The sequence below is a fragment of the Ovis canadensis genome, chromosome 18, assembly GCF_042477335.2.
Source record: "Ovis canadensis isolate MfBH-ARS-UI-01 breed Bighorn chromosome 18, ARS-UI_OviCan_v2, whole genome shotgun sequence".
NCBI lineage: Eukaryota > Metazoa > Chordata > Mammalia > Artiodactyla > Bovidae > Ovis > Ovis canadensis.
Genome location: NC_091262.1, coordinates 47,644,365 through 47,786,647, shown reverse-complemented (window position 1 = coordinate 47,786,647; position 142,283 = coordinate 47,644,365). Strand labels below are relative to the sequence as shown.

General features: G+C 50.2%; 2 protein-coding genes, 1 long non-coding RNA gene and 1 pseudogene across 4 annotated transcripts; 1 reads left to right on the top strand and 3 right to left on the bottom strand.

Moving 5' to 3' along the window:
- Nucleotides 1–36,751: 36,751 nt before the first annotated feature.
- Nucleotides 36,752–63,553, bottom strand: SEMA7A (semaphorin 7A (JohnMiltonHagen blood group)). Its single transcript, XM_069559527.1, has 15 exons — nucleotides 63,485–63,553; nucleotides 62,249–62,477; nucleotides 46,959–47,110; nucleotides 46,116–46,157; nucleotides 45,688–45,780; nucleotides 45,387–45,471; nucleotides 45,113–45,223; nucleotides 44,372–44,511; nucleotides 43,573–43,757; nucleotides 42,584–42,692; nucleotides 42,301–42,499; nucleotides 39,366–39,493; nucleotides 39,021–39,175; nucleotides 38,768–38,829; nucleotides 36,752–38,442 (listed from the first exon to the last, which is right to left on the bottom strand). Exons 2-15 carry the CDS (start codon nucleotides 62,418–62,420, stop codon nucleotides 38,081–38,083), a joined length of 1,995 nt encoding a protein of 664 aa, XP_069415628.1. The 5' UTR covers nucleotides 62,421–62,477; nucleotides 63,485–63,553; the 3' UTR covers nucleotides 36,752–38,080.
- A 9,956-nt stretch (nucleotides 63,554–73,509) lies between these two features.
- Nucleotides 73,510–87,782, bottom strand: UBL7 (ubiquitin like 7). Of its 2 annotated transcripts, none has more exons than XM_069559528.1 (11): nucleotides 86,960–87,782; nucleotides 85,409–85,621; nucleotides 83,482–83,601; nucleotides 80,002–80,084; nucleotides 79,155–79,239; nucleotides 78,581–78,638; nucleotides 77,709–77,842; nucleotides 77,403–77,452; nucleotides 76,999–77,166; nucleotides 76,232–76,354; nucleotides 73,510–73,758 (listed from the first exon to the last, which is right to left on the bottom strand). In XM_069559528.1, exons 1-11 carry the CDS (start codon nucleotides 86,997–86,999, stop codon nucleotides 73,621–73,623), a joined length of 1,212 nt encoding a protein of 403 aa, XP_069415629.1. In that variant the 5' UTR covers nucleotides 87,000–87,782; the 3' UTR covers nucleotides 73,510–73,620. The 2 variants fall into 2 exon arrangements, with proteins under 2 accessions (XP_069415629.1, XP_069415630.1); XM_069559529.1 differs by having other exon boundaries at nucleotides 86,910–87,031.
- Nucleotides 87,783–104,030: 16,248 nt separating this feature from the next.
- LOC138423393 (protein SET-like) lies at nucleotides 104,031–118,936 on the top strand (annotated as a pseudogene).
- Nucleotides 118,937–136,377: 17,441 nt separating this feature from the next.
- LOC138423605 (uncharacterized) lies at nucleotides 136,378–137,753 on the bottom strand. Its single transcript, XR_011250327.1, has 2 exons — nucleotides 137,657–137,753; nucleotides 136,378–136,508 (listed from the first exon to the last, which is right to left on the bottom strand). It is a non-coding gene; the product is annotated as an uncharacterized lncRNA (long non-coding RNA).
- Nucleotides 137,754–142,283: the final 4,530 nt, after the last annotated feature.

Below are 142,283 nucleotides of genomic sequence, written 5' to 3'. Positions count from 1 at the left end.
ATCCAATCAGTCAATACTAAAGGAAATCAACCCTGAGTATTCATTGAAAGGGCTGATGCTGAAGCTGAAGCTCCAATACTTTGGCCACCTGATGCAAAGATCTGACTCACTGGAAAAGACCCTGATGCTGGGAAAGACTAACGTCAGAAGGGAAAGAGGATAGCAGAGGATGAGATGATTGGATGGCATCACCGACTCAACGGACATGAGTTTGAGCAAAGTCTGGGAGATGGTGAAGGATAGTGAAGCCTGGTGTGCTGCAGTCCATGGGGTCACAAAGAGTCAGACATGACTGAGCGCTGAATAATGACATTTTCATTTCTGTGGTAGACAATGTGTGGTAATTCCCTGTCTGATGAGAACCACTTCTTCTCTGGGAAAGACCCCAAAAACACACAGATGGGTAACCCTCCCTTCTGGCCACAGAGGACAGTTCTACTTGAGTATCGACTCACCTAGACTGAGCCATTCATGGTCCCTTCCAGAACTTTCTGAAGCCCATGTGAGGAAAGAGCAACAGTCCTTCCCTGGTGGCCAACCAGTGAGGAGTCAGGGAGGGAGAGAAGTCAGTGAAAAGAATGAAAGCGTCAGAGAAACTCAGAGAAGAACTCTGAACACACAGGTCATGGCCAAGACCTTGTCTCTGTTCCCAGAGCCCCGGAGGCCCAGATACACCTCTTTTCTTCAGGCGAACCCCTGTCTGTGCCACCCAACTCAGGCTGGGTTTCTGTCACTTGCCATCAATAACTCTAACTGCCTTTCCCTTTCTAGCAGGGAACAGCTTCTGAGTTTATAACACATTTAATTATAGAATGGTATTTGTTAGAATTCTTTCAGTAACAAGTGGCAGAAATCTAGCTCAAATTGGCTAAAACAAAAATAAACCCATAATAAATAAAAATTCACGGACATAAATTTGAAAAGTCAGGACAGAACCTGCTGATCCGATGGCATTTCAGGGCTCACTCTCTCTCTGCAGCTCTTTCCCTGACTCTTGGTTCTCCTTTCTTCCATGTTGCCTGTGCCCGCCTGTGGCTGCCATCATAGGGCAAGAAGAAGCCAAGGCGACTCCAGACTCCATGATCCTCAGAGCTCACCTGCCTACAGGTAGAGGGACGCCCCCGCCCCCTTCAACAACCACACTTCTTACAGTAGAGGTCTGATTGGCCAACCAGGGTCACATGTCCATCTGTTGGTCAAACATAGTGGACAGGGCCACTATACCCAGCCTGACAGGCAGGCATGCATCACCACCCAGCTCTGCAGCCAGGGGCCAGCAGCCTCTGTGGTTGATGGGGCCTCAGGATGGGGATCAGACAGTCTCCAATGCAAGGAGGCACTGGGCAGGCACAGTGATACTATTTCGCACTGTGGAACAAGCAAAATTTTGGAGCCAAATGGACATGGGTTTAAATCCTAGGTTAACCACTGAGTGAACATGTGGCCTTGGACAAGCTACTTCAGCCTTAATGTTTTCATCTTTAAAATGGGGATAATCAGGAGTTGCCAGGTGGTCCAGTGGTTGGGACTCAGCACTTTCACTGCCATGGCCCAGGTTTAATCGCTGGTCAGGGATCTAAGATCCCACAAGTCATACAGTGTGGCCAAAAAATAATAAATAAAAACTTTAAATTTCTTTTTAAAAAAATGGGGATAATCATTTCTGCTCCTCAGTGTTGTTGCAAGAATTAAGTAAGATAATAAAGCACTTCAAATATCATGGCTTCTCAAAGTAGCCCACCTAACTTCTTTGCATTTGATAGCACTCTACTACCTGCTGTGACCTAGCTTCGGGTGCGGATGTCATTCATGAGGATGATGCGTTTCTTTCACATGCACAGATTCAGGCTGTGTCAAATTGTCACTAAGTCAAACCATACCCCACTGCTGCCTCATTCCCTCCTGAGAGTGATCTTCTATGTTCTAACCCCACCCTGACTCTAATAGTTTAAACAGTCTGGATTAGAGGGTGGGAAGGACCTAGAGATATTTGGAGAGAAGTCAGCCATGGAGACAAGTCTCAAGGTTACCACCTTTCTAATCTTGAGGAACGGAAAATGACTCGAACATTTTTTTATTATTATTACTAAACTAGCATTAAATTCCTTTCACTCTTCCTTCCTCCCCCGCTTCTTTCCTGCCTTTTTTTCACCTTAGGAGGGGTCATATGGTCTTTTGAAGGTCAGGAGACCTTCCCAGGAAGGATGACATCTGTCCTCCCCACCCAGGCTGGCCATGAAGGTTGACAAAGACTGAATTTTCATGCCCTGGAGGAAAGGGACCCCACTTGGAAAACTGTTTCTATTCATGGATCCTGGGCTATTCTTTTTGACTGGAGAGAGTGAAATGAAGGAAAATATGGGACAGAGTTGATGGAAGTTTGGGCGTAAGAGTAAATTAGGGTGGAGGAGGAAAGATGAGACCTGGAAGCCAGGGGCCCAGAGCCCTCAACAGAGGAAGGTTTCCAGTTTGGAGATCCCTGCAAAGTGCGTCTCTGAGGACTGATTCTCCCCAGTGCCAACCATCACAGCCCTCTATGAGAACATACTCCCCAAGGGCTGAGAGCCCACAGGGACTTCCCATGCAGTGAGTGCAAGCTTGAGCCCTACTCTTCCCTCATCTACCCTGTGGGCCCCTTCTGGCACCCCTAAGACTCCTGTAAATAGAGGAGCCCTGTACCCCAACTCCAGAGGTGAATAAGCAGCCCAGGGTACTTCCTGCCAGGTTCCCCATCACCATCACTGTCCGCCCCCCACCTCTCCACCCCTCCCCCGCCCCCCATCCCCCCACTCCACCCCCTGGGTCCCCAGGCCTTCCTGTGCCCCACCCCCACCCCAGCAGCCTCACTGCCTCCTGCAAGACAAAGAGCAGTTTTTGGACCTTTATAAGACCAGACATTTTTTATTTTTGATGGCTTCACCCCACATCAGTGCAAACATATTAAAATATTAAAAATCCTCTGTAAAATTATTGAAAGGATATTTATAATTTTGCTCTTGAAACCATTTGGCTAGGAGTAACTGATTTAAATTACAATTGGGGAATTCTTGTAAAATGAGAAAAACCCAACCCACACATTCCTTCAAATGTAATGAAAGTTTCATGAATACTAAATTTAACAATTAATGAGGTTGATATAATGTTACAGTTGGACATTTGATTAAGGATTTATTGATTTCAATTTTGCAGTGTTCTTATTTTAGAGCAGGTAATTTTTTTCCAGCTGTCAAATATTCAAATGATGGCCCTGTGGAGGCTCTTGTGGGCAATATATGAGCAACCTGGGCCAATACATTTTGCCTATCCTCCACCTGAAGCATACATCCCTGTATACACACACACACACACACACACACGACAAACATGACTTTGGTTAGACTGTGAAGTCAGAGTCTAGCTCCCAGTGAAGAAGACAACGGGCCACTTAAGAGCAGAGATGGAAGCAGGGGCACATCACGTCACGTCATACATCATAAAAGAAAGAACTTCGTTACTACAACCAGTGGCTGGACCTGCTAAGGGCACAGAGGTTGAGACAAGCCAGCCTTGGAAGCTGGCACAGGTGCCTCCTCCCTCCCAAGGAGGGTGAGTAGAGGGGGCAGAAGGAAAGGAACCACTTGCCCTGGTTTTCACAGCCAGTCACAGATCAGCTGCCTGAACGTATCTGAGGACTACAGCCTCCGAGTTCCAGAAAGGTGACATCAGGACTAGTGGGCTGTGAGGTTTCTCCCTGACACAAAGGCAGTGCCCTACAGGGAGGATGTGGAAAGGCTGACAGACAGAGGGCTGTTGAGGTAGATGCAGAGAGGAGAGGAGGGAGAGGCTGGGGAGAGAAAACCATTGAGAAGGAGCTGGAATGAGGGCAGGAGGAAAGGTGGGAAGAGAGCTGGACTGTGTGCCAGTACTCAGGGGAAGGGAAGGAGGATCTCCCAGGACTGGGGTGGCCCTGGGACAGCAGCAGCAGCTAGGTGTCACCCAGGGATGAAGGCAGGGGTGGCAGTGATGTAGCCAGGAAAGGCAGGGGCACTAGTTCTCGGAACACCCACGTGGTATTACCCAAGCCTTCTCCACACAGAGGCAGAGGGGTCTGCAGGGGCATCTGGGGTTGGTAAGAACCTCTCCCAGTACCCCAGCCTCCCCTCGGAACAGGAGGGAGGGCCTGGGCTGAGGCAGCCCTCAGCCAGGTCTGCAGCAAGGGCCGAGGCAGAGAAACGTCATTCTGTCCTCCCCCCATCTCTTTAAGGTACCCAGGGTACCAGCCGCCTCCCTCGCCCCAGAGCGTCAGCACCTCTGAAGTTAAACACTGCGCCACTAGGTGGAGCCAAAGCCCACGGCAACAGCATGGGATTGGGACTTTTCAGTGGCCAGGGTTTGAGGACGGTGGGCTCAGGAGGCAGAGGACAGAAGAGAGGCTGAGTCTACGCAGAGCCAGGGAGGGCACAGGACAGCCGGTCCCAGCCTATTTGGTTTATGAAGTCTGCTCTAGCAGTAATGCCTATATGGTCCCAGAGCGGATCCCGGCAGCCGAAAAACCCCATTTGTCAGACGAGCCTGAGGCCTGTCAAAGGGATCCAGGAGTCGGCTGAAGCTACAGACCGCGCGCCACAGCTCCTTCCCCTGCCCTGCTCCTGAAATCTGTGTCCTGCCGGTGGAGAGGGTGCCGCCTCCAGAAAGAGCAATCCCGGGCAGCTCCCGCTGGGCCCCGGGGTCTACGACTGGCACAGGCACAAGGATGCTGGGCCCTCCGCCACCCTAGGGTGGGACGAGGTGGCGCAAGCGAAGGCCCGAGCTTCTGCGAAAGACCGCGGCTGACCCAGAATCAGAACAATCCACACGCCTCGGCGGCAGGTGGAGGCGGTGGGGCGGGGCTTCGGTCGATAAGCTCCGCATTGGGCGTGGGGGGTTGCTGGGGTTCTCGCATTGGCTGGGGGTGAGGGGGTGGGATCAAGGGCGTGGCTGAGAGATGTGAAACCCAAAGAAAAACGCTTCGGGACAATGCACGGACCTCAGGTGTTGCTCTGAGGCCAGAGATACAGGAGTTGATCCGCACCTGGGGTGAGCATCGGCCACGTTGTCCCCAAGCACAGGTGTGCTGCGGAAGACCAAGCTCCAGACTCCCTCTGGCAGCCTTGTCACTTCCAGAACTAGGGGGCTCCCCCGGGTCTCTTGCCTGCCCTTCTCCTTGATCTCACTGACCTACCACCAGCCGAACCAGATAGGTGTCCAGACCTTCTCCAACCTGCCCTCCACCTCTCACAGCAGCCATGCCCTCCCTTTACCTTCATCATTCCCTTTTAAAAGAATCTTTCCCCAGGGTTCACGGATAGATCGCACTTGGCTTTGCACAGCCAGCGCCCAGCACAGAACCCCCACCTTCAGTGGTGTCCTTTCGCTTTTCACAGTGTCTGTAGAGGGGGAGGATGGAGAGGGGGACAACACGGCCACCTGGTTACTATGAGTGCACTACTCGCTCCACACACATGTACTGAGCACCGACTATGTGCTACAGCCTGTGGTGGGCGGACACCGGAGATAGAGCTTTGAGCAAAACAGACACTCTGTCTACTATTTTACACATCAAGCTGTAGGACGGGGAGAGAAAGAGAGAATTTAAGGATACTGACAGGTAAGCCCCACCACTGGGGGTGTGGGTGGGCAATGTTAGCCTTAGCCGGTGGATAAGGACGTTTGCAGAAATGGGTTGGGGTCAAAGCTTATCACACCTGTAAAAGCAGAAAATGATCAATTATCTTAACTATCAAGAAGATATACAGTGCCCTCTTGTAGCAGGGTCCTGCTTCAAGCAAACTAATTCGCAAATGCCAATCCACAGATGAGTTACTCATCTGTGGGAGGAAGGGGAAGAAATTAGTTGTTTGACTCTATCCAAGAATCAATCATTAATCAATCAAAAGCGGATTTCCTTTGAAATCCAAAGGAAGACATTGTCTTTGTGGACACAGCAAATTGACCGCCTTGCCTTCCTTCAGAACAGTGCAGTTAGTAACCACTAGAGGGCAGCAGAGAGATGGAGATGCCAGAGGGAAGAGCCATTGGTTAGTTTCCACCTGCACCTGTAATGAAAACAATATAGCAATAGTTCACATTCATTGAGTGCTTACTCTAGGCCAAGCATCCTTCTAAGTGCTTTGTAAAAAACTACCTCATTCGATCCTCCCACCATCCCTGTGAGACAGATTGTTGTTTAGTCACTAAGTCGTGTCCGACTCTGCAACACCGTGGACTGTTGCCTGCCAGGCTCCTCTGTCCACGGGATTTCCCAGGTGAGAGTACTGGAATGGGCTGCCACTTCCTTCTCCAATGAGACAGATACAGTTGTGTTAACCCCATTCTACAGGTGAGGAAACAGGTTGAGTAACTTGCCTGAGGTCACACAGCCAGTAGAGAGTAAATCCCAGATATAATCCCTGGAGTAGAGCTATGGAGCCTGCATGCCTCACACTGTGCAGTTCTTTCTGTGACGAGGATGGAGAATGGAGGGGGCAGCTGAGGTCCTTACACATATAACCCCAGTGTGTTTTCCAAGGCCCATTCCAGATGCAGGCATCAGACAAGGCTTCTAGCTAATTAAGGACCTTGGGGCACCTGTCGGGTAAAGTCAGAAATTCTGAGCTTCCTTCTACAGGGCCGTGGGGAGGCAACACCAGTTCTCATCATCACCTGCAACAAGGCCCAGCCCTCCTTTACCCCTGGGTGCCCACCTCCATGGTTTACCCCTATACCAAGTGGCCTCTTTGGTTCAACTGTGTGACGCTGGCTTCGACCCACCCTTCTGCTCATCCTCAGACAGCCCTACCTGCCCCACCATCAGCCTGGCTCAGTCCTCCTCACCGCAGTCAAGAAGGGGCTGGTCAAGAGTGGTGATGGCTGCTCAGAAGTTGGGGTCCAATGAGAATCAAGAGCACGTTGCTGGGGGTCCTGTCCAGGACCACCTAGAGAGGAGTTTCAGGCCAGAGTCCAATCCTTTCTTTGCTTTCTTCCTGATTTAACAACCATTCATTGAGCTGCTGCTGTGTGCTGTTTCTATGCTGACTGCATGGGTCATAAGGAGAACTTGCTGGGTGACCTTGAACAAGCTGTTTACCTGAAGAGGCCTCTGACATTATGCCTATGTGTGCCCAGGTACATTTTTCCAGGTCAGGGTTCCTCAGCCTCGGCATGATTGGCATTTTGGTCTGGATCATTCTTTCCTGTGAGGACATTTCCTGTGCACTGTGGGATATTTAACAACATCCACGGCCTTCACCCAATAGATGCCAGCAACACCAAATTCCCAGTTGTGACAATAAAAAAATGTTTCCAGATATTGCCAAATGTGCCCTGGGGGTGGAAGGTGGGGCAAGGTTGCCCCTGGTTGAGAATCACTATATTGCAGAACTACAGGAAATCCTGGAATTTGCTGAACAGCAAATTCATCAGTACCACCCTCTGTAGACTGTGGGTAGAGCAGGGTTGCTGCGTGTGAGGCAATGGGTAGGCAGTGCTCAGCTTCCTCGCTTTCCTCATCCCTGACCTGGGAGTCTCAAGGGTCTGCTCCTCAAAGAGAGGAGTACCTCTTTTTAAAAATATTTATTTATTTCATCTTTGGCTGCACTGGGGTCTTCGTTGCTTTTGCGTGGGCTTTCTCTAGTTGTGGCTAGCAGGGGTTTCTCTTGGTGTGGAGCACAGGCTTCAGTAGTTGAGACCCTTGGGCTCAGTAGTTGAAACTCACATTCTCTAGAGCGCAAAATCAGTGGTTGTGGTGCAGGGGCTTAGTTGCTCCGCAGCACGTGGGATCTTTCTGGACCAGGGATCGAACCAGTGTCCTCTGCACTGGCAGATGGACTGTTATCCGCTGCCCCACCAAGGAAGTCCAGGAGTGCCACTTTAAAGAAAGAACCTGAAAGGACCAACTCTTACCCAAAGTGCGGCTGGAAATGGGACTTCAGACATCCTCTCTGAAGCCAGCTCCTGCTCAGGCTGGAAGGCATGCAGGAAGGTGGCACATTGCCATGACCGTTTGGGAGAGGAAATAGCAGGATCTCCTCTGGGCCCAGTTCTCCAGGAGCCCTGCCAAGGCCGCCCACACCTGCCGACTCTCTGGGGCCCCTCAGCCCTGTCTTGGGCAATATGGTACCTCTCTGCCCCAGTGCCCAAAGATGCAGGCCCCCACCCTAGGTCTTGCCTGTGCCTTCCTCCCTGAGAGCCCTGAGGGGAAAACGGGGCAGCGGCCAGAGTCTACAACGGTGGCAGGTGTTGGAAGCAGATAATTCTTTCTCCCCTCTTGTTGGGGAGCCCTCCACTGACCCCTGCTGTGTGCCAAGGCAGGTGGTCACAGATGAATTGAATGGGAAGCTGGAAAATGTTAAACAACCAGTTCTCTGAGATGTGTGGAATTTACCCATTTCTGTGGTGTCAAAATTCCTACCATGGCCGGGGTCCAGTCACCAATGTGATGTTGCTGAAGGCTGGGTTGGTTCACTCCATAGTAGAGGGTGTCCCCACCGCCCTATTACCTTATGAGCATAGGCGACAGTAAAATAATTAGAAAGTGATGAGGTTTTATGTGTATGTCCCCTTCTAATGAAATCAATTGTAGGTTTATATAATTAAATCACTAACAATGGCTACATTTCACATCCAGTTCACAAAATTCCTGAACACTTAACCACCAGTTTTCAGAAGCCAGTCCAAGCCATCTCCGTTTCCTTGCTGGGAATTGAATGGGATCCATGACCTCAAGACCATCATTTCTAAGGAAGACAGGTCCACAGGGTAGGACTGTCACTGGAGGACAGAGAGAAGCACTGGGGCCGTGGAGACCTGAGGAGGCTCTGACCCTGCCCAGAAGTTCAGGGAAGGCTTCCTAGAGGAGGTGCCATCACGCAGCGACCTGATATAGCCCAGAGAGAAGGGAGGGCAGTGTGTGAGGCTGAAGCAGGTAGAGGGGAAACACCAGGAGAGGAGAAAGCGCTTGGCATGGACCAAAACCCCCAATGAGAGGCTCAGTCTGCAGGAGGGAAGGCTAGGATCCAGTGCAGGTTCTTCGGGTGATGCCGCTCTCATTTTGGGCAAGTCTCCTCCTCTGTAGCTCAATCGGTAAAGAATCTGCCTGTAATGCAGGAGTCCTCCAGCAACGCAGGAGACCCGGGTTCGATTCCTGGGTTGGGAAGATCCTCTGGAAAAGGAAATGGCAACCCACTCCAGCATTTGTGCCTGGAGAATCCCATGGACAGAGGAGCCTGGCGATGACAGTCCATAGGGTCACAAGAGTTGGACACGACTCAGCAACTAAACCAAACCATCACCTTCTTCTCCAGACTTCTCCCTTCTGTCTAACTGGGGCCTTGAACTACATGGTCTCCAGGCCAGTCAGTTACCTAGAGCCCCTAGGGGTCTCTGGAAGGGACCTTGTGAGTATAGTCAACTGGAGGTGAGGGCCTGGCCCATGGCAGACCCTCCTCAACCAAGTCTTCACCTCTCCTGCCCTCCCCCTCTCGCCTGGTTCCCCCAGGTGATCCCCGAAACTCCTGGTTTGGCTGCAGAAAGTAACTATAATTACAGTCATTTATAGAGCAGTGTGCCACATCTCCTAATTACCAAGCAGTGCAATTTCAATTATACATCTAAGGAAACATCTCGGGAGCCCCCTCCCCAGGGCCAGCCTGTCAACTGCAGCCCTCAGGCCAATGGTGGGGGCAGGGGGGGCGGCGAGGAATGGGATGAGGGGCTGGCTGCGGCTGCTGCTGTATCTCCGAGGTAATTCTCTTCATGTGATGACAGGCAGGAAACCTTGCCTCAGAGGCATGCCCTGCAGCGGGCATGGGGTGAAAGGAGGCAGGGGAAGCGCCCCAAGAAGTGGGCTTGAGACCTGCAGAGGGGCAGGGGCCCATCACACACAAGTCCGAGCTTGCAGCCAAGGAAGGGGTCCGTTCAATGCAGAGGAAGCAATGCCCCCTGACCAGATGCAGACTCTGGCCTCACCTCGCTCACCACCCGCAGCAAAAATCCCCGCAGAAACAGTTCCCCTCTACAGAGGGGCCATCGGGCCTGCCTCACACGCCTCCTGTGACAGGGAGCTCAGGGCCCAAAGAAGAAGCCTGTGTTATCTTCAGGGGCTCCATTGATGAGAAAATTCTTCCTCAAATCAAGAGAACCCACCCTCTGGGCAATTTCTGCCCACAAGTCCCATCTCACACCCTCCCTACTGGGGCTGCTCTCCCCTCTGTCCTGGGGGCGCTAACCGGCCCTGCTGCCCACTTGTTCTCTCCTAGACAGGCGGCTGGCCCCCGGGCCTTGTCTGGTTTCGCACTGCACCACGCCCCCCCAACCAGCTTCTGGGAGGACCCTGATTAGCGGCTCCCAGGGCTTCTCCCCGTACATGCTCCTAGGTGCCCGCATCCAGTCTCACAGCTCTGGACCGATAATTCTCAGGTGGCTCTGCTCCCGAACCCCAGACCTGTGCCCCTCCCCCAACCTGTACCCACAGTGCACCTAACCTGGCCGCCGCCGGCTCTCCTGGCCCGGTCTCCACTTTGCCAGGCTTCAGAGTCTCGAATCCCAGCACTTCCTTCTCTTTCTCCCAAGTATGCCCAAATCTCTCTCTCTCTTCCAAAACCTCCGGCCCTGCCCCACTCAGCCCTCCATCCTGTCACCCGGAACACTGCCAAGCCCCCTCACTGGTTCCTCCCCTGAGGCTCCGGGGCAGCAGAACGTGGAGATCAGGCACGTGGCTCCAGGTGGATTCCACTCCCAGTTCCTCCACTGCTAGCTGGGCTCACAGGCTTTGAGCAAGCCACCTGACGTCTCTGTTGTTGAATTGCTAAGTCATGTCTGACTCTTTGCCAGTGGTCTGTAGCCCGCCTGGCTCCTCTATCCGTGGGATTTTTCAGGCAAAAATACTGGAGTGGGTAGCCATCTCCTGCTCCAGGGCAGCTTCCTGACCCAGAGATTGAACCCATGGCTCCTGCACCGGCAGCCAGATTCTTTACCCATGAGCCACCAGGGCAGCCCGGCATCTCTGCATCCCTTACCTAATATTAGTACCCTTCCCTAGGATCACCTGTGAACAGCGTGGTTCCCAAGGAATTCAGAGTGCCCAGAGCTGGTAGGAGGAAGAGAGATGAGATAAGGCAGAAAGGGCACAGAGGCCTGGTCCCTGACACCTTCTGTGTTCCACTGAAGACTGTGGGCTTGTTCCTGAGATGAGTGGGGAAGCTTCAGGATAAAGTCTTTGATCTATTTGCTATCTTAGATGTTGCCAGGTGATGCCTGGCACCTTCTCTCCTGAAGAACTGGAACCTCCCCTGCCCAGGGGTACCGGGAGTGTCTGGCTCCAGCCCCCACCAACCCCCTGGACCACTTTAGTATGTGTAAGTAGTTGAGTTCTGCCTGGCTGAGTCCTTCTCTCTCACCTTGAGAGAGAGGACAGGGCAACTCTGCAGAGGTCTGACCTGAATTCCAGCCCTCAGAGGGTGGGCTTGTAGCCAGCGAATGCCACCAGCGCAGGCACGGCCCTGCAGGCAGGGGGTGAGGAAGCTGGCCTCTCACAAAGGCGCACCACCTACAAAGCTATTTCGCAAACGTCATTAGCTTGTTTAATCCTCATAACACCTCTGGGAGTTGCGTGTTATTATTCCATTTTACTGGGGGCAAACAAAATAATGTTATGGTCCCATTACATACCCATCAGGAACTCGCTCAGAACACATAGCATCAGGGTGAGAAGGAGGAAGTGTTTAAGTCAACCTCGACAACCAGGCCCAAGGCAGAGGAAGGGTCAAGCATGGAGTGGGGAGAGGGGCCACAGAGAGTGGAGGGGAGGTACGGGTGGGTGTTGCCCCCAGGGAGGGCTCCCAGAGCTGGAGCCTGCCAGGCAGCAAGGAAAGAGGTGGGCAAGACCCAGGAGAACAGGAATGGGGGTGAGAGTGAGGCTGGGAGAGGGCCCTAAAGCTGCGGTCTGTGGGAAACCTCCTGGAGTCACCCTACTCCTTGTACAGATGGGGGAATTGAGGCCCAGGTAAGAACAGAAACTTACTTCAGGCTACAGAGCCTGCCAGATGCCCAGCTGGGACCTGCCTCCTAGGCTGGGGCTCGAACTCCACTCTCAGTGTCCTGAGCTGCCCTGGATCTCTCGGAGGGCACGCAGCCGGGCCTTGGGGAAAAACAAGAATCAGAGCCTCTGGGGTCCCAGCAGCTCCCTGGGCTTACCAGAGGGGACTGGGTGAAACTTCCAGCCCCTGGAGCCTCTCTGGGCTGTCCCAGGAGTGAAAACTTCTAGGCTTCCAGCCCCCTTCCCAGGGGTCCTTCCCAAGGTCCAAGGGTAGGTGAGCAGAGGGGCAGAACAGGGTTTCAGGGTAGGAAGAGCACCCAGGGCTGAGCATGAAGACTCGTGGGCCCTGTCCTCATGTCCTCTCTTCCTTCAGAGTCCAGTTTCTCCACCGGAGCACTGGAGAAAAGAAGTCCTTTCCCTCCTACATGCCCACCCACTGAGAGAACATTCTAGAGATACAGGACTCCTTCTACCCTCTGCTCTCTAGAGGAGAGAAAGCTTCCTAGACTGCACCCCTGCACAGAGGGAGGCCTCACACCAAGGCTACACATAAGAAGGAACTGGCCAAGGTCTCCACCCTGAGTACCCCTGATGGATCCCAGGACTCGTCCTTGGAGCAAAATCCTCCTTTGGGGGCAAGGAGGATGACAGGACTGTGAGTCGAGAGGGACTGGATGTCTACCGCCCTCTCAGGCCTGCCATAGGAGAAGGGAGGGGTTTTTCCCAGGAAGCCGAAGGAGGGGAGTCAGGGGCATGATCCCTCCAAGCCCCTAGCAGAGACCTCAGTATAGGGCAATGGCCTCCCTGGGGAAGGGGGCTCCATGTCACCCCGCAGCAGCCCAAAGACCCTTCTAACTGGAGAGGTTTCCTATAACCAGTCTCCTGGAGTCCAGTGCCAGTTGAAACCCCTGCTCTGATGTAAAGCTCACTGCCCATCAAGACAGTGAAAGTGTTAGTCGCTCAGTCCTGTCCGACTCTGCAACCCCATGGACTGTAACTCACCAGGCTCCTCTGTCCATAGGATTCTCCAGGCAAGAATACTGGAGTAGCCATTCCCTTCTCCAGGGGATCTTCCTGGCCCAGGGATCAAACCCAGGTCTCCTGCATTGCAGGAAGATTCTTTCCATCTGAACCACCAGGGAAGTCCATCAAGGCCTCCCTTCAAAGTCTCAGAGGTCCACCTTCTAAGGGCAAGAGTCCCAGGGCAGGAGGCAAAGCAGGACCCAGGACAATGAAGGGGGCTTGAAAGACCCCACAACCCTGCCTCTCCCAAGATTTAAAATGCCCAGGAAGCTGGAGGGTCCCATCCAGGTGTCTGTACTTTGCTGGGGTGAGTCATACCCTCCCCAACCCTTAGCACCCAGCCTGGCTGTGCCACATAGAGGGTGGTCTCCCAGGGGCTCTTTCAGCATCACCCTTCTCGAGAGCCCATCAGTGTCCCCATCCACTCAAGTCTGGGCATTGTCTATGGGAAAGCCTCCTGTAAGGGCCCATTGTTCTAGTCACAAGCTGACTGGCTCCCCTGCCCAGAGAGAGCTGACAGGTGGGGCAGGGGACCAGGGAGCCACAGCGGGCACCCCAGAGGGGCAAGGAAAATCAGAGTGGGGACACAAGGGGGCAGAGTCCTGGCAGGTCCCAGGCTTGCACTCCCTGGAGGGACCAGTGACTCACAGCGCTGGACAGGGGGCATTTCCTCCCGGAGACGAAACCAGACAAGGAAGCAGGGAAGGAGAAACATCCGGGAGGCAGGCTTTATTCTGAAGGTGTATCTCCAGGCCTGCATTGTGAGTCACTCAGACCCTCCTGCTGCCTCATAATGACGCTGATGTCTGAGTCTGGGCCATTACAAATAGGGTGCCCCGCCCACCCCCACCCCCATCACCATCACTGTGGTTCAACTGCCATCACCTTTGGCAAGGACCAAATAAAAGCTTCAAATCAAAAGTCTCCTCCCTCTTCCAGGGGCTTTCATCCCATTGACACTGTCAGTAAAGGTAGGCCTCCTGGGGGCCCCCTCTCTGCTCTAGCCACCCCAGCTCTTCCTCAGCCTCTTCTCTTCTCACTCATCTTGGTTCCTCTATTCCCTCTGCCTGAAATTCCCCTGCCACCCCCTGCTTTGCCCAGTTATTACTGATTGTTAATAATAACTGCTTTGTCCTCTTATTACCATCTTCAAGTTTCAACCATGTCACTTTCTCCAGGAAGCCTTCCCTGGCCTCCCAAAGCAAGTCAAATTCTCCATGACCTGTGCGCTGGCGCCACGCATCCCTCTCTCCAGCCCTTGTCAGAGCTGTATGTATTCTGTGAGGGTCAGTTGTGTGGTAAGTGGCAAGTGCCTGCTTCCCCTGCTAGATCGGAAGTGGGTCTACGTCGGCCTCCATCACCTCCACAGCCTGGGGCACAGCGCTAGGCACACAGTAGACACTGAATAAACAAGACTGAGTGAATGGATCCCCAGCCATTGGGATGTCCCACGGTGTGTCTGCAGCCCCTCCCCTCCCACCTACACCCAACTCCACCCCACAAGGACCCAGGTCCTCTCTCTCTGACCCTTCTCATCTGCAGTCCCAGAAACTTCCTTTTTCTTTTTCTCTTTTTGAATGATTTTATCTATTTATTTTTGGCTGTGCCGGGTCTTTGTTCCTCTGCAGGCTTTCTCTAGTTGTGAACAGGGTCTACTTTCCAGCTGTGGGGCGCGGGCTTCTCATCGTGGTGGCTTCTCCTGTTGCGGAGCACAGCTCTCAAGTTCACGGCTTCAGTAGCTGCAGCTCCAGGGTCTAGAGGGGCCTTTGGCAACTGCCTCAACTTTCCTGGGACCATTTCCTCTCCTCAGTCCTGTCCAACTCTTTGCGACCCCATAGACTGTAGCCCTCCAGGCTCCTCTGTCCATGGGATTTCCCAGGCAAGAATACTGGAGCGGGCTGCCATTTCCTTCTCCCAGAGCCTTCTAATGGTTGGGCTTTGTGGTGGGAACTGGGCAGGCAACCTGCCCCCAGGCTCCTAGATCAAGGCCAAACTCAAGACCCCTGTAAATTCCCCAACAGGCACCAGGGACAGCCTCAGTGACATCAATTAACCTGATCCAGCCCCTCAGAGGAGCCCTCCTCCCTGAGTTTGCATCTGACAGCTGGTTCACACTCAGAGCCTATGGCCCTCAGAGACTGTCTAGCCTCCATCTAGAACCAGATACCCAGAGAGGGTCAGGGCCCAGCCCAAGGTCACACAGCAAGGCTGCCGCAGAATCCAGGGCGCCAGCTCCAGCTCAGGGTTCTCCCATGCTATAATAAACGTGGCTATTTTTAGGAAGCTAATTAGCAAGTCAAATATGACTCCTACTAATAATAATACCACCTTTATGCTTTTCAGTCTCTGCCTCACCTCATTTGCTCCTGCGACGCCAGGTGGGCAGTAAAGCAGGGGATGATCTCATTAAAAAGTCACAATCCAGAAAGAGGAAATGACTGGTCCGCCAGCCCATCCTGCAAGCCCAGCTCAATAATGCTCCCAGAAGGACAGAGTGTCCCAACATCTCCCGTCCCCTGCTCCTAGCAGCCTCTGCTCTGTGTCAGCTCGCTTCTCTCAGCCCCCAGGTGGGCTCCAAGCCTGGTATCCACTGGTGTTCTGTCCCCTGCAAATCTCTAACGTGTGTCAGGGATAGTTCATGGGCAGCCTCACTGTGCAGCCTGGGCTAGCCCTCAACTCGGAACCCCAGAAAGAGAGAAGGACAGCTTTGCCCCCCAAAGGGGCTAGGGATGGGTTCAGTAGCCCACTGGGTTCTCCTGCCCACTGCCTCCTCTCCTGCAGAAGTTCCCGCAACATCTAGTGGCTTGAGACAGGCCCGGATAGATGCAAACATGAGGTCAGATCCTTGATTTCTTCCTGAGCCCTTCCCAGAGAAGGGAGGTGCTTCCCACCAGGATGCAGCTGGGTCATGCTGTCTGGGATATGGAGTGAAGGACAGGGTGTGCCTGTCTCTCAGATGAGCGACTAAGCCATAGGTGAGTCCTGACAGCGTCATGAGCCCGTCACTTCTTGTAAGACCCCACGGGTTGGGCACGCGTGGAGAAGGGTGGCAGGATAAGACCAAGGAAGTACGCAGGCCAGTTCCCAGGAATCGGTGTGGGTCCTCCACCCAGACTGGCTGGGGGAGCTCTGCAGTCAGGAATGCTTCGCAGAAAGGGGGCACTGTTGAGTTCAAGGGCCACAAGGAGGGGATGGCACTGAGCGGGGCACGGCAGAAGAAAGGTGTGAAAAGAGGACAGGCTCAGTGATTCTCCTCTCAGACTAATGCCGCCAACCTGCATCCCACCTGACCCAGGGAGGCTGCCTGCAGAGGAGAATGTGGGTTCCCCACACGTGGTGACTATCCCAAGCACTGCCCCCCATCATGGAGTCCCTTCACTGACCGACAGATCAGGCGACTGGTCCCCCTTGTTGAGCCAGCCAGGAGGGATGGCTCACCAGGAAGGGGACAGGGGCCATCTAGGTGAGGAGGGAGGAGGGGCCTCCAGGGTGGCCCACAGCCCAGGGGTGACGGGTGTGTTTCCTTCTCTCCTCCGTTACCTGGCGGGATGAGGTGGGCACCCCACAGCCGGTGCCAGACCCTATCCCCACCGTCCCCACCCCCAGGGAGCTATGTCAGCTGAGGGCAGGGGTGATGTTATCACAGCAAGAGCAAGGCCACCAGTGAACAAAGGTAGGGGTGAGGGTTTCGTGTGCAGGACTCGTCCCTAAGGTGGCAGATGGTACCACGGGCCACGTGGCTGAAGGAGGAGGCTCGAGTTCAGCTCCCCCTGAATGTCCAGTCCAGAGTGTTCCTGGTCACATACTTGGGAATAGGATCGGCACAGGCCCCTCCTGGCCACAGCTCAGGGTGTGCATCAGCCTTCCCACAAAATCCCAGGGCCCAGGGCTGGCTTCTCCCCATGGACAAGATCTCTGAGTTGCCTCTCAATCCCGATGGCAGGGTTTGTCCACCTCACCCCATCTAAGGCAGAAGGGGGAACTACAGTAATGGGTCCTGCCCAGGCCAAAGGCAGGTGGCACTGATGGGGGAGGGTGGCAGCCTTGTGGCAGATGCCATGCCCCTGTGAGGGAGGCACCCAGGAGCAGGATGGGCGCCAGGACAGGTGCAGGATCCCTGAGGTCGGACCTGTCACATGGCATCAGGGAAGGAGCTGCCAGGCCCGATGAAGGTTAGGAGCCTCGGGGAAGCAGTGGCTTTTCAGCTGAGTGAGCAAGAAACATTGGCTAAAGTAGTCAGTGTCCCACTTTCCCGGCACAAGCTAGGGAGGGCTGCCCACTGCCTGCAGGGCTTAGCACCAGGAGTGCAGAGAACCAGAGTAGGCAGGGGAAGGTCAGGGTCCTGGAGAGGTGGAGGCAGACAGTGGCAGACCCTCTTCCCCGCCTCCCTGCTGTATTTTCCCCACCACTGCAAGAGGAAATTGGGGTGCGCAGGGCAGGAAGGGAGGGGTTGGTGCTGGACAGGAGCCCTGGTGTCTGGGGCACAGGGAGGGCCAGCTCCCCGCATCTCCTCACCCCACTAGGGCTCTGTGTGTGTGTTAGTCACTCAGTCGTGTCCGACTCTTCGCAACTCCATGGACTGTAGTCCGCCAGGCTCCTCTGTCCATGGGATTCTCCAGGCAAGAATACTGGAGTGGGTTGCCATTCCCTTCTCCAAGGGATCTTTCTGACCCAGGGATTGAACCTGGGTCTCCTGCATTGCAGGTAGATTCTTTAACAACTGAGCCACTGAGGCTATGGGATGCTTCACGTCCTGGGATGTAAGCAGGATGGAGACATTCTTTCCTGAGCCAGGTCCTGGGAGCACCCCAGGGGCAGCATTAAACTTAGGCCTAGGCAAGAAGGGCCCCTGCCTTGGAGCCTGCACTCCAGAAGAATACACTCTGGCCCTCCTCTAGCCTCCCTCCCCAAGAGAAGTGGAGAAAGTCCGTGAGCCAAGGGGACTCAACTCTGATGGCAGGGTCTTGCTCCTTCTCCCAGTGCAGGACCCCGAGTTCCCTGCCCCACAGTCTTCATGGGCATTTCCTCAAGGACAGCTGCTGCCAGGTGTGTGGATGGACCGTGGACCAGCAGCCTGGGGACGTGACCTGTGAGGCCCAGGTAGGGGCCAGGGGTGGGGCTGGGGTTGGCTTTCCCACTGCCGCCACATTCCAGCCCTGGACTCTTCAAGTCTAAGAATTCTGAATGCATGTCAGTGTAGGAGGCTGGAGGATATTCTGTTTAGCACTGGGTCTACTTGATTGTGGCTTCTCTGCAGGCTCACTGGTAAAGAATCTGCCTGCAATGCAGGAGATGCGTGTTCGATCCCTGGGTTGAGAAGATTCCCTGGAGGAGGTCATGGCAGCCCACTTCAGTACTCTTGCCTGGAAAATTCCACACACAGAGAAGCCTGGCGGCCTACATCCATGGGGTCACAGAGCATCAGACCTGACTTAGCAACTCAACAATGAACAACAAAGCTTGATTATAACTTAAATATCTAGACATCTGTTCTCTAGACCTCCATCTGTACTTCTGCCCTGAGCTTCACATATGTCAGGAGTGAGCCTGTCAGGGGCGCTTCAGGCAACACTTCCTCATTCTCACTCTGAAGCTTGTGGCCTCCTTCCTAAGGGAGGCCCCAAAAGGGACATGAACTCTAAAACCCAGGTGAACCCTCAGCTCCCACAAGCAGGGCCAAGTCCTAAAGCTCCACTCCCCATTTCCTGGCACCTAGCAGCCAACAGTCGGGGGGTGGTCCCAGGAAATTGGGGCCCTGGGGGAAAGGAAGCAGGGTTTTCTGAGCACCTCCTGTGAGGCAGGCTCTGGAACTATCTCCCCGAGTCCTCACCAACCCTTTGGGGACAGTGTCGTTATGAGCACCCCTCTATAGCTGATGAGGAAACAAAGGTCCAGAGTAGTCACAGTTCTGGCCCAGGGTCACATGGGTGGCCTCAAAACTTCATCCCTGAGCCCAGAGCCTGCGCTCTCTACTCAAGGAGGCAGAAAGAAGTGGGGAGCATTTCTGACTGGGGCATTTGTGGGGCGCTAGGGCTAAGCCGTCTATGGGGTCGCACAGAGTCGGACATGACTGAAGCGACTTAGCAGCAGCAGCAGCAGGGCTAAGCAGAGAGCAGATTGCTGGGAGTCACAGCTGGGAGTCTGGTCCAGCCTCCACGTGTGGACCCCAAGCTCTGGCCATCAGGAGTCAATTCTGAGTCCCCAGTGGGGTGCCTTGGGAACTGAAGAGTGTCCACGAAGCTGGTCATGCGCCGAGTACCCCCTCGGAGCCTTTCTCAGGCCCTGAGCACCTTTCACCAGGGTAGGAGGAACTTTCTCATGTCTGTGAGAGCCACAGGAACCCAAGGCATCCGGGAAAGCAGCATCCTAGATAGGAGGGGGAGATTAAGAACGTCCGCTGTCACAAGAGAGCGTGTGGCCAGCCATATGCAGATAACTCAGGACAGATAACCCCCTGGCCAGGCCTCTCCACGTCACATCAGTGACCTCACCTCTCCCTAAGATGCCGGCTAAGCTTAGTCACTGTGTCTCCCCCTCAGCCTCCCCACCTGTTGAGTGGGGAGGACAGCGTCCCCTCTGTGGGGTCTTCATGGATCATCTCCGAGTCTGGCACCTATTCACACAAGGGTGAGAAGCATGTATGTGTGTGTGTATGGGGCGCCCCGGGTAGGGACTCATTTAAAGGTGGATTAATACCAACAGGGTTAGTTAGTACCAACAGGGTTAGTTTCTGTTCCCTGAAGTTAAAAGTAGTTTCAATTTTCAGAAAAGAAGCAGGTGGTTTCTTAAGAAACCTTGGGCCAGAGGGGGAATACCCACCCCTGAGCCAATGGGTAGCTCTGAAGATTAAGTGGGTGAGGTCCAGGTGTGCCCAGAAAGAGAAGAGATGACAAAGCAGCTCTTCCCCTCCCCTCAACCCCCGCCACACCCCCAGACAGCCATGGCCTCCCTGCACTTTTGGCCTGGGCCCTGGAGAGGGCCCCAGTGGCTCAGTTGGTAAAGAATCCGCCTGCAATACAGGAGACCTGAGTTCAATCCCTGGGTCAGGAAGATCTGCTGGAGAAGGAAATGGCAACCCATTCCAGGCAGTATTCTTGCCTGGAAAATTCCATGGACAGAGGAGCCTGGTATGGACAGAAGAGCCTGGCAGGCTATACTCCATGGGGTGGCAAGGGTCAGACATGACTGACTGACTAAACCACCACTGGAAAGGGCAGTGAGCCCCTGGAGGCTCCACCAGGCCGGGGGCACCAGGTAGACCCAGGGCCGGTGGGCATTTCTGGTTGGGTCACACTCAGCAGAGACTCCTGGGCACCGCAGGGTCTTGACGCTCTCTCCTGGTCGGCTGGTCTCTGCGGTCAGGCCTCGGCCTCTCTCCCCAGCACTGCCTCTGGCCCTGCTTTCCAGATGTCACAGGCTCCCCTGCCTCCAGCTCTTGGTTAAGGCTGCCCTCCCACCCCATCCACCCCGCTTCCATCACTGGGTCTGTAGGCTTGCTCCCACTGGAAGCCCTTCTGTTGGGGGAGCCCTCCGAGGTTCACCAGCTTTAGGCGTGAGGTCAGGACAGGCTGGGAGCAGGGCTTGAACCTGCATGTTCAGGAAGTCTTTTCAAAAGGCACCCCCACGCCTGCTTTCACGAGGTTTCCTTTACGTTCTTACCACGGTGGAAACAGCCATCACGTTTTCTGTAAAGGATGTCAGCACTTCCCTCTGCTCCTGCCTTTTTCCCCGCTAGGCTCAGTCCACGTTCCCCTCCCATAACCCCCGCAGGCCACTTTCCTCTCCTCCCTCCTCGGGATGGGAACCAGAAGGGAGCAGGAGTGCAGCACCTCAGACCTGCCCCAGAGAGGCTCCGGGAACTTGTCGGCCTCCACCTTGTCTTGCCTGCATCCCCCACCTCCTGCTGCTGCCTCTTGGCATCAAACCCACTGTCTTTCCCATCCTACCGGAACCCTCTCTCAATAGCTCCCTCACCCCAACCTCCAGCCTCTGCCTGGCAGCTCTTGAAAGCAAACCACCATCGCCAACCACCTCCCACCTCTGAACCTGAGACCTGACTCCCACTCAACACTCCACCAAGGTCACTGGCAACGTCCCGATTGTTATTTTGTGCCCCATCTCTGCCCACATCTCTCTGTGCTCCTCAGCATTGTTCCATACTTCTGATCACGCCTCTCTCTCTTGAAACATGGGCCGTCTTGACTCCTGAGACACACCCCAGACCTCCTCCTGCCTCTCTGGTCGCTGCCCCTACCGGCCCCTTCTTGGTGCTCCCCCCGCTCCTCCCAACGCCACCTTTGAATAAGTCCCCACCCAGGGCTCCGTCCTGGGCCTTTTCTTCTCTCTGCCCCTCACGCCCACCCGGAGGAGACAGGCCGCTTTCACCCTCAGCTTTTCCTGCTGCATCCTTAACACACTGCCCCTCCAGCCTCTCTCAGGAGCTCCAGACCAGATAATGTGAATGCTGGTGGGACCCTGCCTCCCAGGTTCCCCTCAGGCACTCACAGCTGGTCTTCTTCCCCAGACTTTCCCTTTCCTCTTTCACCATCGTGCTTGGCCCAGATGCTGAAACCAACAACCACCTTTCACTTTCTCCCTCCTGATCTCCTCCTGTCTCAAGACATCAAATGCCGGGTACGCTGTTGACATCCAGACACCCAGACGCGCATCCCACCATCCCCCGTCCAGATCTCTGCCCGGTTGCCCGCTGGAGTCTAACAAACGTTCCAGGTGTTCCCACTCCTGCTCTTCTGCCAGAATGCCCCTCCCCCACGTCTCTGCAAGGCTCACTCCCTCACCCTCTTTCTGTCTTCATTCAAATGTCACCTCCCTGATAAGGCTCACCCTGACCACCCCATTTAAACCTTCAGAAGTCTTCTTGACCAGGACTGCCAGTCTCTCTTAGCATTATTTAATTTTTTCCACAGTTCTACCAGACTCTATAATTAACATAGCTATTATGTGTATTTATTGTCTGTTTCCACCTAAAGCTAAAAAGAAAGCACTTTAAGAGATTTTTTTCTGTGTTGGTGGCCGAGGCAAGCCCAGTTCCTGGAACAGTGCTTGGCACCCACAGGGCACTTGATCTTGCTAAGGTGAGTGAATGAATGAATGGATCTTGGACTCCTCCCCCTCCACAGTAGCCACACCTCACTCCTTACCAGATCTTGTTTCCACCCCCTTGAAAGCTTTCAAATCTACACCTGAGTCCCCATCCTCAAAGCTACTACTTTCCCCCCAGGCCCTCTCTGCCTCTTGTCTGGGTTGTTATAACAGCCTCCTGCCTCTTCAGGATACCCTGCTCCAGGCCCCCATTCTGAGAGCCAGGATAGCAGAGCAATTCAGGTGTGGGCTCAGGAACCAGACTGCCTGGGTTATTTCTCTGGCTCTGCTGTGTGAGTTTGGGCTAGTCCTCTAAACTCTATGAGTTCCATGCCGTCATTTGTAAAATAAGGATGATGACTACACTTCCTTCATGGGGCTTGGAGTTGTTGAGAGGTTTAAAGGAGACAATGTGTATAAAGCCCATTATCAGTGGGAGTTACTGCTTTATAGTTGCCAGGTCTTATTACCAGAAAAAGTCGATCAGCACCTTTTGAAAACTGTCCCTTGGCTCCTGGTGGTTTTCTGTTTCTTCTCTGATCCTAGGGGCCCTCCCACACTGGTCTCCATCTCACTCGCCAGAAACTGCCCCTTCATTCCAGGCACACTGAACTCTCTTCATGAGCATGAACACATCATACTGCTTTTGTCCCCTTGGCCTGGACATGATCTCTTTTCTCTGCACTTAGCTGACTTGTAATTTGCTTTCTGACTTGACAAAAATCCCAGAGCTTTTTGCACATTCATACATAGAAAGCATCCACATTCTGCGGACATACCCTCGTCTGAGCAAGTCTCACGTTGATGGGTAGAGAGGGTGTTTCCAATCTTTAGCTCTCACAACCGTTGTGAATGATCTTGTGCATACGCTGTAGGTCTACAGGTGTCTCTGTGGGACAAAGTCCCAGAGGTGGGATGGTGGGGTCAAAGGTCACTAGCCAGGTTACCTTTGTGTCTCTGCTGCTTTCTCACTATCTCACCACCTGGTGTTCACAGTCTGGATATGGACCCAGGACTGGGTGATTCCAAATTCATGCCCTCCCCTCTGTTACAACCTGCCTGCCCTCAGAAGTAGAACCTGAGCTCATGAAGGGATCGGAAGAGCCAGCCCAGAGGAGCCAGCCTTGGACCACTCCGCAGCTCAGGTGGCTCAGGTGGGCAGGCAGCCTCCCACGGGCCCTCAGAGAGGCAGAGCTGAGTCGGCTGCCATCTGCCACGCCAGCTTTGTGCAGGGCCCTCCCTGCACAGCTGTGCAAGGAGTCCAGGAGGGTCCCAGCTCTTCCCCAACACTGCTGGCTTCAGGGAAGTTTCCAGGTCCTTGCCTGAGCCCTTGGAGTCCTTTCTGAGCTGTTCTGCTCACCCTCTGCCCTTCAGAATCCACACACCCGCTCCACTCCCGACAGTCATATGGAAAGGCTCGTGGTTCCCCCAACAGGTCATTCTGCCCGCTGCCTCTGCACCTTTGACCACGCAGTTTCCCTGTGCTCCTTTTTTCAGCTGACTCCACTTGTCCACAAAGGCAGAATTAAGAACCACTTTGACCAACCTAAGGCAATACCTCATTAGTTTCCATTCTTTTTTATCAATTTTTATTGGAGTACAGCTGCCTTATGATGTTGCTTTAGTTCCTACCGCACAGAAAATAAATCAGCTCTACACCTCATTGGTTTTAAATGCCCCCCACCTGGGTTCACTGCTATCAGGGCTCTGGCCCCCACTGGAGGGCTCACCCCCAAGGCACGATGCCATCCTGATCTCTGTCCTCACAGGGCCACAGGCCTGGCTGCGGCAGCCCCAAGGGCTAATGCTTGGGCAGCTAAGCTGGCCCGGGGGACGTTTCAGCCATGCTGAGTCCCTGGCGACGTTAAAATCCCCATCCCACATTGCCACAGCAGCAGGGCAGTCCCGAGGAAAAGACAGTCCCTAGAGGCCCTTTGCTCAAGAGCTGAAAATCGTCCCCAAAGCCCCACAGAAGATCCATAATAAGGAAGTGAGGCCTCTGGCAGGCAGGGCGGCAGGAGGCACTTTGGGGACGGTATCTTCTGAACTTCCCCCCACCACTCACATTTCTTCACAGCAGCCACTGGGACAGGCCTGGGGGCTGCCAGGGGACAAGGTGAAGAGATAGCTTGAGCCTGCGTGAGCTGAGCCCCCAAGAGGAGAAACGAAGTGTGGGGGCGGGGAATGAGAGGGCAGGGGTGGGGCTTAAGAGACACGTGATCCCTCCCATCCCTCAGAGCCGGCAGGTCGAGGAGCATGAGGGACAGTCAAGGCAGGTCTGAGGTCCCTCTGCCAGTGCCCAGAGCCCCTGAAGGATGTACCCCAGCCCCGGAGAGACCCCAGAGAACCAAAGACATGGAATCAGATACCTCTCCCACAGAGCCACAAAGTTCCCTGACCAAGCCAAGGCCCCAGATGGGGACTATCTTTAATAAATCTGGGGCGTGAATTTCCCTCATGCTCCTCGGCCTGCTGGCTCTGAAGGATGGGAGACACCCCCTGGAGTTGGGGGTGCATTGGGGGTGTCTCTCAAGCCCCACCTGCCCTCTCGTTCCCCTGCCCCCACTCTGAGCTCAGGTCACCACGCGTGCTGTGCTTAGCTGCTCAGTCATGTCCGACTCTTTGCCACCCCATGGACTGCAGCCCACCAGGCTCCTCTGTCTGTGAGGATGCTCCAGGCAAGAGTACCAGAGTGGGTTGCCATGCCCTCCTCCAGGTCAGGTCACCATGGGGAGATGCAAAATGTTCCAGGCTCAGGCAGGGCCTGGGACTGCCAGTCCACCCCCCTGGGCACCCCAGTCAGGCTGGTCCCAGCTGTCTGCTCCCCATCAGCACCACCGCCACTGGCCTTCCAGTGCCCTGAGCGTGCTGGTGGGGGAACCAGGGCCTCTCCTGCTGTCTGGGAGGACAGGGACTGCATCCCACCCTATCCCCACTCGGTATGGCCACACCTGGTATGGCCAGGGACTTACCGTGGGGACCGGTGAGTCACTGAGTTTGGAGTAAGAGAGTGAACGTATTTTGACTTAATCCTATAAAGTATGAATTCATTGAGTAAACATCCCCCCAGCCTTGCTCTGGGGACAGTCACTAGTTCCTGGAGGCTCCAAATGTGAAAGCGGGAGAGGCCGTCAACATCATCACATTGTCGGTCAGCCAGGCCCCCCCAGCTCACCCCCACTCACTGGGGTTGGGCCCAGCCAGGCCTCCAGTCTCCTCCCTCAGACTGTGGGATCTGGTGGGGACAGGAACGCAGGCTGACGGAGGTGGCCCATAGATGGTTTTGGACCCGTCCCCTACCCCCACCCCCAGGAAGAAGATGGGCTTGACTAAGTCACCCCAACATCATCCAACGCACCCCCAACCCCAGGGTCTCAGGGGGCAAGTGAAACAACTGAAACTGGGGGGAGGAGAAACTGGTCAGAGCAGGCCCGGGGACCCCTCCTCTTCACCCCTCACTCGCACAAAGCTGATCAGCGTCTCCGCCCCCTGGCCTGGGAAAAACCTTTGAAGCTTGGCTTCCTGCTCTCCGGGCTCCCCTTTCAGGCTTCTGCCAACTCCTCTTCCCTGCCCCCAGCCTCATGCTACCCCAAGCCTCATCCCAGAAGAGCTACGAGCATGTCATACTGGGGGTTTGGCAATCTGGGCTCTGGTCTTCCCTCTGCCGCTGTCTTCTAGGCAAATCATTTCCCCTCCTCAGGCCTCAGTTTCCTCCTCTGGCTCAGGCGGCTGACATGGGGCCGCTAAAGATGAGGGCTCAACACAAAGGGACAGGCTCCACTGGGTGAAGCTCAGGCAAGGAGGGTAATTTTCAGATCAGCAGCACCAAGGCATTTGGCATCTGACCATCACACCTCCCAGGGGCAGGAAGGCTGGGAAGGGGGCCAGGGCAGGGACTGGGGGCCACAGCATAAATGTCACATCTGAAGCCTGCCCTGCTTGTCCCTCGCAGGTCAGGCCCCCGGTTACTCCTTCACTCACCACCAGCTGCCACTGTTTTATGTCTGTGTCCCCTTGGCTCTGCCAGAACAGTCAGAGGCCCAGTACCCCTGCATTCCTTAGCCCAAGCACAGGTCTCACACCAGCTAGGTGCTCAACAATATATGTGCTGAAAGAATAAAGGCAAAGAATATAACAAGTGTTGGTGAGGAGGTGGAGAAATTGGAACCACACATAGCTGGTGGGAATGTAAAATGGTATAACTTCTGTGGAAAACAGTTTGGGCAGCTTCTCAGAAGTTAAATACAGAATCACCATATGACTCCACAGTTCCACTCCCAGGTAGGTAAATCCCCAAAAGAATCAAAAACGTATGTTCATACAAAAACTTGCACACCAATGTTCATACAACACTATCCATAACAGCCAAAAAGTGGAGACAACCCAGGCGTCCATGCGCTAATGAATGGATAAATAAAAGATGGCACATCCACACCATGGACTCGTATTCGACAATAAAGAAAGGCGAAGAGCTGATACATACTACAACATGGATTAGTCCTGAAAACATCCTGCTAAGTGAGAGAACACCAGCCACACAGCCCACACGTATGGTTCCATTTGTGTGAAATGATCAGAATGGGTAAATCCATGAAGACAGAGAGGCAATTAGTGGGGGCAGGAGGAAGAGGAAGTGACTGGTCATAGATATGGAATTTCTTTTGGGGTGACATCATGCTCACCGTAATTAGATAATGATGGTGGTCACAGTGTTGTAAATATAGTGGTAAAGAATCTGCCTACCAATGCAGAAGACTCTGGTTTCATCCCTGGGTCTGGAAGATTCCCTGGAGAAGGATTTGGCAACACACTCCAGTATTCCTGCCTGGAGGATCCCATGGACAGAGGAAGCTGGCGGGTTACAGTACATGGGGTCACAAAGAGTTGGACACAAATGAAGCGACTTAGCACACACTAGATTGTGTACTTCAAAAGGGTTATTTTATCTCAATAAATAAATAAAGGCAAACAACCTCCCTAGGGACAAGTTGAAAGGCCAAACCCGTCTGGCTAGCTTGTTTGCTCATCTATTTGTGTCTCTCTGAAAACACCATCCCCAGGAGCCATTCTTTGTCCCAGGGAAGACCACACCCTCACACCCCAGCCCTGCCCCCAGACTCAGCCTGCAAGGAGTAGTCAGGAGGAGAAGAGACCCAGAGCGCCTTGTCAGAGGATGAAGCCCTCTCCTTGCGTCCCAGCTTCAGGGCAGGTACCCTCATGACAAAGGGGCTAGGGAACTGGCTACAGTCTGGGCTCTGACACAGGTCCCGTCTCCTCCTTCAGTTTCCCCATGAGGAGTCTGCCTCCCAGGGTAGGATGAGGTGCGACAGATCCTGAGGCTGGGGCACCATCCGGAAGTCCTCTCCCCTGGCTTGCACTCCAACATTGTATGGACCAGCAGTTGGGAGGCTCTTCCTTCGGTCTGACTGCAGTATCCGGCTTGGAGACATTAGTGGGCAGAGGTTTCCACTGAGTCAGCCTGATTCAACCTTACTCAGCTTTGGGCCCCCATGGAGGTCCTTGCGCTCAAATGCTCTCGGTATGGTGATGAAGCAGGATATGGGCTCCCGGTAGCCCCCAAAGCAGCTGTTCCCTGAAATGGTCCTGGTGGGAAACAGCAAAAGGAGAAGGCCAATCCCCTCCCCACCTTCCTGTGACAGCCTTCCAGCCAGAGCAGGGAGGCTGGGCCCCACACAGCCTGTCTCTGTCCCTCAGAGGATCCACTGGCAGGTGGCCCTCCCCACACTGAGCCTTTTAGAATGAGTGGCCACATCCTCTGATGTCCAAGCATCGGGTCTGAGCAGATGGCACGTGCAGAGCCCTGGTCCCCGGGGACTGACCCAGGCCTGACCTCTTTCATTTCGCCAGAGTGATCCCCCCACCTACCTGTATGCTTGCCTCTGCTATATATATCCTATGTCAACCACAGGCGTAGCAGAGGAGCTTAATACATCACTACACAATGAGTGAATGAGATCAGATAAAACAGCCTGAAACTCCGGTTATTGTAGGGACAGGATTAATTGCTTTTTTTTTTTTTTTTTGCTTTGAAGTTTTGGCAAACCGCTTACCTGTGCTTCAGTTCCTTTAACTAATAAAATGGATAGTATCAACTTCATAGAGCTGGTTAGGAGACTAACTAAAATGATTCATGTAAAACGTCTAGAACAGCCCCAAGCAAATGGTGTACATTTGCTATTATCCAGTCTGTACTATTGTCCTCGGAATCTTGCCCTTTGAAGACCAGCCAGGTGGTTGGCTGACCAATGCCTTTTGCTGACAAAGAGTGGAGACACCTTTCAGGAGATCTCTGGGCCCCTGCTGGGTCAGCCCCCTGGAGGACCATTAGCTCCTGCCCCAGTGGTGACGGGTACCCCCTCCCAGGTGTCCAGCCCTGGCTCCTCCTGCCCTTCACAAGTCTACTGCATGAAGAGCCTGGACTTAGGTGCTCAGTAAGTGGGCAGCTCTGAACACACAGCCAGTCATGTGCTGAGGTGGGGTAGGCAAAAACAGCTCTGGGGACCACCCTGATCTCGCACGCAAGGGCAGAGCAGGCCTTCAGTGTGTCCCGGGGCTTCCTGCCTACACAATCCCCTCTTTTCCCATGTCATTGCTTCAACCCCGGGAGACCAGGAAGTCTGGGTATTTCAGGAAAGCCCTGGCCCGCCCAGGAAACCAAAGTACCTGGCCTTATCTGGCCCATTGTCCTGAAAGCATGGGAACAGAGGCCCTCTGCACCCATGACCTCCCCATGTACTTGCCAGGGACATCCAGCCCCAGCTCTCCATGGGTGGGGTACACGTTCAGTTAGCCTTCCTGCCTGCAGCCACCTCACCCTGGGCCTCCTGTGGTCCAGTTCTCCTCTGTTCCCAGTTCCCAGACGGGTCATAGATCATCTCAGCAGGCCCACAGGGAAGGAGCACCAAGAGGGGAGGGTCAGAACTCTGGGCCAAGCATCAGCTCCACGTGGCACCTTCCTGTTCCATCTCCTCTGCTCACCTCTTTCTCTTTCTCTCTCTATAGGTCTTGCTGGCCCAGTGATCCCCACTAAATTCCCCAAATATCAATGAGGGAGTTCCCAGCCTAGGTCTTCAAGCTCCCAGTTGCCAGAGCCAGAGAGGCAGGAACAGCTGAGAAATTAGATGTGGGTCTACCCTGAGGCTGTAGCGACACAAAAAGAGCCTCACGACCGCCCTCCCTTATCTGACTATGTGGACAGGACCCCAAGGGGGAGGGCTCTAGGAATGGGTGTGCACGTGCACAGATGTGCACGTCTGCATGTGTACGCGTGAGCAGGTAGTGCGTGTGGCCCCATGTGCTTGCTATGTGTATACACAAGAGATAGAGAAGCCCGCAGTTCCACCTTGCCCTGGTTGCCAGGGCACCTGGCTCTTCTCTCATTACACAGACACTCTGCCTGTGTTTCTACCCACGACCTGGGGTAGGAGTGACGGTGTCTCAGGGGAGGTGAGTAAGCAGCAAGTGGGGTTCAGGAAAAGATGCATCAGGGCTAAGATGTCAGCAATCCCACACCTTCTCACTCACAGAGCCAGTCTGGGTCTTCACCCAGGTCTGTGGTTTCTTCACATCGGAAATAGGTCTAAGGTCCCCAGGATGCTATCCCCTGGGGCACAGGAGAGCTGCAGCTCTGGATTCCTCAGGTGGCTGGGGGAGGAGAGCACCTCTGACAAGCCCCAGAACCAGGAGCAAAAGTCCTAAAACTGTCTCGACCCTTTTTGGTGGTCTCTGTGAACACTGAGCGGGGTTCCCACCTGCTGGGAAATCAGGGGAGCTGTAGGGGGTGAGAAACCTCAAACATCTTCAGCATCTCTTTCAACGTCGCCTTGGCCAAGAGCAGCGTCTAGATCAAACCCACCTCTGCTTCCTTGGGGGAGGGTGCTTGCGAGAGGTACGAGGGGCTGGGGGGAAAGCAAGAATCCTGGGTTCTAGGCCAGGTTCTGATGGGCCAGGTAGCTCTGGCTCCCTTCCTCTGGCCTCATCAGTTCATCTCACTGCTGGGGGAAGCTTATGCCCACGCTGGTTGTCTGCCTCTGAGGACTAATGGAAGATGTCAGGCAAGAAAATTCTTCAGAAATAAGACTCTGGGCACCTCATGGAAAGAACGGCTCCATGACCTGAGAATTTCCCCTAAAATCACTCCCCAGAAACAGAAAGTGGCTGTGACATCCGCTGCCCCCACTTCCTGCACCTGGGACCCCGCTTAGCTCGAGTGGGGAACCGTCATGGACTAGCAGCATCAGCTGCATTCTCACTCTTGCCGCCGGAAAGGCCCTCCCCTTTGTGGGGGCCCACAAACAACATCGTTTACACTCTGACCAGGATGTGCCCCCAGCCTCAGAGTGAGGGCTAGGTCCCAGCTGGGCATCAGGATTCAGAGGTTCCGGTCCCAGCTCTGCCAAGTGCTCCAGATTGCCCTGAGTCCCTCCTTCCTCTGGGCCTCAGTGGGGAGACCCACCTGCCTACTTGCAGCCCTGAGGAGCAGGCAGGGACCCCAGAAGCTCAGATCTGGGAGGCACCAGAGCTTCCCATAGACCATCGGTATAGAAGGCCCATAGAGGGGAGCAGGTGCCTGGCACTGAACACTCCTCCTGGCAGGGACAGAAGGGCAACAGCCCATACAAATGGGCTGCCACATCAAAAACGTGCAGCTCCATCCCCGTGGGGCAGGACAGAGATACCCGAAGTACCCATGCCTGAGAGGGAGGTAGCTGCCAGAACTGCCCTACCGCCTTCCAGCCCCATCTCGCTCAACCAGCCCTTCCAAATGGCTCACCTCTCCCCAAGTGCCATGGTCTCTCATACCATTGGGTTTTACAGGTGCTGGTTGCATTGCCTGGAAGACCCTCCCCTCCTCTGTGTCTGGCCAACATCCCCTCAAGAACAGGAGAGTGAACAGAGCACAGAGTTGGGAGGTCCAAGGGTCCAGGGGTCCAGGGTCCCATCTGCTTAGGAGGGCAGAGCAGTAGGCAGACCCTCATCAGGCCTGACAGTGGGCACGCTGAGCTTAGGGTCCCCAGGGGCCAGCATAGACCTCGGCCAGGAAGACGGGGGCTGGTGGCTAGGGCAGACCTTGCAGACAGTCTGGGTTGTGGAGGAGCTGGCGGGCACAGGGCCCAGCCTCACTCGATTGGCTGTGGAGGAGGCTGGAACTGCAGACTATTTTTAGGCTCCTGATGGATTGGAGAGCCGAGGATGCTACAGCCCTTGCTCGCTGGGAAAAGACTAAAGCGGCCCCGGCTCAACCTGGGGCTCAAGCTTTCTCTTTTGTCCCTAGGGACCAGAAGCTGGGGCCGGGAAGTGGGCCGGAAGTATGCCCAGTACCCCCAGACATGCAAACACCCAGGAAGGATTTCCATATCATTTGCACACTGCTCTGCTTCCTCATCAGAAGGAACAAGAAGTTCCCTTTCAGAGGACCCTTGGTGGAGCAGGATATTCACCTGAGTTCACCTCCAGCTGCCCCTCCTAGGTATCAAGAAAGGCTGGAAAGGGTGATGAAGCTCCAAAATCGGAAAACACAGACAGGAGATTCTAGCAGCTTAGCAAATACATTCCATCTGATCACTCAGTTGTAGCTCCCTGAAGAGCAATGTTGACAAGGCTTCATTCATTCAATCCACAGATAACCATTTGAATGTCTATTATGTGCCAGACACTATTCCAGGTGATGGAGGGTTCAGTTCAGTTCAGTTCAGTCGCTCAGTCGTGTCCGACTCTTTGTGATCCCATGAATCGCAGCACGCCAGGACTTCATGTCCATCACCAACTCCCGGAGTTCACCCAGACTCACGTCCATCGAGTCCGTGATGCCATCCAGCCATCTCATCCTCTGTCGTCCCCTTCTCCCCCTGCCCCTAATCCCTCCCAGCATAAGAATCTTTTCCAATGAGTCAACTCTTCGCATGAGGTGGCTAAAGTACTGGAGTTTCAGCTTCAGCATCATTCCCACCAAAGAAATCCCAGGGCTGATCTCCTTCAGAATGGACCGTTTGGATCTCCTTGCAGTCCAAGGGACTCTCAAGAGTCCTAACACCACAGTTCAAAAGCATCAATTCTTCAGCGCTCACCTTTCTTCACAATCCAACTCTCACATCCATACATGACCACTGGAAAAACCATAGCCTTGACTAGATGGACCTTTGTTGGCAAAGTAATGTCTCTGCTTTTGAATATGCTATCTAGGTTGGTCATAACTTTTCTTCCAAGGTTAGCTGTGAGCAAAAATGACAAAATGCCCTCACAAAGCAGGTATGCTACTGCAGTGTGGCCCACTAGAAATGTATTTGAGCCACACAGATAATTTCAAATATTCTAGCCACCTCATGAGAAAAGTTGACTCATTGGAAAAGACTCTGATGCTGGGAGGGATTGAGGGCAGGAGGAGAAGGGGATGACAGAGGATGAGATGGCTGGATGGAATCACTGACTCGATGGACGAGTTTGAATGAACTCCAGGAGTTGGTGATGGACAGGGAGGCCTGGCGTGCTGCAGTTCATGGGGTTACAGAGTCGGACACAACTGAGCAACTGAACTGAACTGAACTGAATAGCCAAATTAAATAGGAGTTAGAAGGAACACGGAAGAAGGACTTTTATAATATATTTTATATAACCCAATATATCCAAAACATTTTCACTGCCACATATAACCAACATAATAATTTATTAATAAGATAAATTATTTTTTTCATATTACATCTTCATTCATATTATATTACCCCAGTTTGTCTTTTTATCCTTCCAGTGCATTTCAGTTCAGTCGAGTTACATTTCAAGGGCTTGTTCTAAAGAAAATTGCTCATCTGAGCTCAGGAGAAAGGAAAGCCATTACTGATTACGTGTCTGCTATGGACCTGGGCAGGACCTCTGAGCTGGATAAAGTTGCAGGCCATGTGTTTGCCTTTGTGTTATCAACCCAACCCCAAGCACGTATGTGTTCATCTTCTGAACCCATTCATCTTGCCCAACCTGAGAAAACTGCTAGCCTGACTTTTGGGATTTTAATCAGGTGTGGGTCCAGCAATTCTGGCATGGGCACCATCCTACAGAAAGATATCAGTACATCAACAAGGATCTCCTGGAAGTGAGCCTGTGCTTTTTCCTCTTGTGTGGGCTGGCTCATGGCCACTGGTGACCCTGAGAATGTGGGTTTTGCTTTTGTTTTATTCCTCAAGGCCTCTTCCTCCCAGAGTTCAATAATATCAACAGAAGAGTGTTTCCTGAGCCTGAATTAGCCATTTCAGGTGCATTCCACCAGCTCACACCCACAGACCTCCTGGCCAGACCCTAGCTGGGAAAACCCATCCCAGACTCTCCACTTGGTTTTCCAGATAGTGAGAAGCTAAAATTGGGCTTTGGAGGCAGCTGGAAATGCCTGAGGATTGGGTGTGTGTTGGGAGCTGGGGGGAGGGGGTGGTCGGGGTGTGTGCGTCGGGCAGTGGTGAGCTTGGAGTGAAGAAGGCAGGGATACAGTGTGTGAAAAACTGGGTCTCAAATCCCCATCATCCTTATCATCATTATCGTCATCACCCACCCACCCCTGCTCAAAACCCTTCGGAGACTCCCTAGAACCTACTGGATAAAGATCTAGGGCCTTGGCCCCAGGAACTGATGGAATAATTTAATCTCACTTCCAGAAGCTCGCCCCTCTTCCATCTTATTCATTCATCTAACAAGAATGTATCATAGGAACTCTTCTAGGTGCTAGAGATGCAGCTGTGACCACAACTGACAACGTTCCTCTGTCTTCCTGGAGCTCACATTACTGCAACGGAGCCTATAACACCCAAGTTCTTGCACACCCCCAGGTCTTTGCAGATGCTCCTCCCTCTTGCATTTATCAGTGACCTCTCCACCATCTACTCACCCTTGAAGGTGCTCTCCACACTTTCCCCGACATTGCCCCCAAAATGGGTTGGTTCTCCTCCCACCTTGGACCCTCTCAAGTATAGTCACCACCCAGCTCCGTATCTGCCTCCCCTACCAGGCTGCAAGGGCTTAAGGGCAGGGCCTGTGCCTCCCCTCACCAGGACCCCGGGGCCTGATTCCAGGTGCCCTCCCCCTAAAGCTCCTTCTTCCCCCCAGCTCAGGACTGAGCAGTAGAGACATGGAGGCCAAGTGGGGTCTAGGACTCCCGTGAGGTCATTCTGCAACCTCTGCCTAGGCCCATCCTTCTCCTGGCATTCTAGGGGAGGCACTGAGAGAAGAAAAGGTGCAGACTGTCTCCAGCAGAGGAAGGTGGAGGATCAAGGGGAGACGGGGCTGGAGAAGATCAGGTTGCTTGGGGCTATGAATGCTGAGAATTGTTAAAGTGTTTCAAGCAGCAGAGAGATGAGAAGGCAGTAGCCTTGGCCCATGAGATGGCAGGACACTGATCACACAGGGAAAACCTTAGTGGCCCTTAGAATTATGAAGCAGAGGGAGGCATAAAGGAGTTCCCCATCCCCTGCTGACTTCTCCAGGAAAGCTGAGCTTTGGTTTTCAGTCTTGCTCTCTCTTTTGTGCCCCTGGGGCAGGATGCACAAGACAGAAAGCAGGACAGGCCTGGCTCCTGTCCCTGACCTGGCCCTCAAGAGGCTGGTGTTGCTGCCGTGATACTGTATGGATCTCCATGCTCCCAGGGCCCAACCCTATAGTCCTCCCACCCACCACCCCCAAGGCCCGCTGTGTGGCTGGCCAGTCAGGGGAAAACAGGGCAGCAGCCCAGGGATCAGCCAGCCCCTCCCCACAGGCTCATTTACATGGGATTTACATGGGCTCATTTCATGCCTTGATGCACAGGCTTCTTGCCCGCCTGGCCTCTCCTGGGGTGCCTCCATAGAGACAAAGGAGTATGTCCTGTCCCTCAGGTCCCCTGATGTCGGGCCCACAAGGGAGCCAAGAGACTCACCACAGGAAAGAGGGCACTTACTGGGGTCCAGAGAGAGGGCAGGGACCTCCTAGATGTTGCCTGTCAATCAGGGCTTGAGACCCACTTTCCCCACTAGCCACTCCCAGAACCTACTCCTTCTGCTCTCTCCACCATCCAGGGATTGAGGAAGGGTCAGTCTATCCTGCTGCTGCTGCTGAGGCCCAGCTATGACCTGGAAGAAATGACTGACCCAGTCATTGACCCTGAGCTCCTTCCAAAGGCCAAATTAGTCTTAGATCCCCTTACAGTGTGCAAGAAGGGGCCTCTCAGAGGCACTGTCCAGCCCCGTCCTCTTCCACAGGAAGAGAATGAGGCTCGGGAAAGGCCAGGTCTGCCCAGGATCACCAAGGGTGATAGAGATCCCAGGTCTCTGCCCCCAGCCCAGAGCTCACTGGGGTCGCCCAAACTCACAGCCTCAGCACCTGCTGCCACCTTGCTCACCCTGGGAAGGCACGTATGGGAGAGGGAAGAACCATGCAGAACCTGGAGCATGGGGCTGGCCCAGGAGAGTGCAGGGCAGACAGAAGGGGAGCGGGCAGTTCCAGCCCTGCGGGGGTCTGTGAAGCAGCCAGAAACTGGGCTCAGATTCAGAGAGGGGAACTGTCCCTAGTCTGCCACAGTCCCCTCTCCAGGAGTAACTGCTCAGGAAAATCTCCCAGCAAATCCCAAAAGGCCTGGATCAGACCTCCCTGGCAGTCTAGCGGTTAAGACTCCGTGCTCCCAATGCAGGGAACATGGGTTCTATCCCTGGTGGGGGAAGATTCCACATGCTGCATGGCACAGCCGAAAAGAAATCTCCAAAAGCCTGCATGAGGGGCAGGAGGGAGGGAAACAAAGGAGAGGGGAGGGAAGAATGCCTGGGTCCCTCTCTGCATGCCTCCCCAGGCCCCCACCCTCCATCTCTGGCCCTGCCATAGTTCTGTCCACCATTCCCGTGAACAGCCCCTAGCTCCCCTCCCCATCTCCCACCCCTGGCTCGGGGGACCCCTTTTCACACATCCTTCGGGGTTTTAAAACCTATGGGCTTTATCTTGAAGGGAGTTCAAGAGTTTCTAAGGCACAAATCCCACTCCAGCACTGTCGCTGCCCTGGGGGTTGAAAAGCCAAGCTCGCTTAGCACACAAAGCCTGCCCACCAGCATCTCCTTGCTGGAGCCACCCCCTCTGCACACACACACTGACCCCTGGCCTGCCTGCTGGCCCTCTCCTGCCCTCTCTCCTCTGGCCCAGATACTTCCCTCACCACAGGTTTCTCCCACAGGGTCTTATTTGATCAGCTTTATCTCCCAGAATGGGCCCCTTGAAGGCAGGGAGGCCAGAGGCTGTTTCTAGCATGGAGAGGCCTGCCCAGGGAAGTGGTCAGGGGGTGGAGGCTGGGAAGGGGAAAAGGCCCGCTCTTGAGGTGAGGAAAGGTGGGATGCAGGAGTGTCTGGGCTCCAGGTCCTTGCCTGACAGGCAGAGCAGTGCTCGAAAGCTGTGGGTTTAGAGCTCACTCCTGCCTCACGCTAACCAGGAGCCCTTCAGCTCCAAGGATCTCGGGAGAGGGGGTGAGGCTCACAGGGGCAGGAGGTACTGAGTCATGAACAGGAACCCCCATCCTTACCCCCTGACCAAATGGTGTGGAAGGCAAGGAGCAGGCACAGGTAAATAAATAGCTTGTTTATTAGTAATATGTTACATTATTAAAGTGCATTGCGAAGAGATGCAGGGGCCGAAGCTGGAAGGCCACCAGCCCCAGGCCCTGCCCCAGGCTGGCCAGACACAGCCAGAGAAGGGCCCAGCTCTCTGCTGAAATCCATGGACAGGGCTGGGGGCAGAGCCGCCCACCTGGAGAGCCTGGCCCAGGCCGTCCCTACAGGAATTCACAGTTTAGCCTAAGTTATAACAAGTCCTGAGCTGAAGGTGGGAGGCTAGGAGCATGGAAGCACAGCCCTTGGGGAAGGGGGCTGAGGGGAGGGGAGGGGACCCCCTCCCCGCCCCCCAACCCCCAATGCCAAGGGCAGAGTCCTAGAAACCTCCCCCTGAGGACCTGGCTCCTCCTTTGAAATGAACACGGTGAACCTAGGGCTCAGTTTTCTCCTTCATTCTCCCCTGTCTCCCTCATCCCACCCCCTCCCTCAACCACCCCGACCAGGGGCATGGACGAACGTCCCCTTCAGACTGGGCTCCCAGGGCAGAGCCAGCTCATGCTTTTCTCTTCAAACCCATGCCCATCCCTGGACTCTCATCCCATTCCCAGGAGCCGTAGACCGAGGCCCTCCCTGCCCCCATGACCCATCCCTCCCCCAACCCCTCCCTCCCCACCCTTCCCCGCATGTAGTTTTGGTATTTCATACAGATGCAGTCAGAAGTAGCTACACATGAAAGAAGCCTAACATGAAAATAGAGCTTTTTCCGTCCTTCCGTCCGGAAAGCAAACATCCTTCAATAAACATGCAAGGCAGCTGCCTAGAGGGACCCAGGGCTGATGAGGAGGTCACAGAGGGCAGCCCTGGGCCTGCAGGAATACTAGCCTCCCCAAGTCCTGGCAGGAGGGAGAATGAGGGGGTGATCTGGGTCTAGCGAGTCCAGAAGGACTCGGGCCTCAGCCCTAAGGTCCAGAGATGGGGTCCCTCATTCCTCTTTTTAAACCCCACTCTCTGGCCCACAGGCTCTTAGGCCAAGAGCATCACTGCATTTCATCCGTTTGAGGAGTTTTTGAAAAATAATCTCCAAAAGATAGTCTTGCATCAAGGCCCCAGCTTCAAAGTCAGAGCCTGCGTTGTGTGGCCTGCAACACCCTCGCCCCACGGGGGCCCAACAGCCGCCTGCGGCTGGCCATCTGCAGGCCCGGTGTCCCCCGTCAGGTTTACGCAGTCCCCCTGGGAAGAAGTGGTGGACGAGGAGCTCCTGGGCCCAGCCGGTTCTGGGTGTGAGACTTTTCTAGTGCCTCGGGGCTGCAGAAGCCTGCAGCACACCCGGCCCCGTGAGGCTCTAATGGACCAGCAGGCCAAGGATGAGCGTGGGCAGGACACCCAGCCAGAGGCTGGTGGCCACAGTGCAGGCGTGGCCCAGCAGTTGTGAGGTCATGGCGCTGTCCTCACGCAGCAGCTCCCAGTGCTGAGCTTCGCGGAGGTAGGAGTCCTCCTGGGCCTCGCAGTAGTAGTGGCCGTAATGGAGGTCCGTGAGGTTCTCGATGAACAGGATGCAGCTGGGGCTCTGGTGGCTGGGCTCACAGCTCTGCTCCACACTGTTCTCGTGGCGCCAGGAGTAGGTGGCATGGCGGGACTCCATGGGGCAGCTCAGGTAGTAGCGGGAGTTCTGGGCCAGGGAGACCTTCTGCAGCGGGGCCTGCTCTGGGGAGCGAGAGGGAGGGAGCCATGAGGAGCGGTGAGGGCTCCCAGGGCAGGCTGTGTCCTCCCACACTGATAGGGCTACAAGGCCAAGGCTTCTAAATGAACGCGGGGACACCAGCCCCCCTTCTCCTCCTTACTCTCCCCTGCCTCCCTCACCCGACTCCTTGTAGAACCCCTATACCAAGGGGGCTCCTTCCACAGGACTGTCCTGCCCCATCTGTCTGGAGCCCCCAGGACCAGATTTGGCCTCCCTTGGACAGGGCAATGGGGCACGAATATACCACCCCCATTGGACTGCAGCTTCTGAGCTGGGCCAGATAGGTACCTGGCTTCGGGTTGGGGCACCCCTTGTGTGGCTCGACTGGACTGATGGACTGCAGCACTGGCCTAGAGTTGGAAGGAAGAGAGAGGCTAAGAAAACAGGAGGCCACAGGCCCGGCCCCTTCCCTGGTCTCACCCCCGAGCAGTAGCAGCAGCGGTGCCCACTCGGAGGAGGGTCTGGCCAGAAGGGACGCCGCCCACCAAGCACTACTGCTGTGTCCACTTTCTCCTAGGAGCAGGGGGCCCGGCCAACATACTCTTGGGAGCTGTAGATGGAGACACAGCGGTCCTGGTACCAGCCGCAGTAGGGGTCGCGGGCCATGAGGCAGCCGTGACAGCCCCCGGTGTAGACTTCACACAGGTCCAGGGGTACCTGGCTCACCTCCCACTGGGAGTTCACATACAGTTTCCGCTGGAAGGAAAAAAGTGACCAGTCAGGTCAGGGACCCCAACTGAGTTCTAAGCCCCCAGGCTAAGGTCCAGCTGCCTGGCAGGCCCAGGGGCCCAGAGACCCTGAAAAGGACATGCGAGTCACACACAGACGGGCTCTGCCCTCAGGTCACGTTGGCCCCACAGGGCGGGTTGAGGGTGGGGAGGCTCACCCGGTCAGCATCCAGTGATATGGCCTGGATAGCGGCCGCATGGCGGAAGGGCTGGATCTCCAAGATGTTGAAGACAAGGCTGTGCTCCCGCTCCCCCGGCTCCACCACCTTGTGGATGGTGCCCTTGTCTGTGGGTGAAGAGCAGAGGGTCAGCAGGCGGGAGCCCCACCACAGAGCCAGGCAGCCTCCCCCTGGGCTGACCAGGAAAGACACAGGTGGGCAGGGCTATTTAAGTCAAGGCTCAGGCGAGGGTCAGAGGACTGGGGTGGGGTGGGGAAAGGACAGCATGACTGGGGAGGGTCTTAAGGGCCCAAAGATATCACAGGAAGTTTCCAAGACTGGGCCAGGGAGGCCATCCCAGGAGGCTCTGGGCTCCCCAAGGCCACAAGGGGAAGCCAGAGCACAGAGAAGAGAACCAGCAGTCCCACGTGCCCAAGCACTGCCAAGCCTCCAGCTACACGCATTGGTTACAGTACTTCATTTAACCCCCCACTCCCCTGGGAGGAGGGTATCAACATCCCCACTTCAAAGGAAAGGAAATGAGGCTCACAAAGACCAAGCAACTTGCTCAAGGTCACGTAACTGGTGACTGGAACTCAGAGCAGGCAGAACTAGATAGACCCTTCCAACCTCTTCTGTTTCCTGGACTCTTTTGGATGTGCTTTCTTTGAAATAAGAAACTTTTTATTTTGGAATAATTTCAGATGTACTGAAAAGTCACAAAGACAGTCCAGAGTTCCCATATAACCCTTCGTCCAGTCTCCCCGAAGGTCAGCATCTTGTGTGACTGTGAGGTTTGTCACAGCCGAGCAGTTGACACTGGTTTGTTATGATTAAGTCGACTACAGACTTTATTGGGATTTCACGGGTTTTTCCGCTAATGTCCTTTGTCTGTTCCAGGATCCAATCCAGGATTCCATACTGCATATGCAGTCTTAGGGGATTTTTTTATTTTTCTAAAGTCTTAGACCTGAAAAGAACCTTAGGTTCCACATAGGGGATCCCAAGGTCATATACTAAGCTGCCTGCCTCAGAGCCCGGAGCTCTCTCCATTCACTCCTGTCGGGGACTAATGGGCATCCTGACCCCTGAGTCTTCCCAATCCTACCTCCCCGGCTGTCCCAGTTTCTAGAATAGCCTACCTCACTTTCCCTCCCTCCCAATTTCCCAGGGCATCACTTGCCCCAAAAAAGCAGTCAGATGATCAGATGACTGCCTGCCGGGGACATTACCTCTAAGTGTCCACGATCCCCCCTCTGCGGGTTCTGGGATGTGGTCCCTGGCTCCCTTGGCCTGACAGGCTTCCAGCCCACGCACTACCTTCACACCCACACTGCCCTTCACCTCCTCCACACAGCCCGGTGACAACCTCTCATAGCTTCTTCCAGCTGTAAGAGCCTCCCATTCTCTGCAGAAGGCTCAGAAAGTCCTGTCTCCCATCCAGCCCCAATCCTTCATGCTGCAAACTCCAAAACAGTATCTCTCTGACGGCCCTCAGGGAGAACCGAGACAAATGCCCTCATCACTCAAGTGCATCGGCTTCCAGGTCTGCAGAAAGGGAGCCTACAGCTCCCTCAGCCCAGGACCAGCCTGCCTTGTCCTGGCTCCTGCTCCCAGTCCTACATCGTCACCCCCCTACACCCCAGTGCTCTATCCTGCTGGCTGGTCACAATAGCCGGGCCATCCGCTGCTGGAGCAGAGCAAGGACAGGGGTCAGTGGGTGGAGCCAGGGAGCAGAGCAAGGACAGGGGTCAGTGTGTGGAGCCAGGGAGCAGAGCAAGGACAGGGATCAGTGGGTGGAGCCAGGGAGCAGAGCAAGGACAGGGGTCAGTGAGTGGAGCCAGGGAGCAGAGCAAGGACAGGGGTCAGTGGGTGGAGCCAGGGAGCAGAGCAAGGACAGGGGTCAGTGGGTAGAGCCAGGATGAACGGAGGAGTCAAGGGGTGGTGGATCTCACAACTCGGAAGCCAAGCCTGTGAACGGGAAATTACTCTCCCCAAGACTCCTAAGCGCCAAAACACCAATGAGGCCACTGTGACCCTGAGAAAACCCCAAGGTGAAGCAACAGCAGGAAGTCACATAGGCGGTATGTGCAGTTGAGGGGGCTGCCTGAGGCCTAGACTATAGGACCCCAGAGGTGTTCGGCACTGGGGGAGACACTGCTTTTCTGATGGCACCAGCACCCAGTCCTAAGGAAGGCCTATAGCACCCTCCCCTCAATACTGATCTCCATGCCTGCTCCCAGAGCATCTTCGCCCACAGTCTGGGACCAGGAAGTTGCTCTAAAGCCACCGCAGGGCTGTTTTCTTCATGGCCAATGACCTTTTGGGATGCAGGCTCATCTTTAAGAATGTTCTATTCTGCTTCTGGGGCCAGCCAGACCCCACTCCCAGAGGGAGCCCGTCTAGGGAAGAGGAGGTGGCCCCGCAGTCCTCCGCAAGACCCTGCAAAGGCGCTGCCATCTGGAGGCCCTTCCTCATATCTCATGAAACTCTTTGCATCCCACAGCAGATGTTTCCTCATACCTGCATAATCTCAAAGACAGCGAGAGGGGCCAGTTTCCTCACTCTGCCTGGCAGAGGCCCATAGGACACCTGGGACCAGGCCCTTCCACCTGACTTTCCACATCTCTTCCTACCATCCTCAGGAGTCAGAGTGCTGGACCAAGCTACACCCAGCTTTGCTCACACTCACTACATTTCTGCCTCTGAATCCGGGTACCTTCCAGCCTTCGATGCCCTCCTCCCTCTGCCCCATCTCCTCCAGGAAGCCCTCACTGATTGACTCTTTCACAGCTACACATATTAATTCCTGACAGCTCTTAGCCACTCAGTTCTCCCTTCCAGGTATAACTATCCAACCAGATGTTAACGACATTACTCTTTATACTCATTTTTCCCAAGCAGACTGGAGAGGGGGTCCAGGGTAGCCCCTCACCTGTGGTTAGGTAAAGCACGTGGAAGGTCTCCCCATTGCTGGCATGCATGCGGTGGACAACCACCTTCTGGTAGTGGTACTTAGAGTGGAACAGTGGTGTCTTCAGAGGTCCCATGGGCTCCACCCTCTGCACCACCTCAGGGTGACTGTCGGCCACCTGGAAGGTCTCTGTGGGTATCGGCTGCCGGTCTGGGAGGCACTGGGCGAGGAGAACAGGTCCAGATCAGTGGGGTGGCTGGGAGATGGGGTCACAGCCTGGGCCATGGCGGGTGTCACTGCTCACCTTGCCAGGCCGTGGGTTGGGGAGGCTCGAGTGGTAGCCCTTGAGTGAGGAAGTGCAGAAGACCTTGTCAATGTCACCGAGGGAGTACACGCAGACAGCCGAGTAGTTCCTGGGGGGACATAGAGACCACCTCAGTGGGAGGCCCAGGACCGCCCATCTCCACTCACTCAGGCCAGCCCTGCACCAGATGGAGTGTAACTACAGCCTAGCGACCAAGCCTCCTGGCCTTCGAGCTCCATGACAGCAGGGACTCTCCTGGAGGCCAAGGCCAGTGCCTGAGTGTTAGCAAATACCACTGAAAGAAGGAGAGAGGCAGGACAGAAAGGGAGGGACGGAAGTTCAGCCTAATTTCTCTCTTCTGCAATATAAAACCACAACCTGTATTCTGTCACGGAATCACTGAGTTCAGAGGTCAACCCCAGGGCAGAAGGAATCCCAACACATTCATCCTTGGGATGCTAATGGCCACAGAGGCCAGAACCCCGTCCTCCTCCCAGCCCGCTGGGTCCATGCACACAGGAGCCCCAGAGCAGGGTCTTGGTTTCCCCACCCTGCCCCCACCCTCCCCACACACACCCTCACTTAGGCCTGCCTTGTTTTCAATCAATGAGAGTGATTAAGAGGTGTGATTATCAGGCACAGGCAATGCCTGAGCAGGTGTGATAGCACCCAACACCCTGAGAGGCCTCTGCAGCCTTTTCCCAGGGCCCAGCAGCTGCTCTGCGCACACAGCTAGCGGACACACAGGCCCAGTAGCCGTGAGCATGCATATGGCACATGTGCACACAGCCGTCTATACAGACTCACAAACGCACCAGCATGCACATCCTCCTGAGCACTGTGTCCGCCCAACCCAGGCCCAGCAACAGCCTTGTCCCTTGAGCCTGGAATCCCTGTGCTTGCCGTATCAGCCATCCCCTTGACAAGGCATAAGTGCTCTGATCCCCACTGGACACTCACCAGCCTAGCCCCAGGACAAGACCACTCACCAGGGGTTGGAGAAGACACCGTAGACCCTAGTGTCCTTCCACTGGCCGTTAGGGTCGGGGAGCAGGAAGACGTCCTGGAGCCGGTTGAAGTTCCTATTGGTGGCAGCATCACTGCACACCAGCATGGCTTTCAGGAAGGTGTTCCACTTGGACACCGACAGTGAACTCTCACCACCCTGGTCCCCCTGGAAGGGAGGAGAGGAGGGGGAGGTCCCTCAGCACCTGCCTGGGCTGCCCCACATACTCGGGGCACCTGATGCCGGGAAGGCCAGCATCCAGGCTTCTGAGGAGGAAAAGAGGCCCTGCAAAGGGCCAGGACCTGCCAAGGGGCGAAGCTGGACTGCCCCACGACTCCAGGCCAGGCCAGGCTCCAGGTGGCAGGCCTGGCTGACCCAGGGCACAGGGCCCACAGTGGGGACCTGCAGGGTGCAGGGGTCAGGTCCCCATCGAGCACACTGGCTCAGATACACGTCTGCCCACTCTTACACATTCACACTCACATACATGACACAGACCTACACAACCCAGCATCTTCACGCAGGTGAAACACAAAACGTCAACACACGCTTGTTCCCATGCATATGCTCGCACACACTCTCCACGAACACACACCTGTGCACACCCTCACACATGCACGTGACCCCAACCATCACTACCCATTCACAGATGCACCGACCCTCCTGTGCACACCCTCTTCCTCCCACAGTCCCACAGACTCCCTCGCACACTTGCACTCACACACTCACTCACTCCTGTTCAGGCACAGACACACTCGCTCGCCCACCCTGCTCTGGCTCACCCTGCACAGCTGGGCCACTCGGGACACATTGAGCGGGGCCTCGGGATTCTTGTCAGGGTTGTCCTCTCGGAAGAAGTAGTAGATCTTGTCATCATAGGCCTGGTCTTGGTGCACGATGGTGGCCTTGATGAACTGTGGGTCTGCCGGGGACAGATATGAACGGGTGTGAGGCCGGGAGCCTCTCAGAGGACCCAGCCCCCGAGTCTGCACAAACAAACCCACGTCCAGTCACACCAGGAATAAACTTCAGAACGCCAGGTCCAACACCCCAAGGGGGCCGAGACTCTGCACCCCCACCCCTCACCTGTTTTGCCCTCTCCTACAAAGATGTCATTGGCCCAGGAGCAATGACTTCATGCCGAGGGACCCAGAGGAGTCCCTGGGGGCCTCTATGTCACCTCTGCCTAATTGGTAGAAGAGGGAGTGGGTGTGGCCCCAAATGAGCTCAGCAGAGGGACACGCCGTGGCTCCCGAGGACCCCACACGGGTCTGGGGCTTCCTCTGATGTGTCTCCAGAGGGTGTCAGGCCCATTCTGCCCCCACATCTTCACCTCTGCTATCCCCCGCTCCTGGCCAGGACCACCTCCTTGGCTCTCTTATCTCAGGACTGCACCCAGCTCCCACTTTACTGATGGCCTGTGGCCCCAGCAGCCCTCAGGGAGACTCCCCAGAAACATGAGGACCCCTGAGCATTCACACACCCTCAATGGCCCAGCCCAGCCCAGTGGGAGTCTGACTCACTCTGCATGACGGTGTCACTGGTGTACAGCTCTATCTCACCCTTGATGCGGCGGAACCTAGGGATCTTCCCGTTATATTCCTGCTTCCGGATGGTGGAGTACACCTCGTCCCCTGGGCACAGTGGGAGGGCCACGGATAAGGGCACGCAGCTCTTGGAAGCCCCTCCATGGGGCCTGGACCAGGCACAGAGCTGACCGCCCTCCCCCAGCCCAGCACAGCTGCCCTCAGGGCACCCGCCTGCTCCAGCCACAGCCCTACCGTCAAATGGCCCTACCGTCAAACAGAACCAGGGAGTTCTCATCAGGGCTGAAGGGCGCATAACCTTTCCTCTCCCCAAGAAACTCCACAGAGTTGTTCACCTGGGGGAGACCAAGGGGGTCAGAATGCCACATGGTCCCATGGTCATTGCCTCCCATGGGTGCCAGCGGCTCAGCCAGGGTCCCCATCCTCCCAGGAACTCTGTACAAGATGAGACCAGCCACAGAGCGCCGCCCCCACCTCTTCCCACCTTGGGGGGCAGAAGCCCATCCAGACAAGGGTGAGCTGACCAGGCACACAGGGAGGGCCCTCCTCACCAGGATCCAGCAGCTGGGGCGCCGAGCATTGGTGCCACAGGCCAGCAGCCCTTCGTTCTGCTTCTCCAGGAGTGTGATGTAGTTCCCACAGTCCTGCCAGGAAAGGCAGAAGGCAAGAAGTTGGTTGGAGGCCCTGGCAGGCCTAGCACTAGGACCCTCAGTCTTGGGAAAGAAGGTTTTAAAAATCTAAGCCCAGGAGGTATCTCTAAGGAGAGCCCGAGTGGGTGCAGCTGACTCCCACCCCCCTAAAAACAGAGGAATGGTTTAGGGAAGGAGTGTCTCCTGCTCAGGCCAGGAACCCTAGGAAGGGCTGCCTCTCTCCTCCCAGACTGCGGCTCCCAGGACAGGGCCAGGCCTCCTTCCTCAGGCTCTTAGGGACTCTTCCAAGGGGCCCAGCCTCCTCTCTGCACTCCCTTTTCCCCACTCACCTGCTTGTCCCGGCAGGACCCCTTGGTGGAGCCAATGTTCACCTGGGGGAACAGGGAGGGGGATGTGAGTCCACCTGCCAGGGGCAAGATGCCCCCAACTTCTTTCCATGCATCCTCAGGATGGGCTCGTTCGACAGATGAGCAATTAAGGCTTCAAAAAGGGGAGTGATTTACCCAAGATCACACAGGCTACTCAGCCTGAGACCCAGAGCCAAAGCCCAGAGCTCACGGGCCAGTCCAGAAATCTCACAAGACAGGGTCACGGGGTTTGGGAGGCCAGCTTCCTGCTAGGCCTCCCTAGTCAGCGCTCCCTACCCGGCCAGGCCTATTAGCTTCATGCCTGTCTCCACATCACCCCAGCACCCAGGCCAGTCAGGACCACTTTCAGGGAGCCTTTCCCCAGACACCACTTATGGGGTATAACAGGGGGCTGACCAGTTCTGGAAGACATGCCAGCTCCTCCAGATTCCCTGAAGCCTCTCACCAAGGCCAGAGAGGAGATAAGATGGGGAAAGGGACTCCCCCAATGGTCCAGTGGTTAAGAATTCACAGGCTGATACAGGGGACACAGGTTCAATCTCTGGTCTGGGAAGACCCCACATGCCACAGAGCAACTAATTTTGTGTGCCCGTGAGTCACAACTACTGAGCCCGTGCCCTAGAGCCCGTGCTCCAAAACAAGGGAAGCCACTGCAAGGAGAAGCCCGCGCACCGGGCTCAACGAGAGAAACCCCGCACGCAGCAAGCAAAGCCCAGCTCAGCCAAAACAATCAATCAATCAATCAATCAAAAGAAGATGGGGAAGGAAGAAGAGAGAAGGGGGCAGGAGAGGGTCCAGGCTCACCGTGCGCACGGAGGTGTTCCTGCCCTTGGAGAAGTCAAAGACATAGACTCTGTTGCGTCCGCCCACCCACACGGAGGAGCTGCCTGGCTCATGGAAAAGCACCGTGTGTGGCTCAGTTGAGCCAAAGTCCACGTGGTCCTGCCCTGCATGGCCTAAGGAAAAGACAACAGGCAGAAAATGTTGAGGCTGGAAGATCCCAGCCTGCCCTCCACGCACACTGCATCCACTGAGCTATGAGGGCTTGGAGCTGGCTATGGAGACATTGGACTCAGAGCTGTGAGCAGGAAATGAGAGGAGCCCTCTGGTAGGGGCTGGCAACCAGCTGTCCTCACTCCAAAGCCAACGGCCCTACCCTACAATATGTATGACTTCAGAGTCAGGACAGAATTTAAGGACCCCCACCCCTACCCCACTCCCCCCGCACACACACTCTGCTGTTCCCAAGAGGGCTGGGCTTGGAAAGGAGGTCCCTCAACTCTGCTCTAAGGCTCTCTACTGCCTAGGACAGAGCAAGCAGTCACCTCCACCTCCCGCAGGTAGCAAGGCCTCTAAGAACCCCATGGACAGTTCAGGCTCCCAGGAATCACTTTGCTCGGAACCCTCTCCCCTCCTTCAGGAGGCCCTCTCTGACCCTTCCCAGCCTACCCCACCCCCTGAGTGAGCAGGTCAGTAAGGATCAAAGCCAGAAAGGAATCTTAATGTCCAGTTCCTCCCATTTTAGAGATGGAAAAACAAAGGTCCAGAGAGGGGCAGCCCAAACTCACACGGGCAGTAGTAGCAGGCCAGGGACCAGAGCTTCTGCCCTCAAGCTGGACTCTGCCCTGGACTGCCCTGGCCTGGTTTCACAAGGATGCCAGCTCACTCCCGGGGGGATGACCAGCCCCCACTTCCCCGCAACTCTGGGATGGGGGCCCTTCGCGGAGCATAGCCTGGGCCTTTAAGTAGAAGGGCTGATTGGGACAGTTTTGCCCAAAAAAGAAACCTGCAGCCACTGCCTCTGGGGAGAAGATGTCTCATCTCCGGTGACATCGCTGAGGTCGTCCTGGTTGCAGGGCTAAATTACAGGAATGGGACAGCCTGTGGCAGCGCCCTCAGCAATCAGCCATAACTAGCATCATCCCACCTCCGACCAGCCCGTGCCCTCAGCCTGATCACTGTTTATTCAGCTGCAGCAAACTCAAGGGCAGCAAGCAGTGACACCCAAGCAGGACACCCTCAGCCCAGACAGAAAAGAACCGCCCTGTCCTTGACTTTGCCCCCAGGCCCCCTCAGTGCCATTTGAGCCATTCCTCCTGATTCTGCACTCAGCAGGGACAGAGCACCCTCTCCACCCTGCAACCTCCACCCTCTCCACTTTCACCCCCTTTCCTTAAGACACATTCTTGCATGGCCAGGTCACACGAGCAAGCGGGCTATTCTCAGACACCACCTCAGCTGTGGCCCAGCTCACTGTATAGAGTCCAGAACCAAGGGCCTTCAGGAACACTCTAGCTCAAGGTCGCACTGGAGGCAGGAGATTCTGGCTCATCCAGACTGAGTGTTGGTAGACAGGAATGCTCATGAAGATGCCAGCACTGCAGGCCACAGAGAAGCGCTGAGCTCACGGCCCTTGGGTTCACCTGGTGAGGGCTCAGCCAGGGCTGGCAGGCTCCCCTTCCCCAGCAGCTGGGATAAAATTAGAGTGTTAGAGTGCTGGGGAGAGACACAAGGTTTTCCTGACTCAGCGCCCTGGCTCCGGCTCCCCTTTCACCCGCAGCCTGAGCAGCCACCACCAGCCCCGCAGCCTAACCCAGATTCGAGACAGTCTGTGGCCCCAGCTCCCCACCTATTCCCCGAGACGCCCAGGCGGCCAGAAAAAGCTACATGTCTGGGCCCAAAGACGTGGGGCTGGAACCTGAGATCTGAGGCCCTCCAGAGGCCAAAGGGGAGGAGACTCAAGCTCAGGTCACACTGGCCACCTCCAAACAGTCGCCTCAGCTCACAGCCTCAGAGGAGGGGTCTGCACAGCCAATGCTTGGCCCTAGTCGTGGAGGAAGGGGCACAGGAGGGGCCCTGAGGGAGCCTGTGTCTGGGGTCACAGGGCCATCCAAGTGAGGAGGATATGCAGCCTGTTCTGGGCAGTCTAGTCTGATGGGACAGCTGTGGCCTGGCCCTGGAGAGCAAGCTCTGCAGGGAGGCCTGTCCCTACCCTGGAACCCAGTTGGAGGGGTGAAACAGCCACACCAAAGCAAGTCTCCATGGAGCTCAAGCAAAACTGGTACAGACCCTGGGATGCTCACAAAGTATCGCTGAGAACACACAGGGAGGGTGAAGGCTGCACGGAAGTTGGGGGGCTGCTGGGTGCATATGGGGGTGCTGCTGGGTATAGCATGACAGGACAGCCCTGCACAGATCTGCAAGCGTGAGCTCTGCTGTGCTCAAATCCTGGCTGTGGCTGTCAGGGTCAGGAGTGGGAGGGAGGCAGGAACTGCTCACCTCATCTTAACGGGAGAAACAGGAGCCCAGGAGCATTGCCTCCCTTGACCCCGAGGCGCCCGCCCCTCCCGGCTCTGAGCCTGGTGATGTGTATGGGGGAGATGGCACCAGCTCAGCCCCAGGACGAGGCCTTGGCTTGTTCCCTAACCCAGCCCCAGCCCGGCTCCCGCACTGCCCGAGGCCCTCAAAGGGCCTGATTGTGCAGGGGAAGTGTCTGAGCGGCAGCAGCTCGATGAATACATGAAAGGAAGCTTTGTTCAGGTCACAGGAGCGGGGGCTGGGGGGCTCAGGGGCAGGAGGGCTGCCTGGAAGTGAAGGCAGCACCAAGTCTTGGAGGCCAGGATCTGTGGCCCCTTGGCACCAAGAGGGGAGGGGGTGGCATTCAAGGCTCCACTCCAGCAGGGGTTGAGCAAGGCAAGGGGCCTGCTCCTAAAGAGATTCAGTTTTGTATCCCTAAATATGTCTTCTTGCTTCCTTAGGAATTCAAAAGGATGGAGAAGGCAGAAAGACCTATGCTAGATGGGTAAGAAACAGGCAGGAAGAGACTTCTAGGCAGTGGAAACAGCCTGAGCAAAGGTGGGGAAGCTGACAGTGTGGTGGGTGAAGAGACCTAAAGAGAGGAGACTGGGGAAGGTGGGCTGAAGCCCCCAGTGTGGTGATGGGGGAAGGGCAAGGCAGGGGACCAAGGCTACACCAACCCATGCCCTTCAGTCTCCAGACCTGCCTTCTCTTTCCAATGAGCAGGGCCAGGATCCACAGAGCCTCCGCTCCTCCAGCACCCCTGCACCCCAGGTCGCCCTGTCTGACCAGCACCGCCGCCTCCCCCCCCACTTCCTATCCTGGAAGTCTAAAAGGAGCACCGTCTGGCACCGTGTCTCCCCCCTCACTCCCCGGCCTGACGCATTAGTGGCTGACTAAGTGGTAGCTAAAAGCTCCCAGAATAACCAGGGGTTCAGGCAGGGGAGAGGGCTAGGGACACACGGGATAGACATGGCTCCAGAGGCGAGCCAGGCACAAGCCCCCTACCCCCATGTGATTCTTTGCCAATCCTGGCTTCTTCTCGACCAAGAAAGGACACACTCAGGCTGCCCTGTACCCAGCTAGACTCCGTGACCACCTGACCCCCCACAGCCCCAGACAGAAATGAGGGTCAAGAAGATGGCCAGGTATCAGGGGGGCAGCCCTCCCCCATCAGGCCCTCAGCCAGGCCATCCCTGGGGCTCAGATCCTGTGGGAACCAATCAGACCTGATCCCTCTGGTGGCCCCCACCCTCCCAGCACAATACCAGCAACAGACTGTCTGGGACAAGTGTGACCTTCTGTGGAGGGGGTTTTCCTAAAGCGGGGCTGCCTGCTGGAGCATCATTCTTCCTCATCAGCGCTGGGTGCTGTCATGCATGTCCTCACCATCCCTGCATCCTCACTGCCCGTGAAAGAGGGCTGCTCAGGGGAGGGGGGAGTGGTCACTAGAATGGGGAGCAGTGGCATTATCTGTGAAGGGAGCAACAAGGGATGGGCCCACAGTCCGGTCTGTACAAGGACAGCCTTCCAAGCTGACCCACTGACCTGACAGGCCTTGAATGCTAACCTCAAGGAGCCCTTTGAGAGCAAGCATGGGGCAAGCTCAGAGAATGGCAGGAATGCGGTATCCAGCAGGGAGTGCCTGCAGCAGGCAGCCAGGGAGGCCCAGGCGCGGGGCAAGAGCCAGGCCACCCTCCGACTGGAGGCCCAACCACAGCTGTCAGGAGCCTCCTCCCATAGTCGGACCCCACCCTGGATCACCAGACCCACCTCACACCCTCGCCAGAGGAAGAAGAGGGAAGGCCCACGCAGGGCCCAGGAATTAGCCCTCAGGCTCGCCATCCTGTGGAAGCCCACAGGTCAAGGAGAAGGGAAGGGAACAGTGGCTGAGCTGAGGGGCCCGGAGGCCAGAGAGATGGTGCCACTGGCCCAGGACACAGAACTAGGGAGACAGAGCAGGGCCAGGCAGCAGCTCAGGTTTCTGGAGCTCATCGCTCTGCTCCAGCCCAGGACCACAGCCTGGACTTCCGTGAGAGCGTCCTGATCTTCCAAAGCTGGCCATCCCCTTCTCTCGGCCGCCCTGGGTCATCTCCTGCTCTCTACCCTACATTCCCTTGCTGGCCAAGGGAAAAGTCACTGGCCTGGTAACTAGAGAGATCACCCATCCACCATCCTTCCAGGTAGGACTCTGAATGACAGAAACCTTTCTACTGGAAGAGGTGAGGGGCAAAGGAACAAATGTTTCATCGTTGCCTCCCGAAGAATGGCAGGGAGGAGGGCCCGGGGAAGCCGCTCCTTGTATCCAGAAGCCCAGCTTATGTGATGGCATGGGCCTGTGCTAAGTAAGGGCTGTGCTTGCTGTTGGGGTGCTGGCGACACTCGGCCAGGCAGAGCTCCAGACAGCTGCCAGAGAGTTGGTGTGCTGGGGCAGGTGGCACCCCTGAGGCGGTACTCAGGGTCGTGGGAGGGGTGCCTCTCTTTTTTTTTTTTTTTCTTTTAGGCAGCAATGTATTTATTGGAAATGAACTAGACATTACATTAACTAAATGAAGATGTAACAATGCATGAAGCATAATTGGTGCAACATTTAAAAGATCACAAAATAAAAAGAAAATTCATTTTCAAAAGAAATATTGCATCCAAGGCAAGCCCTGAACACCATAATACAACTGATAACATTGACTGTGAAGATCCAGAATAAAATTTAAACCAAACAACTGAAAGAAAAAGTTTCTTTTCCCAACTTGAAGGTTCCCTGGTTACCACCTGTGTATCATACACACCAGGTAATTTTCATCACCAGACAGTAACCAATGATATTTATCATATTCCTCATAAGAAAATACCTCTCCTACAAATAGAGAAATCTGAGGGAAATCCAAGCAACAAAACAGTTGGTGGCCCCAACTGATTAGGTCAGCGTTTTCTAGAATCTAGAAATTACATTAACTTTACTAGTAAGACTTCATTTTCTTCTGAGAAACTGCCTGGATGAGAGGGCGTGCTGATTGTAACATTACATTTACTACACTACACTGAGTCACTACATTCCACTGAGTAGCTGGTCGGTCCTGGGAGTGAGAGGGGATGTTCAGATCCTTATCCATTCATCAAATGTTTCTGAAACTTTTAGAGCTTTACTTTTCTACTCTGTAATACATTGTAGCTTGTGTATAACAAACTCCCTTTGAAGAAAATTATCCCAGATAATCCATCTCTAATAATACAAGTACTGCAAAAAGCAGTGATGAAAAATATTGTTTGGAAAGGCAATATTGCTGCATCCACTTTCTGAGGCACTGTCATAGAATCATCTCTGAAATGGAGAAATTCCATGTGTAAGTTAAAAATTCCTTTCCTTCCATTCACCCAGCATGCATGAATGTCTTCTTATAATCTCTCTGTAGACTGAGAAAGTCAGGAGTCCAAATGCAGAACTGTAGGTTTTAGAAAGGCTTTCTCCTTCCCTTCCCATGGATTTCAAGTTTGTTTTAAACACTCCACAGTTCTCATAAACACTCATGTGGAAGGGGAGGATGATTACAACCTTATCAGACCTGTCAATTGACAAAAAAAAAGTATCTCAACACAGTATCTCATCTTTAGAAAACCAATCATAATTGCATTTCCTTACCCTCCATTTAAGGTAGAGAGAACTAAGACAAGAGTTCCCACATTTTAGTGGGAAACGGCAAATCCTTGTCACTAACTATGGCACCAAGTAGTTCATTCAGGACAAATTTCAATAAAAAGGTAGAAAGTTAATCTTGACAATTTACGTATGCTCAGTCGCTCAGCCATGTCCGACTCTTTGTGACCCCATGGACTGTAGTCGGCCAGGCTCCTCAGGCCATGAGATTTTCCAGGCAAGAATACTGGAGTGGGTTGCCATTTCCTACTCCAGGGGTGCCTCTCTTTATCAACCGTGGGAACAGTGAGCTGTGTGCTGAGCCACGGGGGAGGGTCTTCCCACCCATCAAGGTCAGCCGTGGGCGGCAGGGAAGCATACCTCATGTACGGACTCAGCCCGGGTTCTCTCTGCGCTTCCTGTGGCAGCCAGGCGGCTGGGTGACCGTGACTTGACCAGGGACTGGGCCTTCCTGAGTGTGGCTCCCTCCTCAGTGGATTGGAGGGCCTGGTGCTTGCTAAGGTCTAGGTTTTATGACCCACCGTGACTTAGCATCAGCAGCAGCAGTGACTCAGAACCAAACACTCGGGGTTAAGCTTGGGGGCATTTGGGGGAAAGCATGGGGTTGTGAGTACTGGATAAGTCAGAGACGGCTTTCTGAAGGTCCAGGCAACAGTGAAACCACATCCTCATCTGCCTCCACCAACTAGCTCACCAAATCCCCCCAACCACCCTGCAAAGAAGGCAGGACAGCACCTGCATGCCCATTTTACAGACAGAAAAACTAAGGGCCTTCCATGCCACCGAGGGCTGTGTGCTCTCTGCACTGTACCACTGTTCTCAAAGGAACAGAAGGCTTGGCTTGCTGGAGAGACGAGCTGGGGCAAAGGCTTGAGGGTAAGGAGCAGTGTGGAGAATATTCTGAGTGTGTGCTGGAGGCGGCGCTGAACAAAGACAGATTTGGGGGCTCAGGGAAGGCTAGCACAGAGGCCCAGCCAGACAGGGGAGGAGGCGCCAAGCCCAGGGAAGGCAGGAAGCCACGTCCTGTCCGGATTCTGCCCAGATTCCACTGGTTCTTCAGCTCAACAGTTTCTAAAAGCCCCAGAGTGAAGCTGAAGTCAGGTGGTAGCTCTTTCAAAGGAGAGGATAGGCAGAGACACTAGGCCTGCCCTTGGGCCCAGGGCCAGAGTAGGAATCAGGGAGAGGGCAAAGGATGGCTAAACCACCCCAAATGGAAGGAGGCAGGCAGGACAGGGGGCTTGAGAAACAGAAGGTTCCTTAGCTCAGCCTTAGCCTGGGCCAGAGGGGAAAGAGGGAGGGGTCAGAGAGCAAGGGCAGCCAGCCAGCATGGGCAGTTAGGGAGAGCTGGCAGGGGCCAGGCTGCCAGGGCTGCATTTCATCAGCAATCAGAAATGCCAAAGGGGGAGATGACACAGGCAACGATGATACCCCCACCTAACTGTTTCACAGCATTTACTAAGTGCTGGGCAGTACTCGAGGGTCAGATGTAGTAACTCATACAATCATCACTGACCTCTTGAAGGCAGCTTCTTTTATTATGCCCTGTACGTTCTACAGATGAGGGCAGCCAGACACAGAGAAGTTGTGTAACTTGCCCAAGATCACCCAGCTCACTGGTGGTGTGGAGGCTGACGCTCAGGCAGACTGAATCTGAAACCTGTGTTTATAACACTGGGCTCCAAAGGTGAGCCCTTGGAAGCTTCTAGGCCAGCCTCTCTCATACAAATGAGGAGACTGAGAACCAGAGAGGGTGGAACCTGGTCAGAGGCTACTTGCCTGACCTCTATCCACGATGCCCTAAAGAGAGTGTGTGTGTAAGGAAGCGTGGGTGTGCAGGCCTGAGGGAGGCAGGGACTAGGGACCTGGGGGTGTGTGCCGCACTGCGTGCTGACCAGTACACAAGCATCCCATGATCTCTGCCCAGAATAGAAGCACAGTGCAGTGTGGGCAGGCTGTAGCGAAGGGAGGGTGTGCTCAGAGACCCTTCTTAACCATCCAACCAGCCAGGCTCCCGCCCAACCTGCACTGGTTAAAAAAACAAAACAAAACACTGCTTCTACCTCCCAACTCAAGAACCCACCGCGGGTCCCAACTGCATGTCGCAGCAGGGCCCACCTCCTCCGCTGGGCAGTCGAGGCCCGCCGTCTCTGCTCCTCTCTGCCATGGCTGCATCCCGCTTCTACCCCTTCGCTTGCGCTCTCCCTTCCTGACCGCCTTTCCCCTTCTCTCTGTGCACACGGTCTTACCTGGGCTTGAAGATCTAGCCTCAACCCCCCTCTCCCCCCGCCGGCTTCAGGAAGTGTCCCAGACTGCTCCAGGCCTCACGGTTCCGTCCTCCCTCTGACCTTGTTCTATACACCATCTGGCACACACCATCTTCTCTCAGATCACATTGTTTGGTGGAATTTCACCTGGACTGTGGGGTCCTGAGGGTGAAGCCCAGTCCCCAGGGCCAATGCAAGGTCAGGACAGGCAAGTGCGGGCAGCTGAGGACGTTAAAAAGAAGCAGGACTAGGGTAGGCCAAAGCCCAAGGTCAGACTCGGAGACACCTTATGACAGGCTCCTGGGCCACCAACAGGGTACCTTCCTCCCTCACTAGGCTGGCAAAGAGCCCTGGGCCCAGAAGACAAGGATACAAGCAGCAATCTATGCCACATTCTGCCCCACTTCATGTCCCTGCTCTTGTCTAGCCTGGCTCTTCCTCCTCCACCAGGCAGTTGACCGAGGTTGCACCACCCCACACTGACCCTTCCTGCTCTCACTTCCTGTCCCAGTCCTTGGCTGCACCAGGCTCCTGACCTCCCCAGGTGCCCTCCCTAGTCACAGGCTGCAGGACCACCTCTCCAGATACCAGCAGGCCCTCCAAGGGCAAACCCAGAACCTCTCCTCTGCCCTCACCGGAAAAGCAACTGAACACAGACCTAGACACAGAGCGGGGACTAGCTGCCCTCCTTCGTGAGGGCTGCCCCCAGGGGTGCTGGGTTAGAGCCTCACCCCTGACTGGCAGAAGGGGTGTGGAGATGCAGCAGCCTCAGCCTAATCCCTGGCTGCCGTGACGGTTAAACCCCGATTAGCCCATGCAGTGACACAGATCAACCTGCTCCCAGGACCTGAGGCCCAGCTGCCCCGAGGAAAAGAGCAGAAGAATGCATGGAGCTGGCGCAAATCCAAAGTCCTGAAGGGAGGAGGTCAAGCTGCTGAGGCTCCCAGGAGCAGACAGCGCTGGGGCAGGGAGAGTCTGGGTCCAGCTGAACTGGAAATGGGTTTGGGGAGCCACAGCAGGAAGACCAGAGAAAGCAATGGCCCCCCACTCCAGTACTCTTGCCTGGAAAATCCCATGGATGGAGGAGCCTGGTAGGCTGCAGTCCATGGGGTCGCTAAGAGTCGGACACGACTGAGCGACTTCACTTTCACTTTTCACTTTCATGCATTGGAGAAGGAAATGGCAACCCACGCCAGTGTTCTTGCCTGGAGAATGCCTGGGACGGGGGAGCCTGGTGGGCTGCTGTCTCTGGGGTCGCACAGAGTCGGACACGACAAAGCGACTTTGCAGCAGCAGCAGCAGCAGCAGCATGAAGACAGACAGACAAGTGGAGGGAGGCCAAGAGCTGAGGCCAAGGACAGTCCTGGGAGGAAGACACTGCCCTGGTCCCGGCTCCGCCCATCTCACTGGGTGATGCTGGGCCAGTCCCTGGCTTCTCTGGCCTCAGTTTCCCCATCTGTGGAATGAGTGGTTAGCCCAGGTGAACTCTGACGTTTGTTTTCTGACATCAGGCTGTGTGAGTTAAGAGTCATCCGAGAAGGCTCCTTGGAGGAAGTGAGATTGAACCAACAGAAAGAAGGAAGCGGGGCAAGTTGGGTGTTTGGAGGAATGACCAGCAGGGCAACAAGCAGCAGGGCAATGGCCTTGAGGCAGGAAAGCATGGGGAGTGGGGAATGCTGAGGGAAGACCTACGGCCAAGGTGGGGTGGGGGTGCAGTAACGGGCTTGGAGGCAGACTGGCCATCGGGAACAAGAAAGGGATGGATGAAATGGTCCCTCAAGCCTGGGCTGGCTAGGAAAGGGAGAAGCCCAAGTCCTCTGACATTTGGGGGCCACAGTCCCTGCTCTAGGAGGACCCCCTTCCTCCCCCACCCTTAAAGAGAGGTGGCTTCCGGGGCAGCCAGGACTGACCAAACAAGGAAACCAAGAAAGGAGGAACCAGAGCTGTCAACTAGAGCAGAGGAAGTGCTGTCAGCCCCTTGTGACACAGCTAGACTGCCCGGCAGTGGCACTGGGGGTGGAGGGCAGGACGTCAGCTGGGGCCTGAGCTATCAACTCGGGGGCCACCCACTCCTACCACTGCCCCTTGCAGGCCACTGGGTCCCACCCCGTAGACTGAGCCTCGGCTTCCCACCTGCACATTAGGGGTCCTGGCTCAGCCTTCCTCAAAGAAGGGTGTCCTGCTCTCCCTGCTTCTCCCAAGTGCCCAGCCTGGGTAGTGATCCACCCTGGGTAAGGAGATGAAGGTTCCTGGAAGCGGAAGCTGGGCAGAGGAAGGCCATCTGCACCTCCCACACCAGCAGGGCCTGGCTGATGCTGGGCGAGCTCCTCAGCCAGTGAAGCATCTCTACTGAGGACTGGGCCTCCTCACCCGGGGAACACCTGTGGTCAGGAGCCAGCAGGAAAGCTCTGGGGTCCCTGGACCTGCCCCAGCTTCCCATCAGGGAGCTGTGACACAGGGAGGTCTTCCCTGCCCACCATGGTCCTTCCTTCCTGCTGCTGGGCTGGCTGTGGAAGGCCAGGTGGCCTAGCTCAGACATCCCCCTCCTACAAGAAACCCTCCTGGAGCCCCTAGGCCAGGCTGACTCGATGTTCCTCCACACAGCTCCTTGCCTCTCCTTCGTCCTAGTTGCAAGTTCTGGGGTCTGAAATCCTGTCATACCAGGGTACTTCCTCCTGTCCCTCCCCTCTCAAGCTGGCTCCTATTCCACGTACCATCCTGAGTGATCACCTCTTCCAGGAAGCCTTCTCTGATTGTGCAGACTGGATTAGGTACCTCCTTGACCCCCACAGCTGCCCTCTGTGACAGGCCCTGACATGTTGCATTGTAACTGCAGGTTGACTTGCCTATTTGTCTCATCTACACAGAGAAGCCTATGCACTCATCTAGTTTCTCATTCCTGGTTCCCTAGGCCCAGGACCAGCACAAGGTTAGCCCCAGCAAATGATAAATGCCAAAAATACTGAATTACTATGCCCACCCCTGGAGTTACAGACCAAATGAGCCATTTCCTCCAGCTGATCAGCCATCAACTTATGAGGGAAAATGATAGGAAAGAACAGAAAACTAAAGGAGTTCCCCTGATTTCCCAGGTTTTGGTTTCTCCTCACTGCTTGGGTTTGAAGAGACCACTACAGCCTCCACCTGCCCCAGAAAGGCAAAGGATTAGTGTTCTGATAAGGATGTGCTCAGTCGCTTCAGTCACATCCAACTGTTTGCAACCCTACGGACTGCAGCCCGCCAGGCTCTCTGCCATGGGATTTTCCAGCCAAGAATACTGGGTGGGTTGCCATGCCCTCCCCCAGGGGGTCTCCCATGACCCAGGGACTGGACCTTCATCTCCTGCATTGCAGGTGGATTCTGTTATCACTGAGCCACCAGCTCCTTCCTACAGGGAAGCTTTGGGCTTCCCTGATGGCTCAGCGGTAAAGAATCCACCTGCAATGCAGGAGATGCACGTCCCGTCCCTGAGTCATGGAAGATCCCCTGGGGGAGGGCACAGCAACCCACTCCAGTATTCTCGCTTGGGAAATCCCATGGTCAGAGCAGCCTGGCAGGTTACAGCCCACAGCGTCACAAAAGAGTCAGACACGATTTAGCGACTAAACAACACCTGCTTTGGAAATCTGAGGAAACTGAGGCTCAGAAAAAGTCAAGCACTTGCCCAGAGATACACAGAAAATCATCAGAGCTGGGTCCAGAACCAGGCTTCCAACTTCCCATCTCTTTCTCCCTCATCATGGTCGTCTTGGGCCAGTGCCGGACATCTTACATCCCGGCCTGCTCTTAGAATCTTCATTATTCAGGAAAGGGGGCCCACAGAGCCAGCAGGAAACTCCCGGTGACATCACCAAGCATCTCTCCCAGCTTAGAAACTCCCCTTCCTCCTGGGACTTGTCCCCCCCTACCCCCACCCCCCACCCCCGCCCCGTTCTGCAAGGGGAGTTCACCTTGAAGGTGATGAATACATCTGAGTCCCCAAGGGGGCAAGGATTTCCACTGGAAATGGTGATGCTTGGGGAGCCCCAGCTGTGACCTCATCCCCTAAAGGAGGTGACAACAACCCCCTACCCTGGGGAGTGGCCCCATGATGGCTCCCCCAGCAGCTGCCGAGTCAACAATAACATCCTGTGTTTTAACTGGACAAGGGAGATGGCAGAACCAGCTGGATAAGAGGACACTGCGCTCTGCTTCTTGCTGTGGACAAGCTGGCTCACCTCTGACCTTGGAGATCAGGGTCTTCTGGGTCTTCTCCGTTTCCTTCAACCAGGGATGGAATGGGAGAGGGGTACACAAGCATGCCCACCTCCTGCCTTCACCTGCAAACCACTCCCCTCCAGCTCCTGCTGCAGGGAAGTCAGGTCCACAAAGTCACACCCTTGACTGGCCCCTGTCTCAGTGACAGCTCTAGGGGGAAAAACTCCAGAGCCCTGACAAGCTCTGAGGGTCAGAGACAAGTACAGAGCTCAAGGGCAACTGGCAGTTCTGGGCCACCCTTTATCAGGCTGGAGAGGCATCAACCCCCCTGACAAGAACAGGCCAGGACCTTCCCAGAACTCCCTTATCTAATCATCCCCTAGGACTTGGGGGTTCAAGAGGCAGAAAATAAATGACAGAGAAAGATCCTTCTATATCCATTCCAGTCCTCACACTTGTCCTGGCTTATAATTAAAACCCCAGTTTAGGCCTCACGGAAAAGCAGCTCCAGAACCACCATTATCCTTGGTCTGGTCATTCCTGGAGGCCGCCACCCCCATCCCTTCACCCCACTGGTATACAGGGACCTAGGCCTCCAGCAAGGCTGGGAAGGTCCTCCTCTCACCCTACTCCCGGGCTCGCCCTGCCCAAGCCCATTCCTGTCCGATTGCCATGTGTCACTCCATGGGAAATAGGAGGCAGCTGTCAGCTAGGCATACCATTACCAGCTGGTGGTCCTGGGGGACAGGTGGATGGCAGGGTTTGTCTGGCCTGTGGGGTGCCTGGCACCAGTGAAGAAGACCACAGATTGCTCTTGGCCAAGAAAGGTGAGGGGCTGGCAGACCCAAGCGGAGGTCAATAGTGCGTTACCCAACAGAGGGCACGGCCAGTGCGGCTACAATAGTGAACTGCGTGCAGTGGAGAGAGCACTTTGGGAAGCGGGTAAGAGGACAGAAATCAGTTTTAAATAGCCTCAGGGTGGGAACTAAGTGCCCGCCGAGATGGGAAGGCAGCATTAAGTGCTAAAAGGTGGGTGTGCATTAAATATGTGTGTGAAAGGGTATCTTGGGAAGACTCGGGGATGGGGAAAAGCAGAGCCAAAGGCAAGGGGTTTGGCACAAGGGGAGATTTCAGAACACTCAGGCAGGGGGAGATTTTAGAACACTCAGATGTGGCCATCATCCCCTTCAAAGTGCACAAACGCCGTGCTGTCCAAGACAGCTAAGCAGACTGAGGAAAGACAAGGATGCTAAGAAGGAAGAGAGAGCCCAGGGTGGAGCTGGTATGACTGAGGGGCGTGTTGGTGTCCACCTTAAGTGGACAGTCAGGGCTCAGATGCCCCGCTCCACTTGCACCAGGAATATCTTTGTCTGGGTAGCAGAGCTGGCCAAGAAACGGCCTAAATCTTTCTCCACTTCCTAACTCAGAATAAGCTCTGGTCCCTGCCAGATCAGAGCCCCCTCTCTGCAATGTGAGCTCACACAATGCACAGTGACCTTGGGCGAGTCACATTCCATTCACTGCAGCACCAGCTCAGGCCACTTGCTTTTGGAGTGGGTTTTTCTTTTTTTTCTCTCTCTCCGCTAAGAATACCTGCCCCAGATAATGCTCAGGCTCTGGCAATCCCTGCAAACCGCCTCAGGCATCAAAGAGCTCCCGGAGGGGCCAAATCTACCAGCCCCCCAACCCCCACTGCCGGTCCACCACCACCGCAGGGGGGCCGCGCCGACGCCGAACATGGGGACAGAGCCCAGTGGCAGGGGGGTGGGGAAGCATTTTTGTGCATTGCAGAGGAGGGGAGCTCAGTCCCTCGAGGCATGAAACCCCTCAAACCATCCAGCTGGTTTTCCGACCCACGTACAGTGGTCTAAACTGAGACGCCCCTGGGGGAGACTCCGGTCCCCCAAGTTCACATAACCATGAGGGCCTAAAAGCTGCACTCCTTCCCCAGGTCCTCTGCCTGGGGGTCCGAATGGCCGCGCCCCACCCATCGGGTACTGCCCCCACGCTGGCGCCGAGCCCTGTGACAACTGCCACGTGCGGACAAGGGGGGAGCGGCTGGTCCCAGCACTGCAGAGGCAGCGCCCGGGTGCCCGAAGCCTCTGCACCGCACCTTGTCCAGGGTCTCCACAGGGTGCCCACCCCTTTACCCGGCCCGCGCTTGGGGCCGGGGCGGGGGGCGGGGGCAGGCAGCGGGGTCTTTGTTCCCGCAGCCCGAGCGCAGCGGCGGCAGCAAAGGGTCCGCGCCCCCTTGCCGGCCCCACTGGCTCCCCCGCACGCAGCTAGAGCCCACAGCTCTGGAAGATAGAGCCGGGTGGGGGTCCCGGCGGGAGAAAGGATCCCCCGCACAGAGGCCCGGGCGCTGGAGGACGATGAGTGCCTAGGGCCGAGAAGAGGGCCCTCTCCGTCCCCCTGAGCCCGGCCGCTGCGGCTCCCGGCTGCGGGAGGACTTGGAGCGACTTAGCTGGGCTCCGGCCCCCGCCGCTTGCTCGCCGCAGCGTTACAGCCTGCTCCGGTGTGGCCGCGCGCACATTCACACACTCACCCGGACCCACACGCTACCGGCGGGGACAGCCCGGGACCCACAGAGCCGCGCGCACGCACTCCCTCCGGTGCCGCACACTCCGCACCCGCCCCGCGCGGCACTGGATCCCGCGCCCCACAGCTCGAGCGGCGCCACCTACCTTTCCAGACAGCGGAGATGCGGGGTCCGCTCTTCGGGTGGCCTTGGGAGGCGGCGGCCGTCCAGACCAGCTGCAGCAGCAGCCACAGCAGGAACCTGGACCGAGCCAGAGGGCTGGAAACGCGGGCTCGCGGGGCGCCGAGGGCGGTGCATCTGGACGGAGGCGGTGTCATCCCCGGAGCGGAGCGACGGCGGAGAGCAGCCAGACTGAGCCAGCGCCCGAGCGAGAGCTGAAGCCAGTGCGAGGAGGCGGAGTCAAACGCCTGACCCCACCCCGCCCCTCCCCCGCCCCTCTTCTCTAGGCTAGCCAAGGGGAGATGTAAGTGCCCCCCCCTCCCCCCCACGCCCCAGGGAAACCTACACCACCTCTTTCTGGGCAACTCCACCGGCAGGCAGAACCCGGGTGGGCAGCGAGCAAGACAGACTTATGGTCTTCCGTGATGAGCTCCAGGTTCTGTCCCCTCTCTGGGCCTTAGAGTCGCTCCCCCAACACCATAAAGGGATTAGCCTAGCCTAAAAGTCAGGCAGGACCTCTCCTGAGACAACCTCGCTAATGGTCAGCTAAGTGTTTGGACCCTGAAAGCTGCGGTTCTCAGAGGACAGGCTGGCCAGAGTGGACACAGCTCCTCTGAGCCTATAAGCAGAAGCAAGAAGCTTTTCCTTAAGCAAGGGGGGCGGGTTTTGTGCAGAGGGTCAATAATCTGTGGGGAGCACTCAGAGCCCCATCCTTGCTCTGCTGTGAGAACACGGAATTTTCATCTTGGCCTGGCTCCCTCCCCTCCCCTCTCCTCCCTTCCCCAGCCAGCAGCCTTCTGGGCTGCCTCCCCCCCAGCCAGCTGGTGTATGCTCAGAAAATCCAAACTCATTTCCATGTGAGTGGAGGGGGATATAATTAAGAAGGCCCCTTCCCCAAGTAGAAAGAGAGGGAAGCATCTTGCATGCCCAGGACTCACTGCTGGGGAAACAAAGTCAGGCCAGCTTTAAGGGCTCTCTGCCCACAGGATGCACAGGGCTCAGCTGAGCAGGCAATCTGATGACCCAGTGGTGACCCCCTGCAGGTCTGACCACATCCCTCTGCAGTCATCTGAACTGCCCAGGCAACTCTGCCATCAGCTCATCTTTTCCGAGCCGCACGTCTGCCCTTTGTAAAGGAGTCTCCTCTCTCTCAAGCCAGTCAGGACCCAGACCCTCCACCTGTGCTTCAGCCCAACCTAAGCGTGGTGGGAAATCCACTTACCCAGTGCTGGTGCTGTGCCCTGCTGTGCTATGTCTCTTCAGTCGTGTCCGACTCTTTGCGACCCCGTGGACGGTAGCCCACCAGGCTCCTCTGTCCATGGAGATTCTCCAGGCCAGAATACTGGAGTGGGTTGCCATGCCGTCCTCCAGGGGATCTTCCTGACTTAAGGATCAAACCTGAGTCTCTTATGTCTCCAGCATTGGCAGGTGGGTTCTTCAACACCTGCGCCACCTGGGAAGCCCCACCTACTGCTTACTGACCGTCTGTCCTCAGGTGGACTGCCCGTAGAGAAGCCAGGTTGAGGAGGAAGTAGCAGAAGTGCACTGGGGCCCCCAAGACCCACACACCTAGCTGGACTTGATTCACACACTGCAGGCACCACCAAAGACAGGGAGCAGGCTGCCCTGGCCCCAGCCCCAGCGCCAACCCTCTGCCCAGCCTGCAGCCCCAGGAAAAGGCTATCACCAGGAAGTTCGGCCTTACCATTTCATACTTTGTTTCCAGTTATCCTCGCCTTCTTCCCCGAGTGCCCCTAAGACACCCCAACAGGCCAAAAGATGAAATTAAGATGCCTCCAGGGATAGTGCAGAACTAGGTTCCTGGCCCACTGGGAAGGGCCAACAGATTCCTGATGCCCAGAGGTACAAGCCCCAAAGAGAGGGAGGCCATGGCAGCTGAACAGCCCAGCCGCCCCAGTCCTACACTCAAGCCTGTGGCCCTGAAGCCAGCAGCATGTCCTGGCCCAGGCTGACCTCAACACTGACACTCTGTTTCCAGCCCAGGGCCCCATCAGCTGAGCTGCATGGCCCCAGTGTCTGCCCTCTCTGCAAAGATAAGCAAATTAAGAAATTGCCCACCCTGCCTTTAAGAACTGAGAATTCAGAATTGATGACAACACTGCCCACACGCACAGCGACTCACAACACAACCCACTTCCACCTACATTCTCCCAGCCAGTCCTACATTCTCTGCTCTCTCCCTTAGTGAGAGAGAGAATATAACCCTGTATTAGAGAAGGAAACTGAGGCACAGGGAGGGAGAGGGATCTGCCCAAACTCAGCTGATGGAAAGAAGCTAGGGACTCCAATAGCAATAGCTCATGCTGAGGCTACTATGTGCCGTGCGTGTTTCAGAGCCTCATTTGAATTCATTTCATCTTCATAGTCTTAAGAGGTAGTTATTATTATTGGGCTCCTTTTGCAAACATGGAAAGAGGAAGAGGTGTGCCCCAGGTCACACAGCTCATTAGAGGAGGGCTGGGATGGCAGCCCAGTCAGTCTCTCTGGGACCCACACCCCTACCTTCTCTATCATAACGCTCTCAGTGCAGTCCACCCTTCTGTGGCTGCCTTCGGTGTGGGGCTGGACCTAAACAGTCCTCAGAAGCACCCGGACAGGGCCCAGGTTACCAGGTGTTCAAGAGGAGGGCAGGTCAGGGGCTGGGCTCAGCATCCCAAGCAGTAGGACAGCAGATGGAAACTGGGGCAGGTGCCAGGGAATTTTTTTCCAGGCTGGGGTGGGGGTGATGGGGTAGTGCTGAAGACTGTCCCACCTCCTGTCAAAGGGGGAGCCCTCTGGCTAGGCTCCTCCATGTTCATCTCAGCACCTGCTTCACCACCAGTGGACACCCCGGGCCAACCAACCTAGGGGCAAAGGGCCAGCGCCAGATGGCAGCCCACAACTGGTTGGCTACAGGCAGCCAGGGGAGGTGAGAACTGAGCCCATAAAAGTGATTTGGGGCAGTAATTCTAGTGGGAGAGTGCAGCTAGACTCTGGGCATGAAGGGGAAGAGGTACCCAGGGTGGGGAAAGCAGAGCGCCAGGGTCTGGCATGGTAATGAAGGGAAGTCAAATCAGAATGGTCCAGGTACAGGAGCCTGCCTTCCTCACTGGGGCCCAAGGCTGGCTTTGGGGCCTGGACCAAGGATGGCCACAGCCAGTGATGGGAAATGGACCAGCAGAGGAAGCAACAGATGTGGATGCTGACATGTCTGAGGCAGAGGCACACTCCTCCTGCCTTCCGCCTCCCTGCAGCTCCTCCTGGGGGGAGTCAGGGGAGGAGGCTGGGAGAAAGAAATGAGGCAAGGGCTTCTGTCTAGGAGAAAACTACCTTGAACCAGTTCTCCCTGTGGAGGCAGTGCCAAATCCAAGAAGACCCCTTGCAGAATCAGAGAAATGAACACACACAGACGTGAGGTTCAGAGCTCCAAAGCCGCAAGAGGCCCTGGAAGCCTTCCGAGCAAGACCTTTCAGGGCCTTACTCAGAGCATTCCTCACACTCCAAGCTTCCTCTGACCCCTCCCCAACCCTGAGTCCATGACTACACCTGGTCTTCAAAGAAATGACCCACCCCTAACAAGAGGTCGGTGGGAGGTATGAGGATGGCAGGATAAAGAGCCCAAGCCCACAACAGCCCCTTCAAGAGGCTCAGAGCTTGGTGCCCAGCCAGGACCTACAGCTTCTAGTAACAGCAACTCTTCCTGTCCCCCAATCACCACCAGCACCCACTGCAGGGGCTGAGAGACCAGGGTGATCTGTCTACAGGGCAGCTGCTACTCAGCTTGAGCCCTGAGGCCACAGGAAAGTACACTCAGTGAAACGGGCAGCTAGTGTTCAACAGAAGCTAAAAATGAGTTTTTGTTGAAACTCCCGGTTTTAAAATAATTCACAAGTCAGATATTTATAGTCATGTAAGCCACGGCTGGGAATTCCAACTTACTGTGTGCTCATGATGTATAGGCCCATGACTGTATCACAACTATAGGCATGGCCACAACAGCCTCAGCCATCGCTGGACTTGGCCCAGCTCTTGGTAGCCCACGTCAGGGCTCAGGGCTGAAAAGGCAAGGCAGAAGAAGCCCTCCTCGGTTCATGCAGACTCTGATACCACACCTCATGCTTCCCTCAGTGGTCTGCCCACCCCTACCCCTCTGATTGGATGTTCCCCTCAAATGTCTAGCTCTCTCCTCCTACCCAGGGCTACCTCTTCCTTCTAGGCCAGCTCAGAATCACCCTAAATGGAGAAGTTCTCAGAACTTCCACCACCTTTCTTAGTCCTGAGCGTCAACCCTTCCCAGCAGCATGTCATTCTTGCATCTCTGTTCCCTGTCCTAGTCATTCTTGACACAGTTTTATATGATTGGTCCTACCTTAAACTGCTCAAATCAGAGTCTGGCCAGCCAAGTTGAGAGACAAAAATTAAAAATCCACAGGGGGGACATTCAGCGATAAACAAGAGAGTGGCAGAGAAGACAGACAACTTTTCTCCTTATGTCATGGCACTTGGGCTAAGTCATGTCCGACTCTTTGTAACTCTATGGACTGTAGCCTGCTAGGCTCCTCTGTCCATGGGATTTCCCAGGCAAGAACACTAGAGTGGCTTGACATTTCCTTCTCCAGGGGATCTTCCCAACCCAGGGATCAAACCCACGTCTCCTGCATTGCAGGAAGGTTCTTTACCGCTGAGCCACCAGGGAAGCCCCGTCAGGGCACTCAGGTCACCTCAAAACATGATAGATGCCCCCCATGGCTTCCAGGGGCAGCCCAGCATTCCTAGCCCCCAAACTCTGCCCATATGGCATTGGGCTTGTGGTGAGAGTGCCACCTGGTGGCCATTTCAGAACAGAGCAGACTGTTAGCAGAGACTAAATGTTGACCCTTGAACAACATGGGTTGGAACTGCATGGAACTGCATGGTTGGAAATGCATGGGATTTAACCAATCCCCAGTTGGTTAAATCCTCACATGCAGAAGAGCAGAGTCAGAGGCTGGACCTTAAGTCATACATGGATTTTCAACTGCACAGTGGGTCAACACCACTAACCCTGCTTGTTTAAGAGGCAACTCTACATGCTCCCAAGACTTCCTGGAGTCAAACTCCTCCCTCTGCTCCACCCTACTTTTCCCCTCCCCTCCCCTCAGATCCATCTCTGAGGCTTCATTCTCAGCGCCCGAGGCCTGAGGCAAAGCAGGATCTTGTGGGAGTCACGCGGAATCCATCAAGACTAACACAGTCTCCTGACCAGATATGGCTGGGAGGCCAGGGATCAAGTCCCAGCTTGGCCACTGACTCACATTAAGCAAGACCCTATCCCAGGCCAGGCCTCTATTTCTTTGTTTACAAAATGAGAAAGAGAGGCTAAACCAGCAGCTCTCTGGTCTATCTAATCTAGACCAGAGTAGACAAAGCTTCCTCATTCTATCTTCTGCATTTGCTTCTTGTTTGTAGGCTGAAATAAACATGTTTTTAAATCTCTGGAGGATAGGAGGCGTCCCAGGACCCTTCCGGTTCTGATGTGATCCTTACGCCTGCTAGGGCCACCTGAATGAGGAAAAGAAATGCATGCAAACACGTGATTTCCCACACTCACTTTCTTTCCTGGACACCCCAATTCTTGGGGTCAGAAGTAACCCTCAGAGGCCGTTCAGTCCAACCTGGGAGCCCCTACAACAGCCCTTTTGGATGTCATGTAGCATCCGCTTACATCCAGTGAGGATGCGCTTACCCCCAAGGCAGCCTTGCCCATCTCCTTAGCTCTGACAAACAAAGGCTTCTTCCCCAGTGGGAGACTCCTACCCAGTGGTCCCAAATCTGTCCTCTAAGGCCTCTGTCCTCACAGACCACATCTAATCACTCTTCTTGCAATAGAGCCCTTCAGAGAGAGATTTCAACACAGAGGTCATGTCCCCTGAAATCTTTTTTTTTTCAGGGTAAATAACTCCATTTCCAACTTGGTCCCACATGGGGCTTTACTTGGTCTCTCTAATCCTGGTTGGTCCCTAGGACATCATCAACTAGTCATTTAACAAACACCTACTGAGACCGCCCTAGGCAGTCTGGTTTGTGACCATCTCCTTCTGAGACTGGGGTGTAGATCAGATACAGCACCTAGAAGAGAGAGGAGTCAACGACGGGAAAGACTTCTCCGCTCCTATTACAGCCCCTCCAGAGGCACTGCCTTGTTGGGCTGAGATACTGGGTTGCTAAATCTTGTTGATCTTAGCTTAGGGTGGTCCTTGAACCAATTTCCATCCATCAGCAGTGGCTTTCTGAGAGACTGGTTAAGAAAGATTGAGTCTGGATCTGGGCCCAAGAGGGGAAGAAAGGAGACCCCATCATGCAGAAGAGCAAGTGGTGTTCTGGTTTCCTCCCACAGGACCTCAGAGTGTCCCTGTTTCTGTCCCTCCTGTCAGGGGTGCCTCATCATCAGGATCTTGACTCCATCGGTCATCTGGAACATTCACCAGCCCAGCTCTGAGTGCCTTGAAATTTCTGGTATACATGTTGTCAACGTCCACTTACAAATGTTGAGGGAAAATATCAAACAGGACACAACTGAGGCTCCAAGAGGTTAGGTTCTCCATGGAAAAGAGACCTACACTTCAGTCAGTCTGACTTAGAAGCCTGATTTCCCTCCAGGACTCAGGCTTCCACTTCCAGGAAGGATAAGTAGTGAGCAGACCCTTCAGGCCCTTTGAGTGGCTTCCGGCCTGCCAAGCAGGCATGAGGCCCCAGGTGCATGCATTGATGGAATCGCACGGACTCAATCCTGCCCAAGTTCTAGCATGGCCCGTTTCCTGGCACAGTCATGTCCGGTTAACGGGAAGCACTCGTCTGTAAATGGGGATAATAAGGTCTACTTTTCAGGGTTGTTGTGAGGATCAACTGAGATGGCATATGCGAGTGCCTAGCTGTGACTGGCACAGAGAGGGTGCTTGATAAATGAATACTGTTGCCCTGCATTGCTGTGAGCTGCTTTTGCCAAGGTGGAGTAGGGCAGTGCCTGGGCCTCCGCAAAAGGCATTTCAGGCATACAGGAGGCAGAATTCTGTTACCAGCAACTGCAGAGTCTATAGGAGCCAAAATGTGGCCGGCCCCAGGGGAGCCAGGGGCACAGCCAAGCTGATCCAACCCCAACCCAGGGCCCGAGCGGGTTTGGAGAGGCTGGGTAAGCAGATAGAGGGAGGCCTAAATACCACTCCCCCACCCCCCATCCTCAACACACATTCACTGCCAAAGGCTGTGGCAGAGGCTATGAGAGGCCACCTCAGGGTAGGACTCAGAGCTTGGTCGGGGGCCCAGGCCATATGGGGCTGAGGCAAGGAGCAGAACCGGGGCCCATGTGCCCAGCAAGCTGTGCCAGCCCAGCCCATGCCAGCCCAGCCAAATTTGAGTTATATCAGGAGAAGGGATCTGTTCAGAAAACTCATCCATCTTTGCATATTTGCATATTCTATTTTGGGGTCGCTTCCTTTTTTTCCCCTTCGCTTCCTAGAAAAGTTCTTGTGATCAATTCCAACTTCACCTCTGCTGAACTGCAAACGCTCACTCTCCATCCTATCTTCCCTCCAACCACCCTCTCCCTGGTCAGGTACTCCAGGGTTCTCTGTCCTGCCTCCACTGCCCCCACCTACTCAGGCCTCAACCCCTGCAACTGGGCTCTGTGCCAAGGTCACCATGGCTCAAGCAGTCAAGTCCAAGGTCAGCCCCTGGGTCACCAAACTTCTTAGTGGTACTTCATACCACCTGACCATGCCCCTTTTGTCCAGTGCTTTCCAGCTTCTTTCTGTCCAGCTCTGATGACTCCTGCTCTAGCCTTCCCAGAAGCAGCCCATCATCTCCTTCCGGGTCCCACGTTGAACAGTCACTATTTGCTATAAAGTCTAACTCCTTAGTGGGTGTCCCTTTTCCTGCCTTTCCTTGAAAAGCTGAATGCCCTTCTCTCTTGACACAGGCCCATTCAATTTAAGACTTCCTGATCATTATCTCCAGCCTAGAAACCTCCAGCTGTCTCCCAGACACCCCCACCTGGTGTCTCATGGCCCCTCCAGCTCAGTATATCCCAACTGGTCTTGTACGCCGAATCCCAAGCCCAGTGCCTCACTCCTGCCGCACCACCCTCTACCCACTCACATCCTGCCTGGCCCCCAGATCTGGTCTTTCACATCTCACATCCCTCTCCTCCTCCCAGCCCCCTGCTGCAACTCTAGTCAAGGCCCCCACCGTGTCCCATCTGCAGGCAGCGAGCATCCTAGCTGGCCTCCCACTCCCAGTCTCACTTCCCACAAATCCAGCCTCCACGCAGCTGTCAGATTCTCTCACACGAGTCTGGTCCTCCACTGCCCTGCCTAGAGTCATCCACAGGCTGCTCTCTGCCTTCAGGATGAAGCCTTAGCTCCTCAGCCTGATGAGACCACCCCCTCACCCCACCTCCCACTTCACTCTCAGAAGCCATGGGCAGCAGTGGGAAGGTTGCCAGCTTCGGAGTTAAGTGGACCTGAGCATCCAAGGCTGATCTGCCCACTGTACCACCATGACACTGGGGACAGGTAACCTCAACCTTGGTGCCCCCATCTAATAAGTGGAGCTAATCATAATATATTCACCTTTGCCAAGATGTCAATGCTGACTCAAGTCCCTCCCGCCCTACCCACGCTTCTTCGCATCTGCCATACTGCCCATCACACTGTCAGTTCTAAGTGGATCACAGCTTCCTCACTGGTCTCCCCTGCCCAAGCTCGCCCCACTCCCCATCTCTTCAAACACAGCAACCAGCGGCCTTTCTAAAATGTAAACCCAGCTCTCCCCCCAATGCAGATTCTCCTGTGACTTCCCACTGCCCCTAGGATAAGTCCTAACTCCTTACCAGGCTGAGAGCGCTCCAGCCTCTGCCTGTCTTGAAGTCCACCCTCACACCTGGGGCTCCAGGAGCCGCGTCCTCCCCGCTCCCGGCCCACTCTGAATGTACACCTTCTGGCCCAATTCCTCTTCACCTGCGGCAGGCCTCACATCAGATGCCACCTTCTCCAGGCAGCTGTCCCTCACACACACATACCCCACCCTAACCCAACCGAGCTCCATTTCCTGTGAGTACAAGCCCACAGGACCAGCCTGGCCTATTCTCATCAGGCTTAGTGTAAACACGTTTGTCTGTCTTACCAATGGCATGGCTCTGAGAGTGCAAGGCCCTCGTCATGTTTAACTGGCACAGAGTAGAGACTGAATGAATGTTTGTTGAAAGGATAAAGGGGACAATAGCAAGGAAGGAGTCCTTGGCCCTTGGAAAGCCCCAGGCTCAGTGGGGGCACTTATCAGACCCAAAATATATTATTTAAAACACGGCTACAGGAAGCAAAGCCAACATACCCAGACCGTGAAGGAAAGAGCTGACAAAGAAGGGAAAGGGAAACTGTGGGGACAGTTCAATTCTGGGAAGCAGTATAACTGGTATTTGGGAGTCAGTTCCAGGGACAGGGCAAGGCAACCCAAGTGTTCCACAGCATAATGGCCGGGGGGTATCAAGGGGACCTAGCACAGTCCCTGGGGGCCGGGGGCAAGTTGCCACAGCACGGAAACCAGCTCAAGGCGGGCAGTGTCATGGGGACAGGAAGGGCTGTGTCAGCCCCATTTGACCAGACAAGCCTGTGAGGATGGAACTGGCCTTTGTTTCCATCACAAACAAGCCAGACACATCAGGTTCGGAGACAGAGCTTCCTGGTCTTTGCTCCCGACCACAAAGAGGCAGTTGGGTTCCAGGCAGACCAGTGAGGCATGAAGAGGCCTGGCACCAAGAAGCCTCGAGAGCTCTGAGTCCTTTCAGCCAATGCAAACACCTCTCAACATTAGCTCTCAGGAAATGTGGAGACTTCCCATTTTCTGGAAGGAAAAAACAATGTTCAGACCACATGTGGAACAGTGGAGCCTCCCAAGGACTTCTCTGTAAAGTGTCACCGAGACTGGAGACCATCTGGAAAGAGGAACAGGACTTGCGAGGGGCCAAATCCAGGAGGACATGTCCAAGGGCAAGTGAATTCCTTGTGTGTGCTCATTCTCTAATTGTGTCCAACTCTTTGTGACCCCATGAACTGTAGGCTACCAGGTTCCTCTCTGCTCATGAAATTCTCCAGGCAAGAATACTGGAATGGGTTGCCATTTCCTACTCCAGGGGATCTTCCCAACCCAGGGATCAAATCCGCGTCTCCTGCATTGACAGGTGGATTCTTTACCACTGCACCACCTGGGAAGCCCAACTCTCCTGAACTGAAGCCCAGCTCACAGAGCAGAGGGAGCAGGCTTGCTCTGCGTGGTCCCTTAAGACAGAAAGGGAGCTAAGAGGTAAATGTTCTGAAGAAGCAAGGACAGAGTAGGCAGTCCCCATCAGGGGTAAATCTTCTGTCCCAGGAGGTGACAAGCAGAAGATGAATGGCATGAGCATGGAGGCTGCGGATGAAATCTCTGCCAAAGGCACATGGCAGGAGCAGCCCTCTGAGCAACTTCCCACCGAAACACCAGCTGAAGGGAAGGGTTTTTTCCTGACAGAGTATTCAAACCACATGAAACCCACCCGCTCAACTTGGACATGTCTGCGACGCACCAGGGAATGCTGTGCCAAGGGGAACGAGAGCTCAGGCAGATGGAGCAGCAGCTTGGGAGTTGGTGCCCTCTCTGCAACATGAAAGCTGGGCCCTGTTGGTGTTGGTGTTGTTGTTTAGTATTGTTATTTAACTGCTCTTGTATTTATGCCTTCAGGACAGAGAAGTGGGCCCTGCCTCCTGGCACGGCTCTGAGGCCTGGATCCTGGCATCATTACAAAGCGGGCATCAGAGTGCATGGTGAGACTAGGCCAGGGGAGGGACAAGGAATCTTCCACAAGCCTTTGGGAGAGGGAGCAATGGCAGGGGATTGGCGGGTGGGCTTTCACCCGGCCACTCCTCAGACTGGTCATCCCAGGAGCACAAGGCTCTCCTGGCCACAGCCGTACACAGCAGCCACCCTGGAGACTGGGCAAATCGGAGGAGGCCACACCCAGAGCACCAAAGGGCCTGGAGGCTATCACTGGAAACTTCTGCCAAAACACCAGTGTGGGCATCAGGTGGCATCTCAGGACACGGATCTCAGCTTTTCCACCTGGGGCCCAGAAGCAGGGGCCAGCTGATGCCGTGGCACCAGAACCCACACACCACGCTAGCCCCCCCACCACCTCTACCCACTCAGATCAGCCAGAAAGGCCACACACTGGACAAAGCAGAAGGTCGACCATCAGGTGTATTAGGGCGAGTGAGATGGGGCACCTTCAAGAGTGCTTCCCATGGGCAGCCGCCTTAGCAGTTTGCTGGGGGTTCAGGAGGAGCAGGGAGTTCACGGGGCTCCTCCGGCAAAGATGAGCTCCAGGGCCGCCTGGATGTCCCCCCCGGTGGCCTGCAGGGCCCGCAGGCTCAGCTCATCGTCCTGGATGCCCATGTCCCTCAGCTGCTGCAGCTGGGGCTGCCACTGGCTCTGTAGAAAGACAGGACAGGCAGGAGCAGTCAGTAAGGATCCGACAGAGACCTGTTCACCTCTAGCAGAAGGAGGTGCGTTCCTCCAAGAAAGCTGCTGACATGAGGTTCCATACAACACAGCACATCAGGGAGGTCTGCGGACTGTCGAAGAGGCCTATGGAGAGGCCGGAGGGTTTAGGGAACAAATTAGAAGTTTTTCCAATTAAAGAAGGGGAAAATGTATCATAAAGATCAAAAAGAAAAAGCATAAACTATACAATATCTAAACTTCAAAAGATTACTTTCTTTCTCTGCTGTATCTATAGACACACACACACTTTTAAATTAACTCTGTTGTTTTAGTATGATACACAGTGCCTGGCGGCTCAGTTGGTAAAGAGTCCACCTGCACTACAGGAGGCTGCCTGCAATGCAGGAGACCCGGGTTCGATTCCTGGGTCAGGAAGATTCCCCCGGAAAAGGAAATGGCAACTCACTCCAGTATTCTTGCCTGGGATATCCCATGGACAGAGGAGCCTGGTGGGCTACACCCCGTAGGGTTGCAAGAGTCGGACACAACAGAGCGACTAAACCATCAACACCACGCTGTGAAAAGTCTCACTCATCTACTCGTTTCCCCGATTCCTGATAACCTACTTTATTTTCTCTGAGGAAATATAATAAATATACATTCCTATACTTACCCTTTTCTTATATCTCTCCTTTTTTTCTAACATATTAAGGTATCATAGAAAACGCTTGTGGATGTCCTGAAATGTACAACAGGGCAGCTTCCAATCTTTGCTGTTATAGAAACGCTGCGGTGACTGGTTCTGTACAAATGTCACTCTCTGCATGCACATACATCTCCGGGATAAATTCCGAGCAATGGGACTGCAAGGAATTACAGGCCATCTGTACTTCCTTTTTGGTGAACAGTCTGTTACTATCCTTCACCTGCTTTTCTACGAAGCTGTTGGTCTTACATCACTAGAACTTCAATTCAGGGAGGTTTTGCCCTTTGTCTGATCTGTGTTACAGATTTCTTTCCAGTTTGTGATCAGCTTTCAGACTTTGCTTGTTCTTTTTGTATGTTGATTTGGTTTTCTTTGCTTTGCAGAAATTTTCACATTTATGAACTCAAAATATATGTTACTTTTTATATAATGGTTCCTTGATTTTTTTACTTTCAGCTATGAAAGGCCTTCTCTATGGATTTAAACAAATTTAGTATTTTTAATATCTCTGTCTCACGAAAGAGGAAGTGCACACCTTAGGGGAAAGGATGTGTTCACACTGTGGGAAGGAGAAGGCAGTGGGGATGAAATGCAAATACAAAGAAGCAGGCAAGCAAGCGTGAGGATGTGGAGGATTTTTAGAAAACCACAGAAACTGACTCAAGTTCCATTTACAGGCCAGGTGGAGACATACAGGTTTCTGAGCTGAAGAGCAGAGCGAACAAGGATCAGGCTGCAGATGATGAAGGAACCAAAAAGGCCAACTGTCCTCGGGTCCTGCTCCTGCTCCCCTCACTGTCCACCGAGACACGTGGGGCAGTGAGAACCACACGGGCCGGACCCTGTCCCTGTCATTTAATGGCTTCATGACCGTGGACCAGTTCCAGAAATGACGTTCATGCCCCAGGCTTAGGAACAAAGAAAAGAGTAAAGCAAACAGCTTGTGCATAGAGGCGTGCAATATAATGTGAACCCCTTGGGTCATGCACTTAGCTGCTAGCTAAGCTTCCATGTTCATGAGGCAGGGGAGTTGGTGTCGCTCCCTGGTGACCTCCACACAAGCCTCATCTCCTTGCACAGGCACTCAAGGCCCTCACACTCAGGCATCTGCTCTCCCTTACTCTGGCTCCATCTCAGGACCCTTCATCTTGGATATTGCCTTCTGCTCTTGCCGATTTGCCATGTGTACCTCCACATTCCCTCAAACAGGTAGCTGCCTCTGCCAGGACACCACATCCCCTCAACCAAACATCCCCTTCTCTGCCTGGCTAACCTCTAATTAATTCTTTGACAGTAGGTACAACACCACTTTCTCAGAAAAGTTTTACCTGACCTCAAGCCTGGGCCAGCTTCTCACCCTGTTGTTCTCTTAGTTCAGTGACTATCTGGCGCCCCTCCATGGAGGGAATGAGGACTGGCTCATCACTATCCCAGGAGCTGGACCAAGCCTGGACCAGACATGCTCAAGGCTCAGTCGATGCTCACAGGATGGATGAGTGACTCCTCCACTGAAACAGCCACTGAAATACCCAAGCCAGGCGGTCAGTGGAGCCAGGCCATGGGCACTGGGTGAAGGAGTGGAAGCTGCAGGGACAGCCGCCCTTGCTGGGAGCACCCTCTCCTGTCATGCTGCCATGCCCCAGCTGTTCCTGCACCAAAGCAGGCCAAGTGGGAAGGGCCTCCAGAGGGTAGAGAAAAGCTCAGCGTCCAAAATACCAAAGAAGCCGTGTGAACATCAGAAGGGGGAAGACTGACCTGAAGGCTGGGCTGCCCCGAGGCCTGCAGGGCATGCTGCAGGGCTTGGCTGAAGAGATCGTTGGTGATGGGCGTCCCTGACTGGACGCTGGAGGACATTGGGGAGGTCCCTGAGGAGTGGCCCTAGAGACAGACCAAGGTCAGCGCCACCCTCAAAGCCAGCCCAGTCTCCCAGCACACACCCACCGCTGTCCCATCACCCTGCCTCACCACCGCCTCCCAGCAGGGGCCAGCATGAGACAGCCACACAGAGCTGCCTGAAAGCCCTCTATGTGTGCAGGAAGGGTTCTGTACTCTTTTGCTCCAGGGAGATGGAATGGGAGCCCTGACTGAGCCTAGGACCCACACTGGGACAGGAGAAATGCCCTTGCCGGCTGGAGTGACTATCAGTAGGAATGCTTAAGCCTGTGATGTACGCCTGGCCACTTTCAGGAGTAAGTAAGGGACCATTATGCAACATGAGGTTCTTCCAACTGCTGAGAAGAGTCAGTCAGGCCTGGGATGAGCCTAAAGGCAGGTGAGGGGAGGTCGCCTGAGCTGCAGTGGGAAATCCACTGGGGCTCCAGGTAGAGCTCAGATCAAAGCAGATGGAGCACAAGGGTCAGCAAAGGTAAACCCACTCTACCACTGGGCCCTTCTCCCTGGGGGCCCGGCCTGTACCTTCCCACCCTCTCTCTCCATACCTGGGGGCTCAGTCTGGACCTTCCCACCCTCTCTCTCCATACCTGGGGGCTCGGCCTGGACCTTCCCACCCCCTCTCTCCATACCTGAGTACCAGGAGTTGGCGTGTGAGAGCTGCTCTCCGGAGTGCTGGCCAGGGCCAGGGCAGTGGCCAGCTCGCTCTGGGTGATGGGCCGGGGCCCGGCAGCTCCACTGTACCCCAGGGAAGCTGGGCGGGAGCTGGGGGTGCTGCTTGAGGGCGTGGGCCTGGCACTCTGGACAAGGGAGGTGCCCAGATCAGGGCGGCAGCCCTGAGTGGCTCTCAGAAGAGCCCCCCCCGCTCCGGGAACAGTTCTTGGGGAGACTCCGCAGGCTGCCAGGCCACAGCGATGGTGCGGCACACCTGGGCCCCCACAGGGCCTCTGGCCACCCCCGCTGGGCGTGCCAGGTCCCGGGGAGGGCGCCTCCCCAGCACCATCTCCCCCAAATGGCAGGCAGCCCGGTCACTTACCGGGTGAAAGTCGTCCTCATCATCAGAGAGCCCTTCAAACAGGAAGCCGCCTGGAGGAGGGAGGACAGATTTCAGGAGGAGGAACAGGAAGGCACAGGTGCTGCTCCAGCGTCTCAGCACTACTTACTCCAAATTCATGTTCTCATCTCTCCCCTGGAAAATTACAGGACAGATGCTCTCCCTGACTCAAACCCAGAGTTCCCAAGGAACACCCTCTGCCAGCACTATACATAGCTGCGAGTAGAGCAAAGCCCTGGGCCACTGCCCGTTCCCCAGGGGCCCGCGTCCCGCAGGCCAGGGGCTCACCTGGCATGTCCCGGTAGGCGCTGGAGGGCATGCCCCGGGAAGAGGAGTCGGCCCCTGGCAGTGGGGTGCTGCCTGCCACCGAGTGCAGGACCAGGACAATGGCATTGACCAGGGCAGGGTGAGCAGGCACCAACCTGAGACGGAGCAGGAAGAAACTCAAGGGTGACTCGGAAGGAGAGAGCATCCTTGGGTTTGACAGGAATTCTGGGCACCCCTCGTAACAGTCAAGTCAGCCCTGCTTGTCCTTAATTTTCCCAGTCTTCAGCACCTCCCTCCAGACAGCTTGTCTTCCTGCTGCTCTGCCTCCAGCATCATCAGGCCTTCACCCTGGGGCCCCCACAATGCTTCACTCTCCTCTCTGGCAATGCATGATGGGACACGCACAGCCCAGAGGCTCAGGGGTAGTCTCCTGTCTTGACTCCAATACCACTTCATCGGGCAGTCTTTGACTGGTCCCTTCTCTCCCGAGGGTTTGGCTGTTTTCTTCACTTGAAGATAAAGGGACATAACCTCTACTTTCCCTTCCAACTTTAAAATTTGGGGGCGTATGCACCTATTTCTTTCCCAGCTTAAAATCCTTCACAGGCTCCCTAATATCTACTGAATGAGATCTAAACTGAGCCCGGCCTGCAAAGCCACCTCCCTCAGGACGCTGCTTCACCCCCACCTCTGCCTGCCCCTGCCCTTGGGCTTTGTCCTCACCTCCCCCCAGCCCACCCCCTCCTCCAGCCCTGGCTCCTCGCCACCTCCTGGCACATTCAGAAGACAGATTTGGGGGATGGGCTCCAAGAGCAGAATCCAGGGCAACCATTAGGCTTCTGGCCCGACCATGAGGAGAGAAAAAGCGCCCTTAGTAAGATAGGTATACTTACGTATCAAGCATGTTGGGGTCAGCAAAGACAGAGAAGAGGTCCTTGTCCTGGAGAACCCCTGAAGGAGAACAGGGCTCACCTCAGAGACAGGAAATCTAGCCAGATCCAGTGGGGAGGCCTTGGAGCAACCAGCCTAACAGGGATACGCATGGAAAGTGGGTGCAGCAACGTGCCAGCAGCACAGCCCACATGCTCTCCACGTCGCTCCCTATGCCCTGCATGGAGGCTACACACTGCACAGCGCCCCAGCCTCTTTCCCTGTATCTCTAGGCTCTTCCCTCGCCCATCAAGGTGCGCAGGAAGTCTTCCCTGACTGCCGTGGTTTGGGCTAACTGCTGCCCTCAAGTGTCTGCCTCACAGTCTCACTTCTGGTGTTAGCTAGGCCACGATTTCTCTGTGGGGCTGCAGCTCTTGGAGGGTTGGGTATATGGAACACATCTGGGTTACTCCCCCTCCTGCCACAAGACCAGTGAATCTTCACATGATGTGTCAAAGCTTCTTTAAGGTAATTGCCTCCTCCTGGCTTCTTCTTCTTCAACAGTTCCTATTTCCTTCAGTTCAGCCTTGCACTTACCAAGAGCAATGGGGTCACTGCTGAGCCCTGGGGTGGCCACAATGATCTGATCCAGAGATTCCTTATTGCTGAGCATCTTAAAGACCTGCAGGAGAAATGGGGAGGGCTGAGCACTCCCACTAGCTCGGTGCACTCAGAAATACCCACACACAGCTGAAGGACTTCCTTCCTCTAAATGCTTGTACACACACCACCACAATGGAATAGCCCCAGGAAAGAGATGAACCTCTTTTTTTCTCTGAGATCATGGCTTACTGGAGGGGAAACAACATAAAAGCAAGATCACAATAAGCCTTCAATCTATGGTCCTTTCCCCCATTTCTAGTTCTAATGCTTTCACAATAAAAGCTTTTATTATAAGCCCAATAACAAAGGTTTCTCTAGATTCTAAAAGTCCTTTTCAATCTCCAAACAACTATCATTTTGCATTTATATATATTGGGAAGTTTGCAGCTGTCTTCATCTTGCTTATCAACTCTCTTATGGAAAGTCATCAGTGCATTTTCCCAGTGAGGGGATCCTGGGAAGGAGTGTTGGGTAAGCAGTTCAGTCCAAGTCAAAGAATGAGGCCCAGCAGAAACAGCATACGGATCCTTTGACTGTAACTATATTCAATTCCATGAGGCCAATCAGGAGAGGCTGTATCATTATCATTAGAGGGAATCAACAATGCCTAGCTGAGAGCCTCTTTGGGGGAAGACAGGGTTCTGCTGGGAACCACAGACGTGGCGAAACCTCCCCAAGGAACTCTGGGGAGCCATGGCAACCAGCTTCCGGCTCCCTCTCTGCATCACCCCTCTCCAGCAGGCCTGCCAAGAGTCTCACAGGGGGTTCAGCACACACTCACCGCCTCCCTGTAGGAGGAGCTGCTGTGCAGGGCAGTATGCAGTACTCGGAACTCCCTCAGGGCAGCCACTTTGTCCACAGGTTCTGGGGATGAGACACTCAGTTACCCTATGACCAGGGCCTCACCCCTGCCACAGACGCAGAGCATCACTTCAGCCAGAGTCCAGGCGTGGGTTCTCTTCCCTCCTCACCCTACTAAGAATGGGCACCCAATCAAAAAAAGCTACACCACAGACATGAAAACTGCACTCTCTTTTTAAGCCTCTTCAGTAGATAAACAAATTCAAGTTCTAGCAGAGGAGATTCTTACCTTAGGAAAGAGACTGTTCTGATCAATGTCCCACTGCAGGAATTCTAGACTTTTCACACTTGGAAAGGAGGAGGGTATAATGAACTCAGTAGACTTTTGTGCAGTGATTTAAAATAAGTGCTGCAAGCCATCTGAACAATATGGAGCCATGTTGACACAATATGTTAAGAGAAAGAAATAGAACATAAAGTTGTACGGGTGTTCTCTAGTAAAACTTTATGAGATGTCAGTGTGCGTGTGGGCCAAGGCTGTATGGGAACAAGCCAAGGTGGCAGGATCGGGGGGATAACTGTTTTCTCCTGGGTATTTTCTTTCAGGCCTCTGATTAAAAACAAACAAACAAACAAATACAAGAAGGACCAAGACAACATTGTACCTCTAGGCTTCTGAACAAACTTTCATCACATGTCCAAAAACAAGCCTGTCACTAGGACTCAAAGTTGCTTTTTGGTCTTTGGACGTTATGACTCATTCATATGGGAAAGTCTGGCAGTTGTCTTAGTTTTACTTGGTCACTTTACTATTTAGGACATCTGCCCACTTCACAGATAATTTAGGACATCAGCCATTTCATAGGAATTTCGGCAAAAGAAGGGGGAGTCCATCCTGGATCACACTTTAAAAAGTGTGGTGGCCCTCACCCAGGAAGGCTACTTGTGACTATATGGCCTTGCACTGCTCCACTCCAAAGGCACGATTCCCAAAGCAAGGAGAATGGCACCCCTGGAGTTCTGTGTGGCAACCACACCCTCACCTATTGTTCTGATCATGAGGGTTGTCTCTTTCGAAAAATATTCACCTGAAGTAAGTTACCTGGCTTATTCGTTAAACAAATTTGTGCTAAGCATTTACTCCACGCTTTTGGAGTGAATCTTGTTTTGTGCAAGGCACAGGAATGTGAAAGGTAAGAGTCCCTGCCATCAAGGAACTCTTAAGACAGTAGGAGAAATGAGACAGAATCAAACACACATACACAATTACCAAATACCACACTGAGGGCTTCCACAACAGAGACATGGACCACAGTGCGGGCATTAGGTACATGGAGGCAGACAGCACCACTGACAGGGAGGACCACACCCCCCAGGAGAGAACGTTTGAGAGGAGTATTGAAGGTAGAACAGACAGTGACTGGGGGAAAAGGTATTGTAGGCCTAGATGAGAACAAGTGCAAAGGCTTGGGAGAAGATAAGCATGAGGTGCTTTGAAGGAACACTAAGCTGTTTCTGTGCTGGAGCCCAGGGTACACACCCCTGCTCAAACAGCAGGCCTACGTGAGATCCTAAAGGGATGTGCAACCTTCTGCAGAGAACCACCAAAGGGATCCAGGTGGGAAGGAAGCAACTGACACTTTCTCCTCCTACAGGATCTAATCTGGTGGAAAATAAAGAAATGTGCTTCCTTTTGAAAGAACACTCAAGGATAAAATATCTAAAATGCCATCACAAAAGTTTCTTTTCAAATCCAAAAGTTTATTTTCCCCTCTGAATAAAAAGTCCGTTTGTTTCAAAAATAAATTTCCAGGGGATAAAAAGGACTTAAGCCCATAATCAGCTAAGAGTTACAGGTTGTCTCTTTAATGTTTCTGAGCTAATCTCATCCTTTAGAAGTGGGAGGCAGCCAGCCCAGTGGAAAGAATACTCTTGAGCCAGGAAAATCTGGATTCACATCCCAGCTTTTGCATTCATTTTTCTAAGCAGATGACCTTGAATGAAAACCTTTCTAACTCTCTTTTTCTTCATGTATAAAATGCTAATACTGTTACCTGACCTGCTGAGCCACTTGATTAAATGAGATATCAAACAGCAACAATCTGGCTGGAAGAAGCAACAAATGCTCCTTTCCGTCTGTCAATCCCCTCCAGCCAAAGACCAGAGGGGCACACCTGCAGCTGTGCAAGGTGTGTTTACTGCTCTTACAGAGGGGACGCGCACCACCAGAACCATGGGGCATCTCAACAAGAACATGCTAGAAGGGACTCAGAGGATTTGGGCTTTAGTTAGGGGACTCGGTGGGGGAAGCTTAAGGAAGCAGGGTTTTGTTGTGGATTGGAGGGTGTCAGGAAGTGGGGGTGATTTTATGATTAGGTATCTTAATAATTCTTATCTAGAAGGAAGGAAAACTAGAGCAAGATGAAAGCTGAAATTAATGAAGAAACAGCAGTCACTCCTAATAGGCAGGATAGAGGGTAATTTGGTCATTTCTGTGGTTGGTCAATGTGCAGGCTTATGGCTCTGTTCAGAAACGAGAAGAAATTTTGTTTTTATCTGGATATGTTACTGCCCCAGAGTGAGTGGCCTTGTAGATGCTGGTAACCTGTGAAATTGTTCATGATTCAAGGCCTAGCTAAAGGCCAGGCCAGCCCCTGGATACCAGAGACTGCCTTTCTCTTTCTCACCTCCCATCAGGGTACAAAAGAAGATCTTTTTGTCCTTTATGTTTAGAATTGAAAAGAGGGAGAATTTCAAGCTGATAACCAGTCACAACAATTGTGAACATTATTAAAATATGCCAAACTGCCCGTTTTTAACAAAGCTAATCTCCTACACAGCTTAGCTTTATCCTCAGGGAGGCTTTTAAAACACAGATGCGAAATTTAAATTATGAATTCCAAGCAGCACCTTTTATCAATAAGTCAGAAAGGCAAGAGAGGCTTTGTATGTTTCCTCCAAGAGCTACTTTCATACCATTTGAATATTCTCAAACTCCAGGAAAATAAATTAGCAGGAGTGAGGTGACTGAACAAATCACCCGCCTGAGGCAGTTTGTGGGAAGATTTGCGAACATGAGAACACACCATAACATTTAGAGGAAGGCAAGGAGTTTTCAGCTTCTTTCTAATGAGAACAAAAATAACCAAAAAATATAAGGTTCGCTGAGAAACAAACTGTTGCCCTAAAGGAATTTAAATAGATACATCCTCTCCATCCCACTAAAACAACGGGTAATGAACTTAAAAAGTGCCTTCTGTTACTGGCCGCTGGCAGCAAGAAAATCAAAATTACACTGTTCATCAATGTGTCTAATCCAATAAATGATAAAGATGCCCTTTATTATCATCTCAGTAAATCTCCCCTATGTTCCACCCAGGCCCTTGCCTCAAGGACACACAGATCCTCCTTCCCTTGCAGACATTTCAGAAGCACTGCCTGTCTAAGAGCCAACACTCACCAGGTTTCTGGTCGGGCTCAGGCCAGGACTTGCGCAGAACATGGACTGTGGATCCAGGTTGAATGCCATAAAAGTCAAGGGTCTGATCATCTTTTAGCTTCCGGCCACAGTATATCAGATCTGGGGGGAGGGGGAGGTAAAAAAAAAAGAACCATTCATTTATATTTTATTCTTCATAACAATTTAAATGACTTTTATCCCCTAAGAACCTTATCTTGACTGGACAGATAGCTAGAGAATGGTATATGCTTTAACTAGTACTCTTACTTAATAAATACATTTTGCCAGCCTGGATGGGAGTGGGGCCTGGGGAAAATGGATACATGTATGTGCGTGTGTGTGTGTGTGTGTATATATATATATGGCTGACTCCCTTCACTGTTCACCTGAAACTACCACAACAATGTTAATGGACTATACCCCAATGCAAAATAAATTAAATTTGAAAATAAATAAACAAATACATTTTAATAACAATTGTTACAAGCACAAATTGATAAAATACAGAATCTATGCACAGGAAAACTCTAGAGCTTAACATCATGGAGACTGCACCATTTAACTGAATGGGAAAATGTAACAATAAAAAAGAATGAACCCCCTGTTTTTATGGCTAAAAGCACTTTTTTTGCCAGCTTATACCATTTGCCTGTTTATATGCCATTGTATTAATAATATATGGCTTCCCAGGTAGCACTAGTGGTAAAGAACCCAACTGCCAGTGCAGAAGACTTAAGAGACATGAGTTTGATCCCTGGATTAAGAAGAGCCTCTGGAGGAAGACATAGAAACCCACTCCAGCTGGGCTGGAGAATCCCATGGACAGAGGAGCCTGGTGAGCTACAGTCCATGGGGTTGCAAAGAGTTGGACACAACTGAAGAGACTTCGCATGCATGACTGAAAATATACTTTTTGCCAGTTTATACCACTTTTCTAGTTTATATGCCATTGCATTAATAATACAATTTAATTATATTCTCTGTCTGAAAGTGATGCTGGAGTCCAGGGTTTGATCCCTGGTCAGGCAACAAAGATTCTGCACACCACACAGCATAGTCAAAAATAAAAAGAGAAAGAAATAAATTATATTTAAATTCCTTCTTCCTCCACCTAGAATGCCCTTGCCATCTCTCCTTTTTGGTGGGTCAGACGGTAAACTGTCTTGCTTACAATGCGGGAGACCTGGGTTCGATCCTTGCGTTGGGAAGATCCTCTGAAGAAGGAAATGGCAACCCACTCCAATACTCTTGCCTGGAAAATCCCATGGACAGAGGAGCATGGTGGCCTACAGTCCACGGGGTTGCAAAGAGTCAGACACCACTGAGCGACTTCACTTTCACTTTCCCTCTAACCAACCAACCAACCAACCAACAATCCTTCTAACCATCCCTTAAGACTTACCTCAAATGCCATATACTAAGGGCCTTTCCCTAGCCAGCACCTCCTTCCAACCCAAGTTCTTGCTCTTTCAAAGAATGTCATAGTTAAGGAATGTCGTGATGAAGTATTTCAGTATATTGTACAGCTAAAATGGCAACCAACAGTTTTATTATATGATTTGTTTCTATTCACCTAACAACAATCACTTCCCAGCTTAACATTTGTTTTCGTTTACTCTCTAAGTCAGACTCTTTCGCGACCCCATGGATTGTAGCCCATCAGGCTCCTCCTCCCATGGCATCTCCCAGGCAAGGATACTGGATTGGGTTGCCATTTCGTTCTTCAGGGGATCTTTGCCACCCAGGGACTGAACCCACATCTCCTGGATAGGTAGGCAGATTCTTTACCACTGATCCACCAGGGCAGCCCAGTGTTTACATTATGAGACAACAAATCCCAAACTCTTAATTTACACTTGTGATTCCAGAATGATTCTCCCCCAAAAGAATCAGAGCAGAAGCCCATCCCCAGTACACAGAGACTCACCAATCAGCTCAGGGTCTGGGACAGACTCCTGGAGTTTGCCAGCAATAAGCTGCTTCAGAAATGAAATACTATATCCCCCCAGGGAGTATTCTCCGAGCTCTGTCTCTGGCAACCGAAGAATAGATTTGGGGGCAAGTGGCTGGTCAGCCAGCTTCACCGCCAGGTGCCAATCTGAGAGAGACATCCTCTCTCTTTCGCGCTCTCTCTTTCTCCCTGTAAAGGAACAAAGCCTTAGTGGTTAGACAGACCTACACCACCCCCACCCCACCAAGGGGTTGAATGAGAATTCTCTGTGACTCTGTTGGAAAAGCTCAGGCTGCAGCATCAGGAGGCCTGAACTAGAATCTGAGGTCCTCTTTTCACTCATTCTATGGCAGCAGGAAACTTCAGCTCTCTAAGCCTCTTTGGCTTTACAGTGGACATAAAAATGCCATCCCACCTAACAGGAGCGTTGTGAGGTTCAAATGAGATCATCCAACCCTCTCCCTTACATTACACACACTCCATGTTTCTTCATCAACTTTTGCTTTAACCACAACAGCTTTACCAGAAGCTCCCTGCCTCCTGCTTCTCCCTGTTAAATATCCATGCTGCCACTCATCATTTTAAAATGCAGATCTGATCAATATACTCCTCTGTTTAGAATTCAAATCACTTCTATGAATAAGTCTAAACACCACAGCCTGGCTTTCAAAAACATTCACATCTGTTCTCTCTACCAGCCTTCCCCTCTCAAGAGCTCTGGACTGCCCCACCCTTCCCAACACTTAAGTCCACCCCCACCAAGCATGAATTCAAAACAAAGCTCTCCCCCACTCCGCTCATCTAACTCTGCATATAACTCCTCTTCCCTCTTCCCTCTCTAATCAAACTCCGATCAAGAGCAACTCAAACACAACCTCCTCTATTCTCTCTCTTTCCCCCCTCTGTTGTTGTCACATTCCCTCATGACAAAGGGTTACAAATACCTATACTATTTACTTCTCAGTCGTCTCTGCATCTCATTCTTAGAGGCTCTTGAAAGCAAAGACTAGAATTTTGTCTTTATTGACTCAATGCCCGGTATTTATGGGTATCCAGAAAATGAATCAGAAACCCGGCGGTTGGGAGAAATAAGACAAGACAAGCCCTTGTTAGAATTATTATTGCTTCCAAAGTGGCTTCTTTGGAAGAGGAAAGAAAAGGTTTCGAGGCTGTGCAGCAGATCCTAAGGCACCCTCAAACTTCCATCTCCAGGTTGATGGCGGGGAAGAAAATGGATCTTTTAATATACTATGTATCATTTAATCCTCACAACTGTTCTGAGACAGGCATTTTCATCTACATATTACAGCCGAAGGAACCGAGATCTAGAAAAGTGAAGTCTGCGGCCCAAGGTCACTGATAGTTAATATTGCGACAGGGACACTATCTCTTTGGTGACGACCCCTCCACTCCCACAGAACCAGCTATCTAGTCACCACAGGTCGATCCCGCGCGGCCCGGGACCCAGCGCCCTCACCCGTCCCGCGGAAGGAACCCGGCCGCAGGGCCGCCGGTGTAAACACTCACTCAGGTCCTCTCGCCGGAAACCGGAAGCTCCGCGCTGCATTCTGGGAGTTGCAGTTCCTGAGGCGGCGCCCCACCACCCCGCCCCACCCCCGCCCCTTTATAAACAGCCGGCCGGCAAGGGGGAGCTAGTTGTAAAGCTTCCGGTTTCCGGGGGTGTGGCTCCTCTGCAGTTTGAAAGTCCGGGCGCGAGGGTGTCTTCGAGCTTGCGCGTGAGGGTCTTAGGTATCAGTCAGTCTTCCAAGACACAGGTTACGGGAACGAGGTCTGGCGTGAGGTTTGCATGCGCGCGTGCTAAGTCGCTTCTGTCCTGTCCGACTCTTTGCGACCCCACGCACTGCAGCCCGCCAGACCCCTCTGTCCGTGAAATTCTCCAGGCAAGAATACTGGAGTGGGTTGCCACGCCCTCCTCTAGGGGATCTTCCTGACGTGGGATCGAACCGGCGTGTCTTTTGTCTCCTGCATTGACAGGTGGGTTCCAGGTGTGATGTTTACAGCCCCGCGATTCCTTCAATGTCCTGGTTCGCATGCAGAGTCCGCAGGTTATGCCAGGTCCGTCCAGCGCTGCAGATGGGAACGCCGGTTTCCGGACTCTCGGCCCTGGGTCTCCTGCTTCGACCCGTCGTCGCTCGGCAAGGACCCTTTCCGGAGCGGCCTCTTCAGACTCCCTGTTGAATATCCTTGTTCAGACTCGCCCCAGCCTTGTCATCTTCACCAGTAAACGGCCTGTCTTTGAGTGAAGTCAGCTTCCTTTGTGCTCCTCGCTTCTGGCTTTTCGTGGCGAACATGCCTGTGAAGGCATACTAGGAACCCAACGATGAGTTCCTCTAAAAGTTGGTACCTTGAGAGAAGTTACCAAGGGTTCCTGGTACACCCCAACGTGCAGTAGTGGGGTTTATATCAGTCATTCATAGAATTAGTTCGGGAAGGGGAATTTCACTGAACTCTCAGAGAAACTGCATGCCGTCGTCCATGGTATCCGCAGGAGATTGCTTTCAGGAGCCCCTCGTGGATACCAAAATACGCGAATACTTAAATCCCGTGCGTAAAACTGGTATTGTACAGTCGAGTGCATTTTAGATGCATAGTTATAGATTTTTTTGCCCAGAGATTAGAATTAGATAAACTATTCTGTTCGAACTCTCCTGGAGGAACTCATTCAAAGACTAAAGAAAGCCAAAAAAAAAAAAAAACAGGTAAATATATAAGAAAATAATGAGGTGATCCTCGCAACTAAAGACTGATTGGGTGTGCACAAACGTAAAAGCAGGACTGCAACATTCCAGTGTATGGACTGAAACTAAAGCAACAACTGAGCAGGATAGCTTGACTATGGAGAGCAGATAAACTGCAGGTTCTGGGAGGGCCTAGCACTGGAGCTAATTACTACTCTATTCTTCAGTAAACTGAAAAATTAAAGCAATGGGAATATCAGACCACCTTACCTGCCTCCTGAAAAATCTGTATGCAGGTCAAGAAGAAACAGTTAGAACTGGACATGGAAAAACGGACTGGTTCCAAATTAGGAAAAGAGTAAGTCAAGGCTGTATGTTGACACCCTGCTTATTTAATGTATATGCAGAGTACATTATGTGAAATGCCGGGCTGGATGAAGCACAAGCTGGAATCAAGATTGCTGGGAGAAATATCAATAACCTCAGATATGCAGATGACACCACCCTTATGGCAGAAAGTGAAGAGGAACTAAAGAGCCTCTTGATGAAAGTGAAAGAGAAGAGTGAGAAAACTGGCTTAAAACTCAGCACACAAAATTCTTAAAGTGATGGGAATACCAAACCTCCTTCTTCAAAAAACTAAGATCATGGCATCTGGTACTATTACTTCGTGGCAAATACATGGGGAAATAATAGAAACAGTGGCAGACTTTATTCTCTTAGGCTTCAGAATCACTGCAGATGGTGACTGCAGCCATGAAATTAAAAGATGCTTGCTTCTTGGAAGAAAAGCTATGACAAACTTAAATATCATGTTAAAAAGCAGAGACAAAGGTCCATCTAGTCAAAGCTATTTTTTTTTTCAGTAGTCATGTATGGATGTGAGAGTTGGACCATAAAGAAAGCTGAGCACTGATGAAGTGATGCTTTTGAACTGTGATGTTGGAGAAGACTCTTGAGAGTCCCTTGGACTGCACAGAGATCAAACCAGTTAATCCTAAAGGAAATCAGTCCTGAATATTCATTGGAAGGACTGATACTGAAGCTGAAGCTCCAATACTCTGGCCACCTGATGCGAAGAACTGACTCATTTGAAAAGACCCTGATGCTAGGAAGGATTGAGGGCAGGAGGAGAAGGGGACAACAGAGGATGAGGTGGTTGGATGACATCACCGACTCGATGGACTTGAGTTTGAGCAAGCTCTGGAAGTTGGTGATGAACAGGGTAGCTTGGCGTGCTGCAGTCCATGGGGTCACAAAGAGTTGGACACAACTGAACGACTGAACTGAACTCTTTTAATATAGGAGATTTTCACAAATATCAGCCCATTTTCCTAAAGCCTGGGTTCCTCATTGTTGCTGTTGTTCAGTTGCTAAGTTGTATCTGTCTCTTTACCACCCCATGGACTGCAGCACATCAGGCTCCTCTGTCCTCCCCTATCTCTCAGAGTTTGCTCAAATTCATGTCCATTGAGTCAGTGATGCTATCTAACCATCTCATCCTCTGCCACCCCCTACTTTGGCCTTCAGTCTTTTTCAGCATCAGGGCCTTTTCCAGTGAGTCAGCTCTTTCATCAGGTGGCCAAAGTATTGGAGCTTCAGCATGAGTCCTTCCCATGAATATTCAGGGTTGATTTCCTTTAGGATTGACTGGTTTGATCTTGCTGTCCAGGGGACGCTCAAGAGTCATCTCCAACACCACAATTTGAAAACGTCAATTCTTTAGTATTCAGCCTTCTTTATGGTCCAGTGTTCACATCTGTATGTGACTACTGGGAAAACCATAGTTTTGACTATATGGACTTTTGTCAGCAAAGTGATATCTCTGCTTTTTAATATACTGTCTAGGTTTGTCATAGCTTTCCTTCCAAGAAGCAAGCCTCTTTTAATTTCATGGTTGCAGTCATGTGCAGTAATTTTGGAGCCCAAGAAAATGAAATCTGTTGCTGCTTCCACTTTTTTCCCCTTCTATTTGCCATGAAATGATAGGATCAGGGAAGCCTGGGGTCACAAAGAGTTGGACATGACTGAGTGAACTGAACTGATGGGATCAGATGCCATGATCTTAGTTTTTTGAATGTTTTGTTTCAAGCCAGCTTTTTCACTGTCCTCTTTCGTCCTCATCAAGAGGCTCCTTAGTTCCTCTTCACTTTCTGCCGTTATAGTGGTATCATCTGCATATCTGAGATTATTGATATTTCTCTTGGCAATCTTGATTCCAGCTTGTGATTCATCCAGTCCAGCATTTCACACGATGTACTCTGCATATTAGTTAAATAAGCAGGGTGACAATATACAACCACGTACATACTCCTTTCCCAATTTTGAACCAGTCAGGAGACAGGTAAGATGGTCTGGTATTCCTATCTCTTGAAGAATTTTCCAGTTTGTTGTGATCCACACAATAAAAGGCTTCAGTGGACCCAATGAAGCAGAAGTAGGTGTTTTTCTGGAACTCCATTGCTTTCTCCGTGATCCAACAAATGTTGGCAATTTGATCTCTGGTTCCTCTGCCAGCTTTATATCTGGAAGTTCTCGGTTCACGTTATTGAATCCCAGCTTGAAGGATTTGGAGCATAACCTTGCTAGCATGTGAAATGAAGACCCTGTCATCATCTTGTTTTCCTCACAGTGGATCTAAATATACTAGGTGCTCATGAGATTTTTGTTTTGATGATTTCATTATCCGCTCCATAAGAGAATGAGCAATGACTATCTTACCCTCTACTTTATCTTCAGCAGTTGACCAGGACCTAGCACTTAGTAGAGAAGCAATAAACAGGTATTGAGTAAATAAGTCATCTACCAAATGTGGTTGTCTTGCTATGGCTTGTTGCTCCCAGGAAAGGAGGTAAGCCTCTCTGAGTTTTGTAATGATAGATTATTAAATCAGTAAATGAATGAAGACATAACCCAGGACCAAGCAGGTTCTTTGGGAACCAGTTTACCAAGTAGGTGCTGTGGTCAGAAGCAGGGTCAGATTCCAGATAGAATTAGAGGTCTGGACAGAAGACAAAGAAGGATGACCATACTTGGTAAAAAAGAAAGTGTCCAGGCCCAGTCCTTCAGTCAGTCTGTCCATATTTGGAGACAATACCCTCATTAGCTTTCCCTGAGAAAGTAGTGAAAAGTTTTTCATTAATCCTTCAAGAGACTATTTGCCCAATCATTAGCTATTGGAAAGCAAATTATAAGAGTGTACATTTTAAAAATAACTTTATAAAATTAATATGGCAGTTTCTAGGTCTGGCAAGATAGCAAATGAAAATCATCTGCAAGTACTCCTGCTACAAACAAAAACATATAAAATAATAAATTTATTAAAAATCACACACAGGGAGCCTAGCACTCTGTGATGCCTAGAGGGATGGGATTGGGGGTGGGGGTGGGAGGGAGGTTCAAAAGGGAGGGAACATATATATACTTATGGCTGATTCCCATCGTTAGATGGCAGAAACCAGCACAACATTGTAAAGCAATTATCCTCCAATAAAAAAAAAAAACCCACATAGTTGTGGGGAATCTTCTGATACCAGAAATGAAGGGGTAACTGGAAAAAGGCAGTGAGCTTTGGAAGCTGATGATCACCTTTACAGAGAGGTAAGTGGTCCTGGAAGCCTTGCTTGGAGATTTTTGTTTTAACAACAAAACACTGAACTGGGCATCTGAGCAATTAAAACTGATACCACATACCACTACATAAAGTTGAAAATGTTAAAAGGGCTGCATCCTAAGTAAAAGGGCAGAATACAAAAAAAACAAAAAACAAAAAACTCAAAACCAGGCATCAGCACTAAGAAGACAAGGAAAGTTCTCTGGCTTGGAAGGCAGGGCAGTGAAAGGGGAGTTGATGTGTGAAGGAATAGTCTTCCCTGAGAATTTGAAACCCTAGCACTGTACTTTGTGTAACTTCGTGGCCAAACTTTCCCAGAAATGTCCAAAAGATTGGTCCTGAGATCTGCATTTTAACATAGAGTTAAACTGGGGCATTCTATTAAGAAACTAAAGATTCAGTGGCAGGAGGAAGTGTGTAGTCAGTGACTTTTGTGTGAGTGAAGTTGACTAGCTGAAGTCTGCTTTTTTAATAAGGGGGAAAAGCAGACAACATGTCACTTGAGGTCTACAGTTTTAAATTTTTAATCAAATTCATTCTTTTACAGAAAGCAACAGAAACCAGATCTGTATGAATAAAAAATATAAAAGCTAAGATCATGGCATCTGGTCCCATCACTTCATGGCAAATAGGTGGGGAAACAATGGAAACAGGGACTGACTTTATTTTGGGAGGCTCCAAAATCACTGCAGATGGTGATTGCAGCAATGAATTTAAAAGATGCTTGCTCCTTGGAAGAAAAGTTATGACCAACCTAAACAGCATATTAAAAACCAGAGACATTACTTTGTCAACAAAGGTCCGTATAGTCAAAGCTATGTTTTTTCCAGTAGTCATGTATAGATGTGAGAGTTGGACTATAAAGAAAGCTGAGCACTGAAGAATTGATGCTTTTGAACTGTGATGTTGGAGAAGACTCTTGAGAGTCCCTTGGACTGCAAGGAGATCCAACCAGTCCATCCTAAAGGAGATCAGTCCTGAATATTCATTGGAAGGACTGATGCTGAAGCTGAAATTCCAATACTTTGGCTACCTGATGCGAAGAACTGACTCACTGGGAAAAAACCCTGATGCTGGGAAAGATTGAAGGCGGGAGGAAAAGGGGACAACAGAATTAGATGGCATCACCAACTCAATGAGCATGAGTTTTGAGTAAACTCCAGGAGTTGGTGATGGACAAGGAGGCCTGGAGCGCTGCTGTCCATGGGGTCACAAAGGGTCGGACACGACTGAGCAACTGAACTGAAGCAACTGAACAACGACAGTTATTATGTTCTAATACCAATACTTCAAATTCCAACTCACACTACATATTCTTTCCTAGTTTTCCCCTCTATAATTTTACCTCCTCCAAAATGGCTCCCATTTTCTACAATATATTTACCTGCATTTGCTCATATTGAAATCTGTTGTACTGAGGTAGGAAGTAGATGGACCACCCACCTCTCCCTGTGGGCCAGGGTAAAGCTACTGGAGATTTATTCCCTTTGGACTGAAACTCCAAGATAAGCATCAGTTCAGTTCAGTCACTCTCTGCAACCCCATGGACTGCAGCATGCCAGGCCTCCCTTTCCATCACTAACTCCCAAAAACTCACTCATGTCCATTGAGTCGGTGATACCATCCAACCATTTCATCCTGTCATCCCCTTCTCCCACCTTCAATCTTTCCCAGTATCAGGGTCTTTTCAAATGAGCATAGCAAGACCGTTAAGGGAGGAGGCTGGGCCCTGCCCAGGTCACATATTTCTCATTCTCAAAGTCAGAAGACTTCCATGACCACACATGCACAGAAAGGCTCCTTGGAGGTCAAAGGGGAGTGATGTCAAGAGATGCTGTATCCACAGGCCTTTGCAGTAGACTCCATCTTGGAGAGATGCGTGCGTACACATGGGAGGAAGCAATGCCTCATAAAAGTAATTCAAACTGCCACACTGACACAAATCAGCCTCCCTCCCTCCCTCTCTCTCTCTCTCTCTTTCTCTCTCTCTGAGTCTGCCTGTGTGTCTATCTACATGTACTGTACTCTTTTTTTCCTCCTAATAAATACTTGTTTCACTACTTTGTGTTTTTGTGGCAGTTCTTTTCTGCAAAGCTGAAAGGCCAAGGCCCTTGTCACTGACCACTGGTCTAGTGATTAGGACTTGGTGCTCTGACTGCTGCAACCTGTCCTCAGTCTCCAACTGGGGACCCAAACTCTGCTTCAAGCAGTTGCAGGCCAAGGCCACCCAAGATGAGTATCATCATCACAGTGGAGTCTCTTCAGCTTATGCCTGAGTCATCTTAACGTTTAACCTAAAAGGTTCTGATCATTGCCTTACCATCTGGCATGGCAAGAGTTTACATTTGCCTCATCTTTACATTTCCTGCACCAAACAACAATGAGGCATTTCTTCAGAAAGTGCAGATTGTGTTTAGTGGTAAATTGAATTTCAAGACCACAGCCTGGCGCTAGGGATACTCATTTCTACTGGATTGGTCATTATTTCTAAGCTGCTTTAGTGGAGAGAGCTAGATCTATTTCTATATCTCTATATCTAGAGCTATACTTAAAAGATAGAAATAGAGATAATTTATACTGCTACTTCACATTCAAGACTACAAGGGTTTATGTAACCTTTTTATATTACATGTTTCTTTTCTTTTCCACACTGAGAATCCTAGTTCTCAAGAACATAAGGCGTATTCCATAATTACTCACTCTATCCCACATTGCATACACAACAGTCTCCAGCATAAGAATATGAATACTACAATCACTGGTACAATTACTGAGAAAAGTTTACATTTATATTTGCATATGCCCTTTCATGCTATACCTGCTACTTCCCTCCGCACGTGAGGTACGCTCCCCTCCCACCCACAGCTGACCTTGGTGGGCTGAAGGACCCTCCCCAGTGGCCCAGCACACAGCTCACTGTTCCCATGGCTGATAAAGAGAGGCACACCTCCAAGGCCACCGAGGGCTGAGTACCCCCTCAGGGTACTCAGGTACCAGAGTACTGGTACCTTCCCCAGCTTACCAGCTCTCCCCCATAAGGCAGCTGTCGGGAGCCCTGCCTGTCCTGCTGAGTGTTGCCAGCACCCCAACAGCAATCACAACCCTTAGCACGGGCCCATGGAGAAGGCAATGGCAGCCCACTCCAGGACTCTTGCCTGGAAAATCCCATGGGCAGAGGAGCCTGGTAGGCTGCAGTCCTTGGGGTCGCTAAGAGTTGGACACGACTGAAGCGACTTAGCAGCAGCAGCAGCAGCAGCACGGGCCCATGCCACCTCAAAAACTGGGCTTCTGGATACAAGGAGTGGCTTCCCAGGCCCTCCTCCCTGCCATTCTGTGAGAGGCAATGATGAAACATTTGTTCCTTTGCCCCTCACCTCTTCCACTGAAAAGGTTTCCTTCCGCTGATCTGACACGCAAAGTCCCACAGTCATTCCTTCGAGTTTAAGGCTTGATTGCTAAAAGCCCCTGGAGGTCAGAGTCCTACCTGGAAGGATGGTGGATGGGTGATCTCTCTAGTTACCAGGCCAGTGACTTTTCCCTTGGCCAGCAAGGGAATGTAGGGTAGAGAGCAGGAGATGACCCAGGGTGGCCGAGAGAAGGGGATGGCCAGCTTTGGAAGATCAGGACGCTCTCACGGAAGTCCAGGCTGTGGTCCTGGGCTGGAGCAGAGCGATGAGCTCCAGAAACCTGAGCCGCTGCCTGGCCCTGCTCTGTCTCCCTAGTTCTGTGTCCTGGGCCAGTGGCACCATCTCTCTGGCCTCCGGGCCCCTCAGCTCAGCCACTGTTCCCTTCCCTTCTCCTTGACCTGTGGGCTTCCACAGGATGGCGAGCCTGAGGGCTAATTCCTGGGCCCTGCGTGGGCCTTCCCTCTTCTTCCTCTGGCGAGGGTGTGAGGTGGGTCTGGTGATCCAGGGTGGGGCCCGACTATGGGAGGAGGCTCCTGACAGCTGTGGTTGGGCCTCCAGTCGGACGGACGGTGGCCTTGCTCCTGCCCCGTGCCTGGGCCTCCCTGGCTGCCTGCTGCAGGCACTCCCTGCTGGATACCGCATTCCAGCCATTCTCGGAGCCTGCCCCATGCTTGCTCTCAAAGGGCTCCTTGAGGTTAGCATTCAAGGCCTGTCAGGTCAGTGGGTCAGCTTGGAAGGCTGTCCTTGTCCAGACCGGACTGTGGGCCCATCCCTTGTTGCTCCCTTCACAGATAATGCCACTGCTCCCCATTCTAGTGACCACTCCCCCCTCCCCTGAGCAGCCCTCTTTCACGGGCAGTGAGGATGCAGGGACGGTGAGGACATGCATGACAGCACCCAGCGCTGATGAGGAAGAATGATGCTCCAGCAGGCAGCCCCACTTTAGGAAAACCTCCACCACAGAAGGTCACACTTGTCCCAGACAGTCTGTTGCTGGTATTGTGCTGGGAGGGTGGGGGCCACCAGAGGGGTCAGGTCTGATTGGTTCCCACAGGATCTGAGCCCCAGGGATGGCCTGGCTGGGGGCCTGTGATGCAGGAGGACTGCTTATACCCAGCCATCTTTTTTTTTTTTTTTTTGCCTAGTTACCTATTTTTTTCTCTCTTTTTTAACCAGTAAATTTACCAGACTACATCTTGGTGTTGCTTGTTTTAAGGACAATAGTCTCAAACATGTGGTATTCTCCTTTTTCTTTAATTAATCAATTTATTTACTTTTGGCTGCACTGAGTCTTCATTGCTGCACAGAGGCTTTCTCTAGTTGCATCAAGTGGGGGCTACTCTTTAGCTGTGTTATGCGGGCTTCTTATTGTGTTTCTCTTGTTGCAGAGCACAGGTTGCAGGGTATGCAGGCTTCAGTAGTTGTGGCACATGGGCTTAGTTGCTCCACAGCAAGTGGAATATTCCTGGACCAGGGATCGAACCTGTGTCTCCTGCACTGGCAGGTGATTCTTAACCACTGAACCACCAGGGAAGTACATGTGTTATGCTCTTTTAATTTGTAGTTTCAAATATATCAGATCAGTTCAGTTCAGTTCAATTCAGTCTCTCAGTCATGTCCGACTCTTTGCAACCCCATGAACTGTAGCACACCAGGCCTCCCTGTCCATCACCAACTCCCAGAGACCACCCAAACCCATGTCCATCGAGTCGGTGATGCCATCCAACCACCTCATCCTCTATCGTCCCCTTCTCCTCCTGCCCTCAGTCTTTCCCAGCATCAGGGTCTTTTCCAATGAGTCAGCTCTTCACATGAGGTGGCCAAAGTATTGGAGTTTCAGCTTCAACATCAGTCCTTCCAATGAACACCCAGGACTGATCTCCCTTAGGATGGACTGGTTGGATCTCCTTGCAGTCCAAGGGACTCTCAAGAGTCTCCAACACCACAGTTCAAAAGCATCAATTCTTCAGCGCTCAGCTTTCTTTATAGTCCAACTCTCACATCTATACATGACCACTGGAAAAACCATAGCCTTGACTAGACAGACCTTTGTTGGTAAAGTAATATCTCTGCTTTTTAATATGCTGTCTACGTTGGTCATAACTTTCCTTCCAAGGAGCAAGTGTCTTTTCATTTCATTGCTACAATCACCATCTGCAGTGATTTTGGAGCCTACAAAAATAAAGTCAGTCACTGTTTTCGCTGTTTCTCCATCTATTTGCCATGAAGTGATGGGACCAGATGCCATGATCTTCGTTTTCTGAATGTTGAGTTTTAAGTCAACTTTTTCACTCTCCTCTTTCACTTTCATCAAGAGGCTCTTTAGTTCTTTTTCACTTTCTGCCATAAGGGTGGTGTCATCTGCATATCTGAGGTTATTGTTATTTCTCCCAGCTATCTTGATTCCAGCTTGTGCTTCATCCAGCCCAGCGTTTCACATGATGTACTCTGCATAGAAGTTAAATAAGCAGGGTGACAATATACAGCCTTGACGTACTCCTTTTCCTATTTGGAACCAGTCTCTTGTTCCATGTCCAGTTCTAACTGTTGCTTCCTGACCTGTATACAGGTCTCTCAAGAGGCAGGTCAGGTGGTCTGGTATGCTCATCTGTTTCAGAATTTTCCACACTTTATTGTGATCCACACAGTCAAAGGCTTTGGCATAGTCAATAAAGCAGAAATAGTTGTTATATATATATATATATATATATACATATATACATATGAAACAACCAGACAGAAGATAAGTAAGGAAATAGAGAATTTAAACAACACAATAAACCAGTTATATCTAACAGACACACAGAACACTCCACCCAATAACAGCAAATACATTTTTCTCAAGTGCACATAGAACATTTTCTGTTCCATTTTCTATATCAGTTCAGTTCAGCCGCTCAGTCATGTCCGACTCTTTGCAACCCCATGGACTGCAGCATGCCAAGCTTCCCTGTCCATCACCAACTCCCAGAGCTTACTCAAACTCATGTCCATTGAGTTGATAATGCCATCCAACCATCTCATCCTCTGTCATCCCCTTCTCCTCCTGCCTTCAATCTTTCCCAGCATCAGGGTCTTTCAAATGAGTCAGTTATTTGCATTAGGTGGCCAAAGTATTGGAGTTTCAGCTTCAGCATCAGTCCTTCCAATGAATATTCAAGACTGATTTCCTTTAGGATGGACTGGTTGGATCTCCTTGCAGTCCAAGGGACTCTCAAGAGTCTTCTCCAACACCACAGTCGAAAAGCACCAATTCTTTGTCACTCAGCTTTCTTTATGGTCCAACTCTCACATCCATACATGACTACTGGAAAAACCATAGTTTGACTATACGGACCTTTGTCGGCAAAGTCACATCTCTGCTTTTTAATATGCTGTCTAGATTGGCCATAACTTTTCTTCCAAGAAGCAGGTGTCTTTTAATTTCATGGCTGCAGTCACCATCTGCAGTGACTTTGGAGCCCAAAATCTGTATTAGGCCACAAGTTAAGTCTCAAAAGATTTTGAGACACATCATACAAAGCATCTTCTCTCGCCACAAGATAAAATCAGAAATCACTAACATAAAGAAAACTGGAAAGTATACAAAACTGTGTATACTAAACAACACACTTTTAAATAACCAATGGATCAAAGAAGAAGTCAGAGAGGAAATTAGAAAATATTTAGAAATGGTTGAAAATGAAAGCAACACACCAAAACTTCTGGGACACAGTGAAAGTGGTGCCGATGGGAATTTATAACTATAAATACTCACGTTAAAAAGCAAGAACATACAGAAGGCCAACAGGCAACGAGAGATGCTCAACATCACTAATCAGGGCAATGTAAGTCAAAACTACAATGAGCTATTTCCTTCTGCCTGTCAGAATGGCTATTAGTATCCAAAATGACAACAATTGTCAATGAGGATGGAGAGAAAAGGGAATCTTGCACACTGTTGGGAATGTCAATTGGTGCAGCCACTATGGAAAACAGTATGGAGATTCCTCAAAAAAGATGAAAAATAGAACTACCAAATGATCCAGCAATTCTATTCCTGTGTATTTATCTGAAGAAAACAAAACTCTAGTTAGAATAGATATATACACCTGTAAGTTCATTGCAGCATTACTTACAATGGCCAAGATATGGATACCAGATAAATTCCCATCAATAGATGAATGGATAAAGAAGATGTGTACAACCACACACACACACACACACACACACACAGAATGAAATATTGTTCAGCCACTCGTGACAACATGACTGGACCTAGAGGGTATTATGCTAAGCACAATAAGTCAGAGAAAGATAATATGGTATGATTTCTCGTGTATGTAGAGCCTAAACAACAAAACAAATGCGATACAGATAGAACAAAACAAAACAGATACAGAGATTAAACAGGTGGTTCCCACAGGGCAGAGAAGTAGGAGGAGAAAAGAAATAGATGAAGGAGATTAAGAGGTACAAACTTCCAGTTCCAAAATAAATAAGTCTTGAACATGAAATGTGCAGTGTGGGGAATACAATCAGTAATTATACAATATCTTTGTATAGTGACCTATTGTAACTAGACTTACTGTGATGAACATTTTGAGATGTATAGAAATATCAAATCACTATGTTGTGTAACAGGAACTAACATAGTGTTGTAGGTTGTTTATACTTCAAAAACAACAAGTTCATGGAAAAAGAGATCATATTTATGATTACCAGAAGCAGGGGGAAGTGAGAGGGAGAATTAGATACAGGGAGTCAGAAGGTACAAATTTCCAGTTATAAGATAAATAAATATTAGGGATGTGATGTACAGCATGATAAATACAGTCAACATTGCTGTATGTGATATATGAAAGTTGTTAAGACAGTAAATCTGCTGTGCTCTATGTCAATTACACCTCAATAGAACTGAAGAAAAGAAAACAAAAAAAGATCTCAAATCAACAACCTACTTTACAACTTAAGGAACTTAAGCTAAAAGAAAAAACTAAACCCAAAGCTAGTAGGAGGAAGGAAATGGTAAACATTAGAGCAGAGATAAGTGAAATCGAGAAGAGAAAAACAATAGAAAAAAATCAATGAAACCAAAAGTTGGTTCTTTGAAAAGATCGACAAAATTGACAGACCTTTAACTAGACTAAGAAGAAAAGAGGGAAGATTCAAATTACTAAAATCAGAAATGAAAATGGAAACAGTACCCGATTCTATGGAAATAAAAAGGACTATAGGAGAGTGCTATGACAGTTCTATGCTAACAAATTGGATCAGCTAAATAAAATGCACAAACTGCTAAAAACACAAAACCTAGGAAGATTAAACCATGAATAGAGTATCTGAATAGATCTATAACTAGTAAGGAGATTGAATCAGTAATCAAAACTTTATTAACCACATGGTGCTGAGAAGCTTTTGAAAAAAAAAAGACAATAAAAACAAAAAACTGCCAACAAAGAAAAGTCCTGGACTCGATGACTTCACTGGTAAACTCTACTGAACATTTAAATAAATAAGGCTAATTCTTCTCAAACTTTTCCAAAAGCCTAAAGAAGACGGAGCACTTTCCAACTCATTTTACAAGGACATTACCCTGACATCAAAGCCAGACAAAAACACTACAAGAAACCCACAGTCTGATAAAGGTCCATTTGTCAAGGCTATGGTTTTTCCAGTGGTCATGTAGGGATGTGAGAGTTGGACTATAAAGAAAGCTGAGCGCCAAAGAATTGATGCTTTTGAACTGTGGTGTTGGAGAAGACTCTTGAGAGTCCCTTGGACTGCAAGGAGATCCAACCAGTCCGTCCCAAGGGAGTTCAGTCCTAGGTGTTCATTGGAAGGACTGATGTTGAAGCTGAAACCCCAATATTTTGACCACCTGATGCATAGGGCTGACTTATTTGAAAAGACCCTGATGCTGGGAAAGATTGAGGGCAGGAGGAGAAGGGGACGACAGAGGATGAGATGGCTGGATGGCATCACCAACTCAGTGGACATGAGTTTGGGTAAACTCTGGGAGTTGGTGATGGACAGGGAGGCCTGGCATGCTGAGGTTCACTGGGTCGCAAAGAGTCAGACATGACTGAGTGACCGAAATGAACTGAACTGAACTGAACTGAATATCCCTTATAAACCTTGATGCAAAAATCACAAAATACTAACAGAATTCAGTAGCATATCAAAAAGATGTACCATGACACACCGTGACCAAGTGAGATTTATTCCTGGATTGCAAAGATGGTTCAACACACAAAAAGTGATCAATGTAATATACCACATCAACAAAATGAAGGGGAAAAAACCACATGCACATCTCAATGTAGAAAAAACATTGACAAAATTCGACACCCTTTCAAGATAAAAACGTTCAGCAAAAAGCAATAAAAGGAAACTACCTCAACATGATAATAAAAAGAGTCTTCTTAATTATATCCCCTCCCATTCACATAGAAATGAGTTTAAATTCTCTGCGCATAGACCATATGGGGAGGAGGGTGTTTGTGTGCGGCAGGGCAGCCCAGAAGACTGCTGCCTCGGGATGGGAGGAAAAATGAAAAAGGGGGAGAAATAGCCCAAGTTGAAGATTCCTAGTGTTCTCAAAGCAAAGCAATGGTGGGGCTTTGAGTGCTTCCCACAGATCATCCACCCTCTACCTACCTTCACCCTCCCCACCACTCCTCTCTGAGGGGAGATCGCCTTGCTGCTACGTATAGGCTCACAGGGAACCATGCCCACTCAGGCCAGCCCATCCTCTGAGAAACACAGCCCTCAGGTCCAAATACTTAGCTGGCCATTAGCGAGCTAGGCTGCTGTTAGACTTGTCTGTGTCCTTCCAGAGATCCTCACTGACTTCTATCTACATTGATCACTTCATGGATTGGGGGGACCGGACCCGAGGCCTAGAGAAGTGAAGGGACCTGAGGCCACTAGCAGAAGAGCATCGTTTGTCTTGTCCCTGCCCACCGGCATTTTCCAGCTAGCAAGTGGCAAGTCCCCCGTGACTCCTGGCACTGCTTACTCCTGTAGGCTGGAGGCCAGCCAGAAGGCTGTGAGGGGCCGGGTGGGGTCAGGCATTTGATTCTGCCTCCTCGTGCTGGGATCTGCCTGTCCTACTCAGTCTGTCTGCATGCCAACGTCCCGCCCTGGCAGTGGGTAGCATGACCTCCACTCTGATGCCCATCACTCGAAGCCTTGCTCCCCTCCATCCTGGCATGCTGCTCTGGACGGCCAGCACCTCCAAAGGCCTCCCAAGGAGCAGACTTCACAGCTCTACTGTCTGAAACCGTAGGGAGCCGGCACAGGAAGTGGGGAGCAGGATAAGATGCTGCCTGGATGCCTGAGGAGTGTGGCACCGCGGGAAGTGCATGTACATGGCTCTGTGGGTCCACGGCTGTCCCTACAGGGAGTGTGTGGGTTGGGTGAGTGAGTGTGCACGCTGCCATGCCAGAAAGATCTGTAAGGCTCCAAGACTGCCAGCAGCCCTAGTCAGAGTGTGGCGGGGGAGGGGGGTGGGGACTGCAATTCCTCTTCCCGGGGCAAGCCCTCCAACGCCTACTGGGACATGCCAGGTGAGCCCCTGGCCTGCGGGACGCGGGCCCCTGGGGAACGGGCAGTGGCCCAGGGCTTTGCTCTACTCGCAGCTATGTATAGTGCTGGCAGAGGGTGTTCCTTGGGAACTCTGGGTTTGAGTCAGGGAGAGCATCTGTCCTGTAATTTTCCAGGGGAGAGATGAGAACATGAATTTGGAGTAAGTAGTGCTGAGACGCTGGAGCAGCGCCTGTGCCTTCCTGTTCCTCCTCCTGAAATCTGTCCTCCCTCCTCCAGGCGGCTTCCTGTTTGAAGGGCTCTCTGATGATGAGGACGACTTTCACCCGGTAAGTGACCGGGCTGCCTGCCATTTGGGGGAGATGGTGCTGGGGAGGCGCCCTCCCCGGGACCTGGCACGCCCAGCGGGGGTGGCCAGAGGCCCTGTGGGGGCCCAGGTGTGCCGCACCATCGCTGTGGCCTGGCAGCCTGCGGAGTCTCCCCAAGAACTGTTCCCGGAGCGGGGGGGGGCTCTTCTGAGAGCCACTCAGGGCTGCCGCCCTGATCTGGGCACCTCCCTTGTCCAGAGTGCCAGGCCCACGCCCTCAAGCAGCACCCCCAGCTCCCGCCCAGCTTCCCTGGGGTACAGTGGAGCTGCCGGGCCCCGGCCCATCACCCAGAGCGAGCTGGCCACTGCCCTGGCCCTGGCCAGCACTCCGGAGAGCAGCTCTCACATGGAGAGAGGGGGTGGGAAGGTCCAGGCCGAGCCCCCAGGTATGGAGAGAGGGGGTGGGAAGGTCCAGGCCGGGCCCCCAGGGAGAAGGGCCCAGTGGTAGAGTGGGTTTACCTTTGCTGACCCTTGTGCTCCATCTGCTTTGATCTGAGCTCTACCTGGAGCCCCAGTGGATTTCCCACTGCAGCTCAGGCGACCTCCCCTCACCTGCTTTTAGGCTTAGAAGTCTGGGGCTCATCCCAGGCCTGACTGACTCTTCTCAGCAGTTGGAAGAACCTCGTGTTGCATAATGGTCCCTTACTTACTCCTGAAAGTGGCCAGGCGTACATCACAGGCTTAAGTATTCCTACTGATAGTCACTCCAGCCGGCAAGGCCATCTCTCCTGTCCCAGTGTGGGTCCTAGGCTCAGTCAGGGCTCCCATTCCATCTCCCTGGAGCAAAAGAGTACAGAACCCTTCCTGCACACATAGAGGGCTTTCAGGCAGCTCTGCGTGGCTGTCTCATGCTGGCCCCTGCTGGGAGGCAGTGGTGAGGCAGGGTGATGGGACAGCGGTGGGTGTGTGCTGGGAGACTGGGCTGGCTCTGAGGGTGGCGCTGACCTTGGTCTGTCTCTAGGGCCACTCCTCAGGGACCTCCCCAATGTCCTCCAGCGTCCAGTCAGGGATGCCCATCACCAACGATCTCTTCAGCCAAGCCCTGCAGCATGCCCTGCAGGCCTCAGGGCAGCCCAGCCTTCAGGTCAGTCTTCCCTCTTCTGATGTTCACACGGCTTCTTTGGTACTTTGGATACTGAGCTTTTCTCTGCTTTCCCGAGGCCCTTCCCACTTGGCCTGCTTTGGTGCAGGAACAGCTGGGGCATGGCAGCATGACAGGAAAGGGTGCTCCCAGCAAGGCCGGCTGTCCCTGCAGCTTCCACTCCTTCACCCAGTGCCCATGGCCTGGCTCCACTGACCGCCTGGCTTGGGAACTTGTGGCAGTTTCAATGGAGGAGTCACTCATCTAAGAAATGGAGTATTTCCTGACATATCAGTATGCAACATTGTCACAGTTGTCAGTAACTTCAACCCTCCCATGTGAGCTCCTGAGCCCTAAGGGCACTCTGGAAGGAGAATACCTGAGATCCCGGCAGCTGTCAGATGGCAGCCACTCCCTATGGTGAGTCCCAAGGGAATTCAGGATGTGAAAAACATGGAGTGCTGGCCCAGAATAGCTCAGATACACATGAAAGGAAAGATTTCCGTGAGCCCAAACTCTTGCATCTTCCCATATATAGAAAGGCGCTAAATTTCTTAACTTGGGTTATCTGGTTTTCTTTAATTAACAATAAGCTTCTGATGTTCAGACTGCCTGCCATTTGTCTCCAAACTTCTCTATACTCTGGGTCCTCTCCTTCCTCAGAACAGTTGTCTCAGGGTCCCCTGAAATGCTGTCTCCAGGGCTTGAAATCCTAAAAATTTCCACCAAATTAAACATAGCTGTCAACTTTTAGTTTGTGGATATATATATTTCTTAAGTCAACACATCCATCCTATGAGTGTTGACTGAGTCTTGAGCAGCTGGGGTAGAGGCCAGCCAGTCCTTATTCCTCCATGGAGGGGCGCCAAGCAGTCACTGAACTGAAGGAGCAACAGGGTGAGAAGCCCGACCCAGGCTTCAGGGTGAGGGCCTAGGTCAAGCAAAACTTTTCTGAGGACGAGGTGTTTGACTGGCTGTCAAAGAATTAATTAGAGGTTAGCCAGGCAGGGAAGCGGGTGTTTGCGCCAAACTTAGAAATGGCCTGTGTCAGTCTACCTGTGACCTTCCACCCACCAGATTAGTTCTGAAATCTTGGTGCCTGCCACGCTCTGGATATCATTCCTGGGGTTAATAATGAGGCTTGGTTTAATGTCTCATCCTATTATTAAATTCTCAGCCAATTTTATCACCTTCAGAAAAGTAATTCTCATTTTGTTATCAGAATCCCTATTTTTATCATTATCAGAATCTCTGTTTTTAAAGTGACCTCTGGTAAAAGTTAATTAGGCCATGAGTTTTAGCTATGCTGCCCTAATGTGGCTTTGATTCCACTCACTTTCAAATTGAGTGAAGAGGCACTTTCCACCCCAGAATTCCATGTGCTAAGTCACTTCAGTCATGTCTGACTCTTTGTGACCCTATGGACTGTAGCCCGCCAGGCTCCTCTGTCCAGAATTCCATACTTGGGTGGAATTTGCTTTGTACATTACTTCACAATAGCCAAAAGGTAGAAGCAACCCATGCGTCCGTCAACAGATCAATGAGTAAACAAAATTTGGTATATACATACAACGGAATATCATTCAGCCTTAAAAAGAGAGGAAATTCCGACACATGCTACAACATGGATGAGCCTTGAGGACGTTATACTAAGTGAAATAAGCCAGCAATGAAAGGACCATATGAGCCCACTGATGGGAGCAGCTGGAGTAGTCCAGTTCATAGAGGCAGAAAGGAAAGTGCTGATTTCCAGGAGCTGGAGAGCAGGGAGAATGGAGGGTTGTTGTTTAATAGGTACAGAATTTCAGCTTGGGAAGATAAAAAAAAGTTCCAGAGACAGATGGTGGTCGCGGTTGTATGATAGTTTGAGTGTACCTAATGCCACTGAACTGTACACTGAAATGGGTAAAATGGTAAATGTGATGTCACGTGTATTTTACTGCAGGTTCTAAAAATATATAAAAGATACCCCACCACCAGCAAAACAAAAGGGAACGCATCAAAATTTGGATGATTCCACCCATCTCTGTGCTGGAACTCCTCCAACCCTTCGCTTGACAGGAGCCTGTTCTATGAATGGAGTTTATGAGTTCACTAAAACGGCTATAAAATGTAAAAATGTGTCTTGCTACATATGCAGGTCTCATTCTTCTCCTAGAGCCTGAAATAAAAATGGACAAAGAGGAAATTACTACCTTTATGACTGAGCACGTATTTCGCAAATGCTGAAGTGCCATTTTATGCAAGGCACTGGAGCAAGGCCAGGAGCTGGAAGATGTGAAAATGAAGCATATAGAAAAGTTCATAGTCTGGAAGGGAAAATGTCCGTGCATAAACTTTTTCCGTGAATAATTTTAATGTCAGAAAAAATATAAACTGTGCCCCATTCTGTGTCCTTAAAGGACCCTGTATTTCTCTCAGTTATTGTATGTTTAACTGCATTGTTATTAACTTCGTTTTCTTTCTCCTACTAATTGGTAGACTTGTGTTGATGGCCCAATTCATCATCCTCCCTGGAAACAGGCCGTTTACCATATGACTTTGCAGGACCTGCCCACCGTGAGTGGAGTGACCTGCCTACGCCTTGATTCCAGTTTCCACCATGTGACTTGCTTTGGACAATGGAATGTTCACAGATATGGTGAAAGCAGAGGCTTGAAGTGGACTTGAACACTGCCCTTTGGCCACACAGCCATTCCAGACGAACAGGCCTGGGCTAGCCTGCTCAAGGCCACGTAGCAGAGCTGACTCTCCTAAACTGCCTTAGCAGAGGCCAGCTGTCCATCAGACGACCTATAGATATGTCACTGAGTCCAGCCAAGGAAAGTGTACAAAGTATCATTGTATAACCAGATGAATTGTTTACAGAGTGTACACATTTGTGTAATCACTACCCAGAGCAAAAAGGAGCATGTTAGCAGCACTTAGAAGCAGCTCACAAACCCCTTCCCAGTCTTTACCCACCTCCTCCTCCAAAGGTAACCATTACCTTGACATCTAACCGTAAATTAGCTTTTGCCTGTTCTTGGTCTTCTTCTAAATGGAATCATACTATATATAATCTTTTGTGTCTGGCTTCTTAGTCGGACACGACTGAAGTGACTTAGCAGCAGCAGCAGCAACGAAAGTCTTCCTGGTTGTGAATGCAATGGGACTTTCTTGATTTTCTTTGCTTTATAGTATGACGTGATGAGAAATGGAATATTTCTTGCCATATCAGTAAACAGGGATGTCACAGTCATCAGTGATTGCAGCCCTCCAACGTGAGCCAGTGAGCCCTGGGGGAACTCAGGAAGGAGAATACCTGCTGTCTAGCAGTCATCAGCAGCAGCAGCAGCAGCAGCAGTCATCAGATTGTAGCCACTTCTTACAATAAGCCCTGAGGAAAGGACACTCAGGATGTGAAAACAGGACGCTGGTCCCAGATGGCTGAGGTGCATGTGAGAGGGGTAATCTCAGTGAGCCCAAACTCTTACATCTTCCCATGTGCGTGTTTGTGTGTGTGTGTACGTGCACACTCAATCGCTCAGTTGTGTCCGACTCTTTGTGACCCTCTAGACTGAAGCCCACCAGGCTTCTCTGTGGATTTTCCAGGCAAGAATACTGGAGTGAGTTGCCATTTCCTACTCTAAGGGATCTTCCCAACCCAGGGATCGAATCCTCATCTCCTGCATTGCAAGCAGATTCTTTACCACTGAGGCACCGCTGCTGCTGCTGCTAAGTCACTTCAGTCGTGTCCGACTCTGTGCGACCCCATAGATGGCAGCCCACCAGGCTCCCCCGTCCCTGGGATTCGCCAGGCAAGAACACTAGAGTGGGTTGCCATTTCCTTCTCCAATGCATGAAAGTGAAAAGTGAAAGAGAAGTCGCTCAGTCGTGTCCAGCTCTTAGTGACCCCATGGACTGCAGCCTACCAGGCTCCTCTGTCCATGGGATTCTCCAGGCACCAGGTATGCCCCAAAGGCACTAAATCCCTAAACTTGGGTTATCTGGTTTTCTTTAATTAACAATAATCTTTTGATGTTCAGACTACCTGCCCTTTGTTGCAAAACTTCTCTATAACATGGGTCCTCCCTCTACCTGCTCGGAGCACTTGACTCAGGGTCACTTGAGATGCTGTCTTCCGGGCTTGAAGTCCTAAAAATTTCTACAGGATAAACATTGCTCTCAACTTTTAGGTTATGAATATTTTTTAAGTCAACAATGGTTTGGATATAACACAATGTCTTTATAAATTCTACCATCAGTGATATTGTTAAGTCCCTACGTCAATGCATACTTGTATTATTTCCCAGGTAGACCTATTAGGAATAGTGCTGCAATGAGTATTTTTACCTATGTCTTTTGGTGACCATATGTATGCATTTCTGTTCCACACATAGTTAGGAGTAGAATTGTCAAAGTATAGGATAAATGTGTGTTCCACTTAATACATATTGCCTAACAGACTTCCCAAGTTGTTGTTGTTCAGTCACTATGTCGTGTCTGACTCTTTGCAACCCCATGGGCTGCAGCACACCAGGCTTCTCTGTCCTTCACCATCTCCCGAATTTTGCTCAAACTTATGTCCATTGAGTTGGTGATGTCATCCAGCCATCTCATCCTCTGTTGGCCCTTTCTCTTCCCTCCCTCAGTCTTTCCCAGCATCAGGGTCTTTTCCAGTGAGTCAGCTTCTTGCCTCAGGTAGCCAAAGTATTGGAGCTTCAGCTTCAGGATTAGTTCTTCCAATGAATGTTCAGGGTTGATTTCCTTTAGGATTGACTGGTTTGACCTTCTTGCTGTTCAAGGGACTCTCAAGAGTCTTCTCCATCAGCACAATTCAAAAGCATCAGTTTTTTGGCACCTACCCTTTTTTGGGCTTCCCTGATAGCTCAGTTGGTAAAGAGTCTACCTGCAATGTGGGAGACCTGTGTTTGATAACTGAGTTGGGAAGATACCCTGGAGAAGGGGATGGCTACGCACTCCAGTATTCTGGCCTGGAGAAGTCCATGGACTGTATAATCCATGGAGTCACAAAGAGTCGGACATGACTAAGCAACTTTCGATTACCCTTTTTTTAGGGTCCAACCCTAACATCTGTATATGACTACTAGAAAAACCATAGCTTTGACTATGTGGACCTTTATCGGCAAGGCGATGTCTCTACTTTTGAATACATTGCCTGGGTCTGTCATAGCTTTTCTTCCCAGGAGCAAATGTCTTTTAATTTTGTGGCTGCAGCCACCATCCACAGTGATTTTGGAGCCCAAGAAAATAAAATCTGTCATAGTTTCCACTTTTTTCCCTTCTATTTGCCATGAAGTTAAATAAGGAGGGTGACAACATACAGCCTTGACATACTCCTTTCCCAATTTTCAACCAGTCCATTGTTCCATGTCCAGTTCTAACTGTTGCTTCTTGATCTGCATACAGGTTTCTCAGAAGACAGGTAAGGTGCTCTGGTATTCCTATCTGTTTAAGAATTTTCCACAGTTTGTTGTGATACACACAGTTAAAGGTTTTATCATAATCAATGAAGCAGAAGTAGATGTTTTTCTGGAATTCTCTTGCTTTTTCTATGATCCAGCAAATGCTGGCAATTTGTCTCTGGTTCCTCTGCCTTTTCCAAATCCAGCTTGTACATTTGGAAGTTCTCAGTTCACATACTGCTGAAGCCTAGCTGGAAGGATTTTGAGTATTATCTTGTTAGCATGAGAAATGAGCACAGTAGTACGGTAGTTTGAAAATTCTTTGACCTTGAACTTTTTGGGGATTGGAATGAAAACTGACCTCTTCCAGTCCTGTGGCCACTGCTGTGTTTTCCAAATTTGCTGATATATTGAGTGCAGTGGGAATCCCTGGTGGCTCAGCATTAAAGAATCCATCTGCAATACAGGAAACTTGCAGGAGATGAAGGTTCGATTCCTGGGTCAGGAATGTCTCCTGAAGAAGGAAACAGCAACACCCTTCAGTATTCTTGACTGGGAAATCCCATGGACAGGGGAGCCTGGTGGGCTACAGTCTATGGGGCCTCAGAATTGGACACAACTGAGAGACTCAGCAATGACAGCACTTTAACAGCACCATCTTTTAGGATTTTAAATTGCTCAGCTGGAATTCCATCATCTCCACTAGCTTTGTTCATAGTAATGCTTCCCAAGGCCCACTTGGCTTCACACTTCCAGCAGAAATGTATGTGTCCTGCTTTCTTCACATCCTTGCCAACACTGGGTGTGGTCAAGTCTTTCTCATTTTAGCCTTTCTAATGGGTATGTAGCAATATCTCATTTTGATTGGTGGCTCAGAGGTTAAAGTGTCCGCCTCCAGTGCAGGAGACTCGGGTTCGATCCCTGGGTCGGGAAGATCCCCTGGAGAAGGAAATGGCAACCCACTCCAGTATTCTTGCCTGGAGAATCCCATGGACGGAGAAGCCTAGTAGGTTACAGTCCACGGGGTCGCAAAGAGTCGGACACAACTGAGCGACTTCACCTTCACCTATGATTTATGACCAGGAGTATATCTTCAATTTGAATTTCATGTGAAATATCTGTTCATGTAAGATTCAAGTTTGTACTTCAGACTCTTCTACTGTAGAATTAAAAGGGTATCCATGCAGGTAATGAGTCTTCACAGAAAGAGGTCCTAAAGATGAAAAAGAACTTTGCATCAGCTCAAACCCAGCCTTATCAACATCAGGAATGATGCAGTGGGATTCTAGCATAAGACATTTAACTCTAGAAAACCTCAGATCTGTACCCAGGAAGTAGACAATGGGTTGGACACATGACAATGTGGGGATCTTCAAGGAAAAGCCACTGGCTGGTTGCTAGTAGTCTCACAATGAGTCATCAGGTATCCTAGAAACACCAGGACTTCAGGGTCTGGTTCTCAGCCACACAGGCTCAGAAAAGAGCTTTGGCTGACACAGTGAGTCACAAATTAATGTGAAAATCAGAATGGTGATGTACTAACTCACACCATGAACCAGAATTGCCAAGCCTTCCACTCCCTATAAGAAAATGGCTTGGGAAATCAAGTATAATCAGAAGGCTGTATAAGCTGGAAGCAGAGAACCAAAATGGGAGGGGGGGGGTGCCAAGAAAAGCAGGAGTGTGCTTCCAAGACCCTCATAGTAAAAATGCATGTGATATTGGAACTGGACAGGATATGACTTCGGACTAGACCTCCCTGTCCCCAGCCAGTGCTCAGATGAACACTGACCATGTCCCTTTAGAGACTCTCCTTTTTTCAGTCTTTCCTGTGCTGATTAATTCCCTTTCTGATTGACTCCTTCTTGTCTGGATACTCTGAGGACATTCGTTGGTCTCTTCATATTGTCCATTTCCCCAGCTCCTTCTCCAGAGGTCCCTGGCCCCTTTTCAATAGACCATACTTTCCATGGAGAACCTGATCCTTGGAGCTCCTGGAATGGTTCCATCCTAGACCTAGCTTTAAGCTCACCACCTGGGCCAAACCAATCAGTGCGTTCCATCCTCTGAGCTCAGCAATGGACTGAGCATGTCAGGTGCAAATGCTGGGATCCTGATACTCTGTATTATCCACTGGGCATGAAGGAAAAAGCTTGTAACCTTGCAAGTTGTCTGAGGACCACAAGGGGAGTCAGCCTCAGGTTATTTTGATATGGAGGAAGGCAGGGTGGAGAGCAGAGAGCAACTGGATTCCTTGTGATTTCTTAAGCCACTGAGTCAAGCGAGCGCAGCCTCTGGACTTTTCAGATCCTTGAGTCAAGATATCCCTTTTCTTGTGTTAAACAGTTCATATTGGTCTGGCAGACCTAATTACTGTCCAGTATCTAGTATCCTCTTCTTCTTTACTAATAGAACCCTCTTTTTAGTCATAGTTTAAAAATATTTATCTCCCTTACTCCCCTGGCAGGCTACAGTCCATGGGATCACAAAGAGTCAGACACAACTGAGCGACTAACACACGCATGCTTAAAATAGATAACTAATGATGGAGACTGGCTGTTAATACAGATGAAGCTTTGCTCACTTGCCCACTTTGCCCACTGCTCACCTTCTGCTATGCAGCCTCATTCCTGGACAGGTACCAGCACCTGGCCCCAGGGGATGGGGACCACTGATCTAGGGCTTATAAGGACATCCTTTGTAAAGGTTAAGAGTCCTTGTGCTCCCCCAATCCCAATGCCAAGGAAGCCTCTTTGAATTTTACAGGCAGCATAACTTGTGTGTTATGCTCTGACCTGAAATGTTGATGGATTTGAAGAAACGGCTTAGGTGCATTGCGTTGCTACCCTGTCATTGATCCAAGTGGGGCCTTCAGGAAAATAATAGCAGCCAATAGGACACTCACTCTAAAGAGGCAAGTCAGGGGCGGCACCCAACTTTTCAACAAAACCTATTCAAATATGACTCTTTTTTATTTGAGAAGCAGTCCCTAGATAATTCATCTAGCAGAGATTGAGTGTTTGAGACCTGAGGTGACCAAGGGATTGAAGGAGTCATCTTGAACAACTTTCTGTCTAATTCAGCAATAGTAACATCAGAAAGCCCAACAACATTCCATACCAAGAGTGTCATATATAAAACCTGCCTCATGCTGGCCCTGAAGTGGGAGCAATTTGCCCCATGGCACTGCTAACTATTCTTCAACCGGACCTCAGAAGTCATGGGGAATTCCCTAAGGCCATTTGGCAGAGAAATGCAAACTTTAAGTCTCTTTTACTCATAGATTTCATCAATATTCTCAGGGGACGGTGCTGGAGAGCATGATGGATCTTCACCATTCCTATCACAACTCAAAGGCACCATCTCAATGAAGTCTTCTTGTCTTAATCTTTCTACTCAAGAACCACCACCATCTCCTTTCCTTCACATCACATAATTTTGCTCTAATCATACAACTTCACAGTTAAAAAAAATCTTGCTTATATATTTTTCTTTGTTTTGGTCTGTTTCTTTTGTTTAGAATATAAAATATCAAAGTACAGGCAATTTATTTGTCTCAGCACACAGAAAAGTACATTCTGAACTCTTAATGTTCTACCAAAACATAATGCAAGCCATATAATTGTAAGCATTCTACTAGATAGAGTAAAAAAGTAAAAAGCAAAACAAAAGAGATGAAAACGATTTTTCAATTATATTTTGCCTAATATATTTCAATATTATCACTTAGCATCTAAATAATACTTTATGTAAATGGGATGGGATGTGTGTTATACTCATAGCATATCTTCATGAGAACTGCCTCAGTCAGTTCATTCACTCAGTTGTTTCTGACTCTTTGCAACCCCATGGACTGCAGCACGCCAGGCTTCCCTGTCCATCACCAACTCCCAGATCTTACTCAAACTCATGTCCATTGAGTTGGTGATACTATCCAACCATCTCATCCTTTCTTGTCCCCTTCTCCCCCTGACTTCAATCTTTCCCAGCATCAGGGTATTCTCCAATGAGTTGGTTCTTCGAAGCAGGTGGCCAAAGTATTGGAGTTTCAGCTTCAGCATCAGTCCTTCCAATGAATATTCAGGACTGATTTCCTTTAGGATGGACTTATTGGACATCCTTGCAGTCCAAGGGACTCTCAAGTCTTCCCCAACACCACAATTCAAAAGCATCAATTCTTCAGCACTCAGCTTTCTTTATAATCCAGCTCTCACATCCATACCTGATTATTGGAAAAACCATAGCTTTGACTAGACAGACCTTTGTTGGCAAAATAACATCTCTGCTTTTTAATATGCTGTCTAGGTTGGTCATAGCTTTTCTTCCAAGGAGCAAGAATCTTTTAATTTCATGGCTTCAGTCACCATCTGCAGTGATTTTGGAGCCCCAAAAACTAAAGTCTCACTGTTTCCATTGTTTCCCCATCTATTTTCCATGAAATGATTATTATTGTATTATTATTTCTGTAATTATTGAAGCATTCTTTACTCATCATTATTTCCTCTGCTAGCTTTATGTAAGATACAATGCTGTAAGTAGGTTCTTGTTGTTTATCTAATTTATATATAATAGTACATATATGTTAATTCCAAAATCCTAATTTATCTCTGCTGCCCACCTCTACTATTCCCTTAATTAACAATAAGCTTTTTTTTATGTTTGTGAGTCTATTTATGCTTTATAAATAAATTCTTTTGTATCATATTTTAGATTCCACATATAAGTGATATCATGATATTTTTGTTTCTCTATCTGACTTACTTTACTTAATATGATAGTATCTGTGTCCATTTGGGAGAAGGCAATGGCACCCCATTCCTACTCTTGCCTGGAAAATCCCATGGACGGAGGAGCCTGGTGGGCTGCAGTCCATGGGGTCGCTAAGAGTCGGACACGACTGAATGACTTCACTTTCACTTTCCACTTTCATGCATTGGAGAAGGAAATGGCAACCCACTCCAGTGTTCTTGCCTGGAGAATCCCAGGGATGGGGGAGCCTGGTGGGCTGCCATCTATGGGGTCGCACAGAGTCAGACATGACTGAAGCGACTTAGCAGCAGCAGCAAGTCCATCTGTGTTGCTGCAAATGTCATTATTTCATTATTTTTTATGATTGAGTAATATTCCAATATATATTTTATTTATCCACTCATCTGTTGATGGACACTTACATTGTTTCCCTGCCTTGGCTATTGAAGTAGTGGTATAATGAAGTTTGGGGTACATGTATCTTTTTGAATTAGAGTTTTCTCTGGATATTGCCCAGGATTGAGAGTGCAGGATCATATGGCAACTCTATTTTTCGTTTATAAGGACCCTCCATTCTGTTCTTCATAGTGACTGTACCAATTTATATTCCTACCAACAGTGTAGAAATTTATATATAATAGGAAGGTTACTTTTCTTCCATACTCTCTCCTTTATTTTTTATTTGTAGACACTTTAATGCAGCCATTTTGACTGGTATGAGGTGATACTTCATTATAGTTTTGATTTGCATTTCTCTAATAATTAGCAATGTTGAGCATCTTTTTGGAGAAGGTGATGGCACCCCATTCCAGTGGGCTGCAGTCCATGGGGTCCTGAAGAGTTGGACACGACTGAGCGACTTCACCTTCACTTTTCACTTTCAACTGAGTAGAGCTCCCTGTGCTCTTCAGTAGGTTCGCATTGCTACTGCTGCTAAGTCGCTTCAGTCGTGTCCAACTCTGTGCAACCCCATAGTTGGCAGCCCACCAGGCTCCCCCATCCCTGGGATTCTCCAGGCAAGAGCACTGGAGTGGGTTGCCATTGCCTCCTCCAATGCATGAAAGTGAAAAGTGAAAGTAAAGTCACTCAGTCGTGTCCAACTCTTAGCGACCCCATGGACTGCAGCCCACCAGGCTCCTCTGTCCATGGGATTTTCCAGGCGAGAGTACTGGAGTGGGGGGCCACTGCCTTCTCCGACTCAATGCTCTATGGTGACCTAAATGAGAAGAAAATCCATACATATGTATATACGTATAACTGTTTCACTTTACAGAAGAAACTAACACATTGTAAAGCAACTATCCTCCAATAAATTTTTTTTTTAAATCTAAATGTCCATCAACAGAAGCATGGCTAAAGAAGATGTGGTACATATATACAATGGAATATTACTCAGGACTAAAAAGGAGCGAAATAGTGCCATTTCCAGAGCGGTGGCTAGATCTAGTGACTGTCATACAGAATGAAGTCAGAAAGAGAAAAATAAACATTGTATAATATCACTTATACGTTGAAGCTAGAAAAATGATACAAAAGAACTTAGTTACAAAGCATAAATGTAAAGAACAACTTTATGGATATCAAGGGGGAAGAGGGTGATGGGATAAATTTGGAGACTGAGATTGACTTATACACACTGCTGCTGCTGCTAAGTCACTTCAGTCGTGTCCAACTCTGTGCTACCCCATAGACAGCAGCCCACCAGGCTCCCCCATCCCTGGGACTCTCCAGGCAAGAACACTGGAGTGGGAGTAGGTATAAAATATATGACTAATGAGAACCTACTCTATAGCACAGGGAACTCTCCTCAGTGATCTGCGGTGACCTAAATGGGAAGGAAATCTGAAAAAGAGGGGGTATATGCACACGTATAATTGATTCACTTTGCTGTACAGCAGAAACTAACACAACATTAAAAAGCAACTATACTCCAATAAAAATTAACTAAAAAAAAAAAAGAATCACCACTCAACAGAAAAAGCAGGGGATGGGGGGTGTCTGCAAAGTATTCTCTTCAGCTAGGGCCCTTTGTTTCCAATTGTCTCGAGTCAATGAGCATTAATTTGAAGGTCAGAAGAAGAAGCAGAACACAGAGGACAACAGCTAATGGAGGAAGATGTTTAGGTCCATGGACTGTGACCTTACAGGAGCTTCAGCTGTGGTTACTCACACAAAGGATTAAAGAAGAGGTAAATAGACCGGACGGCTACAACATTTTTGAGGGAATCATATCACCAAAAATGAAAATTTAAGGATCTGACCAGCAAAACTTAATCATTTTTCAACCCAAGGTCCCCGAACACACACGACAGAAAGGGCATCCTCCCCCAAATTTGCTTCAAATATGGCTCAAGAGGGTGATGCATAAGAAGTCATTCTAAAGAAGATGGAGGGACTTCCCTGGTGGTCCAGTGGCTAAGACTCGGCACTCCCAGTGCAGGGGGCCGGGGTTCAATCCGTGGTCAGGGAACTAGATTCCACATACCGCAGCTAAGAGTTTGCATGCTGCAACTAGGGGTCCTGCGTGCCATAGCAGAGACCAAAGGTCTTGAGTGCTGCCACGAAGATCCACTGCAGCCAAATGAATAAATACTTCTTAAAAAACAAGATGTCTATTTTTTAAAAAGATGAAACATGGACTACGAAGCACAATCAATAAAGTTCTTCCCAGGGAATAGGTTGTCTGAGTAAGGAAATTACTATCAAACGAGGCTTTTCCTGTCTAGCAGAATTTGGTATTTGCCATAGATCTAATAGTCTCAATAGCTTTGATAAGTTCCCCATTCTTCCCATTCCTTCTCCATTATTATATATGGATATGTTGGGGGAAGATAACTTGGCTTTTAGTTCATGGGTTACTGGACTTGGTATGAGGATTCACACCAGGGCTAAGTGGAGAAACTGCCAATGAACTAGAGATTCTGGCTTTTGAGATGGATGCAGTGTCTGAATGAGACCTCAGAACTGTCTTCATTAGGGAGAGTCGGATACGACTGAGCGACTGAACTGAACTGATGTTCTGTATATGGGAGGATAGATAGCCAGAAGGGTGGGCTGTGGGAGTTACTGCTTTCTTTCTACCCAACAAGCATTTTCCATGTCTTCCTTACCATCAGAACTCTGAATTTGTTTAGAAAAGCCATATGCCAGCTAAAAATGACAGCAGAGTTTTCCAGCCATTGAGACTTAAGCAAACTCTGCCAAAGATATCTGGAAAAGCTTTGCTTTCTGGTTATAAGTATCACCACTTCTCCCTTTTTTATTTATTTTTCCTTTTCTTGCCTGGAACTAAATGGGAAGTTGAATCTTCAGGAAATAGTGAAGACTATCAGAAATGGTGAATATTTGAATAAATATCAAAGATTACTTCTCCCTCTTGATTTCTTTAAATTGCATGTGGCTATTTAAAAATAATGTTGAGGGGACATTTAAAGAAATAAAACAAAAATAATGTGGGAATTTCTCTTTCTATGTTCTGGAACTTCTTAAGTAGCTTTGAAGATTTGATGTGTTCTCTTATGAATTCTTCTGGGCCCTATGAATTCTTGAAGAGTAATTATTCAGTTTATTTAAATTTTTAATGTTTATTAGGGTAAATTTTGGCAAATAATATTTCCCTAGGAAGTTGCCTATTTACGCTACATTTTCAAATGTGTTTGTTCTAGACTTGTGAAAAGTAGCTTCCTGAGATTTTTAGGTATTTAAACCTCTGCTGGGGCAGCCTTAGTTCTCAGAGTGCATGTTATGAGCCTCTTCCCCTGGATTGATTCTTGTTTGTTTTTTTTTTCCAGCACGGCCCCCAAACACCAGTCTCCGCTTCCATCCCACATAAAGAAACCAAAAAAAACAAAACTGACTCCTGCCTCCAGGCCAGACAAAACGTCTCCTCCGAACTTGCTGAAGGAAGAGAAAGAACGGCAAGAAGCAACTGAACATATTGATGGAGTACAAGATGAAATAGACAGACTTAGTGAACAAGCCAGTGAGGAGATTTTGAAAGTCGAACAGAAATATAACAAATTCCGCCAATAATTTTTTCAGAAGAAGTTGGAATTGATTGCCAAAATCCCAAATTTGGGGGTAACAACATTTGTTAACCATCCGCAAGCGTCTGCACTGCTTGGGAAGGAAGATGAGGCGCTGCCTTATTTGACAAGCGTTGAAGTGACGGAATTTGAAGATATTAAATCAGGTTACAGAATAGATTTTTATCTTGATGAAAATAGAAAATTATTTTCACTTACTTTGAAAATAAAGTTGTCTCCAAACACTTACATCTACATGAGAGTGGCGATCTATCTTCAAAGTCCACTGAAGTCAAATGGAAATCCAGAAAGGATTTCACTAAGTGATCAAGTCAAATGCAGAAGAAAGCCAGCCGGAAGAGACAGCATGAGGAACCAGAGAGCTTCTTCACCTGGTTTATTGGTCATTCTGATGCAGGTGCAGATGAGCTAGGAGAGGTCATCAAAGATGATATTTGGCCAAGTCCGTTACTGGTGCTTGTTTCCTGCCATGGATGATGAGGGAGGGGAAGGAGAAGAAGATGATGGTGACAGCGAAGAGGAAGAAGGATTGGAAGATATTGATGAAGGAGATTAGGATGAAAGTGAAAAAGATGAGGCGGAGGAAGATGAAGGAGACGAGGACTAAGGGAACATGGATGGATTCCAACCTTCCTTTTTAAATCTTCTCCAGTCCCTGGGAGCAAGTTAAAGTCTTTTTTTTCTCCTCCTGTGCTCACTCACTCTTTTTAAGGTCTCTTTTCTCTTTTATACCAAGGTTCACAACTTATTTGGGAATATCTTGAGCAGAATTCAATGGGAAAGGAATTTCTACCCCTTTCTATTCCAAATTCATTTTTATCCCTTACTGTCACAACAAAGGCTATAGAATCAACACCACCATGCTCTGTGGGAAAAAAGAAAAACCTTCTGCTCTCCTGGCTCTGCTGGAAGCTGGAGGGTCCTAGGCCTCTGTGTGATAGTGCATAGAACAGTGCCTTTCCCCCTCCTTTCTCTGTATATTGTGTTCAGAGACTACATTGTGTCTCTACATGAATATGGACAGTTAGCATTTACCAATATATGTCTGTCTACTTTCTCTTTTTAAAAAAGAAAAAAAAAACTTTTTAAAAATGGGGTTATAGAAGGTCAGCAAAAGGTGGGTTTGAGATGTTTGGGTGGGTTAAGGGAGTATTTTGACAACATGGCTACTCCTTTGGCATGTTAAATTGTGATGTTTAATGGATGTACTTTCAGTTTAAGATGACACTTTTAAAACAAAAACGTGAAAGTGAAAGTCACTCAGTTGAGTCCGACTCTTTGCGACTCTACAGTCCAAGGAATTCTCCAGGCCAGAATACTGGAGTGGGTAACCTTTCCCTTCTCCAGGGGATCTTCCCAACTCAAGGATCAAACCCAGGTCTCCGGCATTGCAGGTAGATTCTTTACCAGCTGAGCTACCAGGGAAACTCCCCTTTTAAAACAAAATTCTCTCCTAATAACTTGAGCCCTGCCTCTAGATGGGAGAATCAGCAGGACCTATAGGAAATTACGTGCAATTGACATTCCCTATTGTAATTTTGTTCCTGTATATTTTTTAATGTTTCTTTTTGCTTCACTGAAAAGTAAAAATGATGCTCAGTTTAAAATGTTAAAAGTGTACAAGTTGCTTTGTTACAATAAAACTAAATGTGTTTTTAAAATTTTTAATTCTTCTGTTTCAATGGCTATTTCCTCCTTGTCATTTCTTGTCTTGCATATTTATGCCTTTTCTCTCTCTTTTTTTTCCCTGGTTAGATTAGCTAGTAATTTGTTGAGTTGACTTTTTTTCCTGAGAACCAGTATTTGGATTTATTTATTCCTTTTAGTTTCTTTTTCTGTTTTCTAACTTATTAATTTCTGCTTATATCTTTAATTAGCTCCTTCATTCTGCTTTCTTTTGGTTTGCTTTGCATTTTTTTTAAGCTTTTAAATTGATTTTAATTTTACTTAGATATCTAGTGTAATCCATTCTCTCCTAACTTACTTTTACAGTATCACATAGATTCAGATAAACTGTGTTTCCATTACTGCTATTTCATAAAATTCAGCAATTTTGGTTTGTATTATTTTATTAACCCAAGAGTTTCTTGGTACAGAGTTTTAAAATTTTCTAGGTGAAAGACTCTTTTTGTGATTAACACTTTTATTGCATTGTGATTGGAGAATTCTATTTATATCACTGTTCTTTTTAATTGAGATTTTCTTAAAATCTCAATAAATTTGTTATTTATATCACTGCTCTCTTTAAAGAAAATTGAGATTTTTCTTTTGTGACTTATATCATCAATTTTCACAAATGCTTCAATCACCCAGTTGCCAGTGCTCTGATCCACTAGGTCTCAGACCTGTCCTCAGTGTTCCTCCTCTCACAATAGGATCCTCTCTCCTTCTGGGAGAATTCTAGCTGCTGTTGTTAGCAGCTGGCCTCCTCTAGGACCAGGCTACACTCTTCTCCCTTCCACACCCTTCAGACGTTAGCTCTGGAGCAGGCGCCTCTGGTTTCCGATATTAATCTTTCCATTTACAGGTAAATGGAAGTTGGAGCTACTCTCCCTCTCCTAGGATGCTGTAGGTGAGGGCTGGGGTCATGTAATTTGCTTTCATTGTTGATCTGTGTGGGTTTTGCAGGATTGTGAAGGGATTTAGGCATCTGCCATCATGCACAGGAATCAGAAAGCTCTGTGATTTATTTTTATCATGTCTCTGCCACTTTTCCTTCGTTCCTGCCTTCCACTGGCTTAAATTTTCCTCTTCTGCCCTTTCCTTCTCAACAACATTGAAGTTGCAGTTCTATTTCTGTTCTTTTAAAAGTAATCCTGAAAAATGTAACATGCACATTTAGCTTAGCAAAGTCTAAAATTAATTAATATCGCTATCTTCCTTCCAAACAATATAAGGACTTGAGAATGCTTTAACTCCTATCATCACCCTCTCATGTTATGATTCTTACACCAAAGAATTTTAGTACCTACTGTGCTCCAGGTTGTACAGTAATAAACAAATGTATGGGCATGGCAGGTGGGGGGACTGGGGGCCCCTGTTCCAATGGATTTATGTTTTAGTAAGGGAGACAAGGGCTTCCCTGGTAGCTCAGTGGTAAAGAATCTGCCTGCAATGTAGGAGATTCGAGTTCAATCCCTAGGTTGGGAAGATCCCCTGGAAGAGGGCATGGTAACCCACTCTAGTGTTCCTGCCTGGGAATCCCATGGACAGAAGAGCCTGGCAAGCTATAGTCTATAGGGTTGCCCAGAGTCGGACACAACTGAAGTGCTAAGCAGCAGCAGGGAAAACAAACGGGCTTCCCAGGTGGCACTAACGCTAAAGAATCCACCTGCCAGTGCAGGAGACGCAAGAGATGTGGGTTTGATCCCTGGGTCAGGAAGATTCCCTGAAGAGGAAATGGCACCCCAGTCCAGTGTTCGTGCCTGGAAAATTCCATGGGCAGAGGAGCCTGGTGGGCTACAGTCCATGGGGCCACAAAGAGTCGGACGCGACTGAGCACAGGGGAGGCAAGAATCAAATTTAAAATAGAGTATGTGGCACAGTGAAAAGTACTACAAAGCAGAAAACAAAGAGAGGTAGGGGGTATGAAGCCTCCCCTGACTCTGTGTGAGTGCAGCTCATCACGCAGATATCTTGAGGAAAGAACATTCTAGACAAAGTGAATAGCAAGCACAAAAACCCTAAGGATGTCTTGATATGTTTAGGGAACAGCAAGAAGTCACGTGAGGCTACAGTGAAGTGAAGAAAGGGGCAAGTGGTAGGATTTCAAGGTCACAGGCAGAGCTAATAAGGAAACCAAAGTAGAACCTTTCAAGGACTACAAAGTGGCCTACAGTCCATATTAAGGATTTTGACTTGCATTCTGAGATGGGCACCCATCAAACGGTGCTGAGCAGAGGAACGACATGGTCCTCTATAGCGGTACCCGGATTGCTCTGGATGCTGTATTGAGAAGAGACTGCTGAGGTCTAGCCAATTAGGAGATGACTGCGCTAATCACGTGAAAGATAATGCTGGCCAGCGCAAGAGGGGTAGAGGGTGGTGATAAGAAGTAGTTGAATTCCGAGTGTTTTGGAAGTTGAGCTGACAGAATGTGACCTCTGATCAGTGAGGTGTAAGGAAAAGAAAGAGAACAAGGATGACACCCAAAATGTTGGCCTGAGCAACTAGGATTGAACTGCCACTAACCTATTGACTAGGATTTAGTCACATGGCCAGATTCTTAGAATTCCCCAATGCCCCTTGCCCTGTCATAATCCTTGCCCTTTGAGTGTGGATATGATCTCACTTCTGTGATTATGTTACATGGCCAAAGGAAGACTACCCAAGTGGACCTAATCTATTAATAATCTCAGGGGACTGGCTGTCAAGCCCCTTAAAGGCACAGGTTTTTCCAACTAGTAGGTGGAAGGGAGAGTCAGAGATTCAAAGCATGAGGAATTCGGGCCACATGAGAAGGAGTCTAGGCAGCCTGTAGGAACAGAGAACAGCTCCCAGTGCCCAGCCAGCCAGGAAACAGGACCTCAGAGCCATAGCCATAAGGAACTGGATTCTGCCAACAAAAGAGGCAGGTTCTTCCCGAGATCCTCCAGGCAAGATCCCAGCCCAGTGGACACCTTGATTTCGGCCTTGTGGGACCTTGAGCAGAAAACGCAGGCAAGTCCAGACTTCTGACCTACAGAGCTCTGAGATAATGAGTGGGTGTTTTTTCTTTTTACACTCCTGTTTATGGAAGCTTGTTATACTGGAGTAGAAAAATGGATACACATACAACTTTTAGGGAGACTGGGAAATGGTGTCCCTAGTTGGACAGGAGACAGGGAAATGGTATCTCAGGTTGGACAGTCATGATTATCACCCCTCTGGGGTGCAGGAGAGAGGTTAGTGTGAAGGAAGGAAAAGATCGGGTACTGGGAGGATGATAAAATGTCCTTCTACACACTGAAAATCTGCACTCTGTTACTGCCCTGTACAGTGGGTATGTATGTGGGTACCCACATATGCCCTGCCATATGTGGGTACTGAGCACTTGGAAAGTGGCCGGTCTAAACTGAGATATGCTCTAAGTATAAAATAGTAGCTTGTAGCTCAGTCGGTAAAGAATCTGCCTGCAGTGCAGAAGACCCAATTTCGATCCCTGAGTTGGGAAGATCCCTTGGAAAAGGAAATGGCAACCCATTCCAGTATCTTTGCCTGGAAAATCTCATGGACAGAGGAGCCTGGTGGGCTGCAGTCCATGGGGTTGCAAAGAGTCGGGCACGACTGAGCGACTAACACTATAAATGTAAAATACACACTAGATTCTGAAGACCTCATATGAAAAAAAAAGGAATGTAAAATATTTCATTAAATATACTTTACATTGTTTAAATTTTGAGATGATAATATTTTTGATATATTGGATTAAAGTAAAATGCATTATTAAACTTAATTTCAAATGGTTCCTTTTTACTTCTAAAAATTTGTAAAATGTAATTATGTATGCTCCCATTATAGTTCTGTTGGATGGTACTGCTGTAAACTCTTTTGTATGTCTGTTTTTCTTTTTTTTTTTAGTTCTATCAGTTTATTGCTACCAACCCATCACCCTCCACCCTCATGCACACATGCTCAGTCATGCAACCCCATGGACTGCAGCCCGCCAGGCTCCTCTGTCCATGGACTTTTCCAGGCAAGAATACTGGAGTGGGGTGCCATTTCCTTCCCCATGTCTGTTTTTCTTTAAGTGCACATGAATTACATTTTAAAAAACATTATTTCATTTTCTTTTCAACACTATAGATTTAAAGAGGCAATGTTCCCAAAAGAAATGGCAAAGAAAGGAGTTCCTTTCACAGTAAGTAGACCTGTTTTCCCAGGTACCTTCAGAAACTAGCTTATGCCTGTACGCTGTATAGGAGAGGTTAAGAGAGAAAGTGTAGGGTCTTGGAAGGAAAAGAAGGTTACGACATTAGATAATATCATCGTGGGAATGGAATGGTGCTTATACTATCATGATTCATCCCTACAGACTGGACATACCAGTCTTGAATAAAATCAAAAGGGAAGGGGTACCGGTTATGTAAGTAGAAGCCACAACCTCGTCGTTTTGGGAGGGTGAGGAAAGGACCGGCTGTCGCAGCCCAGCCTCACCAGGACACATACGTAGCGCCCTCTGGTGGAGGATGGCGGCACTTGAGTCAGTGGATCAGAATCCCCCACTTCTTAGCATCTCTGATACTCTGGTCCAAGCCACCATCATCTCAGGTGAGAATTAGCCTAGGAAATTCCTAACTGATCTCCTTTCTTCCTCCCCTGTCCACCAGAATGATCTTTTAATACCCTCATCAGATCATGTTACTCCTTTGCTCAAAACTCAGGAATTACTTTTCTTTTCACTCACAGTTAAAATGAAAGTCCTCAGTATCGGCCAACACATTTACCCCTTACTCAGTCCACTCAGCCATGCTGGGCTTCTTGCTCGTCCTCTGACCATTTAACACACAAAGCAGGCTCCTGCCCTCACAGCTGCCATCTCCTCTGCCTGGAAGGCATGAATCACTCCTCACAGCAATGCTCAAACGTCACCACATAAACTTATCATCCTAAATAGAAAACAACCCTCTTCCCAGCATTTTATATCCCTCTCAACTGGAGTCTTTTTTTTTTTTTTTTTGCAATAGTATTTTACACTGTCTGTCATATTACATATTTACCTGTGTCATTTATTATATGTTTATTACCTGTCTCCCCCTACTATTAATAGAATGCAAACTTCAAAAAGGCAAGGACCTTGTCTGTTTTGTTCACTCTTGTATCCCAAGCATCTAGAACAGTGCTTAGCACATGGTAGATGGTCAACAAAAATATTAATTGGATAAATGTATGAGACAAGATCTGAACAATGAAAAAAGCATTGAAGGCCTTCATTGTTCCCTTCTTGGGTATGTCAGATAGAGGCCAACTTTACAAGTTTATGTAAAATTAATAAAATTCCTATTATAATCCCCATGTATTTCTTTTTAATTGGATTAAATTATCCTGAAATTCATTTGGAAAGAATAAGGTACCTGTGACTAGCCATTAAATGTAGGAAGAAGTGTGCTAAAGGGACATTTGGCTTACCAGATGTCAGAGGACACTATAAAGCAACCGTAATAAAATCCACATGATATCAGCATAGGCTTAGACAAATGAACCAGTGTAACAGACTGGAAAATCCAGGAATAGATATCTGATTATGAAAATATACATATAAAAGATTTTTAATTCAATGACAAAAGGATGACTATATAATAAACAGTACTGATATTATTTACCAGCAAAAAAACCCTAGAGCCCTATTTTATACCATTCACAAAAATAAGTGTCAAGTAGAGTGTCAGAGCCCAGCAGAGTGAGGGGGCCGTCCATGGTGGGGAAAGGAAGATCAGCAGTGGTCAAGGGTAAGATATTAGTCCAAGTATGAGGAAGGTTTGCACAGGACAACAGGAGCACAGCAGCAGCCCAGCTGGGAATGTCAGACTCCAAGCCAGGTGCAGAGAAGGTTCATGAAAGGGGCAGCAGTGACACAGAAGATACAAAGGCATTGATCAAATAAGTAAATATATATTTAAAAAGTTCAGTTCAGTTCAGTCTCTCAGTTGTGTCCGACTCTTTGTGACCCCATGAATCACAACACGCCAGGCCTCCCTGTCCATCACCATCTCCCGGAGTTCACTCAGACTCACGTCCATCGAGTCAGTGATGCCATCCAGCCATCTCATCCTCAGTCGTCCCCTTCTCCTCCTGCCCCCATCTCTCCCAGCATCAGAATCTTTTCCAATGAGTCAGCTCTTCGCATGAGGTGTCCAAAGTACTGGAGCTTCAGCTTTAGCATCATTCCTTCCAAAGAAATCCCAGGGCTGATCTCTTTCAGAATGGACTGGTTGGATCTCCTTGCAGTCCAAGAGACCCTCAAGAGTCTTCTCCAACACCACAGTTCAAAAGCATCAATTCTTCGGTGCTCAGCCTTCTTCACAGTCCAACTCTCACATCCATACATGACCACAGGAAAAACCACAGCCTTGACTAGACAGACCTTTGTTGGCAAAGTAATGTCTCTGCTTTCGAATATACTATCTAGGTTGGTCATAACTTTTCTTCCAAGGAGTAAGCGTCTTTTAATTTCATGGCTGCAATCACCATCTGCAGTGATTTTGGAGCCCAAAAAAATAAAGTCTGACACTGTTTCTACTGTTTCCCCATCTATTTCCCATGAAGTGATGGGACCAGATGCCATGATCTTCGTTTTCTGAATGTTGAGCTTTAAGCCAACTTTTTCACTCTCCTCTTTCACTTTCATCAAGAGGTTTTTTAGTTCCTCTTCACTTTCTGCCATAAGGGTGGTGTCATCTGCATATCTGAATTTATTGATATTTCTCCCGGCAATCTTGATTCTGGCTTGTGTTTCTTCCAGTCCAGCGTTTCTCATGATGTACTCTGCATAGAAGTTAAATAAGCAGGGTGACAATATACAGCCTTGACGTACTCCTTTTCCTATTTGGAACCAGTCTGTTGTTCATGTCCAGTTCTAACTGTTGCTTCCTGACCCTGACCTGCATACAGATTTCTCAAGAGGCAGGTTAGGTGGTCTGGTATTCCCATCTCTTTCAGAATTTTCCACAGTTTATTGTGATCCACACAGTCAAAGGCTTTGGCATAGTCAATAAAACAGAAATAGATGTTTTTCTGGAACTCTCTTGCTTTTTCCATGATCCAGCGGATGTTGGCAATTTGATCTCTGGTTCCTCTGCCTTTTCTAAAACCAGCTTGAACATCAGGGAGTTCATGGTTCATGTATTGCTGAAGTCTGGCTTGGAGAATTTTGAGCATTACTTTACTAGCATGTGAGATGAGTGCAATTGTGCTGTAGTTTGAGCATTCTTTGGCATTGCCTTTCTTTGGAATTGTAATGAAAACTGACCTTTTCCAGTCCTGCAGCCACTGCTGAGTTTTCCAAATTTGCTGGCATATTGAGTGCAGCACTTTCACATCATCATCTTTCAGGATTTTAAATAGCTCCACTGGAATTCCATCACCTCCACTAGCTTTGTTCGTAGTGATGCTTTCTAAGGCCCACTTGACTTCACATTCCAAGATGTCTGGCTCTAGATTAGTGATCACATCATCATGATTATCTGGGTCGTGAAGATCTTTTTTGTCCAGTTTTTCCATGTATTCTTGCCACCTCTTCTTAATATCTTCTGCTTCTGTTAGGTCCATACCATTTCTGTCCTTTATCGAGCCCATCTTTGCATGAAATGTTCCCTTGGTATCTCTAATTTTCTTGAAGAGATCTCTAGTCTTTCCCATTCTGTTGTTTTCCTCTATTTCTTAAAAAAGTAGCTTGAGGATAATGGGAGCCACTATCAAAACTGAAAGCACAAACAATAAGGTCCTCCAGTACAGCACAGGGAACTATAGTCAATATCCCGGGATAAACCATCATAGAAATGAACAGGAAAAACAGCACATATGTGTATAACTGGGTCACTTTGCTCTACAGCAGAAATTAACATGACATTGTAAATCAAATATACTTCAATAATTTTTTTAATGAAAGGATAAATATTTTCAAGGAGAAATTAGAAAAACTGTGGTTTTAGATTGGAAGTGGAACGATTTTCACTTAGTATGCTGCTGCTGCTGCTGCTGCTAAGTCGCTTCAGTCATGTCCGACCCTGTGCGACCCCGTAGACGGCAGCCCACCAGGCTCTGCCATCCCTGGGATTCTCCAGGGAAGAACACTGGAGTGGGTTGCCATTTCCTTCTCCAATGCATGAAAGTGAAAAGTGAAAGTGAATTCGCTCAGCCATGTCCAACTCTTAGCGACCCCATGGACTGCAGCCCACCCGGCTCCTCTGCCCATGGGATTTTTCAGGCAAGAGTACTGGAGTGGGGTGCCATTGCCTTCTCTGTCACTTAATATAAGGAGGTATAAAATAATAAGTCACGGGATGTAATGTATAACATAGGGAATACAGTCAGTAATACGGTGATAACTTTGTATGTGACAGATGGTAACTACATTACTATGATCATTTCATAATATATAAAATATTGAATCACTATGCCATATGCCTGAAACTAATACAATATTTTATGTCAATTATAATTAATAAAAACTCTTAAAAATATAACAAAAATATTTAAGTAGGTAACAATGTATATGTAAGTATATGTATGTATATATAGAACAGATTTTCCCCAGGTCTATTCACTGAGAGGGACTGGGGAGGGGCAATATCCCAAAGCAAGGAGCCCACTTAGCAGTCAGATCTTAGATTCCAAGTCCTAAGAAATCTGGCAGAGACCATTTTTTTTTTTTCAATTTTAGAGTAAATGATTTATGTGATATTGTTTGCTTTGTGGTATAAATGGTGAAAATTCAGGTATGTGAAGCCTAGATAGCAAAGTAAAGGACTTTCTTATCATCAGCGTCGTCTGACAATGGACGTTCTGTCCCTGGGGATGGTTGGTTTCTCTTCACTGGAGATGTGCAAGCAGATGCTGGCTCACCTTGCCTGTCACCGAGGCTGTCCGAGACTGTAACCTTGGCTGAAGAGGGTGAAAGTGAAAGTGTTAGTCATTCAGTCATGCCTGACTCTTTGCAACCCCACGGACTAGAGCCCACCAGGCTCCTCCATCCGTGGGATTTTCCAGGCAAGAATACTGGAGAGGATTGCCATTTTCTTCTCCAGTGTATTTTCCTGACCCAGGGATCAAACCTGGGTCTTCTGCATTGCAGGCAGACTCTTTACCGCCTGAACCACCAGGGAAGGCCTGAAGAGGGTAGGAGGGCTAAACGACCTGACTCCTGAGGTTCCTTCCCATTCTGGATATCTATTATTCCTACACTTTACATATGAACTATACTGAGAGACGGACTCAGGCTTTTGTATTCTATTCAGGGGAAGGTATAATGGTGTTTTTTCTTTCCTCTTTAAGTGAAAGTTGTAAAGCTTATGTAAGATCACAGTAAAAAATCTGATATTTATACTTTGTGAGTTCTAGCTAAAGCTGAAATCTTTTTTTAGTTTTCTTTAAGTTTTTCTTTTTTATTTTTGCTGTGGACCATTTTTTAAAGCTTTTATTGAATTGTTACAATACTGCTTCTGTTGATTATGTCCTGGTTTTTTGGCCATGAGGCATATGGGATCTTAGCTCCCCAACTGGGAATTGAACCCACACCCCCTGCACTGGAAGGTGAAGTCTTAACCACTGGACTTGGGGAAGTCCCTAAAGCTGAGATTTGATCTTGAAATATGAAAGTAAAGTGTAACTACCTCAGTTTAAGTCGGCAGAGACCATCTTAATTAAGTGAATCAAGTAATCAAAGTTAGCATCACAGGTAACACACCAAATTAAATTATGCATCCCCTGATAGGATCCAGTAGCAGAACACAGTGCCACTTCTGTGATATTGCTGCCAAAGTGCATCACTGGATTCTAGCCATTAGACAAACCCAGACCAAGGGACGTTCTACAAAATCACTGGCTTGTTATCATCAAAAGTGGTCAGGAAGGTCAAGGAAAGACTGAGGAAATGTTTCAGACTAAAGGAACCTAAGAAGGATGAAAAATCAAAAGCAAGGTATGATCCTGGGTTGGGTTCTTTTGCAAGGGCATTGTTGGGACAACCATCAAAACCAGAAGGGGTTCTCTAGGTTGGATCGCAGTGAAGTTTCATTGTCAGCGTCCCAGTTCTGATGGTTGTATCGTACTTCTTGTAAGAGAATATCATGGTTTGTAGGAAATACACACAGTGAGGTGTTTGCACAGGCGGCAAGGCGTTTGCTGGCAACATACTCAAATAGTTCAGGACAAAAAAGTTCAATGTGCTAGTCTTGCAAATTTTCTGTAAGTTTGAAATTAGTTCAAAATTAAGAAAAGGAAAAAAAAACTTCGTTTTAACCACTGATCCAATGGCAGGGATGGGGGGTAAAAAGAAACATAGAACAAAAGCACACGGGTATAATTAAGATTTCCATTTTTGTGTACCTGGGTACACACTTCAATACAAAATAATTGTAAACTTCTAGAGAGAATGATGTATTTCTAGAAAGAAAGGAGTGTTGGCCATGGAGAGTCAACCTATGATCCCCATATCCCTAATGTATATTATCCATTCTGAGAGTCGCACTGTGAAGGAGGCTGAGCACCGAAGAATTGATGCTTTTGAACTGTGGTGTTGGAGAAGACTCTTGAGAGTCCCTTGGACTGCAAGGACATCCAACCAGTCCATTCTGAAGGAGATCAGCCCTGGGATTTCTTTGGAAGGAATGATGCGAAAGCTGAAACTCCAGTACTTTGACCACCTCATGCAAAGAGTTGACTCATTGGAAAAGACTGATGCTGGGGGGGATTGGGGGCAGGAGGAGAAGGGGACGACAGAGGATGAGATGGCTGGATGGCATCATGGACTCGATGGACGTGAGTCTGAGTGAACTTCGGGAGTTGGTGATGGACAGGGAGGCCTGGAGTGTTGTGACTCATGGGGTCGGGAAGAGTCGGACACGACTGAGTGACTGAGCTGAACATAATTCCTACGTTTGTGGCATACCACTGTTATATTGATGCAATGCGTGTGTTCTGTATCCTGAAGAAGGGCACCGCATCTTTGCAGAGCATTGCAGCTGTGCCTTCAACAGGCTGCCCTAAGCATCTTCTCACATCAGATACAATGGAGGACATGACCATTAATCCCATGGTCATGGGCTTCCCCCCCACATGGTCTTACCCTCACCGTAAAGTGGGCCCTGATCTGGTACACTTATGTGGGATCCTGTGACAGCAGATCAAATCCTAGATAAGCCTTGTTTAGTGGTGCTGGCTGAGGCTCTGTTGGAAACAAGGGAAAACCATTCCTGGAGTATATGTCTGCTCCTGTGAGAATGAGCCCTGGGCCCTACCAGGATGGAAGGGATCCAATAGGCTCTGGGCCTGCTTTAGGCCTCATTCACATCTGTCTGCCTTCAGGGACTTCCCTGGTGGTCCAGTGGTTAAGAGTCCACCTTCTAAGGCAGAGGATGTGGGTTCGATCCCTGCAGGGAGAACTAAGATCCCACGTGCTGCAGGGCAACTAACCCCGCACACTGCAACTACTAAGCCCATGTGCCTCAACGAAATCGTGGGCTGCAAATGACTCATTGCAGCAAAAAATAATTAAAAAAAAAAAAAGCAGTTTGCCTTTCATATCATAAACTGGAGCAGTATCCCCAGGTATGTAATGTGCTGACTCTAAAACCTGAAGAGGCCCACCAGGCATTAAGATGGCAATTATCCGGCTCTCACTTTGGAGGAGAGTCATCATGCCCTTGACGACTGGACTCCTAATAATTTTATACACGTGGACGGCCCCGAATCTTCACAGCTCCCCCTGGAGTGCCTGTGTCTTACCAAGGCCTCCAGCGTACTATTCCGCTAAGTCCAGTGTTCACCTGGCCCAGTGACGCAATGTCATCAGTGTGATTCGTCTGCATGATGCTCTGCAGCATGTCCTGATACTTGAGTCTCTTCAGGCTATATTATGGCCTAGGGTAAGAGATGTAACCCTGGGGGAGATCTCTAAGGGTATACAGTTGTCCATTCCACGTAAATTCAATTGTGTTCTGTCCTTTTTTTTTTTTTTTTCCTGATTGGCCAAGTCAGCGGTTGCATAGCACACACCTGAGGCCAATGTAGGAGAAGGCAATGGCGCCCCACTCCAGTACTCTTGCCTGGAAAATCCCATGGACAGAAGAGCCTGGAAGGCTGCAGTCCATGAGGTCGCTGAGAGTTGGACACGACTCAGTGACTTCAGCTTCACTTTTCACTTTCATACATTGGAGAAGGAAATGGCAACCCACTCCAGTGTTCTCGCCTGGAGAATCCCAGGGATGGCGGATCCTGGTGGGCTGCCGTCTATGGGGTCGCACAGAGTCAGACACGACTGAAGTGACAGCAGCAGAGGCCAATGTAATGTGCTCTAGTATATATACCACACCTGGCGCAGCAGCCGCAGTCAGGGCTCTAGGACCTGGCTGAGCTCATAGAGGTCTGTGGTCACCCTCCAGGATTCATCTGGGCTCTACAGGGGTGAATGGTGAATTAAACAGATATGCCTGAAGCCAGCATCCTATAGCCTTTGTTTGCTTAAGAATGGAACCGATCTGTTATCCCCACTCTCAGCACTTTTCTGTGTTGAGCCTCAGGAGTAAGCTAACCTCAACTCTACACACAGGGAAGTGACCCTTGAGTGGGTCCAAGAACCCAGCGGACCCACTGTAAGTCAAACCTAAGACAGGATTCCACTTATTACCTGGTCTTCAGCTCTAATAGGGAAAGGGAAGATGATACTTGAGGTCTCCAGTATCATTGTGAACATAGACGCTGTATCCAACAGACCTTGATACGTCTGTGTTCCTCCTTTCCCAGTGAAGTTACACTAATGGCCATAGGTCTCTATCGGGGAAAGACTGATAACAAGTTACAAATGAGGCCTTCTTTTCCTACCTAGGTTCTCAGGGAGGGATAACTGGTAAAGAACTCTCTTACCCATAAACTGATAATCCTCACAGATTCCTAATGCTCCCTGAGAGTTTTTACTGTTTCTTTAGAAATGCAACTGGGATAGAACTTATTCCTGTTTCATGGGTAAAGTTGACCTAGGAAATATTAGAATGGGCATAATTTACAGGAAGTGAAAGAAGAAATTAGGCATATCAGAAAGGCAGCCTGACCTCATAAAAAAGATACATTCCTCTCCTTTTATCCTTTCCATAGATCTCTTTCTAAATTCCCATGAGACCAAGGGAAGTGACAAAGGCATTGCTGCCTATTGCTTTAGTGATGTCACAATGTTATGACGTCATGGCAACTGTGCCTCTCTAAACCTCCCCTAACCAAGACACTAGGCTGCAGTAGCCATGCGGAAGCCTAGAGGATCACAAGCCCTCCCAAACCTTTGGAGCTACCTGGGCCTCTCCCCCAGTTCCCCAGGCGTGTTGGTGTCAACTTCTCCATGGCACAATTTGTAGTCTGTGGCCACAACTCTTATCACCAGTCCTCTAGATTTCTGAGAACCCCAAGAGACCACCATTCCAGCTTGCAAACTGCATGTCTGAAAACAAATAGGAATACAATTCAGTCCAAACTGAAGGGCTCCACCCCATGGAGATGTACGTGGTCCTCCACCCTTTTTGGGCAATTATGAGCAGAATGGAATCACATACTCTTGCTATAGTGTTGAAGGTCCTTCCTCCCAGGGAGACTCTACTTCTTCAGTCATGGTCTGAAAACTGGCTTAAGTCTGGACACTGGGCAAGGGATTGTGACTTTTTCTTGAGGCTGTTACTTTCAGTCTTCCAATCATCTATCCTTTATTTCTTTAGCTGGTACAAGCTGGTACCCTTGACACTTGCCCATCTATTCTTCCTCCAGGGATGTTTTGCTCTGTTAACCATAACTCTCTGGGCTAGGTTCTCATGACTGCCACTCCAAACTTACCAGCCACTATGATAATTATTATTCCCTAGTTCTGGAAGTTAGGTACTGCTGCTGCTGCTGCTAAGTCACGTCAGTCGTGTCCGACTCCGTGTGACCCCATAGACGGCACCCAATAGGCTCCTCTGTTCCTGGGATTCTCCAGGCACTACTTGGCCTTTATTGTCTCAGGGTCCAGTTATCCTCATTGCTATAGTGAGCCAAGTTCTAGAATAGTGTCTTCTATTATCAGCCCTAGTCTATGGAGGAGAGCTACCACTTAGCTATTTTAGAGATTTTGGTGGGCCTCTCACCAACCCACAAGAAAAATGTTATGGCCTTGGTAAATAATGTTTTTGTTTCTTTTCATGGACCAGAATTTATCTGGCAGGTCTCAGTTCAGTTCAGTTCAGTCGCTCAGTCATGTCTGACTCTTTGCGACCCCATGGACTGCTTCCCTGTCCATCATCAGCTCCCAGAGCTTACTCAAACTCATGTCCATCGAGTCAGTGATACCATCCAACCATCTCATCCTTTGTCATCCCCTTCTCCCGCCTTCAATCTTTCCCACCATCAGAGTGCTTTCAAATGAGTCCATTCTTCACATCAGGTGGCCAAAGTATTGGAGTTTCAGCTTCAGCATCAGTCCTTCCAATGAATATTCAGGACTGATTTCCTTTAGGATAGACTGGTTGGATCTCCTTGCAGTCCAAGGGACTCTCAAGAATCTTCTCCCACACCTCTCCCACACCACAGTTCAAAAGAGTCAATTCTTCAGTGCTCAGCTTTCTTTATAGTCCAACTCTCACATCCATACATGACTACTGGAAAAAACATAGCTTTGACTAGACAGACATTTGTTGACAAAGTAATGTCTCTGCTTTTTATTACGCTATCTAGGTTGGTCATAACTTTCTTTCCAAGGAGCAAACGTCTTAATTTCATGGCTGCAGTCACCATCTGCAGTGACTTTGGAGCCGAAGAAAGTCTACCTCTGTTTCCAGTATTTCCCCATCTACTTGCCATGAAGTGATTGGACCAGATGCCATGATCTTCGTTTTCTGAATGTTGACCTTTAAGCCAACTTTTTCATTCCCCTTTTTCACTTTCATCAAGAGGCTCTTAAGTTCTTCACTTTCTGCCATAAGGGTGGTGTCATCTGCATACCTGAGGTTATTGATATTTCTCCCGACAATCTTGATTCCAGCATGTGCTTCATCCAGCCTGGCATTTCGCATGATGTACTCTGCATATACGTTAAATAAGCAGGGTGACAATATTGAAGCCTTGACATATCTTGTGCTTCTGTTCAGATCAGTTCAGTTCAGTCGCTCAGTCGTGTCCGACTCTTTGCGACCCCATGAATCGCAGCACGCCAGGCCTCCCTGTCCATCACCAACTCTCAGAGTTCACTCAGACTCACGTCTATCGAGTCAGTGATGCCATCCAGCCATCAGTTAGGTCCATATTATTTCTGTCCTTTAGGTCTAGTTATCCATAATCTATCCAACATTCTCACTTAGCTGAGTCTTTTAATCCCCCTTCATCATCTTCCACATTTAATCTTCCCGTGGCATGAATAGGGCTTCCCTGGTCCAGTATCCTTGCCTAAAGAAGAATAGAGGAGGCTGGCAGGCTACAGTCCATGGGGTTGCAAAGAGTTGGCCACGACTGAAGCGACCCAGCGTGCACACATGTAGCATGGATCATAGCTTTTTCCATGCTTCTAGGATCCATCCTAGTGGTGAGTTTGTACCATCTCCTGGTCTTTGCCAGAACACTGAATCTTGTAATTCAAGAGAGGGATCCCAAGTCAATAAACTCTTCCATTTCTAACTTAATGTTTCTTTCCCCTTCATCAAGTACCCTCAGAACCCAGTTCCATATGTATCCCCTCTGGCTCCTGTGGATATATGCTGGCTTGACCTTGCTCCTCCTTTGGGTAACAATCCCTTCCTTATCACGATCAGCACTTCCATAGCTGGGTTATGCTGCAGTTAACCTAGTGTAGGCCAAGTGACTGGGAAGGGAGTGCGGGTAGGTCATGATGGGAACGTGTTTATTTGTGAGGGAGGGGCATCTGCACTGTCCCCCAGCAGAGAGGCAATGCTGGCTCTTACGAGGGAGGGTGGGCCATTTCTGCAGGCTTAGAAGATTCAAAGGAATTCATGGAGTTAAAATGTTTAGAAATGTCTACCTTGATACCTTCATTCCACGTGTCCGAATTTCAGGGTTTTTTCTCAACCAGGACCTTGACTTTAGCATGAGATGTGCACATCCAGTCAGATTAGCAATAGCCATTGAATCCATCATCCATGTAGCACTAGTCGCTCCACACATCTCAGTCATCTGGTACATTATGCTCTCCAGAGCATTCTGTTCTATTGGCCCACCCTCCCAACTCACCACTGGTGTGTTCCACCTACCTCCAGTAAGGGGGTCTTCCTTGTCAGATGGGTGGTGATCAGTTTCTAAAACACCATCTTATCATCAGCTTTCTCGTCTGCTTCTGCTACCAACTGTCAAAGGTCAGGTTCTCAAGAAGAAGATGCTGAGACAGAGTCTGGGATGTAAAATATTTATTAGATGAGGATTTCTCTGGTGATCCAGTGGTTAAGACTCCACGTTTTCACTACAGGGGGTGCAGGTTCGATCCCTGGTCAGGGAACTGAGATCCTGCATGCTGCACGGCACTGTTAAAAAATAAATAAGTGAAATGCTTGTTAGAGATTCACACCTGTGAAAGGAAGGGAGTGAGAGCAGGATTGGGCAGAGGGGAAGTTAACCCGTGCTGCAGGCTCAACAGAGTCTCAGCCAATCAGCAGCTCACTCTGGAGTGAGACGTCCCATCAGACTTGTCCAACGGCAAGTCGAAATGGCTGCATCTTTATACCCCTACTTTGCTCAGTCACCAGATGCAGGCTGCCCCGGGAAGGGGTGACCTCAGGCAAGGCAGCCCTCTGTAGGCTCTGAGGGAACCGACAGCTGGAGGCTGCCCGATGACCACTCTCCCTGCAGCTGGGCAGCAGGTCCTTCCTTGAAGGGCAATCTGGGCAACTCATCACCATGTATCCCACGGTAATATACATACATAAAAGTGCATAAGTTCCAAGTGAATGCACCCGGTGATGTTCCTCATCACCAAGCTCAAGGAACAAATTACCAGCACCCACAGAAGCCCCATTCATTCATTGCCCCTTTCAGTCCATGTCTCTCCTCCAAAGTAACCACTATCCCTCTGTCACCCCAGATTCATTTACCTGCCTTAAAAAAATTTTTTTAAACTGTGGTCAAACACACATAACATAAAATTTACCATCTTAGCCATTTCTAAGTGTATAGTTCAGGACTGCTAAATACATTCACACTCTTATGCAACCGATCCCGAGGACTCTCCCTCTTCCCAAACTGAAGCCCTCCATTAAGAAACTCCCTGCCCCCCTCCTCCCAGCTCCTGGCAACCTCTATTTTCCTTTCATCCCTGTGCCTTTGACTACTCTAAATACCTCATGTAGGGAGATCAAACCAGTCAATACTACAGGAAATCAACACCAAATACTTATTGGAAGGAAGGATGCTAAAGCTGAAGCTACAATAATTTGGCCACCTGATGAAAAGAGACAACTCATTAGAAAAGACTCTGATGCTGGGAAAGATTGAGGGCAGGAAGAAAAGGAGGTGACAGAGGATGAGATGGTTGAATGACATCATTGACTCAATGGACATGAGTCTGAGCAAACTCCAGGAGATGGTGAAGGACAGGGAAGCCTGGCATGCTGCAGTCCATGGAGTCTCAAAGGGTCAGTCAGGACTTAGTGACTGAACAACAACAGAGACTTACCTGGTGGTCCAGTGGCTAAGACTCTGCACTCCCAATTCAGGAGGTCCGAGTTTGATCCCTGGTCGGGGAACCAGATCTCACAAACTGCAGCTAAGACCTGGCACAGCCAAATAAATAAATAAATACTTCATGTAAAGGAAATCGTACAGTACTTGTCTTCTTATGATTGGCTTATCTCGCTTAGTATAACATTCTCAAAGTCCATCCAGGTTGTAGCATATGTCAGAATTTCCTTCCTTTTTAAGCCCAAGTGATTCCATTGTAAACCTATACCACACTTTGTTTATTTATTCATCTGTTGCCAGACACGGGCCTCTTCCAACTTTTGGCTATTGTGAGTAACACTGCTGCGAATATGAGTGTACTCAGTCACCCATGTTTGAGCTTAATATAAATGGAATAAGTTATACCATGTGTATTCTTTCATGGCTGGTTGCATTCTTTTGACATTATGTCTGTGAAGTTCATAGTTTTGTTTCGCTGTACATGGCAATAATTTCTTTTTTCTCATTGATATATACTATCTTTTTGTGTGATGACATCTCAATTTGTTCATCCTTGCTACCACTGATGGACAATTAAGTTGCTTCCAGGTGTCAGCTATTTGAATAGCACTGCTATGAATGTTCTTGGTCGTATACACATGTATGTCTGTCTGGGGATACATACCTAAGAGTTAAAAGAGTCATAGACATTTTTAGTTTTACTGCTGCTGCTGCTAAGTCGCTTCAGTCGTGTCCGACTCTGTGCGACCCCACGCTGTCCCCGGGATTCTCCAGGCAAGAACACTGGAGTGGGTTGCCATTAGTTTTACTAGGTACTGCCAAATAGTTTTCCAACTGGCTGTACCAGTTTGTCCTCTTAGGAGCACTGAATGAGTGTTCTAGTTGTTTCACATCCTCAGCAGCACTTGATATCAGTCATTTTAATTTTAGCCATTCTCACTGGCATAAAGTGGTATCTCACTGTGGTTTTTGTATTTCCCTGATGACTAATGAGGCCGAAAACTTTTCATGTTCATCGGTCAGTTGTATATCCTCTTTTGTCAAGTATTTGTTCATGTTCTTTGCCCTTTAGTTAATTGAGTTATCTAGTTTTTTCTTATTGATTTTTTGTATTGTAATATGTGTACATATTTTTCAAAGGGTGTTGAATTTTCCACTGTAGATGGCATAGGTTTGCTCCAGTACCCCAGGGACTCTTCTTTGACTTGCCACAAGCCATATCTAGCCTCTTCTCCCAGCTCCCCCACCTCTCTCCTCCCCATTCCTGTATGTGTATATTTGATGTGTGTGTGTGTGTGTGTGTGTGTGTGTGTGTGTACTCTTGGTAAGTGTCTGTTGTCTGATACATGTATTGCAAATATATTCTCCCTCTCTGTGGCTTGCTTTGTTGCTCTCTTAATAGTGTCTTTGATGAACAATAAGTCTTCATTTCAGTAAGCTTGAATTATCAATTTTTTCTTTATGGGTTGGTGCTTTTGGTTTTCCCCTTACAAATTATTTTTTAAATATATACATAAGAATAAACATGTCTTTATTGAAAAAAATATATACTTTTGTGACCCGCCTAAGGTTAAACTGTGTAACATCGTTGCCTCTCACACAGCATGGTGTTGCTAACCCACCACCCTGTCTTTGAATCAGCAGTTCTGGAATCATCAGTGTGTCAGAGACCTTTGAGAAAAATCATTCTCCTCTTTCCCACCAGAGCCCAGATTTTGTTTAGCTGTCCACCCTCCTCCCTGAGGTTCAGGGGAAGAAGACCCCATGCAGAGCTGCAGGAGGAGCATCCTGACTGCTTAATTCAATCATGGCCCCACATGCCTCCTGCCATGGATATGGGCCCTTACCAAGGAAACATGAGCGGTTTCCCTGGTAGCTCAGTTGGTAAAGAATCTGCCTGCAGTTCAGGAGACCTGGGTTCAATTCCTAGGTCAGGAAGATACCCTGGAGAAGGAAATGGCAGACCATTCAAGTACGCTTGCCTGGAAAATCCCATAGACAGAGGAGCCTGGCAGGCTACAGTCCATGGAATCGCAAGAGTCAGACATGACTTAGCAGCTAAACCACCACCTGGGAAAGGCATCTTTACTCCATTCAAAGAGAACAGGAGGAGGTGGCCCACTTCCTACAGCAGATGTTATGGGGCCTGAGGGCAAATCCCATATGCTGAGCGCAGAGGTTTGCCCCAGAGAACCTGGGCCTTTATGACTTCAAATGCCATTGCTCGTACTATGCCTGAAGAGGAATCTTCTGCCATCTGCATTTCCTTATAGCTGAAGCCATTCTGAATCAGGTTCCAGTCCCTTTCAACTGAAAGCACCTACCTAGTAACCTTGGGTGAACAGCAGAATGTGGACATCCTTGGTGGATTGTTTGTACAAGGCCAGCTTCACGGGTCTGTGGCTTGTGCTGTGACATGAACCCCCATGCTCAGTGGGAACTCTGACTTAATTTAATCTTCTGCTGTTACTATTATGAAATTCTTCTTACCTTCTGAACAGGAGGCCCTGCACTTTCATTTCACAATGGGCCCCACGATTTGTGTAGCTGGTCTTGGTGATGTGACATTTCTTATCTCCTTGTTTTTCTTTATCTGCCCTCTCAGTCTTTGAATTCTCATAAGACGATGCCTCATCTGCAAAACCCACCAGCTTAACTGAAATGAGGAGGTTGAAACATTCTTCAGCTGATCCCTAAGGAGACTATCAGCACTGCTAAGAACTCAGCTTCCCTCATCCCAGTTTGGTACTCAACATTTCAGTATCCCAAGTTGCCCTTCACAAGGCAAAACCTAAGCCCCCTTGCCTGGCATTCAGTATCTTTTTCAAAATTAAAAGATTTTGCCTTTTTCTCCTGTCACTCTTTCAACCTCAACTGCTATTACTCTCCAGTGGGAACCACCCACTTCAGCCAAATTTAAAATAATAATAATGATGAAAACGATGGATTCACACATAGACAACGCAATAATGACCACAGTCTGTATTTACACATATTACGACATTTGATTCTCACCATAAGTCTGTGAGATATAATTTGAAAATAATTACTCTGTACCTTTATCCTATTACAAATAGAATTTGCTAATCAGTATTGTATTTAGATAGAGAAGGAAATGGCAACCCAATCCAGTGTTCTTGCCTGGAGAATCCCAGGGACGGGGTGGGCGGAGTGGGGGTGGGGGGGCTTGTGGGCTGCAGTCTCTGGGGTCACACAGAGTCGGACACGACTGAAGCAACTTAGCAGCAGCAGCAGCATTGTATTTAGAAGTCACAAACTTAATATGCACAGTTGCTAGTCACTTTTTGGGGGGCATATCATGGCTTGTGGAATCTTAGTTCCCCTATCAGGAATCAAACCCAGGCCCCAGCAGTGAAAAGACTGAGAGTCCTAATCGTTGGACCACCAGTAAATTTTCAACTAGTCACTTCTAAAAACTTTATTTTGAAAGAACTTCAGAAATATAGAATGGCTATGTGAAAAATAAAAAGATCTCGCATATACCTTTTATTCAGATTCTCAAAATGTTAACATTTTACCACATTTGTTTTATTGTTCTTACCCTCTCTCCCACCTCCCTCTCTCTCTATATATATATGTATGTATGTATATAATGTATAATTACTTCCTGAGCCCTGTGATTCTTTGATAGTAAATTGCGATATGATGCCCCTTTACCTCTAAATATCTTTTACATAACAATAGCACAATTATAAAATCAAAAAAATGGTATTGTTACAATAATACCATCTGGAGCCTCCCTGGTGGTGTGGTGGTTAAGAATCTACCTTGCAATGCAAGGGATATGGGTTTGATCCCTGGTCGGGAAAGATCCCACATGCCGCAGAGCAACTAAGTCTATGCCTACAACTACTGAGCCTGTGCTCTAGAGCGCAGAAGCCTCAACAACAGAGCCCACAGGCTGCAGCTACTAACACCATCACATTCTAGGGCCCGTGCTCTGCAACAGGATAAGCCACCTCAATGAGAAACGAGCACCACAGTGAAGAGTAGCCCTTGCTTGTCGCAATGAGAGGAAGCCTATGTATAGCAACAAAGACCACCACAGCCAAAACCTAAAACTAAATACATAAATAAAGCTTTTTAAAAAAAATACCACCTAACCTACAGATTTTATTCAGGTATCATGCTGCTGCTGCTAAGTCACTTCAGTTGTGTCCGACTCTGTGCAGCCCCATAGACGGCAGCCCACCAGGCTCTGCCATCCCTGGGATTCTCCAGGCAAGAACACTGGAGTGGGTTGCCATTTCCTTCTCCAATGCATGGAAGTGAAAAGGGAAAGTGGCATAAATTGTCTTAATAATGTCCTTTATTTTTTTCTTATATTTATTTTCATTTATGTGGCTGTACCAGGCCTTTGTTGCAGCACTGGGGTTCTGGTTCCCTGACCAGGGATCAAACCCAAGCCCCCTGCACTGGGAGCGTGGCCAGGGAAGTCCCAATAATAACCTTTACAGCCAAGAGAAAAATAGTATTTTTCTGGTTCAGGATCCAATCCAGGATTTCAAATTGCATTTAGTTGACTTGTCTCTTTAGCTCCTTCAACCTAGATTAATTCTTCAGTCTTTCTTTGCCTTTCATTATTTTGTCACTTGAAGAAT

What these genes read in the sequence shown, in the direction of transcription:
- SEMA7A (XM_069559527.1), bottom strand. Translation starts at nt 62,420, where the DNA reads ATGACACCGCCTCCGTCCAGATGCACCGCCCTCGGCGCCCCGCGAGCC. An exon ending in GGAACACCTCCGTGCGCACG is followed by an intron (nt 46,158 to 46,958) that starts GTGAGCCTGGAC and finishes CTGTTCCCCCAG; the next exon opens with GTGAACATTGGCTCCACCAA. An exon ending in GAGTGGCCCAGCTGTGCAGG is followed by an intron (nt 43,758 to 44,371) that starts GTGAGCCAGAGC and finishes CCTCCCTTCCAG; the next exon opens with GGGGACCAGGGTGGTGAGAG.
- UBL7 (XM_069559528.1), bottom strand. Translation starts at nt 86,999, where the DNA reads ATGCAGCGCGGAGCTTCCGGTTTCCGGCGAGAGGACCTGA. An exon ending in TGAGCCCGACCAGAAACCTG is followed by an intron (nt 80,085 to 83,481) that starts GTGAGTGTTGGC and finishes TCTCATCCCCAG; the next exon opens with AACCTGTGGACAAAGTGGCT. An exon ending in CAGTGACCCCATTGCTCTTG is followed by an intron (nt 78,639 to 79,154) that starts GTAAGTGCAAGG and finishes GTTCTCCTTCAG; the next exon opens with GGGTTCTCCAGGACAAGGAC.